This window comes from Pinus tabuliformis, chromosome 9, assembly GCF_031772625.1.
Source record: "Pinus tabuliformis cultivar Carrire ecotype Pingquan chromosome 9, CPIR1, whole genome shotgun sequence".
Lineage (NCBI taxonomy): Eukaryota > Viridiplantae > Streptophyta > Pinopsida > Pinales > Pinaceae > Pinus > Pinus tabuliformis.
Genome location: NC_142307.1, coordinates 719,232,535 through 719,376,713, shown reverse-complemented (window position 1 = coordinate 719,376,713; position 144,179 = coordinate 719,232,535). Strand labels below are relative to the sequence as shown.

The 144,179-nt window shown below is 39.4% G+C and overlaps 1 protein-coding gene across 1 annotated transcript; it reads right to left on the bottom strand.

The window, feature by feature from the left end:
• Positions 1-52,157: 52,157 nt before the first annotated feature.
• LOC149150706 (uncharacterized) lies at positions 52,158-143,923 on the bottom strand. The gene is made up of 12 exons (XM_089439999.1): positions 143,017-143,923; positions 140,947-141,149; positions 140,597-140,794; positions 140,301-140,372; positions 139,499-139,594; positions 135,146-135,225; positions 134,762-134,837; positions 122,447-122,657; positions 55,639-55,835; positions 55,166-55,280; positions 53,590-53,679; positions 52,158-53,447 (listed from the first exon to the last, which is right to left on the bottom strand). The coding sequence occupies exons 1-12, from the start codon at positions 143,615-143,617 to the stop codon at positions 52,630-52,632; spliced, it is 2,757 nt and encodes a 918-aa protein (XP_089296125.1). The 5' UTR covers positions 143,618-143,923; the 3' UTR covers positions 52,158-52,629.
• Between the last annotated feature and the right edge of the window lie 256 nt (positions 143,924-144,179).

The window sequence follows — 144,179 nt, the reverse complement described above, 5'->3', positions numbered from 1 at the left end:
AGTTGATGCATCATCTTGTTGTTGAATCTTATCTGTTTCAGAAATTGTTGGTTGTATGCGAGTTTCATATGGGGTATACGCGTACATTCGCTGGTTTATGGATTGGTCAAAGACCATCTGGCACAGGTTCAGGGGGAGCATTTATTCTTCTAATAATACATTGTTGGCATTATTATAGAAGATCTTGGAGGAGAAAGTTCAGAAGGATGCTGATTTGAATATTGTTGCTAATGTTTTGTCTCTATGTCTTATATCTCTTTTGTCAAGGTCATTTATGGTGTATGGTGGATTATGGTTCTTCTTGAAGAAATTTTCTTTTACAGATCTGGCCTACAGTCAGGGGGAGCATGATCAGCACAGCAGAGTAGAGTTTTCAGCATGTTCTCAGGGGGAGCATAACCCTTTGCCCTTGATGACAAAGGGGGAGAATTACTTTGAGGATCTTGGGGTTGACATCAAGTCCAAAGGGGAAGATTTTTGGCATTATGATTCAGGTTTGGCGCTATGGCACAGGTGTTGTACTTGATGGAAACTCACTCAACTGGCAAATCTCTATTCAGGCTCTCAAAATGATAGAAAATAAGGGGTTCGCAGGTACACCGTTCAAAAGGTGCAGGCCCGCAGGCACGCCATTCACAAAGTGCGGTCATGTCCGCAGGTTATTCGAACAGAAGGTGTGGATCCCCAGTACACGCACTTTCATGCAGAGAAAAGTGCACGCACGTGGGAAATCCTATGGTGGTCCATGGTATTTAGTCTGATGTATATGATCATATGGTTTTGGTCCGTGGTATAGCATCTAAATTATTGAACCCTGGTTTTGGGTCCCTTGTATTGGTTTTCTATGGTTTTGATCCATGGTTTGAGTAAGGGCTTGCCTATAAAAAGGAAAGGAGATAATTTGGCTAGTCACTCATGAAATTTGAATATCTTAAGATCTGAAATGTTGGGTGATCAGTTTGAAAAGCTAGATCTAAATCAAGGTAAAATCTATAAATTGTAAGGCGGATCTATTGATAGGTCGTGATCTCTCTGGCGCATGATTAGATCTGTGGATCTAACTATCTGTGGCACATTAGAGGACTGTTAATTTGCCTCTATTCGGAGGTCCGCAAGTGATCCATAGCGCAGGTGCGGGGGTACGCAGTGCAGCAGAAGGCGCAGGTGCGGGGGTCCGCAGCACAGCAGAAGGCACAGGTGCGAGGGTCCGCAGCGCAGCAGAAGGTGCGGATGCGGAGGTACGCAGAGCAGCATAAGGTACAGGTGCAGGGTCCGCAGCGTAGCAGAAGGTGCAGGAGCGGAGGTACGCAGCGCAACAGAAGGCACAGGTGCGGGGGTCTGCAACGCAGTAGAAGGCGCAAGTGCGGAGCTGCGCAGTCCAGACACAGAAGAACTGCAGATATTCGCAGGTTTCTATTGGTGAAGTTGCGGACTTTTCTTAAAATATTTGTTGGCTCCCTTTTATCTATTGCTACAGAGTTCTGGGTTTAGATTACTGGTATTGCTTTTCTGGTTACTGCATTCTAAGAAGTTATTGGTTGACTCATTGGGTGATTGTAAAAGGAGATTGGTTGATTCACATGTACTTGATGATTATTTGATGTTCATGGATCCAGTTTGAAAATTTATGAAACGTGGTCCTTGGAAGAAAAGAAGTAGGTCAGCACCTACGTACTAGTAGATCAGCTAGTACAAGAGCTAAGGGGGTTGTAGCTCCCTTCCAGGAGAGACTGGAAAATGAGAGAGGGTTGTAGCTCTCAGTAGGTTGCAACCTGCGTACTGGTAAAGGACTGTACTAGTACAAAATCATTGTAAAAGAAGTTTCTAATTGAAAGAAGATATAGACATATTGCAGCAGGTGGTTTTCACCCACAATGGGTTTCCACCTTATATCTGGTGTTCTTTGGTGTGACTATCTGTTTTTCTTGTTCTTGCTCATTATTATATGATACTGACATACAAATTAATGATCAATACTGAAGAATAAATTAAAGTATAAATCTGGAAGATATATTGAAAAGAATTTGATAATATTGATTCCCCCCCCCTCTCAGTATTATTTCCAACAATTGCTTTCCATCCACTAGCATGTAGAATGTGGTGGAAAACTATGGATTATTTAGTACAGTTGTTTCCATCCAGAGGTCTTGTGGCCACAAGAATTGAGAACACTAGTCAGTGCTACAACTAGAGCTCAGTTAAGGAAATCTGCAATATGATTGGTGTTTCTCTTCCTATATTTAATGTTCAAGTGCAATTTTTGCAAATATGTAGACCATTTTTGATGGAAATCATTATGCAACTTCCCTTGTGACTGTATAAATTGAAGAGGTTGGTGATCGGTGTGGATGACTATCTTCTTCCCCATAACATAATTTTTCCATTGTCAACAAGCATGCACAATAGAATACATCTCTTTATCATAGGTGGGATACCTCTAAATTGTATGGGAAAGTGTCTCTCTATGGTAGGCCACTAGATTCTCATGTTGGTTGAGGACTATGCCAATAGCATAGTTGAAGGTGTCTGCCTCAATTTCAAATGGTTGCTACAAGTTTGGCAATGTGAGTATAGGTGCAGAGAGGAGGCAGTGCTTCAGCTCAACAAACACCTTATATTGGGATTCAGACTAGGAAAAATTTACTTTCACTCTAGCCTTGGTAATTTGACTCAAAGCCCAAGTGATATGGGAGAATCCCAGCATCAACCTCCAATAAAAATTTGTTAGGCCAAAAAAAACTGCGAATCTCTATTAGAGTGGTCGAGGTTGGCCAATCTCGAATGAAGTGGCTCTTAGCCAAATCCACATGTATGCCTTTCCCATCTATGATGTAACCAAGATATTGGACCTGGCTCATGCTAATGCTACATTTCTCCAAGTGAGCATACAAGTTGTACTAACATAGGGTTTGAAGGATCTGTCAAATATGTTGCAATTTCTCTTCCCAACTCTTGTTGAATATGAGGATGTTGTCCAAATAAACAACCAAAATCAAGTTGGTGAAGGGACACAAGATGCCATCCATCAACCTCATAACAGTAGCAAGGGCATTTGTCAACTCAAATGGCATGACAACCATTCAAAACAAACGACCTTGGATTTGAAGGTAGTCATCCATAAATCTGTGGGATATATTGGAACCTGGTGATAAACATACTTTAGATCGCTCTTGCTTAAATACTTCGCCCCCTTGAGTTGGTCCAGAGGGTCATCAATCCATGGGATTGGATACCTATTCCTAACAAAAAAATTTAGTTATTGATCATCAATGCATAGCCTCTAGGTCCCATCCTTCTTTTCTACAAGTACAATATGCCTCCCACAAGAGGAGGAACATTGTTGGATTTTTCCTTTTTGCATAAAATCATGGATCTACTACCTAATCTCTTGATATTCTAGAATGGAGCTACAATATATTAACCCATTGGGTAGGGGTGCTCTAGGAGTCAGATCAGTGAGATGCTTGACCTGATAGTGCAAGGGTACCCTTGGGGGTGAGAATAATATGTCCTTATATTCTTCCATGACCTTATCCACCTTATTTTGTTGTGTGGAGGAACCCTTCCTGGGGGCCATGGATGTGGCCATGATATTCCCCTTACTTCGAGATAAAATCAAAAAGAAAACAAATTTCCTAGTCTGGGAGATGATCTTATTGCATTTCTTAGCAGAGACCAAATAGATTGTGATATCCTATATAACTTATTTCCAAAAGTAATAATAACAGTGTGAGTCCTAGACTCATACACAACATGACACTTCCACAAGTATTGTTGGCCTATTAATACATCACAAACTTAAAGAGGGGAAACATCACATAGTACCTCATATGTGAATGACTTGATGTTGTAGGGAAGGTGACACTACTGCCTAACATGTATATCTCATCCTTGGTGAAGCCACCCAATAGTGTATGGTTATGGGTGTGGTGTGGTCAATAGGCCCAACCACTTCATGACCTATACTGAAATGAGCTTCTTTTGGCTCCCATTGTTGATAATAAAATTCAGCGGAGGACCCCTCACCCACATTTGTGATTGGAAGAGATGTTACCCCTCTTCTCGATCTTTTCATTCAATATTCTAGATCTTGGTGGTGGAAACAGTCACGTTGGGATCTCCATCAATAATTTATTTTCTTTTTTCATTCCCCTTGTGGGGTTATGACTCAGAGTAGGAACATGGATCTGACTCTAAAGCATTCAGTTTGGCCACCAGTAACTATTGCACTTGACACTCACTTGTTTCTTGAGTGGGGATCTTATGGAACTCAGACCACATTCCTAAGTCATTCTTTGTATTCATGGTATTGTTCTTTGCTTATAGATTTGGTGAGTTTTCCTAGGTCACCCTATCTTTCTTTTATCCTTTGCTCTATGGTTTTTGGGTGCTCTTTCCCTACTTCTAATTCGTAGATCCAAAGTTGTGCTTCATTTTTTTTTTAATTTGTGTTTAATCTTGGCATCATATTGATATGTTGCACCAAGCGAGGAGATGACCAGGAACTCCATTCCTTCCTAAATGTATTTGTGAAGACATCCATGGTACTTAAGCACCATACATCACTCAAGCTTTGGTAACCAAATTTGTGCATAGAGTATAATAAAAAATTGTGAGCTCATGCACATCTTGGTCCCTTTTATATCGTAGTGTGATCCACTGTATGTACTTGTCCTCATAGCTCCCCACAGGGTAATATTGTTTCTTGATAGCATCTCAGAAATAGTTCTAGGAGGGGGAGGCTATAAATAGAGAGGGTTCCTTAGCCCTTTCCTCACAGTAAATTTCCCACTAGTCGTTGACATAAGGAGCAACCTTAAGCAATGCAAAAGTAATCTTCTCCCTATCAGAGAAACTATGGATCGAAAAGTAACCTTCCAACAGATTCAAGCATTTATATACAACATCTACATCTATTTGAACTTTGAATATAGGGATATCAAATCTTACTTGTATCTTGAAGGGGGTGGTACCTTCGAAGTGACTGCTAGATGAAGATGCATTGTCAGTGGGCATCCACCAAAAGATCTGGGAAAATTTGACCATCATTTCGTTCCTTTATCACTTAAGGGCTTCTTTGAGCAATATTTTTAAAGGATGTCTTACTCCCTCATATTTATTTTCTTCCACCATGGGATGTCGTCGGGGTCATTGAGGCTGGTCTTGTAAAGATTGAACCAGTTCAAGCCCTAACTCCTTATACCTCAACCTCGTTGGGAACATTCACAAAAAAACAGAGGAGTATACCACTCCGATAACACTTATATAGATTTATGAAGGAATAAAACGAATATATATATATATATATATATATATATAATGAAGGGATACATCAAAAACAAAACTTCAACTCATTAATAATAAAGTACTAAAAAATATTTACATGCAAAATGGAAATAAAGTAGCTTAAGCAATGGTAGCTTATCTCTTAGAATATATGTGGTGGCTAAATGCATTCAGAAATTTGTTACAATGAGGTTTTAAGGCCTATCTATTATTGAGAAATAATGGAAAACAATAAACATCCAAAACCCTAGCCCTAGGAGATCAAGTGTCAAAAGTTTGTGGGCCCTGTTGGGGTAAATTGGTACATCGACTTCCTGGGGTTGTAACTTTGGCATAGGATTCTCATTTGACACATATGATACCTATTTAGAAATATTTGTCTGAGGAATGCAGTTTTAGACTATAAACACCTATTTTAAGTTATGGGTTTTCCCATTTTCCAAAAAGACCATCGTTTAGGGCGTCAAAATAGCTTTGAAAGTTGAGGGCCTAAAAAAATGCAAAAAATTGTAAATTGTGCTACAATTAAGGAAATTGAAACAAACAATGGTCGAGCACCAAGTGAAATGGGTGAGTGGCCACCAATATTTAACTAGATCAGAGATGGAACATGAGATGTAGGTGATTAAAATGAATTTAAACGTAGTTTGGGACAGGCAGAAGAGTTATGGATATCAACATGGAGCATTCAAGGAGTTTAATATTAGGGAGCATGTGTATTTTTTCATCAAGCCCTAGAGGATATCCTTGAGGATTGGGTCATGTTCCAAGCTATCACCTCAGTATGCAGATCTTTTGAGATCCTTGAGAGGGTTGAACCAGTGGCCTACATACTTGCATTGCTACCAACAATGAAATTCCATGATGTTTTCAATGTTTCATTTCTTATGAGATATGTCCAGTATAATAATCATGTGATTGATTGGTTTTTATTGCAGATGGAACCAGAGGGAGAGTTCCACCTAGAACCTTAGTTATTTTTGCATCGAAACAATTCACGCTTTGAAACCGAGCAATAGAGAAAGTTAAAATGCAGCGAAAGAACTTTGGGCCTGATGAAGTTACATGAGAGATGGTTGATCAGATGTGGGCCTTGTATCCTTCCTTGTTTGTTGGTTGAGAATATTTGTTTGTTATATGTGTTTTTGTTTATATATATATATATATATATATATATATATATATATATTCTAAATAATGCAATGAGATGTGTTATAAAGCCTCAATAAGCAGTATGGTGGTCATGTTTTCAATAATTTGGTATGGTGTAAATGCTACATCAAATTGTGTTATAAAGCTCCATCGGAGGCATGTTTTACTAGTTATAAGTGTCATAAAACACCATGGACAATTTTCACCCAAGGGGAAGGGGTTTGTAATAGCCCCTAGTTGATTTTCCGTGTAAATAAAATAAGACCAAGGTCATGGGACACGTATTCCAATTTGAATGGTGGGAAAACATTATAGTGGGAATTAATTGTGGTTTATTAATGGATATGGAAATTGGAAAAGGCAAAGAGGCAATAAATATAATTTAATTGTGAGAAATAAGGAAAATAGGAGAAAAGGAAGGTGAAGAGATGCAAAATACGTATGCAAAATAAATTAGAGGGAAATGAAGGAAAATGAAAGAAAAATGAGACCTTAATGATAAAAAAAACATTAGAGAAATAATTCACATCTTTTGTTAGTTCAGTTTTGGTTCTCTCCTTCCACACTCTTATACTCTCATACACTATGGCACACTTGGAGCATTCTTGGAGCATTCTAGCATTCACATGCACTTGGAGAAAGAAAGCAAGGGGAAATCAAGGAATTGGTGGGTAGTGGAGGAGAAGGTCGGATCGACAGCTACAACAAGGATACTTTGCAGGTAACATGTTCCATGTGTGATTTCCTTAATTATTTTTGGATCCATGGTATATGAATATGGTTCCTTGGTTACGTTCTATCATTAGCATGGATATTTTCCTAAATTGACAGTGGTTTCAGCCTTTCCTTGTCATTTCCTAGATAGCCATGGTGTAGTGGGTTCCCCATTTGGATTTTCTGATTGGTTATCAAGTTTCCTATGATTTTGGGTTGGGATAGAATCTCTGGAGCAATGAAACAAATTAGGTCCCTCGAGGGTTTCGTTTTAGATTTTAGTTCTCTGGAGCTTTGTAATAGCTTGGGTCTCCGGAGGATTTGGTTGAGATGGTATTTGTTTGGATCCTTGTAATAACTTGGGTCTTTAGAGGCTATGGGTTGAGATAGAATCTTCAAGCCCTAGAAAACTTGGGAGGAGACAAATATGGTTTATTCTAGTGATTTCTGGACTGGATAGGTGAAATAATTGTGATTGAGGGTTGAGGTGTCTTAACCTCTGGAAGCCCTCGTTGGTTCTATTTTTGTTTAACCCTTATAAATCCACATTCATGCTTGGAATATCGCACAGGGGTGATTGGATGAAAGAGAAATTTGGATTAGCCCAATGTAAGGTCGGGTGGTATGTGGAAGTTCCTGACTTAGTTGGTATTTACATAATTGATATGAGCTATTTTCTTATTTTTATATATGAGAAGTTGTACTGAATATTATGGTGATATCATGGCTAGTTTTTCCTGGTTACTATTTTGGTTATATGTTGGTTATATGCATGGTTCCATGATTTTATCTAGTTATGGCTCTTGTTCATGATTTTATAATTTATTTAATGGATGATGAATGCATGGGCTAACAAGTGTTATTGCAACTATCTAGAGAGGGCATAGAGCTTTCTTAGTGACTCACATATGAAGATTAGAAATTTATGATCAGATATGCATTCATGATGTATAGGTTCTTTGTTTACTATTTGTTTGACGCAATGTGTAACATGTATTAGGCATGTCTAGGTCAATATATTTCTCAAGTTTTGATTTTTTAGCATTGTTTTATCATTTTTATGTTTCTAGAAATTTTTGGCCACTTCTAGGAAGTTGCCTAAAGGCTATCCTAAAAAGGTGGCATAGATCTCACAACCATTGGCACATAATTGGCATATCTCAGTCATAACCACATGGATATAGACATATGGGTGTGGTAGTAGCCTCCCAACTGCATGAATGATGTGTTACGGGTCAGTTGTGGATTATAGTTTGTTAAAAGGAGTTCCAACTTAGGGATTGATCACTTGGAGTGATTGTTAGGCTTCTAAGTGATCTGTAATCTCTAAGGAATGGTCGTTTGCTTCTAGTTAGTTGGCACCACTTCCATAACTAGAACTTGGAAGTCGGGTCATATCATAGTGACACTCAACTCATGTTTATGATGGATAACTAAAATTTGGTAAATTTTTTATGAGGAGTTAGATCCTTCTTCAACAATGAACTTAGGGCATGGAGGATTTCCCAACTTCTATTGTAGATGTCCTTCTCCATAAGGCAAGTCCAAGGCTAAAATCTACATCTCGATGATCAAGCCTATGATCTCTTCGTGCACCAATTATAACAATCCCTTAGTACTTCAAGATACTTGTTCCTTAGGGCTTGAAGTAAGCCTGTACATTCCTCCACAAGTTGTTCTTTAGGTTGCTCCAACTTTGCCACTTCTAGTAGGCCTAAATTCCTTCTTAGGTCACTACACTTGGGACTCAAATATGGTCCACTTCCACACAACCTCAATTGCTCTACAAGTGTCCATAAAAAAAAAAAACAAATTATACAAAACTATGACACTATCCACTATTAAAACATCATCAAAGAGAATATACCAAATATGCCTTTTCTCTGCTCTCCTTGTCCTTGGGTTTTATGCACTTTTGAGATATGGTTAGGGAGCAACAACAACCCTAAACCCTACTCCAAGGGTACAGTTCCCTTCTTCAAGAAAATTATCTCACTTGTTATCCCTTCTAGCCCTCTCAATGAACTTGATTAGCCTTGGGTTCCTCCACAAGGTACCTTACAGTCCGCAATCAAGCACCAATAAGAATAAATCTAACCAAACACATGGATAATAGCCTGTTTTAAATGTGGCTTCCTTATAGTTACTATATTTGGGTTAGGAGGTCCTTCCTCGGCTCGTTTCCCCACTCAATTGGCCCTCCCTCACGTTGTTGCAACTACCAAATTCCTTCACCCAGTACAGAGATAAAGAACCTAATATTTTTCACAAAACTAGTCCTATTCTCACATTCTATATTGCGACATCCTGCCCTTGAATGAAAACTACAAAATAGTCAAGAAAAATTGCAAAACATGCCCTCTTCCTCCTTTCCTTGGTTTCTTTTCTATCTACGGCTAGATCAAATAATTCTTTATGTTTATTACTCCTTGGATATGCATCAAATTCCTTCAAAAACTCTCTTATTTATAGGTTATTGTTGGGGGATTTGAATTGCCCTATAAGGGCACCTCCCTTATGGTAGCTAACCTGATCCAGGTTTATTCTACAACCATTCTTAACTTCAAAAATTAATAATTCATAATTGACACATCATTTTCGAGTGATTGAAATTTCCCCTAGCTACTATAGGGATGCCCCTTAACCTCCATTCGTAAAACCATGGTTTATCTTGGTGGTTTCACACCCACAAGCTCGGGTGGAAAGCCAACAGGCTTGGCTTATAAGCCCACAAACATATTTGTGTTCCCATTCCTCCACAAACCTCTAGCCGAGGGTTTGGAGTACCTCCTAAGCTAAAAATATCAAGGAAATATGTAAGCATGATGTCAACCCTAAAATCACCTGATGACATCCTCACAAATGTCAATTTTTAAAAAAAATTATTAAAGAGTGATGGGCCCATTTTTTCTCTTAATTTTTTGTTTTATGTAGGTGGTCTTTGCATCATACCCTATATATATATATATATATATATATATATATATATATATATTCCTACCCCACCCAATATTGAATTAACATCCTCAAATGGACCATTGACCTTATCTTTATGAATTCAACCCATTAATCCCCATGCAAGTAAGGATTTGAGAAAATTTGATCTCGAGTAGTAACCCTAGCCTGCTTATGTGAAGAATTGATTATCTTTTCATGGAAGCTATGTTTTGTGCCAATTATCTCCCCATTACATGCAATTAACTTGTATACATCCCAAGCAGCCACAGAATTTTCTAATCTTAACATAAAATTCCATAAAACCCCTCAATTTGACACTCATGTGCACTAAGCAAGTGAATCTCGCAAGTTTAAATTAAATTTACCTCCATACTATCAGTCAATCCCATTGATAAACATGGTAGTTTCATATTGGATAATTAGTCTCACTTAGAAACTTGATATCTTTCCACCTTCTTCATTCCATTAAAGTTGATTAAGTTCACCCCAATAAAATCCCTTATCATTAATGGCTATACCCCAAGCACGAAGTTCCTTTTATGTACAAATGGAAGAAAAGGCTAAGGATCATGATTTCTATAACCAAGATTCTACTGTTCGAGCTCTGATGTTGACCACTTATGACATGAAAAAATGTATACAAATAGTACACAATACTTCTGATTCAATAAGGGATCAAAATAACTTGTTTCAATGAAACATGGTCATCCTACAAGTATAGCATTTCTGGTATATGGTAACATGGTGTGCCAACAAATATGTTTCAAATCAGAGATTCATCATTTCTATTCATGGAGATAAGGTCATTATTAAGGTCGCACCAGAGGTAATTGCAGATATCCTGTCATTCCTAAATAGAGTACACATGCATAAGTTAGACATATAAGTACTAGAAGATCAGTGGAAAGCCCTTCCACCAGAGGTCAAGAATCATATGATCCATAAAAAAATCAAAGAAGGATTATTCACCCCTTCTAGGCCTCCTCCCTATCTTATCACAATATTTCATTTTATGCCCCAAATATATTTTATCATGATTGCTCAAGTCCTTTATCTTGATACCAATGTCAAATTAAATGATTTGGTCCAATATTTCTTAGTTATTTTATATCATCCGGTCACCCCCTACATAAAATATGATTTTCCCCAATTTCTATCTAATGAAATCCATGCCCAATTGATAGAGTTTCTGGAAGGGAGGTTTTTTTCATTGAAAGCCTATCTATTCTATCTTTTTATTCAACAAAATTATTCTTACCTTTAGATCTTAGAGACCAAAATGTTCAATGAACAAAATACCTTGTTGTCCATCTTTGAATGGTTTCCCATCGTGAGAAAACTAGAAAAAAACCAACACCTTTTCAATTATGTGTTGTCATTTATGTCTGTTGTATAGACGTTTTTGCATGGTGAGTCTCTACCTAGAGCCCATAAGTTACTTAGTAAAATATTGTAGTTTACTCCTGACACTAGAGTGGGTGAATGGTACCACTTTCATGAGTACACAGTCATAAGGATAAAATTGTTTGAATAAATACCATAAATGTTGCCAACATTTATAACTCCATGCATATTCTCACTAGAGTATATCAGGCAAAGATTAAATGGTGACAGCTTGCATTTCACTGTTAGGAAAGTAGCTTTGACATTAAACCTCCCTTGTTAAGTGGAGCCATTTTTTCTAAATACAAGGAGTGTCCTAAATATAGTGGATAATATATTGAAAAACATTGATTTCCCACAAGAAGGTGCATGTAAATATGGTCCTCACAATATGATATATGAAATAAGGAAAGACAAGGGAAAAAATGGAAATAAGAATGACCCCAACCTAATAGTATAACAATGTGCAAATAAATCCACATGGAAGTAGGTCAAGGCCATTATGCATCCTATATAATTGAGAAAATATCACCTCTTGAGAAAGAAAATAAGCACATAAGGACCCATGGATGTAGACCAAGGAGAGGAGGATAGCTCCAAGAAGGGCAGAGGAAAAGAAGAAGAGGGATATGATGAAGATGATGAAGATATATAATCCCAAGCTTTAGTGTTGTATAAAAGCTAACTGGGAATCTACATGAAGACAACTTTCACTATTGAGCACATGATGTTTGCTATGTCAACCTCTGATATAGCATCATCGGATATAGCAGCATCTGATATAGCAGAGTTAGGAGAGGTCTCCAAGCATAGAAAAATTTCAATTGTGGAACAATTTCAAGAAATGTCCAAGTACTTAGAAAACGAAAGGAAAAGGGATATAAGAATAGATGATAGTTAGTCACTCCATAGAATGCATGTTAAAAGTGATTTAGATCATGAGAAATAGATTTTCAAATTATATTTCTGTACTCTAAAGCATATATAGTGAGTTCCATGGAGGATTTTGAGGTCCACCAAATGTCCCTACTAGTTGACCACATTCCATCCACAAATATCATGGAATTGGGCATGCAAGTGACACACATGATGCATAGGAAAATGCACAAGACTAATGCCAGAACAAGAGAGTTGCAAGAGATGTAGAATAATGCAAGTGGTCAACTGAAGTATGAGATATTTTTGTGTAGATAAATAAAGAGAAAGATAAAATAACCTAGATGATAAGATCACTCATTTGTCTTCATATCCTTGTGACTTTAAAATATTCAAAACTATGTTGTATGATAAGGAGAGGGATATGGTAGCACTAAAGATGTAACTAAAGATCCTATATGTCAACCATGTGCAAACTGATGAGCTAGCATAGGATGAAATGGAGAATCAAGAGCTAAGGTAAAAGTTGTATGATATGAGAACAAATAATAAATATTGTAGAGATCAAATTGTGTTAATGTAGGCACAAGTTCAACAAATGAAAAAAAAAAAAAATAGGTGAGACATCTTAGCCCCACCAAACTCCTAATACACTGGGAAGACAAGTTAAATCAATGGTGGTGTTAGATTATTCCAACAAATTGTAGATGATACTCTCGATTAAAGAGAAAGAATTAAACAAGTAAGAATAAGAATTGGAAATCATAAAAATGGAAATATTTAGGAAGTAAGAGGATTATCAGTAGATTGAAGTAGAGCTAGATGTGTTGAAAAGGAAACGCCTGAGTAAATCCTCATTCAAAACCACAAAAGGAATCATTTTCAATATAATAATAAAGATAATGGAAAATAATTGGGACCAAATGGAGCTACTTTAAGATAAGATAGATACCATAAAAAGGGATAACAAAGAGATTAATGTGATAAGGAAGAATATCGGAGACTTACCTTCCAAAGTTGAAATAATAATAGGTTTCATCAATCACGTCTAAGGAATATGTCACAAAATTAAATATTGATATATCTAAGGTAGTGGAAAGAGAAAACTAGATGAAGAGGAAGAAAAACTTGGTGATAATGATAGATAAGAAGGTTGGAGCAATCACCAAGGAGATATAGTGCTTCATCGAAAAATGTGAGATTTTATACAGAAGGAAATTCACATCATCTTTTTATAGAAATAGAGAGTTGAACCCCAAATATTCTCTGGTGAAGATCTTATTTGAAGTCAAGAATGATCAAAAAGGATTTGAAGAAGAATAGTGTTCTCTATAGGGAAGATAAATTGACCTTTATGTAGATTATTTTGAAATTCTATTCATTTTGAAGAGTATTTTCAAGGAACAAGGCCAAGTGGATTATGATGCAATCACTAATCTGGATGGAGAAATTTTTGATGTGAAAATGTATGACATATTGTTTGGAAAATAATCTAAAGTATTGATGGACTTGTATACATGAAAGATCTGTTTTGTGCCAATTAGCTCCCCATTACAAGGGGTTAACTTGTATACATCCCAAGCAACCCTATAATTTGATAATCCTAGCATAAAATTCCATAAAACCCCTCAATTTGACACTCGTGTGCATTAAGCAAGTGAATATCACCAAGTTCAAATTAAATTTACCTCCATACTATCCGTCGATCCCATTGATCTACATGGTAGTTGCATATTCGATAATTAGTCTCACTTATAAACCTAATATCTTTCCACCTCCTTCATTCCATTAAAGTTGATTAAGTTCGCCCCAATGAAATCCCTTATCTTTAATGGCTACACCACCAGCACCAAGTTAATTTTATGTTCAAATGGAAGAAATGGCTAAGGATCATGATTTCTCTAACCAGGGTGCTAATGTTTGATCTCTAATGTTGACCACTGATGACATGAAAAAAATTATACAAATAGTACATGATACTTCTTATTCAAATGGGGATCACAATAGCCTATTTGAATGAAACATGGTCCTAGCAATGGTCCTACAAGTACAATATTTCTGATAGATGGTAACATGATGTGCCAACAAACATGTTCCAAATCAGAGAGTCATCATTTCTACCCATGGAGATAAGGTAATTATTAATGTCACACCAAAGGAAATTGCAGATATCCTATCATTCCTAGACATAGTACACATGCAAAAGTTAGACATATAAGTACTAGAAGATTAGTGGAAATCCCTTCCACCAGAGTTCAAGAATCATATGAACCATAAAAAAACAAAGAAGGAGTATTCACCCCTCTTGGGCCTCCTCCCTATCTTATCACAATATTTTATTTTATGCCCCAAATATCTTTTATCATGATTACTCAAGTCATTTCTCTTAATACCAATGTTCAAGTAAATGATTTGGTCTAATGTTTCTTAGTTACTTTATGTCATCGAGTCACCCCTTTCATAAAATTTGATTTTCCCTAATTTCTATCTAATGAAATTCATGCCTAGTTGATATAGTTTGAGGAAGGGAGGTATTTTTCATATAAAGCCTATATATTCTATATTTTTATTCAACAAAATTATTCTTACCTTGAGATCCTAGAGACTAAAATGGTCAATGAACAAAATGCTTTGTCTTCCATCTTTGAATGGTTTCCCATGGTGAGAAACTAGAAAACAACCAACGCCTTTTTAATTATGTCTGGTCATTTATGTCTGTTGTATATAAATTTTTGCATGGTGAGCCTCTATCTAGAGCCCGTAAGTTACTTAGGGAAATATTTCAGTTTAGTCCTAATACTAGAGTGGGTGACCGGTACCACTTTCATGAGTACATAGTCATAAGGATATAATGGTTTGAAACAGAACATAACAATTGCCAACATTTCTAACTCCACACCTATTCTCACTAGAGTATATAAGGCAAATATTAAACGGTGACAACTTTCATTTTACTGCTAAGAAAGTATCTTTGACATTAAACCTCCCTAGTGAGGTGGGGCCATTTTTGGTAAATACAATGAGTATCCTAAATATAGTGGAGAATCTATTGAAAATCTTTGATTTCCCACAAGAAGGTGCTAGAAACATGGCCCACACAATATCCTATATGAAAGAAGGAAATACAAGGAAAAGAAGGAAATAAGCATGAATCCAACCTAATAGTATAACAATGTGAAAATAAATCCACATGGGAGTAGGTCAAGGCTATTATTCATCCTATATAATTGAGCACATCCCACCTCTCGAGAAAGAAAAGAAGCACATAAGAGGCCATGGATATAGATGAAAGAGAGAAGGAAAGCTCCAAGAAGGGCAAAGGAAAAGAAGAAGAGGGGGATAATGAAGATGAAGAACATGATGAAGATTATGAAGATATATAATCCTAAGCTTTGGTTTTGTATAATAGCGAACTGGGAATCTAGATGAAGACAACTTTGACTATTGAGCACATGATTGTTTCTATGTCAACATATGATATAACAGAGTTACGAGAGGTATCCAAGCATAGAAAAATGTCAATTTTGGAACAATTTCAAGAAATGGCCAAGTACTTGTCCAAGGAAAGGAAAAGGGATATAAGAATAGAAGAGAGTCAGTCACTCCCTAGAATGCATGTTAAAAGTTCTTTAGATCATGAAATATATTTCAAATTATATTTTTGTAGTCTAAAGAAGATATAGTTAGGTCCATAGATGATTCTGAGATCCACCAGATGTCTCTACTAGCTTACCACATTCCATCCACAAATATCATGGAACTGGGCATGCAAGTGACACACATGATGCATAGGAAATGCACAAGACTAATGCAAGAACAAGAAAGTTGCAAGAGATGTACAATAATGAGTGGTCAATTGAAGTAAGAGATATTTGTGTGTAGATACATAAAAACAAAGATAAATAATCTAGATGATAAGATCACTCATTTTTCTACATACCCTTGTGACTTTAAACAATTCAAAACTATGTTGGATGGTAAGGAGAGGGAGATAGTAGCCCTAAAGATGCAACTAAAGGTCTTGGATGTCGACCTTGTGCAAATTGATGACCTAGGATAGGATGAAAGGGAGAATCAAGAGATAAGGTAAAATATCTATGATATAATAACAAATAATAAAGAGTATAGAGACCAATTTGTGTTATTGTAGGCACATATTCAAGGAATGAAAAAAATTTAGGTGAGACATCTCTGTTGGGTTGTGTTATATTCTTTCCACGTAGTTAATAGGGGGTTTGAGGGGCACCCGTAACCCCACTTTATGGGGTCTGGGGCAGCGCCCCGGAAAATTTTGGTTTTGGACCCTACGTTAGGTTGGGCGAACCCACCTATGGTTTTGTGCATAATTTTCGCACATGTTTTTTGGACACGATGGTTTTCGGTCCATGGTATTGGATGCTTCGGCATGTATAAATATGTATTTTAAAATTGAAAGGAACATAATGAAAAATCAAGCTGGTAGTCCCGATTTTGGGACCCAGGGGAAAATCTTTGTGTCTATGTGTTTTATGTGTTCTGCTCTCACATTGTTTATTTTCTGTGTTTTAGAATTCGTATGCAAGTAATTTATGTACGGGGTTAAAACCTACATTTGGTATCAGAGTTGTTTTGACTTAAAGGGGATGCCTTTGTTGCTGAGGGATTTCGCTCGGGCTTGTGGTAGACCCTGTTCAGTGGGAGATCTGCGAGATCGATTCTAGTGGTGAAAGAAGATGGCGAGCAGTGGAAAGATAGAGATCGAGAAATTTAATGGTCATAGTTTTGAGTTGTGGAAACTCAATATGGAGGATCTGTTGGTGGATAAAGACCAGTGGGTCGCGGTAGATCCGGGTACTAAACCAACAGGAATGTCCAATGAAGAATGGAAGAAGTTGGATCGGAAGGCAAAGAGAACAATACGATTATGTGTCTTAGATTCAGTATTTCTGAATGTATCAGGGGAAGCTACAGCGAAGGCTTTGTGGGACAAGTTAGGGACTTTGTACCAATCTAAGTCTCTAGTGAATAAACTATTCCTACAGAAAAAGTTATATAACCTGAGGATGAAAGATGGAGACTCGGTGATAGAGCATCTGAATGCATTTAATGCTATGGTAAGTCAGTTAGCATCTGTTGATATTAAAATTTCAGATGAAGATAAGTGAATCAGTTTGTTGTGTTCTCTACCAGATTCGTGGGATAGTCTGGTTATTGCAAAGGTAGCAATGTAACTGCCTTGCAGTTTGATGAAATAGTCTCAGCATTTTTGACGGAGGAGATGAGACGGAAAAATATGGAGAGCCAAAATGGCGATGCCTTGTCTGTACAAGGACGGTCCCAGGATAGAAACAAAAATAAGTCATTGAGTGAGAGATCTAAATCTAGAGGGAGATCTAAATCTCTAGGAAAACCCATAAAGGTGGTGTGCTGGAAATGCGGAAAGGAAGGCCACTTCAAAAGGGACTGTAAATCTAAAGCTCCTGACAAAGGAAAGGGATTTGATGAGGCTCCTTCTGCAGAGACGAAAACCACCTCAGATGAAGGTGGGGATGTGTACTTGGCTTCTTCAAGTACACATGTAGATCATGAGGCATGGTTTATTGACTCAGGTGCATCCTTTCACTTCACTCCCCATAGAGAGTGGTTCTATGAGTATGAGAAATATGATGGTGGTGATGTCTTCTTGGGGGATGACAGGAAGGCTAAAATCGTTGGTCGCAGAAAGGTAAAGTTGAAGTTGCAAGGTGGAAGAGTTAGAACACTTTCGGGTGTTCTACATATTCCTGCATTGGCCAGAAATCTAATTTCTGTAAGCAAGATGGATGATGCAGGTGTAAAAACAGTGTTCGAGAAGGATACCTGCAAGATGGTTCGGGGAGCACTGGTATTGATGCGGGGAATTCGGATTGGAACTCTGTACAAGCTGCAAGGTAGCACTATTGTTGATGGGTGCAACAGTTCCGTGGTTCCTGAAAGTGGAGTAGAAAATCTAGTGGTCTCTGGAGAAAAGACCATGTTGTGGCATCAAAGGCTTGGACATATTGGAGAGAAGGGCCTTCAAATACTTCATGGTAAAGGTATGGTAGAAGGTATGAGTAATAGCTCTCTGGATTTTGATTTCTATGAAAATTGTGTATACGAGAAGCAGAATCGGGTGAGTTTCCCCTCTAGTGATAAGAGGGCGAAACATATATTAGAGCTTGTGCACAGTGATGTGTTTGGACCTGTGAAGGTTCCATCATTGGGTAAGTCTGTGTACTATGTATCATTTATAGATGACTTTTCAAGGAATACATGGATATATTTCCTTAAGAATAAATCTGAAGTCTTTGATAGGTTTAAATAATTTAAAGCTCTAGTGGAAAACCATATAGATAAGAAGATAAAGGTGTTGAGGACAGATAATTATGGAGAGTTTTGCAGTAAGGAATTTGAAGAATTCTACAAGAAGTGTGGTATAGTACGATTGAAGACTACTCCATATACACCTCAGCAAAATGGAGTTGCAGAAAGAATGAACAAGACGTTGATGGAAACGGCAAGAAGCATGCTCAGTGGTGCCGGGATAGGACAGGATTCTCGGCAGAGGCGGTGGATACTGCATGTTACCTGGTCAACAGATCACCTTCATCACCGTTGGAGGACAAGACTCCACAAGAGGTATGGACTGGTAAGAAACCCTCTCTTTCACATCTGAGGGTATTTGGATGTGATGCATATGTACATGTGCCAAAGGAGAAAAGAACAAAGTTGGATAGTAAATCTGAAAAGTGCATCTTTATTGGGTATAAGGATGGTTTAAATGGTTATAAGCTTTGGAACCCAGTAACAAGGAAGGTTATGTACAGCCGAGATGTGGTGTTCAGAGAGGTGAAAGATGTTATTAAACATGACTTCCAACCAAAGGAACCTGAGAAGATAGAGTTTGAGCTAAAGGAGGAAGAATCATACTCTATAGCAGAGGAGGAATCAGAAGATGAAGAGCCACAAACTCTGGTTGTTAGAAGATCAGTTCGAGAAAAAAGGCAGCTAGAAAGGTATAGTCCATCTGCTTTCTGTTCAAATTTTGCTTTGTCTATTATTGATGATGATCCCAGAACTGTGAAGGAAGCAGTGGATTCAGAGGATGGAAAACTCTGGAAAGAGGCCATGGTTGATGAAATGGCATATTTGCACAAAAATGAGGCTTGGGATCTGGTGGAGTTTCTGGCTGGAAGGAAACCCATTGGCAGCAAATATGTGTTTAAAAAGAAGACAAATGTAGAAGGAAAAGTGGAGAAATACAAAGCTCAGTTGGTAGCAAAAGGTTATTCCCAAGTGCCGAGAATTGATTTTGGTGATATTTTTTCTCCTGTTGCCAAGGTAACTTCTATTAGATTACTTTTATCTGTTGCTGCTACTTTTGATTTTGAGGTAGAATAGATGGATGTGAAGACAACATTTCTTCATGGGGATCTGGAAGAGGAGATCTACATGAAGCAACCTGAAGGCTTTGTGGTGAAGGGTAAGAAAGAACTGGTATGTAAGTTAAAGAAGTCTCTATATGGGTTAAAATAGTCACCAAGGATGTGGTATCAGAAATTTGATACATTTATACAGGGACTTGGCTTCACTAGAAGCAAAGCAGATCACTGTGTGTATTTTAAATTAATTTGGGACTGTTTTATTTATCTGGTCTTGTATGTGGATGATATGTTGTTGGTTGGAAATGACAAAGAAGTTATCCAGGATTTGAAGACCCAATTGTCCTCCAAATTCGACATGAAAGATCTTGGTGCTGCAAACTATATTTTGGGCATGGAAATTAAAAGAGATTGGGCAAAGAGGAAGCTTTGGTTAAACCAAAGGAAGTATGTCGAGACAATATTGCAGAGGTTTAATATGCAGGATAGTAAACCGATGAAGGTTCCTATTCCTATAGGTGTGAGGTTATCTGCTGAACAGTGTCCCAAGACACAAGAAGAGGAAGAGGACATGTCCCGTGTTCCATATGCAAGTGCAATTGGTAGCCTGATGTATGTAATGGTCTGTACTAGACCAGACATTGCACAAGCAGTGGGAGTATTGAGCAGGTTTATGTCAAAACCAGGGAAGGAGCATTGGACAACAGTGAAGTAGGTTTTCAGGTATTTGTGTGGCACTAGTGATTATGGTTTGTGCTACCAAGGAAGACCAAGATTGGACAGAGTGTTGGATATTCATGGCTTTGTTGATGCAGAATGGGCTGGAGATCTAGATCAGAGAAGATCTACAAGTGGGTATGTGTTTAACCTATTTGGAGGTGCAGTCAGTTGGATGAGTAAGAAACAATCTGTAGTGGCACTGTCAACTTCAGAGGCAGAATACATGGCAACCACTCATGCAAGAAAGGAAGCAGTTTGGTTGCAGAGATTGTGTTCAAGTATCGGGTTAGTACAGGAAGCTATAAGGATAGACTATGACAGCCAAAGTGCAATTTTCTTGGTAAAGAACCCCGCATATCATTCAAAGACAAAGCACATTGATGTTCAATATCACTTTGTGAGGGATATGATGGAAGACAAAAAGATGTTGCTAGTGAAGGTGGACACTTTGAAGAATACTACAGATGCATTGACAAAATCTGTGAGCTCTGAGAAGTTCTCTTGGTGTAGAGAGACAATGGGCATTTCAGGGCTGGAAAAATGACTAAGCTCTCTTGTGCCCCCTGTGGAAAGAAAACAACAAGTGGGAGAATGTTGGGTTGTGTTATATTCTTTCCACGTAGTTAACAGGGGGTTTGAGAGGCACCTGTAACCCCACTTTATGGGGTCCGAGGCAGCGCCCCGGAAAATTTTGGTTTTGGACCCTATGTTAGGTTGGGTGGACCCACCTATGGTTTTGTGCATGATTTTCCCACATGTTTTTTGGACACGATGGTTTTTGGTCCATGGTATTGGACGCGATGGTTTTCAGTCCATGGTATTGGATGCTTCAGCATGTATAAATATGTATTGTAACATTGAAAGGAACATAATGAAAAATCAAGCTGGTAGTCCCAATTTTTGGATCCAGGGGAAAATCTCTATGTATATGTGTTTTATGTGTTCTGCTCTCGCATTGTTTATTTTCTGTGTTTTAGAATTCGTATGCAAGTAATTTCTGTACGAGGTTAAAACCTACAATCTCAACCCCACCAAACTCCTGATACACTGGAAGGACAAGTTGAATAAATGGTGGTGTTATATTATTCCAAGAAATTATAGATGATACTCTCTACTAAAGAGCAAGAATTACACATGAAGGAAGAAGAGTTGGAAATCACAAAAATGGAAATATATAGGAACTAAGAGGATTACCAGTAGATTGAAGAAGAGTTAGATGTGTTGAAAAGGAAACACTTGAGTAAATCCTCATTCAAAACCACAAAAGGAATAATTTGTAATATAATAATAAAGATAATGGAAAATAACTAGGACCACATGGAGCTACTTTAAGATAAGATAGATACCATAAAAATGGATAACAAAGAGATGCATGTGAGAAGGAAGAATATTGGAAACCTCCCTTCGAAAGTTGAAATAATAATAGGTTTCCTCAATCACATGTCTAAGGAAGATTTCACAAAATTAAATATTGATATACCTAAGGTAGTGGCAAGATAAAACTAAATGAAGAGGAAAAAAAACCTGGTGACAATGATAGATAAGAAGGTTGGAGCAATCACCAAGGAGATATAGAGCTTCAAGGAAAAATGTGAGATTTTATACAGAAGGAAATTCTCATCATTTTTTTATAGAAATAAATACTTGAACCCCAAATATTCTCTCATGAAGCTCTTATTTCAAATCAAGAATGATTGATGAGGATCTGAAGAAGAATATTGTGCTCTATAGGGAAGAGACGTTGACCTTTATGTAGATTATTTTGAAATATTATCCATTTTGAAGATGATTTTCATGGAACAAGGCCAAGTGGATTATGATGCAATCATTAATCTGGATGGATCCATTTTGTATGTGAAAATGTATGACATGTTGTTTAGAAAATAGTTTAAAGGATTAACGGACTTTTATAGATTATCCACTCAAAGGGAACCTGCACAATCACAAGTTGGAGGAACAGTACCACAATCATCCAATATGGAGGTACACTCAAGCTCCAAGCCACCCCAACAACAACAATCACAACAACATCCATGGGTGTTAGCTTAATCATGGTGGACCCTAGAAACACTCAAGCCAAATTAATGTGCCCTCCTTTCACCCAATGCACATGCAAAATAGGGAAAGAGGTTAATACAACCATTTTTGGATAGCCAAGGCAGGGTAGGAACCACCCTATAGTTGTAAACTCCTAGCATCCTATAGCTAGATACATCTAGAAGAATTTAGTTATGAAACTTCTAGTTGTTTGTAAAAGATCCATATTGGTTATTGAATACCACTAGTTTTTTTAGGTCAAGTTGTTGGGTCTATAGAGCTTATATACAGGCCTAATTTTCATGTAATAAGAGAAATTTTATCTACTATAACTTTGCTAAAATTTTATTGAGAAAGTGTTAGGATATGTTGAAGCTATTGTAAGGGAAGGATTTTGAAGTACATTTTTGGTTATTAATGATCCTCTATTTAGATGTAACTCTAGAAACCCTATTGTAATTTGAATTTTGCATGATATTAATACAATTACAAAGTTTTTCATGGAAAATCATGTTTATATACTTGATGCTTGTGTGGAATCTGATGTAATTATGTGAAATAAAGGAAACCCAAAATCTATAAGATTGTTTTCTTTAATTTCTTTGAGTTTTATCAAGGTCATGGGAGTATCCTTATTTATTTTGATAAATTCTCACATGGGATGGAATTAAAAGGGATAAATTCAAGTTATTGTGTATTGTATAGTTGAATTATTCGTTTCTCAGTTGTTTCTTTGATGCCAGTAATCTAGGAATGGATTCTTAATTGGCCACCTTAGTTTCTTGATATTTGTTCTCCGTGCTTTCAATTTCTCACATTAAACCCTTATGTCAAACTCAAGGTGTATGGAAGCTCAAACCTAAAAATGTATGGAAAACATACCCATAGATATATTTATAAATTCCTTGCATTTTCATAGATAATTTCCTAAAGAAAATAAAACACTTAAAATAGAAAACTAAAAACCATATTTAGATGTTCTCAGGCTTTGCATTATGGCAAAACACAATGTGACTCTGGGTCACCAACAATGTGAATCAACACTGTGAAATGGAACCAAAGAAAATGTAAATATCAATGATATGTTGTGCTTGACAGTATAAACATTATAAGGCCAACATAATAACATATGGTGCATGGTGGTATAGTTATTATAACATCACGAAACGGATTATAAATGTCGACTATTAATAAAAGAAAAAATAATAATTACCATTACAATATATAAGTGGAATTATGTTAGGTCAATGTGTTAGCATAATCATGCCCCCTATACTAGCAAGAGAGCGTTGAAATGAGTTTGATCATTAAGGAGTTGCTGAGAATATCTTATATACAATATCTAGCCCTAGATTTGGGCTTTAAGTGAGACTCAAGAATGGAGAAACATCTAAATGATTCATGTAATAGGAAAAAAGTAGATATTGAGCTAGAAATAAGATGTTTTTTTCTCTAAAAGTAAAATTAAGTGGTTTACCCTTTTATTATGACAAGTAGTGTACATATTAATTAAAGAAAAGAAAGAAAATTTATTGTTTAATTCATAATTATTACTTGGTGATTTTGGAGAGATGTTACCCCATAAATTCTCATCTAGGAAGGGTTTTTCAGAGTATGATGTACTAATAGAAAGTTATTGACGAGGACTATCCAATAAGATTATCCATAAACTTATTAGGACATCATAACCTTCTGATAAACTCAAAAAAAAAAAAAAAAATCTCCCCTTTTAACATTACTTGATGAGGTAAGCAAGAGATCTGGCTTCCATGGTGCTACCTTTGATCCATGAATTATATTGTTGGTTCTTAGGCAACAATTTGACATCAATGACATGTTTTTTCATCAACAACAACATAATGTGCAACATATAAAATCCAATGCCACTCTCGATCCCATTGCCTGATATGTTGTCCCTTGAATTATCATTCAGGTAGGGAAAAATTGCAACATTAGGTGTAGAGGTGACAAACATCCAAATTCCCTAATGTATTTATCGTGTTCCTCACAATACCAATTCCCAATACCCAATTCCCCTAATGGAAATCCTCACTTATCCTAATAATCGATGCGCTAGAAACCTGAAGAGTATCTTATGGGTTTATTGTAGAAATTCCCACTGTAGATCACCTGATAATGCAATATACTAAAGCAAAATACTTGATATACTTCTACAAACAAACTTGTGGAAGCTTAATTGATTTTGAGCAATATCAAACAGAACACATATAACAGATGAAGAGAAATCAATCGCACATGAACACAGAAGAATACTCTAGGGAAAGCCTTAGCTAAAAACCCTGCTATCTATATTATCATACAAGTGGAAATATCTCAAGATTACACAAAGCTTTAGCTCTCAAGCTATCCATCTCTCAGTATAATCCCTCAGTGCTACTCATAAATAGAATAGACAACACATGTTCCTTCCTTCAATCCTCCAAGCCTCCTATTTCTTTGCGCAGTTTATCCCAGGTCCTCTGGCTGCCACCTGTGTGAATTCACCTCTCACACAACTCACCAAACTCAGAAATAGATGTGCAATCCTCAAGGAATGAATTCCTTTTGCATGCAAGAGATATCCTCAAGGGAACATTCCTACAACTAATAGTACATTGTCCCATCCTCTAATCTCAACTGGGTCTCTGACTGAACTGACATGCATGAGTTATTTATGAGAGAATATTCAGTTATCTGAAGTACACTAGTTGCATTCATGCATGCATTGACTAACTAAACTCACAATTAGTTCCTCAAACTGTTGGAACTAATCTAACTGGACTTAACTCAGTTAACTGAGCTAACTAATTACAACTCATCCTGATCTCCTTAATTAAGGGATATCTTCCTGAATCAAAGGGATAACTATTGCATGTCTTCACATAGACTTCATGTTTGATTTTCTCCAACTAATTAACTCAAGATGAATTAATTAACTATTTTTCAAATAGCTGCTAAGATCAACTTCGAATTTTAATTCTCAATTTTATTTCAGTGACTAACTAAAATTGGAATGTATCCCTAAATGCTATTTATAGCAATGCTATTTTTAGCACTTCTATATTTATCAGTTCTTGTTGCTATTTTCAACACTCTCTCTCAACAAGAAATGGATCATATGTCACCCCGATCCTATCTCTATGGAACTCGAATTTGCATTTTGACAATGCCTTAGTCAAAATGTCTGCATCTTTCTCCTCAGTCGAAACATACAGCAACAACATGATCCTCTTCACCACACAGTCTTGAAGATTATGATACCAGATATCGATGTGCTTGGACCTGTCATGAAATACTAGATTCTCAAAGAGTTTGATACAACTCTGATTATCACAATAGATCACAGTTGGATCCATCCTCTGATCAAACAATCCAACCAGAATTTTCTGCATCCAAATGGCCTCACATGCTGCCTGACTGGCAGCCATGTATTCATCCTCTGCTGAGCTAAGTGAAACTGACCTTTGTTTCTTGCTGTACCAAGAAATGACAACTGAACCAAGGTTCAAAATTGCTCCCGAAGTTCTCTTCTGATCTGATGGACTCCCTTCCTAATATGCATCTGTGAAGCCCTGAAGCTTTACTCCCTTTGTCTGTTTGTACCATAATCCATACTGAGATGTGCCTCTGAAGTATCTCAACACATGCTTTGTTTCCTTCCAAAACAGCTTGGTAGGCTGAACCATAGCTTGACTCAGCTAGTTCACCGCAAAGCACAAATTTGGTTGTGTGTTCACTAAATACATCAATGAACCCACAAGATTTCAATAAACAGTAGTAGCTACTACCTCATCTGAAGTAGCATCCTTCTTCCTCCTGTTACCTGCTAGAGGAGTCTGCATGGGCTTTCACTTCTCCATGTGGAATCTCCTGAGTATCTCATTGGCATACTTGCCTTGAGACACAAACACTTCCCCATCCTCTGCCACACTTCCATGCCTAGAAAGTAGTGCATGAGACCCATGTCTTTCATCTCGAACTCTCTTACAAGGTCCTCCTTGCAAGACTTGATCAACTGATCATCACTTTTCAATATCAGATCATCAACATAAATAACAATGATCAATGGCTTACCTTCTACCATGATGTGGTAAAGGTTAGCATCTGCTTCACTCTTTGTGAGGCCAAACCCAGTGAAATAGTTGTCGATCCTAGTGTACCAAGCACGAGGTGCTTGCTTCAACCCGCACAAAGCTCTCTTGAGTTGGCACACATGCGACTCACGATCGAAGGTCTCAAATCCTTTCGGCTGCTCTATGTACAACTCTTCCTGAATCTTTCCATTGAGGAACGTTGTCTTCACATCCATCTGATGGATCTTCCAACCCATCTATGCTGATAGTGCCAACATCAATCTGATAGATTAGTACCTTGCTACAGGAGCAAAAGTATCATCATAGTTGATCCCCTCAACCTGTTAGAAACCATGAGCAACAAACCTTGCCTTATGTTTCTCCACACTACCATCAGCTGCTTGCTTTACCTTGTAAAGCCATCGGGAACTCACCACTGACTTGTCCTCTGGTCTTGGGAAAACATCCCAAACACTGTTCCGAACTATGGAGTTGTACTCCTCCACCATAACATCAACCCAGACTGGCTGCAGCACTGCTTCCTAAAAGGAAGATGGTTCGGTCTCTACACACTCCCCAACCAGGGCCATGTAACCAGTGTACCGCTCAGGTGACCTCCTCTATCTGCGCTGAGAAGATGGTTGTCCCACATTCTCTCTCACATCCATCATCAATCTGTCAGCTTCCCTTGAGCATTTCCGCCCATCTCTGGAAGACTCTGCATGAGTGGATGTCTCCACTCCTGGATCCTCTGCATGCGACTGCTTTGCATCAGTCTGAGGCTCCTCCTCCTTAGGAACCAAAATTTCCTCCTCTGCATGCAACTTGAGCTCCCTCTCAAGGGAAACTTGCATGGCCTTCTGCTCATCGAACTTCAGATCTCTGCATACCACTGTCCTCTAACTGGTAGGCAAGAACACCTGATAGTTATGGGGTGTATCAGTGTACCCCACAAGTATCCCAAACTCAGTTGTTGGATTTAGCTTCTTCCGGGGATCTTTGGTCACATGGCAAAATACCGATGAGCCAAATATCCTGAAGTGACTCACATCTGGTCTCTTCCTGGAGAAAGCCTCCTCTGATGTCTTCATCCCCAGTGTATGATGCGGGCTTTTATTCTACAAGTATATTGTTGTATTACATGCCTCAGCCCACAAATAAAGTGGTAGGCCTTAGTCATGCAGCATCACCTGAGCTACTTTCACAATGGTTCTATTGTTCCTTTCGGCCACCCCATTCTGTTGTGGGTTATGGGGTGCCGTCAACTCCCGTTTAATTCCTTCTGCTGCACAGAAGTCCTTAAATTTTTTAGAGACATAATCTCCACCATTTTTGCTTCGCAAGGCCCTTATTTTCTTTCCAGATTCTTTCTCAACCAAGGCTTTGAACTCACAAAATCTTGAGAAGGTTTGATCCTTCTTCTGCATGTAGATCCAACATCTACGAGAAAAATCATCAATGAAAATAACATAGTACCTTTGTTTAGCAATGGAGGTTGTCGAGAATGGTCCACACACATCTGTATGAACTTGCTCCAGGATTTCTCCAACTCGACTGTCTCGATCCTAAAAGGAATATTTTGCATAATTACCCAAGGTACAACCTTTGCATGTATCCACTTGATCCAGTTTACCCTTGGGAAGTCTGGTAGAAATCTGTTGCATGATCTTCAAATCCCCATGGTGCAAGTGGCCCAATCTTCTATGCCATAGCTCACGAATATCTTGGCTTTGCACCAACTCTGCTTTGGAACTCAATGCAGCACAATCATCTACCTCCATCTTGTAGAGATTCTTTACTCGAATCTCAATCCTCTTGGTCTGTCCCGTGCTGATGTATCTTAGGAATGCCTTTCCTTTACTGAAGACTACATCATAGCCTTTGTCTTCCAACATTGCGATGGACACCAGGTTCTTCTTCAGTCCAGGCACATATTTTACATCAATCAGGGTGAGAGGAGCTCCATGCTCCCTCTAAAACAAAACCGTGCCTTCACCTAAAACACGCTACTTTCCATCATCGCCCATCTCTATGCACATCTAGGGGTCCTTCTCCTCCAAGGTACTGAATAAACTCTTGTCGTCGGTCATGTGGAATGAGGCTCCACTGTCCAAGTACCAAACACAACCCACCATCGATGAAACCATGCATGCGATGAGGGTGAAATCCAATTCGAACTGTGAGGCTAGTGCCTTACCGTTTGATCCTTTCAAGGATCCCTTCTTGGATTTCTTCTGTGGACAATTCATAGCATAATGGCCCACCTCATGACAAAGAAAGCATCTCACTTTCGATTTGTCAATCTTCTTCCCACCATGGGAAGAACTCAATTTGTAATGGGAAGCCCTCCCTTTCCCTTTCCTCACCTTACTGGCTAAGGCTATATTTTCTTCATCATCATGCTTTGATGAAGAACCATCTCTGGTGCTTCTCATTATCTCCTCCTACATTAGATCCGACCACAGTCATTCCCAATTCAAGGCAATTTCTCTCTTCCATTTACTGAGTCTTGGTAGCTATGCCAACTCTTAGGAAGACCGAGGAGAGAAATACTGACCATGTCATCATCGGCTGTTGTGATTCCTACACTTCCAAGCTCATCCCTGTAGGTGGTGAGCTTGTTCAGATATGTAGAGATCGTGTCGCCCTTTTCACACTTGATTTTCCGAAGCTTGTCTTTCAGCGCTAGCTTCCTCTGATCGTTGTTGTTCTGATATAGATCCTTCAATGTTTTCCACATTGAAAATGGTGTCTCCTTCCCATGGAGACTCAAGACAATGTGGTCTCGAACTCCCTCAAGAAGAATCCTCCTCGCTCTAGCCACACATTTCTTCCATTCCGCCAATTCTTGGGCATTAGTAGTTGCTGGCTTGGGGACTTCTTCATTAATGAACTCCTTCAAACCATTGTCCTCTAATACCACTTTCATGCGATCCTTCCAGACTATATAATTCGAGCTGCCATCCAGGGCATGCTCGAGTCTCAAATCGTTGAATGCCATTGGTGAAATTTGAGATGTGATAAGAATTCGATTTCTATAATCAGGAACTTCAAACTTTGAACTTCTCCCTTCTTTGTATATTTTTCTCTGCTTTGATCACCTATGTTATGATACCATGTATAAATTCCCACTGTAGATCACCTGATAATGCAATATACTAAAGAAAAATACTTGATATACTTCTACAAACAAACTTGCAGAAGCTTAATCTATTTTGAGCAAGATCAAATAGAACACATATAACAGATGAAAAGAAATCAATCAAACATGGACACAGAAGAATACTCTGGGGAAAGCCTTAGCTAAAAGCCCTGCTATCTGTATTATCATACAAGTGGAAATATCTCAGGATTACATAAAGCTTTAGCTCTCAAGTTATCCAGCTCTCAGTGCAATCCCTCAATGTTGCTCATAGACATAATAGACAACACATATGCCTTCCTTCAATCCTCCAAGCCTCCTATTTCCTTGTGTATTTTCTCCTGGGTCCTCTAGCTGCCACCTGTGTGAATTCACCTCTCACGCAACTCACCAAACTCAGAAATAACTGAGCAATCCTCAAGGAATGAATTCCTTCTGCATGCAAGAGATATCCTCAAGGGAATATTCCTGCAACTGATAGTACACTATCCCATCCTTTGATCTCAACTGGGTCTCTGACTGAACTGACATGCATGAGTTATTTATGAGAGAATATTCAGTTATCTGAAGTACACTAGTTGCATGCATGCATGCATTGACTAACTGAACTCACAATCAGTTCCTCAAACTGTTGGAACTAATCTAACTAGACGTAACTCAGTTAACTGATCTAACTAATTACAACTCAAAGTACAACTCATCCTGATCTCCTTAATTAAGGGATAACTTCCTCAATCAAAGGGATAACTGTTGCATGTCTTCACATAGACTTCATGTTTGATTTTCTCCAACTAATTAACTCAATATGAATTAATTAATTATTTTTCAAACAACTGATAAGATCAAATTCGAATTTTAATTCTCAATTTTAGTTCAGGGACTAACTAAAATTGGAATGTATCCCGAAATGTTATTTATAGCAATGCTATTTTTAACACTTCTATATTTAGCATTTCTTGTTGCTATTTTCAACATTTAGAGCATAAACATATCACAAATTTCATAAAAGAGATTAGTGTACCAATCTTCCCACATATCTTGGAAATAGATATAAATAGGATAGAGTGTTGGAGTCCACTTCTAGTTCATTCTTGAAAACTCATCCGAAGTGCACAACCAAATAAGTTGACATGGAGAGATATGCACTTTGATCTTTCGATGTTTCCTTCACCTTTGACATAGCTTTCAATAAATTACTAGATAAAATGTTGGACCAGTTGAATATACAACCCTTAGAGACTATTTGTATAGGAAAATGTAGTCATTTGATCTTAAAGCTCGAGACATTGAATTCTCCATAGAGTAATCTGATAATCAGTATAAGGTGGTGGAAGGGATCCTGTAAACATTGTGAGGGATAAATTTATTAATTCGTTCCTTGAAGGCATCAATGTCCCATCATTATCCCCTTATAGTTTTGATAGAATTGGGATGATGTGTGAAGAAATTCTCTTGAAATTGCATAGTTAACTTAACCTCGACCTATTGGATATGCTACATCTCTTAGAATTCATCATCATTTAGAGAGGAAACAGTTTCATGTTTGCTTTTCAAAATAGTTTCTTGCTCCAAATATGTTTTTGCAACTACACATATGGTCATGTCGTTATAAGGCATGACTGGTAGTTTGGTGGCTACTCAATATACATCAAATTTCTAATGTCACACATCATCACGTCATCTTCACTTTTTACATCGAACCAAGAATTGGAATCAACTTAGTAAATATCACCCCAATCTTGATGAGTATTATTTCAATAAAATGCCCCTATGTCTCCATAAAATCTTTTTCTTGCAAGTGGATTTGGCACTATGGGATTTGTATTGTCGACCTTCTATCCCTTACCCCTATGCACTTCTCACATCTTGTCAATTAAATATTTCTTTAATACCTACATGTAATGAAAACCATTGTGAGCTCAATGATATGGATAGTGCATGTAAAAAAATTTAACCCAACTGTAACAACTTACTCAAATGTAAATCTAAATGAATGGAATAAATATGGTGAGCAGTGGGCCAAATTCTAGTGCAAGGGATGACAATTGAGCTGAGGGATAAAATAATTATGTATACATGCAAGAGTGATGGACGATGTTTGATCAAGCACTTTTAAAAGAGACAATGGTGTAACAACATGGATAAATCCATTTAATGTAGGGATTAATGATCCTTAAGCTTAGTACTTACTCACTAGCGAGAGGTGTCATATGTGAGGGTGATCAATTGTTAGGTGTGTGCAAGGATTAACGAAGCTCGTTAAGAAACAAATTATGTCATCAATGCTATAAATCTACACCTGTAGCCATTACGACTAATGGTAACATGTGACAAGTTAGAGACAATAGAGAAATCTTCTTTGGAAAAAGAGATATGCTCATTGGAGAGAGCCTAAAGGAAAATCCCAAATGGGGGTTAGCCCACTCTTTAAAACAAAAAATTATTTGAAACTACATGGATAACACCTTTTTCATTAAAGGTTGGCATCGAGGTGAGGATAAATTGGTGTGCATCAAAACTGCTCTTAAGAAATTTATTTGACTTCTCAACTTTGATGGAAGGGATAAAAAAGTAGTAGATAGATTCTTCGACTATAGTGTTAACATTAAATGATCATAACAAAGTCAAACCTATTAATGCATTTAACCTTAAATATTTCAACCTCCAATCTCTGATATGGGGTCTTCTTTGAGAAATAAGACATAATTATTTTTACAACATGGAAGAATATCAACCAAGTTGAACTATTCTTGATGAAGTAACTATGAGGGTTATGGGTGTAGAAGATCTGACATTCTTTCTGAAATCCAATGAGAAACTATTGATGTAATGACCCTACACACAATTTAATTGTGGCTAGGGAGGGCTTTGGCACAATAGAATGAAATTTTAATTTTTTCTCATCATATTGTGACATTGGTTTTCACTTATTACATTGTGACATAAACTTTTATTTATATAATTTTTCTTTATTTGAGACACTATGATGTCAGTCCTCCCTACATGAGGATTCTCGTTTTCCTCCTATATTAAGACTAGCCTATACTTCATTTGTTTCTACAGATGATTTACACTTTGCAATGGTTGTTTACTTAATAAAATTTACTCTTCTTGTGCTCTTATTAATATTTTATTATCACAAAGTGATGTCAAGAACATCCTATCGAAGGGTTATATTCATCAAACTATGACAATGGTAAAGGTTTATGATAGATTGCAACTTTGTGAAATTTATCTCAATAGAATTGTGTCAAATCACGAGGTTAATTATGGGTTATTTGCAATCTCATGTTACTTAATGGATTTTTTAATGTGTCAATTTGCTCATAAGTCTCCCATATAGAAATATTTTATCATGGCTAGTTTTTTTTCCACACCTTGTGATATCCCTTACCATGTTGCATTATTTAAGGGTCATCTTTGCATGTAATGTCCTTAAATGGTCATTGTTCATTATTATGTTCCTTTAGGTTGGCCTATAAGGAAATTTTTTGTTCCTCATTAGTTGTGTTGCATTATAACATTCATAAAGGGTTCAGAAATATCTCATCAATATATAAAATGAAAATATTGTATTCTAGAAAGACAGAGACATAGGGACACTAAAGTGTACAAGATTAAGATGTTGTATTTTCTATTCATAACTTAACAAGTTAAATTTTAATATTTTGATTTGTAAAGATATCATAAAGGTAATAATATGGCCAAATTGAATGGAACAAAACACACCATTTCAAGAGTAAAAAGGTTATATTTTATGTGCATATTTCCATATTCTATGAAATTGAAAAAATCATTTATAAAAAATTATAATAATATTATTTCATTGTTTTATGTTCGTTTTTTCCATAATTGAATTTAAAAACACATAATGGAGAGAGAAAGAGTTGTAATGTTACAGATGATAATATTAAAACTTAATAGTACAAATGAAAATATTTGAATGATTTTTTTGTAAGTTATGTATTCATTGTTATATCCAAAAAAGTATTGATTCTTCAAGAGGTTATTCATTTCTCACCTACCACTAGGCAAAGTAGACCAAAGAAAAAAGATGAATTTCCATCAATGTCGAAAAAAGTCAAACGGATAATATGGTTAATCTAAAATAGATGAAAGTTGTTACATAAGTGGGAAAACTAGATAGGAGTCTAAAAACCTAATAATATGTTGATGGCTCGATGATAAAAATTATTATAAGTATCCTATATCAAGGAAAAAACAACCAACAATATTATAACAATAATGAATATAAAAATGAAAATACTAATCATCATACTAGAACTAACTAAGAGAAACCTGAAGTCATGAAGAAAAAAAAGTATCCAAGTCAATAGGATGGCCATGGTGCTTGCAAGAGTGTGTCTTGATGGGCCTAGAGAGAGACCCAAAGGAGACTCTCGAGAGCTTGTGTGAGCAGGGAAATTTTGTAGCTACAAAGCTTGGTAACCCAAGTTAATAGTAAGAGACTAGTTTAATGATTGAAATGAGATGGGGCACATTGGAGCTAAAAAAGGCTCAGATCCAAAGCTCGCCATTAGACAACCACCTCTAGCTCATGAGCTAGATCATGATCAGGGAAAAACTATTTGAATGTTATAGCTATTTAAATGTCTATAATATTACAAATAATAATATATATATGGTTTAGATATTAATATTTAAATTAAGAATAAATAATTAAAAAAATAATGCTATCAGTCTAATATTACTATTAATCTATTAATTTGTTAGTATTGTATACATTCATATTAACTGAAATATAGGAGTAACAATGCCATAATATATAAATGTATTAATCTATTGGTATCTTTAAATTTATCAAATGATTAACATTAATTAAAACATTATATGACAATTTGTAGTAAACTATTATTATATTAAACATATCAACTAAATTCTTAAACTATTATTCCATTAAAATGTTAATATTATTATAATGCTAAAATATTATATTATTATTAAACTATTTTATTCGATTAATATTATTTTTTCCAAATATTTAGCATATTTCCAATTTTTTTGACATTTTAATTTAGAAAAACTACAAATTCGGAGCACTTCTCTCACTTTTTGACCATAAAAATAAAATGTTAAAAAATTCTATTTAATCTCAGGGCTAATAAACCATGGTTTCATCATTATTAGTAATTATAATTAAATGGATGATTTATAAATAATCATTAAAATGGATGATTTATAAATAATGTTTCAACCTAAAGTGTTCCCGTCAATATTATAACTATTGATACTTGTTTGCATATGCGATTTTAACCACTTCGTGTTAGCACGAATAGGTGTTTTAAACTAACTCTTAGAATCTAATCGCTATTAAAATATGACCATTATTAAAAGTATATTTTCAAATATGATCACAATGTTTTAAAATTTGATATAGTTTTTATAACATGTGGCAATGTTTTAAACCTGATAGGGTTCAAAACATATTTTAAATTAGATTTTAAAATGGATGCATTAGTTTTAATGAAGATTATGATTTTTATATTTTCAAATTGGGTTTAAATTATTATGTTTTGAATCATTATATGTTTTAATTTATTACTAAAATGGATACATGTTTTACGTGTTTTAAATATTGATACGTAATTTGCATATAAAATGGTAAGTTTATATATGTTGTTTAAATATAAAATGGGTTAACGTTTTTATATTGTTTAATTACTGATATTAGATTGTATATTTGGTTTTAATATAAAACGACGGTATATTTTAAACTAGTTTTAAGAATAGAATCATTCTTAAAATTATTTTTAAAATTTTATCATTTTCTCTTTAATGGTGGTGTGATTTCAAGAGATTGGTGGCCTAGGGGATATATATGTCACCCCCTCATATATGCAGAAGCATGTGAATACATCGACCCCACTAACTACGTTAAGTGCTAGTCGAAGACTAAGAGGAGGGTGGAATGTCTGCTTACAAGGCAATTTGATAGGGAAAAATATTGTTGCCTCTGGTAATGTTGTCTCGCCTATATTTGGGGTAATCTTTGATTTAGAGGGAGGAGTTTTTCTTAACTCAATATAGGAACAATAATGTTTAGCACATGTGGGAGCGATCCTGATAGGCAAGAAGGTCGTTCATAAGTTATAAGCTAGCTAGGTAATAAAAAATTCAGAGCAGGTTCTGTGTGGATCTAAACTTAAGAAGCTTAGTAGAGAATTAAAGTATCTACAAGTTGCAACTCATTATGGGTTAATTTCTATCATTGTTACTAATACACTAAGGAAATTTAAAATCACCTTCTTACGTCACACAGAGGTCACATTTATAATTTCTATGATGGTATTTTGTTTGGCTACAATTATTTGCTCCTAGTGTCGGCCTCTAGCACTAACATATGATTTTAGTTTCTTTCTTGGGGCTGGTTACTATTTTGTTTATATAGTTGTAAGATGGGGATTATTGATTACTCTAGCCAAGCTTTGTATGTCCCAATGTAGATTGTTTCTATGTTATTAGGTTTTACCTCTATGGATTAGGGAAAAGTTGGCTTTGGGTTTATTCCTCTGACTTTCATCATTGATTGTGTGTGTGCCTATGTAATGCCCTCTTCATGGATAGTTATGTGTTGTAATTAGATGGTGATATCATCTTATCCTTATGTAGCGCCAATGCATGATAAGTAAGCATGGGAGGGAGGTCATGGCTAATAGGTCCATAACCAAGCCCAATAGTCAACCTAAGAGGTTGCTAAAACTTTCCACTCTATTGTCCCCCTAGAAACCCATAATGAAATTTGGCACTTGGAAACCCTGACATTTAGAGATTGTCAAACCTTCTTAAACTTAAAGATAATGGAGGATATTAGGCAGTGGATTCTTGACCCTGGTCATACTGGTGGAAGGGAAAAGAACTATTTTCATGCCTTAAAGCTATACTGGAAAATGAATACCATGTTTCACAGGGTCCTTTGTGAGAAGCAAGCTCAACGATATATTTTATTTGCTAGCCTTATAGATTAGAAACATGTTTAGGGAAACCGATGGGTATTTATTGAGAGAATTGATTATCTCCTAACTCGTATTAAGCATCATATTGAATGTATTATTGCTACATCAGCTCCTTTAGGATCTAGTGCATAAGATCTGACACTAGCTACATCCAATTAGGGGAATTTTGAGGTCTAAAATGGACCTCCTAAGAAAAATTTACAACCATAATAAACTTTATAAGAACCAATAGGATTCAAGATGATGATGTCAACCATGGGGGATGATTCACCATTTTTGGAGTAAAAAAGTAAAAAGATTAAAAAATAATGAAATAATAAAACTAATTTTTCAACTCGTATTTTCAACTTATCTCCCTAAGGTTTTACTCAAATTTCGAGTGGGAATACTCATTGAATGAAAAAGTTAATTCCTCATCGAAGGATACCCACGTTGCATACTTTTGATGGACCCTGTTGTATATTTTCCTATAGATTCACAAGCTCATGCAATGTACTAAAGCACAAGACAAGAATCTACTTCTACTTTCAACCAGCAGAAGCCAATAGATCAATGAAAACAATAGTGAACAAGAGGAATATAATCAATGGAACATAACACAATAAGTTTCTTTGGGGAAAGCCACTACTCAAAACCCCTACTATCTATATTGCATTAATCGAAAATACGAGTGAAGATACAAAGCTTGTTCTCACAAGAAAAATTCCACACAAGTATGCTCAACTCTCTGCTTCACAAGCCCGCTCTTAGCCAACACTTAGCCAATTTCCACTGCCTTCCAAGCACATATTCTCTTGCATAATTCCTAGGATGAATAGCTTGTATTTAAAGGGAATCACTACGCAATCCAAAATTAGGTCCTTTTCTTGATTACATGCATGATATTTACAACTCAGTAAATCATACAATTGATAGTACATTGTCTCTGCACTCTAGTCTCAACTGGGTTCTTTCTACAAACTGACATGCATGAGTTTCTCATGAGGGAATATTCAGTTAACTAGAGTAGCACCTGTGGATGCACTAGTTCACTAACTGACTGTTAATCCTCTATCAGTTCAACAAATAGTTAGAACTAATTTAACTGACCATAACTCATTAAACTCATCCTGGACCCCTAAAACTTAGGGAGAACATATACATGACTATAGAAAGACTTCTAACTCGAAATTCCTAAGCCAATTAAGTTAATTAAACTTAATTAACTATTTACAAGTTGATATGAGAATATAATTCGATTTTAATTCTCAGTATGATTCAAGGAGAAATTAAAATGGAATTTTTTGTTGTCGTTTCTCAACGCACCCTCTCAAAAAGAAAGGGATTATCAGCTACCCCGATCCTTTCTATGTGAAACTCGAACTTACATCTTGACAATGCCTTTGCCAAAATTTCAGCATCTTGCTCCTCCATGGGAATGTAATCTAACAACATAATCCACCTCAATACACAATCTTTGAGATGATGATATCAGATATCAATATGCTTGGACCAATCATGAAAAATTAGATTTTCAGATAGTTTGGTACAACTCTGATTATCGTAGTAAATCACAACTGGATCCATCTGCTGAGAAAACAAATCAACCAAGATCTTCCTCATCCAGATGGCCTCACATGTTGCCTGACTTGCAGCCATGTACTCTGCCTCTGCCGAACTGAGTGCAACAGACCTCTGTTTCCTACTGTACCAAGAAACTATCGCTGACCCAATGCTGAAAATCCCTCCTGATGTGCTCTTCCTGTCGAATGGAATCCTTGTCCAATCTGCATCAGTAAAGCCTTGAAGCTTCACTCCCTCTGTCCTTTTGTACCATAATCCATACTGAGAAGTGCCCCTTAGGTATCTCAACACATGCTTTGTCGCCTTCCAATACAGCTTGGTAGGCCTAACTATCGCTTGACAAAGTTGGTTGACTGCATAGCACATATTTGGTTGTGTGTTCACCAAGTAAATGAGTGAACCCACAAGCTTCCTATAAACAATAGCTTCCACTACCTCTTCCGAAGTAGCATCCTCCTTCATCCAGTTACCTGCTAAAGGAGTCTCCATGGGTTTGCTACTCTTCATGTGGAATCTCATGAGTGTCTCGTTGGAATACATGCCTTGAGACACAAAGAACTCCCCATCACCCTGTCATACTTCCATTCCCATAAAGTAATGCATGAGCCCCATGTCCTTCATCTCAAACTCTTTTTCAATATCCTCCTTGCAAAACTTGATCAGTCGATCATCACCTGTCAGTATGAGATCATCAACTTAAAGTACAATGATCAATAGTTTACCTTCCACCACTATGTGGTACAGGTTCACATCTGCCTCACTCTTCGTGAAGACCAACTCGGTGAAGTAGCTATCTATCCTGGTGTACCAAGCATGGGGTGCTTGCTTCAGCCCATTCAACGCTCTCTTGAGCAAGCACACATGTGACTCACAGTCGAAGGTCTCAAAACTTTCAGGCTAGTCTATGTAAACCTCTTCCTCAGTCATGCCATTAAGGAAGGTTGTCTTTACATCCATCTGATGTATCTTCCAACCCATCTGTGTTGATAGTGCCAATATAAATCTGATCAAAGAGTACCTTGCTACAGGAGCAAAGGCCTCATCATAGTCAATACCCTCTACTTGTGAAAAGCCACGGGCCACAAATCTACCCTTATGCTTCTCCACATTACCATTTGCAGTTGTCTTTACCTTGTAAAGCCATCTGGAGATCACTAGTGACGTGTCCTCTAGTCTCGGGACCACATCCCAAACACTGCTACGAACTATGGAGTCATACTCATCCACCATGGCATCAACCCAAATCAGCTGTTGCATTGCTTCCTCAAAGGAAGATGGCTCTGTCACAACACATCTGCTCATAAGAGCCATGTATCCAGTGTACCTCTCAGGTGACCTCCTTTGTTTGCACTGTGATGTGGGTGCTCCCACATTCTCCCATGCATCATGCAACAATATAACAACCTCTCTGGTCCACTTTCTCCCATCTCTGGAAGACTCTGCTTGAGTGGATGTATCCACTCCCAAAATCTCTACATGTGGATGCTCCACATAAATCTGAGGCTCCTCAATCTCAGGAACCAAAATTTCCTCAACGCATGCAATTGTAGCTCCCTCTCAAGGGAAACTTGCACGGCTTCTACTCATGAAACTTGACATCCCTGTGAACCACTGTGATCCTGCTGGTTGGCAAGTACACTCGATAGTTGTGAGGTGTATTGGTGTACCCCATAAATATCCCCAACTCGGATGTCGTCTCAAGCTTCTTCCATGCATCTTTGGTCACATGGAAATATATTGATGACCCACAAATCCTGAAGTGACCAACATCTTGCCTCTTACCAGAGAGAGCCTCCTTTGGTGTCTTCATCCCAAGTATCTGATGCAGGTTTCTATTCTGCAAATAGAATATTGTGTTACATGCCTCATCCCACAAGTGTAGTGGGAGGCCCTAATCATGCAACATCACATGTGTTTCCCCTACAATGCTTCTATTCTTCCTCTCGGCAACCCCATTTTGTTGTGGGTTATGGGGTGTTTTCAACTCCCATTTAATCCCTTCTATTGCACAAAAGTTCTTAAACTCATTTGAGACATACTCACCATCGTTATCACTCCTTAGGGCTTTAACCTTCTTGCACCATAGTTATCACTCCTCGGGGCTTTAACCTTCTTGCCCGACTCTTTCTCAACCAATTCTTTAAATTCACAAAACTTTGTGAAAGTTTGATCCCTCTTCTACATGAAAAATATCCAGCATTTACGAGAAAATTCATCAACAAATATAACATAATACATGTGTTTTGTCGTTGATGTTGTCAAGAATGGTCCACACACATCCTAATGGAATCTCTCTAGAATAGCCTCTTCTCGACTGTCTTTGTCATGAAAGGAAGCCTTGGCGTATTTTCCCAACGTAAACCCCTTGCATGTATCAATTTGATCAAGTGTACCTATGGGAATCCTAGTAGAGATCTATTGTATGATCTTCAAGGCCCCATGATGCAAGTGGCCCAATCGCATGTGCCACAACCTGCTAACATCTCAGCTCTGCACCATCTCTGCTTTTGTGCTCAAAGCAGCGCAATCCTCTACCTCCAACTTATAGATAATATTCACCTGAATCCCAATCTTCTTTACCTGACCTATGGCTATGTGTTGAAGGAACGCCTTTCCTTTCGAGAAAATCACATCATAGCCTCTATCCTTGAGCATGGAAATGGATACCAAGTTCTTCTTCAACCCGTGCACATACATAACATCCTTCAAGGTGAGAGGAGCCCCATGCACCCTCTGAAAAGCAACCGTGCCGAATCCAATAGCACTATACCTCCCATCGTCACCCATCTCGATATGCATCTAGAGATCCTTCTCCTCTAGGTCACTGAATAACTCCTTGTTGCCAGTAATGTGGAATGAAGCTCCACTATCTAAGTACCATACACTTCCCATCATCGATAACACCATGCATGCAATGAGGGAAAAGTCCAATTTGAATTGAGAGGCCAAAGCCTCACCCACCACTACTGCTAAAGACTTCTTCTTAGACTTCTTGAGTGGATAATTTGTACCAAAATCGCCCAACTCATGACAATGAAAGCACTTAACTTTTGACATGTCTTTCTTCTTACCTCCATGGCAAGAATATGATTTGGAATTGGATGCCTTCCCTTTCTCCTTCTTTGCCTTACCTGCTAAGGCACAATTTTCCTCATCATCAGTCTTAAATGAGGAAACATCTCTGGTGTTCCTTCTAATCTCCTCCTGCATCAAATCCAACCACAGTCGTTCCCAATCTAGCAGCTTTTCCCTTCCATTCACAAAGTCCTAGTAGCTATTCCAAATCTTAGGAAGTCCTAGAAGATCTAGGCTCACCATATCATCCTCGACAACGGTTATTCCAACACTTCCAAGTTCATCTCAGCAGGTTGTGAACTTGGTCAAGTATTTTGGAATGGTCTCGCCTTTCTCCATATTGATTTTTCAAAGTTTATCTTTCAGTGCCAACTTCCTATGGTCATTGTTGTTCTGGAAAAGGTCCTTCAATGCTTTCCACATATCATACAGAATCTCCTTCCCATGGATACTCGAGACAATGTGGTCTCGAACTCCCTCAAGGATTATTCACCTCACCCTTGCCACACACTTCCCCCATTCGGCCAGATATTTTACATCTGATGTTGATGGCCTAGAAATGTCTTGATCAATGAATTCCTTCAAGCCATTATCCTCCAACACAGCCTCCATCTTGTCCTTCCAAGATATATAATTCGATTTTCCATCCAAGGCATACTCGAGCCACAAATTGTAGAATGCCATCTGTCGATCCTGAAGTATGTAATGCAAATTCGAATTTCACCTATAACCCTGAACTCAAAACTTTGAAATATCCTCTAGTATATTGCCTTCAACTCTAGTACCATGTAGATTTTTCTGTAGATTTATAACCTCAGGACATGTACTAAAGCACAGGACAAGAATCTACTTCTACTTTCAACCAATGGAAGCCAATAGATCGATGAAACAATAATGAACAAGAGGAAGATAATCAATGGCACATAACACAATAAGTTTATTTGTGGAAAGCCACTGCTCAAACCCCCTACTATCTATATTACATTAATCAGAAATATGAGTGAAGATACAAAGCTTGTTCTCACAAGAACAATTCCACACAAGTATGCTCAACTCTCTACCTCGTAAGCCCGCTCTTAGCCAACATTTAGCCAATTTCCACTGCCTGCCAAGCCCCTATTCTCTTGCACAATTCGTAGAATGCATAGCCTGTATTTAAATGGAATTCATGCTTCCAAAACTATGCAATCCTAAATTAGGTCATTTTCCTGATTTCATGCATGATATTTACAACTCAGTAAATCATACAACTGATAGTACAATGTCCCTACACTCTATTCTCAACTAGGTTCTTTCTCTAAACTGACATGCATGAGCTTCTCGTGAGGGAATATTCAGTTAACTGAAGTAGCACCTGTGGATACACCAGAGAACCAACTAACTATTAATCCTCTATTAGTTCCACAAATAGTTATAACTAATTTAACTGACCACAACTCGGTAAACTCATCCTGGACCCGTAAAACTTAGGGAGAACATATACATAACTACAGAAAGACTTCCAACTCGAAATTCCTAAGCTAATTAAGTTAATTAAACTTAATTAACTATTTACAAGTTTCTATTAGAATAGAATTCGATTTTAATTCTCATTTTAATTGAAGGATAAATTAAACTAGAATTTCTTATTGCCATTTCTCAACACCTGCTCCACGAAAAATGAGAAATACATGAAAAACGTGATTGTAATCACGTTTTTCATGTATTTCTCAATTTTCGTGTAGAAATCTCCATCTAAAGTATGCAAAATGTGTTCTCCTTGGATGAGGAATCAAATTTTGCACCCAACGAGTGTTTCCATTCGAAATTTGAGTAAACCCATAAGGAGATAAATTGAAAATACGAGTTGAAAGAATAGTTTATTCTTTTTTCCCTGTAAAATTTGATAATGTAATCTAATCTTATTTTATTATTTCCACTATTATTTTATAATTTCCTTAGGAGGCCCATTTTAGACCTCAAAATTCCCCTAATGTATGATTCCTAACTTTTAAAATGCTTGTTGGCAATTTTTTTGTTTTCCGATTATATTGCAGATATTTTAATTATGCTAGATTTTTTAATAGCCTTGATATTTGGACAAATTATTCTATATTTAGGTGATAAAAAAGTATATAGTTTCCCACTAGGAAGATTGAGAGCACCTACCTAAAATACAATCTAAGATGGTTAGTTGAATGATGTATTAGATAACATGTTATTGTGAGACAATATAATATTAGCTTATGAAAAAAAGATCACTTGCTTTTAAAATGTGATATCAAATTTAAACCATGCAATCATGTTTTAAACAATGATGCATGTTTCAATGGATGCCCTGAAATTCTCTCTATGTTATGTTTTGGAAATTTCTTATATACTTCGGATTCCTTGCCAATATGCTTCAAATTCCTTTTACAAAATGGTTTCATGTAATACTTTATTGTGAACTAGTTTAATGCAATATTTTCTTTAGTAATAAAGAGTTAGAGAATGTATTTAGAGATTCAAAGAGTACATTTAGAGAATTTCATAATCACATTTTTATTGAAATATAGCTTTATTTTCTTGGTTGATGAATGCCCAATCACTTAGACTAAACTTTCTTTTAGACTACTTTCTAAATTTTTGTAGCTCTAATAAAACTAACTAAATGAATGTCCTCTCATTCATCCTACACTTTCCTTTGGATGCTCTTCTCAGTTTTCTTTCATTTGCAATAACATTTATATTCAAGTTTCATTGTATTCTATTTGCGCATTTATTATAGTTTTAGATGGACCACTATCATATTCTTTTTATATGTAACACAACCTTTTAGTTGTTTAAGTATCTCAATCTCATGCGGCATTTTACACATAATAGGAGTTAACATTTTAATTTTGTAAGTATTCCAATTTCACATAACAGATTTATTAGTTTGCAAATAATCTTATATCATTTTTTATATTACAGTGAAAACCTAATCTAATTGGAATGAAGCATGGGGTATTGGTAAGATTTACAATGTGTTGAGTTTGTAGTCCCAATGTGAAGGCAGAATTTATAGAAAAATATTCTCACTTAATTAGTATAAGTTAAAAATTATATAGGTTTAGAATTTCTGAAGATGAATTATATCTTAACTGAATTTAAACGAACCTTATACTCTTTTTGTTTCCTTGATTTGTCCACACTTCAATTCTTTTTGTGATTAACAATATTATTGTATATATGTGTTTTTTGTTAAAAAGTTTAATAGAGCAACATATTCAATATTATTATTTAATTTTTCATTAGGTAGTGGGCATTTTTTTTAACATGATAACATCTCCCTCATATTTTTTATTTTTTCATTTAATTTTTTTTTAACATAAGATTACATGACAATATTTTTCTCATTCTTTATTTTTCATTCATTAGTCGGCATATATTTTTATTTTCAAAATATATGTTACATCACAACATCTCCCTCATATAGTAGGTTGTAGAGTGCCTCTCAGCGCAATAATAAATTATAATATTTTTTATAATTATTTATTTATATTTTTGTGTAGAAATCTTAATTGTAATAATATACTTTAAATAAGAGAAGCCATTAAACCATTCTTATAAAATATATACAATAATTAAATTATACTAAATACCTATAATTGTTGAGAGACAAAGAAAATGAAGAAAATGAGAGGAATAGCCTGTATCATTAGGGTTTCGCTACTCTGCAACTCCAACTTTGTTATGGCCACGGCGCTTGGAGTTCCTCATCACATGTACTCTACATCTAATCATGATTTTCCTGAGGCTAACCTCATCAACCACAAGTTTCTTGGTCAGTGTGGGTCACCCTTGTCGGTTATTAACTAGGGACCCATTATTTAGTCAATACAAATGATGGATTCAGATGGTCTGGCTCAATGGACACGCTCTGCTATGCAACCTCAAAGAGGACGGAGTTTTACTTCAATAGTGTCTCTAGAGGTCTCGCGGGTCACAACCTTGGAGATTTATTTTGGGTGCTGAGATCAAAGGATACACGCCTTCAAGGGGTGATGGCAACGAAGGCGTGCAGTGGTGTGGGGACATGGGCAACCAACACGGAGAGGGAGGAGGTTGAGTAGCGCCTCGCCGTCACTGAATACATGAGGGTCGACAGTAATTTTCCCTCCCTCACATAGTCGACTACGACCAAACCCAAAAGGAAAAAGGGCCAGACATTGAACATGGCGAAAGTGCAGTGCAAGATACTTGTTGGCCCTGGTGGGAGGACCAAGGGTTTTACAGCAAATCAAGAGTTGATTATAGGTGAAATGATGTTTCTTCCAACTGGCCCCCCAGATCATACTAGGGAGGATCCTCAGATCGTACTAAGGAGGATCCCAAGTATGGCAGTGAGGTTTGTGATTTCCAAGTCCAAAAATTCCCAATATTTTTTAAAACTCTATCTCGGAAAATCTCTATGCCTCAGGGTTTGTGAATGGGAGGTTGTATCTTCACTTACAGACATAATTTATAAGCTAACAGGTATTCCAGAGGGGAGTATGAGAATCCTTTATGAGGGGAGGCAATTAAATTTGGAAAATGCTCTAAGGGATTATGGCATCAAGAAGGATGCCTCTATTTCCCTCATTGTTGGATTGTGAGGAGGTGCCAAAGGAAATGGGGCATCCTCTACCTCAAAACCCCTCTCATTTAAAGAAGCTCTCAATTCAAGCTCTAGCTCCCAACCCTTGAAGGCTCTTGCTGGTTAGGCCTTTGTGGTTGAACATTCATTGGAAGCTCCAACACTCTAGATGAATGCGCTCTTCACCATGATAAAGATTCATTATTATATTCAACATGTGGTCATCTATCGTTTTAATGGATTATGGCCCTCGGCTTCTGCCCTTAAGGATTGAGTTTTTCATAATTGGACACAGAACTTAGATCTTCTATTTTGTTCCAAAGGTTATTTTATAGTCATCTTCAAGGATCTTGAAGACCGACAGAGGGTTTTTGACAGGGGTCCCTTGTTTTGGGGTCGTTCAAGTCTCTCAATCCAGCCATGGTTTCGGAGTTCAATCCACTCTCCATGAAGACCCTGGCCACTCCAGTTTGGGTAAGACTCCAATACTTAGCCCTCCAGTGGATTCGGTCAGATATCCTTGAAGCTATGGGAAATGCTATTGGATGCTTTGTCAAAACAAACAATGAAAGACTAAGTAATAGGTTCATCTCCTTTATCAGTATTTGTGTTGAATTGGATTTAAGTGTAGGTCTCTCAAATAATCCTAAAATGGGAGGGCAAGGAACTTCATGAGCCTCTAGACTACTACAACACAGTTTTTAGATGTCAATCTTGTCAGCATCCCGGGCATCTTCAGAATGCATGCCCTAAAGGGGTATCAGGATCCTCGGAACCACGAAAAACCAACCATGGATAGCAAGATCAAAATGCATCTTCCAATGTGAAGAACGCGAAAAGTAATAATAAGGACAATACTCAACAGGAAAAAACATCTCACGATTCCTCAACATCGCAAGATCCTATGCATCCCATGGTCGAGACACCTCCGCCCTAAGTGGAAAAGAATTCTCCGACCATGGAGAATGAAAGTTCATCCACATTAATTGTGGCTACAACCAGTAGGCACAAACGACCTCGCGAGTCTGGTCATTCAAATAGTGATACGGATGTCCCGCACTTTGAGGAGGCGGTAACAATGGAGCTTTCTCTGAAAAACAAGGATATGCCATTATCCTCGGTTGTCACTGATAAATCTGGAAGATGGTTAGATGTTCGTAGGAGAAAAGAGAAAAAAGGAAAAACCCTTGAACACCTTTGGCGTTTGATATTAGATGAGATCATTTCACATATGTTTACTATGAAAAGGTGCTTAATATGTCATACATGGTTGGAAGCATGACCTCCCAAGTCAGTTTTTTTTCTCTAGTAGGTACACATGGATGAAGCTTTTGTCTTCCCAGGATTGTCTTTTTGCACTGTTGAAAACTCTATATACTCTATGTAATCTGTTTTTATACTAATAAAAAATCATTCGAAAAAGCTTCAAAAAAATGATTATAATCGTTGCTCTAAAACTTAATATCACATTTATTTATTAAAAATATTGAAGTAGAGAAAAGTTGAATAATGTTTTAATACCTTTTAAAAATAAATTTACATGTGTTCCATTCATTTGGCACATACGGAGATCGAGGTAATTAATAAAAAACATCCACTGGTCAACTCTACAAAAGAGAGTCTGAACCAGGAGAGTCTGGCTCTGCAGAACACTCTACATTGTCCATGTACATCACACATTAAATAGCACACACGATTTTAGAGAAGTTAGAACAATACCCTAAGAAATAGAAACTAATTCCTATCTTGAGGTATCGTGAACAAATTCAAAATTCTAGGATATTCTCCATTATCTCTAACACCCCCTTAATGGAGAAGGGGTTCACAAATATGCCTAACATCTTCCTAAACATTTCAAACTTAATTTTTCCAAGAGGCTTAGTGAAAATGTCTGCAACATTATCACATGTATTACAATATACAAGATGGATTTCTTTTGATTGCACTTTCTCCCTAACAAGGTGGAATTGTGTATCAATGTGTTTAGTGTTCTTGTGAAACACCAGATTATTAGCAAGTTTGATTGAAATCTGATTGTCGCATCTGATTGTTGTTGCATCTTTTGTTCTTCCCCAACATCTTGGAGAAGTCTCCGCAACCAAACTGCCTTGCATGTTGCTACGCACATGGCTTGATACTCTCCTTCCGCTGAAGACAAGGAAACTGTGTTATGTTTCTTGTTGCTCCATGTAATCACCCTAGATCCAATGCTGAATGCATAGCCTGTTATGGATCTGCGGTCGTTTACATTTCCAACCCAATCTGAATCTATAAATCCTGTCAATATAACATTAGAGGAATCAGTATAAATAGTACCATAGTCTATAGTACCTTGTAGATACCTCAAAACACATTCTGTTGCATTCCAATGACTCTCAAGTGGTTTGGACATGTATTGACATAGCATACTGACTGCATAAGCCAAATTTGGTCTAGTAGTGGTCAGGTAGATTAGGCTCCCAACCAGTTGTCTATAAAGTGGCACATCTGCGTCTTTAGAGCCATCCTCACTCCGAAGTTTAATGTTTTGTTGTAGTGGTACTGTTGCAGCCTTACACTGATCCATCTTGAATCTTTCCAATAGACCTTTGACACACTTATCCTCGAACAGAAAAGTTTGTCCTGAATCTATCAAATCTCAAGACCCAAACAGTATCTTAATTCACCAAGGTCTTTCATTTTGAACACCTATGACATTTGTTGCTTGATTTCTTTGATTAGAGCAATAGCATCACCTATAATAATTAAATCATCTACATACAAAGAAATCAACACTATGTGCCCCTGTTCATCTTTCATGGTATACAGATTAGGGTCGTTTTTACTTCTGTTGTAGCCAAGTTGCAGAAAAAATGAATCAATCTTTTCATACTAGGACCTGGGTGCTTGCTTTAGTCCATAAAGAACTTTCTTTAATCTACAGACTAAATGTTCTTTCCCTTTCTGGACAAACCCCTCATGTTGCTCTAAATAAACCTCCTCTTTCAATTCTCCATTTAAAAATGCATACTTTACATCTAGTTGGTGAATCATCCAATGTTTCTTAGTAGCTAAAGCAATCAACATTCTGATGGTATTTAGTTTAGCTACAGGGGAAAAGGTTTCTTCATAGTCAATGCCTTCTTTTTGTGAATACCCCTTTGCTACCAATCTAGCTTTTAATTTATCTATGGTTCCATCTGCATTAATCTTTGGTTTATACAACCATTTACAACCTATGGTTTGTTTCCCTTTAGGAAGTTCAACCAGCTCCCAAGTGTTGTTCCTGATTATAGATTCATATTCATGTTCCATAGTTGTTTTCCATTCACTACATTCATTTGCTTCCTTATAACTAGAAGGTTCAACAACATTCATCATACTAGTTATAAAATCATTTTCCCTGTATCTAGCAGGCAATTGAGTCTGCCTACCTGATCTTTTGAGCGTTGGTGTAGCTTCTGACCTATTCTAAGTTTCCTTTGTTGGACTCGGCTTGACTGCTGCATCTGAATTCTCTTCTTCTGCCTTTGTCTATTGATCCTGGTTGTTTCCTGTTTCTTCACTTTCTTCCACCAAGAACAAAATATCCCATTCCTCATTGCGCTTATCAGATTCTTCATGATCCTGCTCATGGAATATGACATCTCTACTAACAAAAATCTTGTGAGTAGAGGGATTAAATAATATATAAGCTTAATATTGTGAAAAATACCCTATAAAGGTACATCTGATGGCTTTTGAATCTAGTTTTCTTCTATCTTCCTTTGGAATATGGGCAAATGCTTTAGACCCAAACACTCTTAAATGTTTTACTACGGGTTTAAATCCATATAATGCTTCATAGGGAGTTTTAAACTCAAGACTCTTTGTAGGACTCCTATTTTTCAAATAAACTACAGTATTCAGTGCTTCAGCCCAAAAACCATTAGAAAGATCCTTACCTTTCAACATGCTCCTAGCACATTCCACCAGTGTTCTATTCTTTCTTTCCGTTACTCCATTCTGGTGAGGAGTATGGGGTATTGTGAATTGTTGTAATATCCCATGGTCTTTACAATACTTGATAAGTTCATCCTTCCTATATTCTCCCCCTTGATCGGAGCAGAGAATTTTTATATGATTCCCTGTTTACTTTTCAATCATGTTTTTGAACTGCTTAAAGTATTCAAATGTGTGACTTTTCTTACTCAAAAAATATAACCAATAAAAATTTGTGCAATCATCAATAAACAGTAAAAAATACAGTGCACCTCCTAATGACTTTGTTTGCATGGGTCCACAAAGATCTGTGTGCACTAATTCAAGTATGTCTCTCTGTTTCCTTTCTACTCGAATAGGGAATTCCTCTCTATGCATCTTTCCTAATGTACAAGCATCACAATCATTATGCACTTGTTTTAACATAGGAAGATCTCTTACCATTTCCTTTTTCTGAAGTAACAGCAAATCATTGTAGTTGATATGACCAAATCTTTGATGCCATAGCTCTTCTGTAGTCAAACTTGCTGCTATCAAAGCTCGAACTGGTGTTGGTCTTACATCCAATTTGTACAGACCTCCTGTTCGAATTCCTGTAGCAATAGTCTTCATGCCATCTAACAAATCTTTAATATAACAGTTAGATTTAAAAAATTCAACTTTAAGATCTTGATTTGTAATCATGGATACATAAATCAAGTTCTTTGTTACACCGGGCACATACATGACATTATGAATTTGTCTTATAGTACCATTAGGTAAAATGACAAAAATTTTCCCACACCCTTTGATCTGATGACTTCTATCATCACCTAGGTAGATTTGTGCTCCATTGTTGATTTCTTTAAAATCTTCAAACCATTGCTTGTTCCCCGCCATATGTGTTGATGCTCCCGAATCTACATACCAGATGTCTGCATCAACATTCTCATCAAAATCTGCCATGAACAATCTGAAGTTCTGCTCATGATTATCATTTGCGAGATGACCTGCATGTCTTTTCTGCTTCTACCGTTGTTCATAATATTTCTTCTTCCTGCACTCCTTAGCTATATGACTAAGTTTTCTGCAATAAAAACATTTAATTTCATAGTTGTTTCTATTCAGATGCATACCTTGAGTCTGATTTGGTCTTTTCTGTGAGTTTCCTCCATTTCGCTGTTATGGATTTCCGGATTTCCTTTTCCTTTGAAGAAGTTCTTTTTCGCCATCAACACAAGATCTGCACTCTGGGGCTTCAGAGTCAATCTTGTTTCTTCTTCTTGCATTAATATTCCTGTCAGTTCTTCAAACTTTGGGATTTTCTTTCTCGCATTTATCCCAGTAATAAACATTTGGTAGTCATCGGTCACACCATTCATGGTAATGGTTACTAGATCTGTATCTGCAACTGTATCACCAATGTCTGCCAATTTGTTCTTCGGATCTTTGATCCTCGCTATGAAGGAAGCAACTATTTCATTCTCCTCCATCTTTAGGGATAAGATTTTGCTCTTCAGGAACAAAAGACGATTTGTTTTCCTGATCTCATACAAATCTTTCAATATTCCCAAAATTTTGCTTGCTGATTTACATTCTCTGATATGTCGTATGATGTAGTCTTTCACTGACATCTTCAGTAGCGTCCTTGCTTTACCTTCTTGCTTCTCCCAATCTGGGATCAATGTTGATCCAGCTACTGGCTTCTGCTCATCCCCATTTACAATCGTCCAAGCACTCTGCACTTCTAGCAGAGTCTACATCTTGAATTTCTAATTCGCATAATTGGAGCCATCGAGCTTGTTATGCTCATTCAAGTATGCTTCGATCATTTGATTATTCATCTTGGCAATTAAAAAATTTGACAGGTAAAAAAAAAATATATGTTAGATTTACCCCAGATCTTTATGAAAGACAATGTTTGTGATAAATGGTCTCCAACACTGTTTGATGCCGCAGCGCACACACAAACCACCGTGGCTTCCTTCACAACCTCTACCACGGCGTCCTCTCGACAGACCTCGGCCTCCACACAACCTTCTCTTGGCAACGACCGCCAAGACGCAGCCCCCTTTTTTTGTTTATTTGTACGGTCGTCGTGATTCACCACCACGAATTCACGACGGTTGGCGCAAATATCCAACACGGATTCGCAACGGTCTACAGGTATAAAATGCACGGAAGTTTCACAGTGGGATTGGCACGATTTTTCCCCCAAACCACGCGACGATTTTGCCTCAGGCGTGCTTTTCAAATCTTTCACTCAGAAAACAGGTTTCTCAGCCCTAACGCTCTGATACCATATTAAAAAATGATGTTTGAATTAATAAAAAACATCCACTGGTAAGCTCTACGAAAGAGAGTCTAAACCAGGAGAGTCTGGCTCTACAGAACGCTCTACATTGTCCATGTACATCACACATTAAATAACACACACGGTTTTAGGGAAGTTAGAGCCATACCCTAAGAAATAGAAACTAATTTCTATCCTGAAGTACCGTGAACCAATTCACTATTCTAGGATATTCTCCATTATCTCTAACAAAGATAACATATCTTAGATATGTAATCATTTAAGACACATATAAGCAATCTCTTAAAGAAACCGCTGACGTATATAATGAGACAATGAATAAACAATGTTTATTTTGATGGAGGTCGTCTTTAACAAACCTTTCAACAAATTATTACGTGAAATGAAGCAAAATTGAACTGACATGGCTTTAGACTCCTTATTCCTGAAACAGGTTTAGGAAAAAGGGTTCATGTAGCGATGTTAAAAATTAAAATATACTGTGTAAGATTCATCCCTGAAGCCCAAAAGAGGTTGAAAAAGGTAACTTGTATCTGAACCCTTGGCAATGAAACTGATAGGGTGATAAGTGCTGAGCCCCGTGTTTGCATTGTAGCTAACTGCACGGTTGAAGGCCAAATCCGTTTTAGCAGGCTTGCACTGCAATTGAACAGCTTGTCCAGCTTGATAACTTGTTCCTCCATATAGAAAGCAATTAGGAAGGCTTGCAGACTCAAAAGAGAGAGAATTATTATTCCCATCCAATCCTGGGACTACTTTGAAAATGGTCGCTCTATCTTTATCTGCAAGACCTTTCTGTGAAACAGTCAGACTTTTGTCGATTCCCTGTGAAACAGTCAGACTTTTGTCGATTCCCTGATGAGTAACAACCATTCCAGGACGATGAAAGAGCTCTAGATAAACATTATTTCCCATAAAGTCCAATGCTGAACCTGACATTCTCGTCTTATTCTGAGGGGTCCCCGGAGCAGAATTTACAATTCTGAAAGTAGCTTGAGCTGCCTCATCTGTCCCACTCTCTGGAAAAGAATCCATTGTTACTGTACCATTGTTGTATGTAAATACAAGAGTGTTGTTTTTGGATATGTTTGAACCAGATATCTTCCAATCTTGACTAAAGGTGAATAACTGAGAAGCAAAGTCAGGAGGAACAGCTGTCATCCAATCAGAAACCGAAGTTGTGTTTCCTATGTTTAGGTTCCATTCTCCATTAGTCATGCCAGCTAGCAGGTAAGGACCAAACAGAATTGCTTGAACCGATTGAAACTGAGGGCGATCATCTGTAAAAACAACAATTGTAGGAAGTGTCAGAATTGCATCTAGCAAACTCAGTACCTAACATCTCTGCAGTGCCTCTACTAATCACTAGAGACGACCAAAGTAAGTGTTTCGACTTTGAAATTTTGTCTGAAATGCACAAACCTTTAATGTTCTCTGTCCTGAGGCTAACTGGAAATGATAAAGCCAAATTGTCTCGTGATATCCATTTTCTTGTAACTGTCAAAAAGTTACCTGCAATCAATCAAAGCACAGACCAAGCTCTGTTACTCCATCCATGATTTTGCAACTCTATTTGCAGATTTAGGACAAATTTAACCTTTATATATCGATAATAAACAAAAGACAAGTTTCAAGCCACAGGCGTATGCCTCCCAATATCACAGAATATATATGAAAGGAGAAAAACTTACGTGGAACCTTAGTTTCATATTTATTTCTTCACGTTAACACTCTACGGAGAATGTATCTTTGAATTCCAAAAAAAGGTAAGTAGAGACATCCAAACAATTTAATTATCTATGAAGGTAAGTCCAAACAATTTAAATATTTTTCTCAAGATATTCTCATATGTCAGAAACTTCCCTTGGGAGGCATACAATAAATTGTATGCTGAATAGTTTGTGATGTGATGAAATAAGCTCAATAAACAAGAAAACATGCACAGGTTCAACAGAAAATTCCATGTATAAGTTATAATGTACTGAAATAAGCAATGGGTTATTGGCATATTGCCTTTCAAAAGTTCCTGCTCAGGTCATTTTTTTGTTCCCTTACAATGAAGAGCCGCTGTAAGTTTGAAGCCCTTCTCAAACAAATTCAAAAACTATCGACTTGTTCATGTACATATTTGTTCTATAATGTCCTAGCCAGTTATTGTTTTCATGACGGGGCTATATTTTTAGATAATCTAAAAGTGTTTAAAGTCCATGTTCAAAGTGGATTATGAAAATATAAATTCTCAATCAAAAGGCGGTATATATTTGTTCTAAAATGTCCTAGCCAGTTACGCTTTTCATAAGGAATTATATTTTCAGATAATCTAAAGATGTTTACAGTCCATGACTAAAGTGCGTAATGCAATAGATCAAAGGCATTTAGCAAACTTCTAATTAAGGATTGGAAAAGCCTAACCAGCCTTTCAACTCCGACGTAAAGCCTATGATGAACATTATATGGTTCAGTACTAATCATAACAAAGCATATATTGGAGTCGATATACATGGTTATACCGCCCATGTCTATTTAAGCATGAATCCAGGGACATGAGAGATTTGGAAAAACTGTTCAAACAATGCATTCGTATGTTTCTAATACATTTCCGTTTTTGCAATACAATGTATACCGCCCATGTCTATTTAAGCATGAATCCAGGGCCATGAGAGATTTGGAAAAACTGTTCAAACAATGCATTTAGTATTTCATTGACTAGTTATGTTTTAGTGGCTCCTTTGTCCTCATTTTAGCATAATATCTTATATAAATCTTTTTTCTCGACACTTTCACCACGAGTGCTTTTGTTGATGATGTGACACTTTAACTCTATATATATCTTTCTTGGATGGTTTCTCACAGCCGGGACATCCATAATTGTCACGAGGAGTTGAAGTTTAGTCATAGCAAAGTTTGTTTTTTATTGGTGTGTGTTGAAGATCACCGTAGTAGCACACACGTATAGAAAAGAAGAAAAGCAGAAGCAAAACAAGTCCGGGATTAGCACCTGGTTCTGGTAATGATATAGCTACTCCATTCAGCGTTGCTTGTGCACCATTTGCAGATGTCCAAAATGGTACCCGTATATTCACACTAGACTCCTCGTTCTCTGATTTTGTATCCTTTGGTTACCATGACAAAATTGACAAATATTTTGTGTTGTCAGATTTCAAATATCAAAGATATTTTTCACTTATCTTGTCTATATGATGAGATATCCACTCTAACTGTAAATAATAATATTACGCAATAATGCTGTTACGGTATATTAATGCATCTTATTCTACTTACATTTGCCCAGGGTGCAAAGCAAATAACAGATTTGACAATACCAATTTTAGGAATGCAGAAAACCCATGGTCAAGTTTTATGCTGTCTTAATTTGAAAATAAATATTAAAGATATATTTGTTTTAATGTACAAATTGAATGAATAGAAACAAATTCTTCTGCAGCAACTGAATCAGGACTTTAATATTACCTTGAATGTTGAGAACCCCAATGACACATGGAGGATTGGGTCCGATGATGACAATGGTTGAACCACTTGCTTCATAGTGAGCCCTGCTGCATCCCAAGTAAGTGTGCTAGATATAAATTGAATGATGTATAAGCTAGGATTAGTACCATCCTCCTGGAAATATATCGAGTCCCCCAATTTTGAGAATGACTCAATGCCTGGCAAAAGACCAATTCAAGGGAAAGAATATTAGGTGCCTTCCAAAAATGAAAATCACATTTAATCTGCCAGCCAAAAAACCAAAAAATACGTGTTTATACATGTGACACATACGTGAGGAACAGATTGTATAATAAGGTACTGATCAAGAAAATATACTAAACTAACTATCAAGAAAGTTTCTCAGGAGTGTGGCTACTTTAGTAATAAATATTTTCATTTGCTGTAATTTGTATTAGAATTTTGTGCTGGATAGAGACAACTGTCAAAACATATGGTTAGTGGATCTATGGTGACATTTATTTCATGATAATTTCAATCTTTGGGGAAGTTAGTGGATCTATGGTGACATATTTATTTCATGATAATTTCAATCTTTTGGGAAGGGAGAACAAATGCATCTATATTGGATTAATGCACATAAAAGCATAGAGCATAGACTCACACATGTCTAGCCAAGGAAAGGGCACCTCACAGTAGCTTCCCATGTAACCAAGGAGAGTGAGCAAGCCTTCTTTGACCCCAACTTCAAGAGAATCGATATCATTCCTAAACATAACTATCATGGCTGAAAATTGTACTGCTAGGTCTGGAAAAACATCCCCGAGAAGAAATGATGTATTCTCTCCATTCAATGTGGCTCAGCACTGCCTTCACCATTAAAAAAAAGATGCTTTTTGATTTCATAGCTTTCCATATGGTTTGCCTACCTTATCTAATCCTTTCATTATATATAATCATGGCCTTTTTCCAAGTTTTCACTGAAGGGGGTAATGAACAAAGAATGAAATTGCACTACTACCCAATCCCAAAAGTGGGAGCTACTCTGCAATTCCACAAAGTATGCTTGATAGTTTCTGTTCACACAATTTCCATCAGTATAGAATGTTTACTGGAGCCTATCTTTAGCAGAAAGACTCTTAATGATAACTTGAAATTTAAAAGAAGCACGTGCTTTCAAAATTCCTTGGAATCTCTTGACCCGTTTGACCTTGGAAACACTAATTGCACACCTTCTGTTAAACATATCTGAAATGGGGAAGGATGGATGGATCCTAGAACAAAATTATTTAGTTCTATAGTCCATAAAGAATTCCATCAAATCACTTCCAGTCATTCAAGATGCGTCCATGCATAACCAGGTTCATTTTACATAACATGGTAATAGGTATGATCTTGCACAAAGAGGGAACAACCTGCTTCTCCATTGTCTGAACCTTGTGTTATGATAATTGATCAACTTCCCTTCAAGAATTAGAGCAGAATAGATCCATATCCCATAAATCTCACCATGTGTGCAAACCTGTTTTTGCAATTCCTTTTCATAGATAAAGAGGAGTTAGGCCAATTTTTCCTAGATTCAGTGTGCTGTCTTTGTATTGATCTTTTTTCTATAGCCTATGCCCCAACAAATATGACATCCTTCAAAATCCTAGTGATGCTCGTTTGAGACTAGTTGCAAAGCCTGCCATATCTTTTTGAGCACTCCCAACTCCTAATCCTAGAATTGTAAACTCCTCAACCCCTCTATTAATGTCATCTTAACTTCTTAAGTTGCAATAGGTGTGGTACATATGTGGGCCAGGGTACAACACTTGACACGCACCCAATGAAGATCGCACCACTTAGACCACCATAGACATGCAGCAACAGCGAGATTTCATATCGAGGTGCTCAACTACTCTCTCCCATGCGGAAACAGTGAGATTTCATATCAAGGTTCTCAACTACTCTCTCCCGGACCATGCCTCTAGCGTATGTGTCCTTACGGAACTGTTTTCAACTTTGCAGAATTAAGTTTTCAGAACAATTCCAACACAGCAGCCAACTTCTTAACACTTCACCAATTCTTCAATTAATCTTCAAGTTCACTTAGCCAACAGTTCGTTTACTTCTTCATATGAACAACAGCAATAGTAAACCTATACAAACCAACAGTAAACAATACACGAGTTTACAATGGGAGGGGGAACTCCCAACAGCAATTCCCCAATACTTCTTTTATTAAACTTCAAAACCTTCAAGAATATGTTACAACTGATTTATAACATAGGCAATCATTGGCCCAGCCCAACACAATTGCCCAAAATGGTAAGTCCCACAACCCAGGGCATGCCCAACCTTAAGGTTAGCACCTTTTCCCAACAGTAACCCAAAACTCAGCGCTCTTCACAAATCAAAAATCCAACTCTGCAACCTACCCAAAAGCTCAGCTCACTTGGGCAAGCCTCTCTTCTTTTTGCAACTTGCCCTAGCTGTGATATCCCTTCCTATGATCTCCACCCTTCATTCTGTGGTTCTGTTTTTCTTGTTATGCGATCTTGCTTTATGCCTTCCATCGAATGCCTTTGCTATATTTATATGTGTCTCAACCCAAACATTAAGTCTAGTCGATGCCCCTTCATAATGTTGAGCCGACTTGACTTCCTTGTGCGGGAGCGCCCCTTACCAGACGCCTTGGTGTGGACGGCACACGACACCCGCTGGGCACCTAGGCACCTTGTTGCCGTGCAGGCATTCGCTCTAGGTGTGCCCGCACCAAGGCGAGGTGCCCGGCTGCTAGCGTGTGGGGCTTGCTTAGTGTACACGACAAGGTGACAGGCGGTGAACGAGAAGAAATGAAGGAATGAGTGAGCGGCAGGGACTTAGCATGTGGGACACAACTGAACAAACCAGACCATGGTGAATCAGTGACTCGTTGGAGTATTTTGGGCAAGGCCTAGGATCAAACCTTCCGGCTGCCACTATAACACCAAGAGTATATCTAGTTGCTTGTAAGTTGAATATACCAGGAATATATGACTTAGCAAGAAGCGAGACGTCCTGTATTGACCACAAACGGAGTAAACTCCCTAGGCCGCCTATTCTTCTAGCCTCATCACAACAGGGTAAACATGTCATTCCGGGAAATACAACATGGGTGGTGAGGGAGTTAACAACCCACCTCAACCACTTTGTCTACCCTTACTTGACCAAGGTACAACACTTTTGAAACAGGGGCTGATTTTCTATCAAGGGTATAAATATAAAATTTTACATACATGTAAAAATAAATAAATAAATAAAAACAGAATTGAAATTTATGGAATTCAGGGATGGTTTGTGTTCATTTTCAAATGTGATTCATGATAATCATTCGAATCATTCAATTTCAACTTCAAAGTCAAACATTTGCCATTCATTGGTTAATAATTATGACATTCATGATTCACGGATCAAAATTCTCATTCAACATCAAACAACATATGATATACAATAATAGAAAATAAGATAAACTTGGGTCATTCTCATTAGTATCTCTAGAGTCTTAAACCAACTGCATTTTGAAGTTGCCAAATGGCATTTCCAAAAATTTAACTTCACTCTCTATCATCGTCCTGAAATATGTTGCAAGAAAAATGACACTGCAATCCCTATTCTTCTTCTTCTTCACCGCTGGACTGTTTCTGCCTTCAATCTGATAATGAAATGGTAAAACCAAATTGTCTTTGAGTACATCAGAGTGGTTGGGAAGTGATTTGTTAGTTTTTGGAGCAAAAGCCCACATTCTTAAAAGAATTTTTTTTCTAAAAAAATATATATGCGGAAATCACCCTTGGAGCACCCAATTTTGGGGTTTGGGAAGCCCAAATCAGCGTTAAATTTCCAGAACATGGTAAGTAGCTGTGCAGCCTCAAAACTGAAACCCCAAAACTTGTAAGAGGAAATTTGATTAACTCCTTTCAAAACTGCAGAAATAATAATTCTAGACCTACTAACAATCAATTTGGAAACATGAACAAAGAGTACAAATTTACAACACTGAATTGCCTATCTTCTATTAAATGAAAGAAGAAATACAACACAACACTGTCAACACTCTCTATGTATGTTCTCTAGTGAACTCACCCAGCCTTCTTTTATATATAAGACTAGGTTTTACAAAAATAAAATGACAACCATCTCTCTAGTATACCCCTAAACTCTGCCTAGAATAGTGCATCCAAGAAAAATAAGAAGGCTGCCTAGCTAAACTAGTAAACTCCTCCAATTCATCCACTAGGGCTAAATTTAGAAACTATGCCAAATCTGAACTAGAAAGCTCTTTTTAAATACAGAGCTAAGACTCGAAACTCTCTAATGCAGTCACATGAATGTTGTAGGCATGCATGCACCTTCTACTTCTGTACATATCATTGTTGAGCCTCTCCAACAGGCTCTCTATGTTATGCCATCGTCCACTACCTTCTTTGTTGCACAATGAAGACGAGGCAAGGAGATCTATAACTGCTGCGTTTGCTGCACTATAGGAGAATCACTGACTCAGAAAAATGTAAAGCAACACTCCCTCTTTGGGAGGAAAGGGTTTCCACTGTTGATTTGGGGTTGCATCAGATGTGCTCTAGCCACGAAAATTGGTGGAGAGGCTAAGGCACATGAAATCTCCAATACCTAGAAAGGGTTTGGGCAGATTCTAAACAATTTGGGAGATATTAAAATAATTAATATTTTAAATGGAGTCCCTAAGTTTAAATATTAATGTGAATTAATATAAAACTGTGTTAGAATGGTCCAAAAGTCATGGATCAAGCCAGATCTAATCTTATCCGTTGATTAGGGACTTAATCTCGGCTGTTGATTTGTCAATGTAAAAGGTATAAGAGGAGGCTTGAGGGTCACTTGGAGAACACACCGAGTTGATCAGGATTTCGACTTTCTAGACTTGGGTTTGCTGAAGAAGTCGAGAGAGTGATCAGAGTTGCAGCTGAGGGGCAGTGAATACAGAAGCAAAGAGGAAGAGATAGCACCAAGAGGATCAGCACAATAGCCGAGAGTGAAGGACGCAGAACCAACCAGGGGTTCATGCAGAGCCAGCCAGGAGCTGCGCAATGCCTTAGAGGGGCCAGTGTGGGTGACGCAGAGGGCCAAAGGGCTGATGCAGTGCCTCCAGAGGCTAACGCAGGCCAAGCTAGAGTGACGTTGGGCAAACGCTAGGCCAAAAAGGGCTGACGATGTCCCTAGAGTTTGACGCTAGGGTTTCGTGTGGCAAATTGGAGCTGTGAAGTTGTCCGAGTGATTATCCAGGATTTCAGCCGGAACATCTGTCTCCGACTGAGAGGTACTACTATCGATATTATTCTCTGTTGGGTGAGCCGGTTTTCGCACCCAGATTGTATTTAGAAACTACATAATAATAAAACACTCAAATAGCTGTATCGGTTTTCCTGCATTGGGTTTTTCCAGGGACCTTGGTCCAAAAAAGACGGTGTCACTTGTGTGCTTGTTTTGTTTCCTTTAGTTGATGATTTGTAATGTGTTGAGCATGTACTTGTATTTATTTCCAGTATCTACATGGTAAATAACTTGTTAATTAACAGAACAAGTAGGTAGGAATAAATCAGTAAAGTACATGAAGGGTTTCTAACAATTAGACTTAGAAATTCCAACATGGTATTAGAGCGTGATTGCAAATCACAAGAGCATTGAGGACATCAGTTGAGCAGAGCAACAGCAGTAGAAAACAGATGTCCCGAGTGGCAGAAGTTGTTCCTAGCAGAGTAGCAGCAAGGAAGGGGTGACGCAATGCCTGTGTCATCAAGATTGAGCCAGGAAGAGGCCAACACAGAGACTGAGGAGGGCAGAAAAGGCTCACGCAAAGCCACACAGAGACCGGGAGGGTTGACGCAGTTGGCTAGGGGAGCATTTCAGCCAATACCTGAATGCATAGAGCCTAGGAGCTCTAACCTTCAGTTTGTTGGGGTTTAGGAGGCTGTGGGTAAGTTGCAGAGTGGAGCTGGTGGGGTATTGTAGTCAGAACAGTACCTAACAAGGCAAGGCCAAGGAGGAGGGAGTTGTTGCCGAGGATTTCTAGTCGAGAAATCCAGATCAGTGGTGTAGTTGCACTAATGATCGGAGTGGGGGCATCTTGACATTGGCAAAAGGGTTTCCAAGAGGGAAATCGAGGCTCAGAGGGAGTTATACCAAGAACTTCCAAGAGGGAAGTAGAGGAGCAGTGAGATGGTAGTGAATGGGGTAAGAGACCAAGACAGACTGGACGGAGTCTCAAACTTCGTAGTCCGGAAGGCCAGAATCTTATCCGTTCTAGACAGGAATCGTGTTAAGCGCTTCGCCTTAAGGACGATAGCAATCCCAGTTGACCCATAACGATAAGTACGAGGAGGCAATGGCGAGGGCCAAGAGCATCATTCTTGACGGCGTCAAGGACCATGTAGTACCACATATTGCCGAAAAGGACACAGCAAATGAGATGTGAGAGGCCCTAAAGAAATTGTACCAGCATACTTCTGTGCAGAGAAGGATGTTACTAGAAAATCAGTTGCGGTCATACCAAATGCAAAAGGGAGAACGGATCAACCCCTTCCTCGGTCGATTGAAGGAGATCCAAGATCAACTGACTTCCATAGGGGCCATGCCGGATCAAGAATTGATAGTGAGAACAACCCTGAATGCAGTCTCAGAAGACTGGGAGGTGTTTGTCCAGAGCATACTGGGCAGGGTGACCCTTCTAGATTGGGAGGAAATGTGGGTTGCTCTTCACCAAGAAGAGATAAGAAGGCTGAGCAAGGCGAGAAGCAGCGGCAAGGGGATCAGAATCAAGAAGGAGGAGGTGGATGTTGCCCTAGCATCTGAGGGAAAGCAAGAGAAACAGAAGAAGAAGGACCTCTCCAAGGTCAAATGCTTCAACTGTGGGGAACTGGGTCACTATGCGAGCCAGTGTCCAAGGAAGAAGAGCAAAGGAGAGGCTTCCAAGACCAAGGCAGCGCTAGCAAGGGCGGAGAAGGAAGTGGAGATAGACGATGAATGTGCCATGAGTGCACACACACCACTTGAGCGGAAGTGGGGAGACATCGAGCTGTAGTCAGACGGACTACAGGCGATGAGGGGCAGGATCCTCGAGGTACCCAACCTCTTGGATTAGACCTTGCTACGAGAGCCCCAAAGAGGAGTAGCAGTACTGGCGAATGTCAATAGAGACGGATGCGGATGGAGTGACAGAGGGAGCTACAGTGCAAGATTCCCAAGACAACGTGAGGCAGCAGTGCGAGAAGCACAAGAGTGTTGCAACAAGTGCAAGATGGCACAGAGAGGTGTGCAATGATGCGAGATGCATGGAATAGTTGCAGCAACACAGAAGTCAGAGAGGGAGCACTTGTTAGCGACAGAGGGAGCTACAGTGCAGGATTCCCAAGACAACGAGAGGAAGCAGTGCGAGAAGCACGGGAGTGTTGCACCAAGTGCAAGATGGCACAGAGAGGTGTGCAACGGTGCGAGATGCATGGAATAGTTGCAGCAGCGCAGAGGTCAGAGAGGGAGCACTTGTCAGCAACAGAGGGAGCTTCAGCATCATGGGTGTCTCTAGCCTGACGGAGATGTCAGAGTTGGGAGATCAGTTACTTACTTCTCAGTAACTGAGTTGCAGTGTAGCAGTTAGCAGTGACAGTGCTATGGGCAGCAGTGCGAGAAGCACGGGAGTGTTGCACCAAGTGCAAGGTGGCATAAAGAGGTGTTCAACGGTGCGAGATGCATGGAATAGTTGCAGCAGCGCAAAGGTCAGAGAGGGAGAATTTGTTAGCGATAGAGGGAGCTTCAGCATCATGGGTGTCTCTAGCCTGACGGAGATGTCAGAGTTGGGAGATCAATTACTTCTCAGTAACTGGGTTGCAGTGCAACAGTTAGCAGTGACAGTGCTATGGGCAGCACGATGCAACAGGATGAGAGGGAGTTGCAGTACGGATGCAGCAGTGGCAGTGGCAGGGCCATGGGTAGCAGTACAGGATGCAACAGTGCAGATGATGGGTAGCAGGCCTAGCATCAACACAGGGACCAATGCCGGATGATCAGGGTGATACTCAGTGAGGAGTATTGCTAGAGCACAGTCCTCGCTAAGAGGGAGTGTTGATTTGGGGTAGCATCGAATGTTCTCTAGCCACGAAAATTGGTGGAGAGGCTAAGGCACATGAGATCTCCAATACCCAAAAAGGGTTTGGGCAGATTCTAAACAGTTTGGGAGATATTAAAATAATTAATATTTTTAATGGAGTCCCTAAGTCTAAACTTAGGGAAAATAAAATATTAATGTGAATTAATATAAAACTGTGTTAGAATGGTCCAAAAGTCATGGATCAATCTAGATCTAATCTTATCCGTTGATTAGGGACTTAATCTCGGTCGTTGATTTGTCAACGAGAAAAGTATAAGAGGAGGCTTGAGGGTCACTTGGAGAACACACCGAGTTGATCAAGATTTCGACTTTCTAGGGCTAGGTTTGCTGAGGAAGTCGAGAGAGTGATCAGAGTTGCAGCTGAGGGGCAGTGAATACAGAAGCAGAGAGGCAGAGATAGCGCCAGAAGGATCAACGCATTAGCCAAGAGTGAGGGACGTAGAACCAGTTAGGGGTTCACGTAGAGCCAGCCAGGGCTCATGCAGAGCTAGCCAGGAGCTGCGCAGTGCCTCAGAGGGGCTAGCGTGGGTGACGCAGAGGGCTGACGCAGTGCCTCCAGAGGCTGACGCAGGCCAAGCCAGAGTGACGTCGGGCAAACGTTGGGCCAAAAAGGGCTGACGTTGTCCCTAGAGGCTAACATTGGGGTTTCATGTGGTAGATTGGAGCTGTGAAGCTACCAGAGTGATTATCCGGGGTTTCAGCCAAAACATCTGTCTCTGACTAAGAAGTTCTACTGCCGAGATTATTCTCTGTTGGGTGAGCCAGTTTTGGCACCTAGATTGTATTCAGAAACTGCATAATAATAAAACCCTCAGATAGCTGCACTAGTTTTCCGGCATTGGGTTTTTCCGGGGACATTGGTCCAAAAACAACGATGTCACTTGTGTGCTTGTTTTGTTTCCTTCAGTTGATGATCTGTAATGTGTTGAGCATGTACTTGTATTTATTTCTAGTATTTACATGGTAAATAACTTGTTAATTAACAGAACAAGTAGGTAGGAATAAATCAGTAAAGTATAAGAAAGGTTTCTAATAGTTAGACTTAGAAATTCCAACATCCACCAAACTAAGTCTCTCTCTCACAACATCTCAAACTTTCCTTTAGCTAGGAGTTCGTCAAAATATCTGCAAACTGCAAGTATGAATAAACATAACCAAGAAACACTACTCCCTTTCAACTTTGTCTCTAAGGAAATGGTACCAAATGTTGATTAAGATTAGGTCAATGAGACTAAAAAGATATGTCCAACATAAATACAATGTGGGAGTGCAAAAGCAACTCGTATAAACGCTAGGAACAAAAGGAAAGAAAAGAAAAAATAGTACATCATAAGTAAGCATCTATCTAAGCAAGTCTCTAAGTATGATCAAAGAAACTCGAAAGGAACAATAGCAGTATGCGTGCGAAAATATAGAGGGAAGGTCCAAAATTTTAGATCTCGATGCTCAACAAAAAAAGAGAAAGGATGATGTCAAGGCCATTTAGTACTAACGACTCAGGGTGAGGGTGAGGGGGAATACACATAGAAAGAGTGGACCGATGCCTTAAATGATGCAAACTCTCATTACATAGTTGGAGAGAGGAAGAAAAGTTACACAACTCTCAAATACCTAACTATTAACAACTACATCACTCGCTAGATTAAATGCCCCATTATTATAGCGCTTTATTGATGAGAGTTTATTATTCATTTATGTCCTAATACCTATAAGTTCTGAATATGACCATTATCTCCAACAATCCCACCTTTATAACAATTGTGAGTTGTGGTGGTTTATGAAGTATGGAGCACTTTTGTTGATCCAAACATTGGCGTTGAGGTGTAAGACTTGTTGTTGATGTGATAGATTCCTCCCTTGTTTGTGCTTGTTGTCTTTATGATGCCATATTAAATTGAAGTTTATTGATCCATAAACTGCCATGGATATTCCATTGGAACAATTTGTTATGACAAATTAGATGAAATTACTCAAATCTTTATTGTGAATGTTAATTCCTTTTAGATCTTAGATTCTTTATTTATTGTTCTTTTATGTTTAAATAAATTAGTTGAAATGCGAAAAACATAAAACAAAAAGAAATACACATGCCATCCACAATAGACACAATTTTTCCCCTGGTAAACCCTTATAGGAAAAAACTCCACTAGAAGTTGAGGTTTCTCTACTCTCGTTACTCTAGTATGGAAATATGCAAGTACAAAGGAAGAGGTACTCTCCATGGAGTTACCCAAGATCTGTGGCCTATAAGGCTGCTACAAAACCTTAACCCTATTTGTTTTTCTTTCTAATTTCCCACTGCAAGTTGCTCTGCTCAACTATGGAATAAAATATAATAGCGTAAAATGGAACCCCTACTCTTAGTGGCCCATTTAACCTAGCTCAATATCTAACAAGGGTAAGGTTTGACTCCAACCATCAACTAGAGTTACAGGTTTAGACCTTCTAGAGTCTTATTCAAAGTTCACACATGACTAGCCCCATAAGCATGAGTAACACTAGCTAACATGGCATCCATTTGTAACATGGTGGTCAACATGGTAAGTCAACTTGCGAGAGGCATAACTTTTGCATACAAACTCTAATTCACACGATTAAGTTTTGACTCCAAAAAATGTTGGTTAATGCCTCAAAAAGGCCTTGGAATGTTTCAGACCCCGATTCCCAATTCTTCAAACTGGAACTCACTGGTAAAAATGATCTCGCAAGCTAATTACTCCAGTTTTTCCACTCTGAAAGAATCAAGATAGATGACAAATAATATAATGATCTAATCTAAATCGTCTACTAAAATCATTGTAATGTTCTATCTGTCACATTCACCCTTATTAAAAGTAAATTATAAAGTGGCTACCCTTTATAGACAAAATGAAAAAGAAACTTATTGTATGACCAATAAGATTTCTCAACCTTGTAGGAACAACAAATATTCCATACACCATTTTGTTCCAAATACCAATTTATACTTTTCCAATGATGTATGCACCAAAAGATGTTTTGAAAAGGCTAGTAAAAATGTGTTAGATTATTTGTGGTCTCCATCTGAACATCAAAGTAGGAAATATAAGCCAGTAGGAAGTGTTATCACCCCAAGAAACTCTCCTAGGTTGTATCTCAGAGATGCTCGAGAACGTTACAAACTCAACAAAATGTTGGAAATGGATGAATGGAAGGAATGATGCATGTTCAAGCCAGATAACCACTTCTACTATGCTTAACCCCAGACATGGGTGAACACCCCCAGACTACAAGGCTTTAGACCACCAGTTACTCATAGTTTGAGGATTAGGTGAACATGGAGAATACTGACCACACCAGCAGATGCACAAGACCATGTGATGGCCGGCTGCAACTAGTAAAGAGGTCTGCAAATCTATTTCCTAATGCACAGACAGGATGATAGCTCTCTGGCACTAAGTAAATAGAAACCTGCATAACACATTCAATGATACATAATAGACTTCAACACAGAGGTGGGATGACAGCCCCTCTAATGCTAAATATCAAGAGCACATGAACAAATGCATAACAGGCACAGCCTGGAACAGAATAGAAGTGGAAAGCAATGTTTTACAACTCGGACTCAGACTCGGACTCGGCCGAGGATCGACTCCGACTCGGACTCGGACTCGGTAATGACTCGGCCGGCTCGATTTCAATGACTCGGTCGTTGTAAAAAATACATTAAATATTTATTTTTTTTATAAAAAAACATAATTTCTCTAAAAAATACATTAATTTCTATAATTTTTATAAAAATACATTAAATAAGCATCATTTCTCTATGTATAACTAAAATCAATAAATTTACTGTTATCTGACCAGTTAGATGACCCTAGAAAGTAGTACAGCAACTTCAGTTGTAAGGAAGGAAGAGAAGTTTCAGTCTCATTAATGCTTGGGCTTCTGCTAACCAGGAAGTCAAATTCCAATCTCCTTTTGTGGAAGCTTTCAAAAACAACTGATCAACCACACTACCATGAAGGAATATTCATCAACTAAATGGTGTCTCTAGTTCATGAAAATTGAATGAAAGGCAGGAATTCTGTTTCAATGAACTTTATAAAGTACACTATCAAGAAACATCCAATCAAATGAATTTGATGGTTCATAATTTTAAAATGCACCCATTCTTTACTTGTATACACTATTTCCCTTGTACCATATGTTAATCTGAAGCATCTCTTAGCATGTTCAAAGAATGAGTGTATTTAACAGACAAGCTACTTTTGTCTCAGCGAGTCAGCATTTAGGCTATCAATGGATTTGCTGGCATATGTTACCTCCCAGTACTAGCCATAATTATGGGTCAACCTTATGTAATTTAAGGCTCCAGGAACTCATTACTATGACAGAATGTTCATGGGGCCTCCATTCTCAGCATTACCTCTATTTGTGCTCTCTCTGAGTTGCGAGAAATGTATCAAATCTTTAATTTCATCCAATGAAGCTAAGACTTTAAAGTTTAAAGTTTATATATATCTCTGGAAAGGCTTTAAGCAACGACAATAAAGCTATACAACCTCCATGTTTTTCAAGCACTAAAATGGATTGAGAATAGAGGATGATCCCCACCTCAACTGGCATTTCCTCAGCTAAACACAATACCGTTTATAGTTGACTCGGACTCGGACCCGGCCGGGTTGACCGAGTCAGCTATGACTCGGCCGAGTCATTGGCTGACTCGGCCGAGTCATAGCTGACTCGGCCAGCCGAACCGGGTCATGGGCCGGGTCAAAAAAATTTGCAATGAAACGGATTGAAACGGCCGTTTCCGTTTCGGTTCGGCCGTTTCGTAAAACACTGGTGGAAAGTGAGCAATTAAGAGCAAAAGAAGCTTGTGTTAGCTGAAAATGAAGACCGACGCTACAGGTATCACAGTAGTTACAGTCTCCAGAAGTTGAACCTTACATCAAAACAACAACCATCAACCCTGATTACATCTTGTTTCTGGGTATATATAGAGTTTGTTTACAAAATGTTCTGCTATCCTACGCGTGGAGGGGTCATAATGGACCACCAACCACCTTAACTCTCTGATGGAGTCTCTGCTACGATCTGTGTGCTTTAATGAACAAGATTTGATCTTTTCTGCTGCTCGGTCGTCCTTCCTGAACAGGTGGAGTGAAATATGAAACAAGCTCCATAACTGATAAATGCGTTTATCTGCTCGAGCTCTGTACTTTTCTCCCTCGGCCATGCTGCTTGTTGAATGCAATTGTTGAGGATTTAATGCACAAAGTGTTGGATTTTGGCCTTCTTCCTCCTTCGGGTACACTGGATAGGCTATGGACACGGGTAGTATGGCGGAGGCATGGGTAGGACAAGAATAAACATCAGCTGTTAGATCAAACAAACGAACGACGAAGATCGGCTTACAGGAGGTATCGGGAGGAAACGTGGACGGACGAACGTGGGCCGTCGGATTGCAGTCGGGCAGATCCGATGGTGATCGGGGGTCGAAAGTATGCAGGGGTTAACGAGCGGGGAGGGGGAGGTGGTTTCGCTGGCAGGCGGTATTCGTTGAAGGACCAGTCCACATAAAGACCTTTTGACTAGTCACAACAAACTATCCATCTATTCAAGCTTGAAGTACCAGTACACAAAGTGAGCTTGAAGGACCAGTCCAATGAATCTGGATACTCTCGAAGATTAAAATTTGATCTCTGGGTAGAGATTTTCTTCGACATTTAGGATTGTTACTTCCTGATGGACACTTTAACACATGATGTTATAATGTCAAGTACACATATCAGCTTGACCCTTCCAAACTGAGGTAGCCACATTAAAAGGATCTTATAATAAAGAATGTGGTCCCGAGGGGAGCTGACCATGACACCAAACCACACAGCTGTCCAAATGAGTTAAGTGGTTTTTCCATCAGGAAATAACAGAGAGCATTTCTTTAACACATGATGTTAGAATGTCAAGGCATATAACAGCTTGACCCTTCCAAACGGAGGTTGCCACATTAATAACATAAGGGTAAAAATAATGTGGTCCCGAGGGGAGCTGACATGACACCCAACCACACGGCTGTCCAAAATGAGTTAAGTGATTTAAATCTGGAAATCCAGTTGTTTAAAACATGATGTTAGAATGTCAAGACTAAGCTCAGCTTGACCCTTCCAAATGAGGTTGCCACATTAGACCCTCCAAGGTAATGTGGTCCGAGGGGAGCTGACAATGACACCCAACCACACGGCTGTCCAAAATGAGTTAAGTGGATTTCCATTTTTTAGCAGAGCATCCCACAAATAATTTTTCCATCAATTAACCGACGGAAAATTTCCCATCTTCAAAATGAGATTTTCAAGTTGTGACCTGCCCATACCCTACCCTTTGTCCTTGAGATCCAGACATCATTAAAAAGGCTGGCTTCAACCATCTTTAATACCCTAAAGGTTGCAACCAATGACTAATGACTTTTTTTACGTGGGGCGTGATCACAATCAGCGCCTGACACGTGGCAAATGTGACCGGCAGGAAACCGCTTTCCCCGCGCGTTAACAAGTGGGCAACTCGAAGTAGTGGGGGCTACGATTACCGTCGGATTGCGCGACAAACGATCGGACGGCGGGGAAATGAACGAGGTTTAGCACGCGGGAAAAAAAGGCTATGGTGGCGGGGACCGTTGGATCAGGATGATCAGCGGCTGCGATTAAATCAATGAATTATGAAAGCGCCGAGTCATATGGTCGGGTCGTATGGTGGGTTTAAACTTCGCGCTCGGGGCCCTGAAGAAAAGCGAGTTTGTATAGGGTTTAAACGGGGAATGGAGAGGTTTAAGAAGGAAAACAAAGATAGCAGGGCGAAAGGAAGTAAGCGAGGGAATAGAAAAAGGCGAAGAAAACCAGTGTAGACCATCTCTGAGCCAGCAACCAAGGACCAAGTTTATTCCTCCTCCTCGAAAATCAGCAACATGTAGCAGAGCTAACACTGGCTCCTTCTGGGGATGAGATCCTCCCTGTGAGGTCTCAAGAACTGCAGACCAATGCCTTCATACAAAACAAGCTTAAAAACATTGCCTAGTATCCATTGGGCATGGAGTCAAATTAAGTCTACACTAAAACCTGTAAAAGAAAATGCTTACAATCATTAAGGCCTGAGGACCTTAAACAACATAAATATTCAAAAACTAGCCAACTGATGGGCCATCAAAACTGTTTCTCCTCCTCTCGGCCGGTTCATCATAGATCTACAAAATTGGATTTATTTGATCATCTACCTCAAACAGTTTGGGGCATTTGACCTTATCAAGTAAAGATGATCTATATTTCATCCCCTCTATGTATGATCTCCTCCTTGGATGTTCTTCATGGGATCTTTTGTACACCTGTTGAATAACAATGAATGCAGTGTACTCCTCTGTGTCATTTGTGGCCTGCACAACTAATATGAGTGATGAACCAATGTATTCTTGTGTAGGGGACACAGAGACATCATCTGCTCCTCCATTTTTCTTAGAACAGTGTTCATCCAAGGAGGAGTCCCAAAACTGTGCATCCTCTTCCTCTGTCATCTGGCAAGCTGCCCTTTCAATCTGTGTGGAGGACACCTGAGCAGGCATTAGAATATCAAGACTGAGATGATCAGTGTCAGCCTTGGGCTTCGAATCATGGTCTGCCTCAGTGTTCAGGGGGCAACTTTGAGGGATTGTCTTTTGAGCAGGCAGAGGGACAAAAGATGATGGGGAGCTTTCCTCTCCCTTTTTGATCACTGGGCATGGGACAAAAGCAAGCTGGTCAAGTTGCAGATCTGCATAGTCATCGGAAGATGGGCTTGCTTTAGGCTCGGATTCTTTGAGGATGAAGGGATCTGCTGCTACTTGCTTCTGCTGATGAGCTTATTGTTCTGCAGGTACAACAAACTGATGAGCAATGCCTTTGGATAATGCTTCTTCATAGGTAGCTCTGGTTAGGAAAGGGGCACTGCCCTTGTCTTCCAAACCATGGACCTCCTCCTGTTCTTCAAAACGCTCTTCCTCCATGACTATACTCTGAAAAACGGTCTTCACCCTTTGATCTTCGTTTGTATCTTGATTTCTCTGCAAAATCTGCAAATGCTCATTTGCTCCTCTATATGGATTTGGAGTTGGAAAAGAAAAGGAACAATGAGCTCCTACTTCCTCGAAATGCTGCTCCAACCTTAATCTGGAAACTTCAGAGGTTAATAACTCTATCATCCTAGCCAATTTATCGATCTTAGGATCGGAGGATGATGAGGACTCACCTCCCTGTCTTCTCCTTTCAGCATCACCTTCGAGTCTTTCTACAGCAATGATGTTTGCTTCCACTTCAAAGGCTACATTTTGCATATCAGCCAAAGAAGCACATCTTCTTTCTCTTAACAGCAGGCAGAACTGAGAATCGAAAGCATTGGCATAAGTAATCATAGCAGAAGTAGGGGTAGGTTTTACTTCAGCTGGTATTCTGCTATACATATGGTTGAATCTGATGTTGAAATTAGACAGCAGCTCACCATCTTCCCTCTGCAAGTTCCCAAACTCAGTATGATAATAGAGCAGATCTTTATTATCCCCCCAATGCTTTAGGAACACATCATCTAAGGCCTCAATATCGGCTATAGACCTAGGGGCTAATTCTCTGAACCATTTTCTAGCCTCCCCATCTAGGCTTTGGACAAAAACCCTCATCCACACAGCCTCTTCGTTGATATCCAGGTTATCAGCATAGCTATAAAAGGACTCAAGGTGCTCTTCAGCTATTGCTCCTTCTGTACCATTAAACTTAGGCAGATATTCTTGATAATCTCCTGCAAGCATGGCATTCAAAGGGACAGGCAAGACCAAGGGTCCATACCTAGCAGCAACGATTCTTTCTATCTTTGTAAGAGCTTGCTGACCTGCCATGACTGGGGTATATGAAAGGATACTAGTAGAGTGAGTGGTATGAAGCAATGTAATGGATGACAGAAATAGAGGAATATGATGGACTGTATGGGATGCTTTCTTTGGACTAAAATCCGAAAGGGCAATGAATGACTAATGAGCTTTATGAATCTCTGAAGGTGACTTCTTCACTAGCAGAGATACATGGAACTTTTAAGGCTTACCTGATCCTGATGCTCCTTTCTACGATGCTTTCTTCTGCTTAACGATCTTCTCAGGGTCAGGCACTAGTTCAACTGGTGATTTCTGAGGATTTCTTCAAGCATGCCTCACAAACTGAGCCAGGATTGTGATGTGGAGTCGCCAAAGGTTGGTCTTCCTCTAGTGGAGTCGCCAGATAGATGATTACAACCAGAAATGTGCCCAGACCTTGTCTATCATCAAAATCTGGAACTGTGTCGTTCTCCCAGGGAAGTTGAGCTTCAATCTCCTCTCCCCGGCAACGGCGCCAATTAATGTTATCACCCCAAGAAACTCTCCTAGGTTGTATCTCAGAGATGCTCGGGAACATTACAAACTCAACAAAATGTTGGAAATGGATGAATGGAAGGAATGATGCATATTCAAGACAGATAACCACTTCTACTATGCTTAATCCTAGACATGGGTGAACACCCCCAGACTACAAGGCTTTAGACCACCAATTACTCACAGTTTGAGGATTAGGTGAACATGGAGAATACTAACCACACCGGCAGATGCGCAAGACCATGTGATGGCTGGCTGCAACCAGTAAAGAGGTCTGCAAATCTATTTCCTAATGCACAGACAGGATGACAGCTCTTTGGCACTAAGTAAACAGAAACCTGCATAACACATTCAATGATACATACTAGACTTCAACACAGAGGTGGGATGACAACCCCTCTAATGTTAAATATCAAGAGCACATGAACAAATGCATAACAGGCACAGCCTGGAACAGAATAGAAGTGGAAAGTGACCAATTAACAACAAAAGAAGCTTGTATTAGCTGAAAATGAAGACCAGACGCTACAGGTATCACAGTAGTTACAGTCTCCAGAAGTTGAATCTTACATCAAAACAACAACCATCAACCCTGATTACATCTTGTTTCCGAGTATATATAGAGTTTGTTTACAAAATGTTCTACTATCCTATGCGTGGAGGGGTCATAATGGACCACCAACCACCTTAACTCTCTGATGGCGTCTCTGCTACGATCTGTGTGCTTTAATGAACAATATTTGATCTTTTCTGCTGCTCGGTTGTCCTTCCTGAACAGGTGGAGTGAAATATGAAACAAGCTCCATAACTGATAAATGCGTTTATCTGCTCGAGCTCTGTACTTTTCTTCCTCGGCCATGCTTCTTGTTGAATGCGGTTGTTGAGGATTTAATGCGCAGAATGCTGGATTCTGGCCTTCTTCCTCCTTCGAGTACACTGGACAGGTTATGGACATGGGCAGTATGGCGGAGGCATGGGCAGGACGGGAATAAACATCAACCGTTAGATCAAACAAATTAATGGCGGAGATCGGCTTACAGGAGGTATCGGGAGGAAACGTGGACAAACGAACGTGGGCCGTCGGATCGCAGTTGGGCAGATCCGACGGTGATCGAGGGTCGAAAGTACGCGGGGGTTAACGAGCAGGGGGGGCGGTTTTGCTGGCAGGCGGTATTCATACGCGGGGGCGCGATCACAATCAGTGCCTGACACGTGGCGGATGTGACCGGTGGGAAACTGCTTTCCCCACGCGTTAACGAGTGGGCAACACGAAGGAGCGGGGGCTACGACTGCCGTCAGATCGCACGGCAAACGATCAGACGGCGGGGAAATGAACGAGGTTTAGTGCGTGGGAAAAAAGGTTGTGGTGGCGAGGACCGTTGGATCAAGACGATTAGCAGCTGCGATTAAATCAATGAATTATGAAAGCGCCGAGTCATATGGTCGGGTCGTATGGTGGGTTTAAACTTCGCGCTCGGGGCCCTGAAGAAAAGCAAGTTTGTACAGGGTTTAAATGGGGAATGGAGAAGTTTAAGAAGGAAAACAGAGATAGCAGGGCGAAAGGAAGTAAACGGCGGAATAGAGAAAGGCGAAGAAAACCAGTGTAGACCATCTCTGAGTCAGCAACCAAGGACCAAGCTTATTCCTCCTCGAAAATCAGCAACATGTAGCAGAGCTAATAGGAAGGACAACGATTTTGTTAACAAATAGGTAGGTCTGAATTCATATATCCATAATAACATATGAGGTTATATTTTTTAAATATAAGATGTATTTCAAAAAAAAAATCTATCAAAGATGGATTCCCCATTGCAAGAAGCGAAAAGACAGTGGGACCTATTTCAGCTAAAGAATAAAGCTCTAGAGGAATATACCACTGTCAAAATATTTACAAAATGCAAATAGTGATGGAATACTTTTGGGATAGGGTAGGAAGGAGGAGGTATTGATTTATGAAATTAAATGGAAATTTTTGTTCATCACTTTTCTTGTCAAGGGAAAATGACCAGCATTGAGAGAAAAATTTGTGGCAAATAAGAAAATACTCTCCTCATTTTTATAGAGTTGATACTCCTTTCTTGGTGGATGGAAGATTCGTCTTTTGTCCTCAAATAAATGCAATGGCTGAGTGCTAATGAGAAAACCCCAAAAACTCTTCCAATGAAGCTCTAATATAGTAGGTCTACTTTCAATAGATATTTTTCCTTCCTTTTAGAATATTGTGAATTCAAAATCAGCTACGACTTTGCAAGATGAAAGAAAAATAAAATGGATAGATCATCACAGAAATTTGAAGGATTGTTTTGTTAATATCAAATGAGTTTGTAAAGCATCATGTGCTCAAGAATTCACTAATAGATTAACCACATAGATTCATAAAAACAAGATGAGACTTGAATAGTTCTTTCAGGGAGACAATCAATAATAATATCTCAAACATAACAAGTTTAACAATGTTTGAAATAAGAGGGCTGAAACAACATAAACAAGATTTCACTAACCATTAGATAAATTGCAACAAACAGCATTTTCATTTTAACAAATATGGATTTTGCTTCTCTAGATCTGAAATACCATGGAAATGCTTGGAAGAATACAAAGAACTAAATAGCCCTAGATACCCTGGTTGCAAAACATACATGGAAAACCTAATGAAATGAAGAGGCCGAAGAAAATATGAAGGACAAAGTCATGCATGATTAATGCAAAAATATTGGAAATGCAGAACTCACTTCCTGCAAGAAACCCAACAAAAAGTCTCAACCAACCCAAAAAAAACGTACACATCTTCTTTATAGTCTTCACTTCACCTTCTTGGAACTGCTTTCAATTAGGAATTTTTCCACTTTGTGCTATGAAATATAATTCCTTTGGTAAATATGCTTTAGATTTTCATGCCTCCAACTGGGACCCACTTTATATGTTCATAAATCCATTTTTGCGAACTAGTTTTTAAAAATAATTTGCTATCAAGCCAGGAATGGTCATGACTATCTTTTAATTTTTTGGGCATGATAGATGTTGTTTCAGCCATGGAAACAGTTTCCAAGTTGTTCTTCATGTCTCTAGCTTTCCAACAAGCTCTTGTTTTCCGAATTTGGAAATCGAGAACTCAAGTTGTAACCTATGGAAGATAGTGACTCAACAACTATTGATTTGCTCTATGTCAATTTTGGCCTTTGATTTCCAAATCTGCCCTATTTATCCCATATGCATTGTGGGAGGGAATTTGTAACAATTTATAAGGAAATGAGCTCCCCATATTATTCGTGTATGAACTAGAAAGAACCGTTGAACTTTGTGTAGCTTGTGCAGTGTAAAATTTTGATCACCACCTCATCGCCCAATCATCAAGCCAAGTCATTGTCCAGTCATCCATGTCCAATCCATACCTTCCAAGTGCTACCTAGAGATGGGTCCACCTTTCTGCCAAATGGCCTAGAAAGGTGGCCAAAGGAAAGGGGTGTAAAACTTAAGATAAAAAATGAGATAGAATAATGTCGAGGATAAATAATAAAATAATGCATCACCAGAAAGGATTATGAAAGTAAAAAGTAATATAGATTATGAAAGTAAAAAGTAATATAAAAGAAAAGACTAGGTAAAAAGGCAGGGTTACGAGATAGCAATGTGAGGTGAAGTCAGGCCCACTCTGATTCCATGAAATTGCTAAATATATAAAATGATAATGTATATAAGAGAGTTTTCAGGATGAGGAGTATATAAAATGACTATCTATAGAAGTAGGGTGTTAGAATGAGGATGTGGAAATGGAGTGGTGAGTAATCACTAATCCCACCATCTTGGACCATATTGACAATATCTTAGGCATATAACCTCAATTTTGTATTATGTAAAGTGCTAGATGAAGCTAACACATGGGACAATCCAATTAGAGGATGATTACAACAAATTTCCTTCTTTCTTAGTATCCATTTGAAAGAATTTACTGTTGATCAAAAATATTGATTGACATTTGGCTCCAACTACAAAACAATGACCCCCTGTGGGTTGCTAAGAACACTAGAATCAAACCAGTTGTCATCTCCATTGGGAAACATTATCCCCATCTAGAACATGCTTATTGGGAAAAATTTACAAAATTACAACCATGAGAAGACAAAAATATACCTTATCCCCTACTACTTACAGAAAAGGGCTACTTTCAAGGGAAATTAGACTTCCAATGTAGCCAACTAATCTGTTGCTCCCAGTCATGGTTGAAATTCTTGGTTTATTGGAAATGTTTTGAGGACATTCTTCCATCATGTAATGGCAATAGTGCCATGGTGAGGTTGCAAAATAAATTGCTGCTGAAAAGGAAGCAAAAACTGTAGGGCTATCTCATTAAAATATACCATCAATCCTTCATGTGGAAAATGCCCTTTTGTTTTAGATACTTGGAAGAATTTTTCGTTAAATTCTACTCCGGATGAGAAATTGACAACTGGAAAGTTTAATGTAAATTTATATCCTTTATCATCTGTTTTAATCATTTCATGCTGGCATTCCTCTTGTAGCTTTGTATAAACCAGTTGCACCATTGAGAACCTACTGCAATGTTTTCACCACAATGATATTTTGAACTTAACAGTCAGTTACCAGAAGATAAGGAGGTATTATGGAAACCTATATTCAGGCAGCAAGTAAATGGGGAGTTAAGGTGCTTTTGATGGACTGATTTAGAGAACAGAGTGCTGTTTTGTCGAAGTAATCAGCAGTTAAGTTCATTAAATTATCTGCTAGCCATTCCTCTATTTATTTGTGACCATTATCAGGAAGAGTTGGAGTTCCTCAACCCACTAGTGTAGCATTAGCCTTCTTTGAAACAGCCACATAACAGCAGTTACTGTTGCATGTATAAGGTGAGTAAATTTAGAATTGTATGGTTCTATAAGAGATGACTGAATGGGACAGAGAGACAGTTTTCATTGAACAGCAGCCAGCCTTCTTATTGTTCCATCCTTTTCTTCTTTTCATTGCTGATTACAACCTGTGCAGTGCTTACTATGTAGCATGTCTTGTATTTTGTCTCCATGATGCAAAAAATCTTTTGACTAATACAATGATAGGGTTTGATTATGTAGTTTTTTTGCAGCTCTTCAAATTTAGTGGTTGAAAAGTATTTATTTTATTGTAGTGGTGTCTGTTGATTTGGGGTAGCATCGGATGTGCTCTAGCCACGAAATTTGGTGGAGAGGTTGGGCCACATGAGATCTCCAATACCCAGAAAGGGTTTGGGCAGATTCTAAACAATTCAAGAGATATTAAAATAATTAATATTTTTAATGGAGTCCCTAAGTCTAAACTTAGGGAAAATAAAATATTAATGGAAATTAATATGAAACTGTGTTAGAATGGTCCAAAAGACATGGATCAAGCCAAATCTAATCTTAGCCGTTGATTAGGGACTTAATCTCAGCCGTTGATATGTCAACGAGAAAAGTATAAGAGGAGGCTTGAGGGTCACTTGGAGAGCACACCAGAGTGATCAGTCATTCTATTCTCTAGAACGGGGTTTGCTAAGAGAGATAGAATTAGTGATCGGGAGTTGCAGTTGAGGGGCATTACGTATAGAGAGATAGAGAGGCAAAGATAGTGCTGGGGGAGCAGCGCAGTAGCCAAGGAGAGTGACACAAAGCCAGCCAGGGCTCACGCAGGGCCATGCAGAGGCAGCCAGGAGCTACGCAGAGCCTCAGAGAGGCCATCGTTGTTGGCACAGAGTGGCCAAAGAGCTGACGCAGGGCCTCCTAAGGCTGACGCAGACCCATCCAGGGTGACGCAGGGCCAACGCTGGGCAGAAAGGGGCTGACGCAGTCCAGAGAGAGGCTAACACTGAGGTTTCTAGGGCAGATTGGTGCTAAGGAGTTGTCGGAAGGATTATCTGGGGTTTCAACCAGGAGATTTGTCAAAAACTGAGAGGTATTACTTCCAAGGAAATTCTTTGTTGGGTAGGCCAGTTTCGACACCCGGATTGTACTCTGATATTGCTTAATAAGAAAACCCTTAGATAGTTGCACCGGTTTTCCCACATTGGTTTTTTCCAGGGACATTAGTCCAAAAATAATGGTGTCATATGGTGTGATTGTTTCTGTTTCCTTTAGTTGCTAATCTGTAATATGTTGAGCATGCACTAGTGTTTATTTTCAATATTTACATTGTAAATAACTTGTTAAGTAAAATAACAAGTAGGTAGGAATAAATCAGATAAAGTGCATGGAGGGTTTCTAGCTAAGTAAACTTAGAAACTTCAACATGGTATTAGAGGGTGATTGCAAATCACAGGAGGACTAAGGACATCAGCTGAGCAGAGCAATAGCAGCAGAAAACAGCTATCTCGAGGTGACAGAAGTTGTTTCTAGTAGAGCAACAAGGAGGGAAGGGTGACGCAATGCCTGCGTCATCAAAAGTGGGCCGGGAAGAGGCAGCGCAGAGGCTAACGAAGGCAAACGGAGCCTCATTCAGAGCCACTCAGTAGCTGGGATGGCTGACACAGTTGGCTAAGGAGGCCAGGTTGCTTGTGTCGGGATTGCGCAGAGCCTGAGAGCTCTCACCTTCAGGTTGCTAGGGTTTAGAAAGCTGTGGGAATATTGCAGAGTGGAGCTGGTGAGGTACTGTAGTCAAAACAATACCTGACAAAGCAAGGCCAAGAGGAGTTGCTACCGAGGGTTTCTAGCTGAGGAACCCGAATCAGTGGTGCAGTTGCACAAGACGATCAGAGTAGGGGGCATCTCGACAGTGGCAGAAGGATTTCCAGGAGGGAAATCACGACTTAGAGGGAGTCCAGAAGAGAACTTCTAGACGGGAAGTAGAAACTCAGAGGAATCGAACAGAGAACTTCCAGGAGGGAAGTAGAGGAGCATCATTGCACTACACGAAGTAAGAGACCAGGATAGACTGGACAGAGCATCGAACTTCGCAGTCTGGAAGGCTAGAATCTTATCCATACTTGACAAAAATCGCGTCAAGAACTTCGCCTTGAAGGTAATAGCTATCCCAGTCGACCCCGATGATAACGACAAGTACAAGGAGGCAATGGCAAGGGCCAAGAGCATCATCCTTAACGGGGTCAAGGATCATGTAGTACCACACATAGCTGAGAAGGAAACGACATTTGAGAGGTGGGAGGCTCTCAAGAAGTTGTACCATCATACTTCTGTGCAGAGAAAAATGTTGCTTGAGAATCAGTTGAGGTCGTATCGGATGAAGAAAGGAGAATTGATTGACACCTTCTTCGGAGGATTGAATGAGATCCGAGATTAGTTGACTACAATATAAGCGACATCGCATCAGGAGTTGATGATGAGGACAGCTCTAATTTTTTCTCAGAAGACTGGGAGGTATTTGTCCAAAGTATATTCTACAGAGGGACTCTCCCACCTTGGGACGAGATGTGGGCAGCTCTTCGCTAGGAAGCGATCAGACAGTAGTCGAAGACGGGTAGCAGCAGCAAGGGGATCAAAGTCAAGCAGGAGGAGGAAGATGTGGCCCTAGCATCTGAGGGAAAGCAGGAAAAGCAGAAGAAGAAAGATCTCTCCAAGATCAAGTGCTTCCACTGTGGGGCGCTGGGTCATTATGCGACCCAGTGTCCAAGGAAGAAGAGTAAGGGAGAGTCTTCCGAGACTAAGGCAGTGCCAGCAAGGGCAGAGAAGGAAGTGTTGACAGACGATGACTGTGCCATGAGTGCACACGCACCACTTGAGCGGAAGTGGGGAGACATCGAGTTGTAGTCAGGTGGACTATAGGCAATGAGGGGCAGGATCCTCGAGGTACCCAGCCTCTTGGATTAGACCATGCTACAGGAGCCCCGAAGAGGAGTACCAAGACTGACTAATGTGGGTAGAGATGGATGCAGATGGAGCGGCAGAGAGAGCTATAGTGCAGGAGTCTCGAGACAGCGCGAGGCTAGCAGGGTGCAGCAGTGTAGGATGGCACAGAGAGGTGTGCAATGGTGCGAGATGCAGGGAGTTGTTGCAGCAGTGCAGAGGTCAGAGAGGAAGCACTTGTCAGCAGCAGATGGAGCTTCAGCATCAGTGGGTGTCTCTAGCCCGACAGGGAGGTCAAGTTGGGAGATCAGTTACTTACTTCTCAGTAACTGAGTTGCAGTGCTGCAGAGGGCAGCACGATGCAGCATGATGAGAGGAGGTGCAGTGCGGATGCAATGCTGGGAGAAAGGACCAGCAGCAGCACGAATGCAGAGGGAGCTGTCATACAGATGCAGCAGTGGTAATGGCAGAACCATGGGCAGCAGTAGAGGATGCAGCAGTGTTGAGGATGTTGGGCAGTAAGGCCTAGCATCAGCACAGGTACCAATGCCAGATGATCAAAGTAATACTCAGTGAGGAGTATTGCTAGAGCACAATCCTCTCTAAGAGGGAGTGTCGATTTGGGGTAGCATAGGATGTGCTCTAGCCATGAAATTTGGTGGAGAGGTTAGGGCACATGAGATCTCCAATACCTAGAAAGGGTTTGGGCAAATTCTAAATAGTTCAGGAGATATTAAAATAATTAATATTTTTAATGGAGTCCCTAAGTATAAACTTAGGGAAAATAAAATATTAATGGGAATTAATATGAAACTGTGTTAGAATGGTCCAAAAGACATGGATCAAGCCAAATCTAATCTTAGCTATTGATTAGGGACTTAATCTCAGCCGTTGATATTATTAGCACCTAAATCTGCCTTAGGCTAAAGGAAGGCAAAAATTAGGGTAACCACAAACCACGCTCAGTCTGGTAGCTAGCCCTACCAGAGCAGGAGAGGGCTCTCTCCCAGTCACACTCAGCGAATGGATAGGCAAAACGGTCTGAGATGACTTAAAATGCAATATTTACCTTAGGCTAGTAAGTGAAAAGGGATTTTGGAAAAGATTTTATGAAGTGACCAAGCTTCTGGGATGTATATGGGACTGGCGCTCAGCAAAGAACAGAGAATCGAATATGAAAGCACAGATTATTCTGTGAGGCAAGGCAGGCGGCAAGCGCATCAATTTCGGCTTAAGGTAACACGGAATGGAAAGATTGCTGAAGAGAGTGAAAAGGGCATGGTCGCATGAATCCTTTTCAATAGAAGAGTAACATTGTACATGAAATTTTCCCACTGGCAGAGCAATATAAATTGAATTCTACCTAATCTCACTTAGAAAATTTCACTGAAATGAAACGTGAATTGAATTATGAAACATAACAAGATACATATGAAACATAAGAACACATTTGCTACACTCACAACCACAAGAATCTCATGAAACAGAGCCGCTTCCTTTCATTAATTCTCTGTCAAAAATACACAGTGCAGAAACAGAGTTTCTTTCCCACAATCTCCCAGAAGTTACAAGCCAGCCAACCCTTTGCAAATAACTTGCATACAATATATAAAATGTGTGGAGAAGAGATGGAATGCCCAGGGGTTGGGAAGTTACTCAAATCATTTCGAAATGGAGATGGAGAACCAACCATCAGCTACAGGTGCAGTGTTCTCAAGCATGACATTTGGCTGGAGTGACCCTTTGCATTCCTTTGCCACTTGGATAGATGCCCATCTGAGAGAAAACTCTTTAAATGCCGCCTTTGGTGCCAAAAAACCAAAGCGTAGATGACCGGGCCCACTTGGAGAAGTCGCAACCCGAAATTTCGCGAAACGGGAGAAAATTGGCAGTTTTTTCCCCTGTGCGCCGCGCCAAATTCTCTGTGCATCGCGCCACTTTGGAGCCTGTTTTGGGGCACTTGCAGGAGTTCAAAATGTGCCCAAGTAGGCTTGTTGGAGAGCCTGGCCTGTCTACTTTCTAACGCCACTGGAATTTTCCAATTTAGTGCTCATTTGCCCCTCCAAATCTTCATTCTCCCAAGACTACTTTTTGTGTGTCAAAAAAGTGGTAGAGAGGCCATTTTTTGGTGTTTTTTGACCTTTAGGAGACCCAGATCTTGTCAAAATTTCTTGCCCAGACACCAGTAGTAGTATTTTTCGATGCTGAATCCAAATATGCAAGTCATTCCTCGATTAGAGTCCTATATTTTTAGCGTCGCGCCAGTGGCGCAGCGCACAGGGAGGAATTTCCTGTTTTTTGCCCAAAAAATTTGGCTGTGACCAAAATTTGCCCAAATTTTTTGAAATTCGGGCTGGAGGATCTCTATGGGGTGCCATGCTGAGCCAAGGAAGCGTCAGCCAAGATTCTAAGCCTATCTTGCTCCTTTGCCCGTTTTACCCTTCTTGTTGCTTTCCTCAGTTTTGCTTTCAAACTCCTTATCCGGGCTTGTGCACTCATGTTCCGCACCCTGTAACGGAAAGTCATGTGTCTCAATATAGCAAGGTTCTGATCAAATTTGTCCAATAGCCTCTCCAAATGCATGTTGACCCTCTCAAGGTTGGACTCCCGGTCTTCATTGATTGCTTGCTCCAAAGATGTGAGCGGAACCCTTCTTCTTTGAGCAGCTTGGCGCTGCTCGCGGATGTTCTGCAGCTCCATGATCGTCTATTGGTCCTCAAGCTGTTTGTTTCTCCGCTCCAGGTAGTTCATGTTCCACTTGGCCCTTTCTAAATCAATGGTCAAGTCTTCAATCTCTGATTGCTGCTCCCTGATGATCTCTATAAGCTCCTCATTGGTTGGTTCTGCATCTGTCTCATCATCCTGGAGGAGAACAAACTCGGTCTCTCGCTCACCTGATGGCCCTTCCTCCTGCACTGGCTCCTTACCCTTACCCTGCTCTTGTGATGCTGATGGCGGAAAGCGAGGCCCCTTCCACCCCGAGTGGAGATAACACTCGCTTTGTCGCTACAAACAACGTTTTACTGCCCTTCTGGGATGTGATGTATACTGGCATGGTGGCAGTCTCATGGTACTCGAACTGATGTGAAGGACTTCCCATCTCAGGCTCAAACTGATGTGAAGGACCTCCCACCTCATGTTTTGCCTCTGATATCACCGGTGGAGCGCTGAAGAAATCACGGGAGATGAAGTCCTCCCAGGCAATACCCTGTAATTGTTAGGATATTCCAACACATAGGATATAGTTAAGTTCAACTTGGTCTAGTATAGAGTTAGGTTAGAGTTAGGTAAAGTGTGTTTCTTTACCGTTGTACATTTTGTAACTTACAATCCGACGGTCACGATATGTAGTGATCCGACGGTTCACTCTCACCTCGGTATTACCGACACTTGATCCGTGGCTTGACACCCGATTGGTCCATGAGTTCTATTTAAAGCGCATGGAGGGTCATTGTTCGGGTAATCCGTGCATGAGAGAAGCCTATGTAAATTTTCATTCTTTGATTAATAAATTGCCTGTAGTACCCACGTTGGGACAGGCCGTGGACTGTTTCCCTCCTTGCACTTTGAGGGTTTTAACCACGTCAAAAATACTGGTGTATTGATCTGTGATATGGTTGTGAGCGGTGTCCTTTTGGTATTCTTTTTGAGGAACTTACCCTGTAAATTCCTACATGGTATCAGAGCTATTTGAGGGCCGCGTCCGTTGGTGATCCAAATCTGAAGCCGGTAGAACTGCATGCGGCTGTCGTTTCCTAGATCTGTTGTTTCTGACTGCTTTCGGGCCGAGAGGACTGCTCTGTTGTGTTCGGAGCATCTGTTCCAGTGAGGAACCCCTTTCGTTTCACGCGAAAAGGTTTCCGGTAGCCCTAGCTGCGTCATTTTTCAGATCGGGAGGTATACAATGTTTTTTGCAGTTTACTGTTATTTTCTCTCTGCTTATTTCGGTCTCAGTTTATTTAGCCTTTTTTTTTAACCGGATCTATACCTTTCATTTCTGCGTATGCTCTTTGCCCCGCGACTCTGTGCGATCTGGGCAAATCAGAAACAGAAAGGAAGGATTTTTCTCATGCGTATGCTCTTTTCCCTGCACCTTAGTGTGATCTCGGAAAATCAGAAACATTGAGAAAAATATTTAGTTTTTCGGCTAAAGCTAACTTTGAGATTTTTTTAAAATTTCTAGTTTTTTGGCTAAAGCTAACTTCGAGCCGCAAGGTTCGTTTTTCTTTGCATATTCGTGTTGGGTTTTGTGTTTTGTGTTTTGTAGGGAAAAAGAGCTTTCTCAAGGCAAGCACGCAAACCAAGGCCCCCCCCCCCCCTCTCTCTCTCTCTCTCTCTCTCTCTCAAATTTTTTGTATAGATCAATTGGTTCAAAGCTATTTTAAGAGAGTAGAGGTCTTGGGTTCAAGTCTCCATTTTGTGGGGGCGGATTTTTTTTTCATTCGCGCACTTTGCCGGCAACGTCAACAATTTTTTTTCAAAAAGCCATGACTTCTTCATCCGGAAGCCTTTTTCAGAGCCGTTTTTTTTAAAACCGCCTATTTTTTCGAGATCTATCCATTGGAACACTTACTTTCAGCATCTTCAGCTTCAGTTTTTTTTAAAAATGGAAAGTCCATGCCAAGTCATTCTTGACAGCACTAACTACTTCCAATGGGTAGCCTACATGGAAGATTTACTTAGAAGTAAAGGTCTCTTCAGAATAGCCACAGACCAAGAGAAGAAACCAAAAGATGAAGACAAGGCTGCAAAATGGGAAAATAGACAAGATCAAGCACGTGGTTTGATAGGGATGTCTATTTCTCCTGATCTTAGATTCCACATTGCAGAACTTGAGACTCCTCATGAAGCATTAGAAAAACTCGCTAAAGTTTTTGGGATTAAAAATGAAATTAGAGCCCATCAACTTGAAAATGAGTTGCTTACTTTGGATCCTAATAATTTTTCTTGCATTGAAGATTTCTTGTCCAAATTCAAGACCCTTAGATATCTCTTGGAAGGTGTTAAAGTTAAGAAAGAAGATGGTAACCTTATTTATTCCATCCTTACTAAGTTGGGACCAGCCTACTCTGTATTTGTTTCCACTTTCCATTCTACAAGGGAAGCTTTTATTTGTCAAGGAAAAGACTACAAGGCCCCTTCCTTTGACTCCTTTTGTGATTCCTTAATAAGAGAACAAGAAAAACTCTTACACCTTGGTCTTCTTAATCTTGGAAACTCTTCCGCGAAAGCATTAGCCGCCCAGCAGCAACCAAATTCAAAGAATCCTAAGAAGTCATATCCTCAAAAGAATGGTCCTAAACCATCTCAGCCTCAAAATGAAAGATCATTTCAGCAAAATGATAAGACCAATAAAAACAAATGGAAGAAGACTGATAGACATTGTAACTTTTGTAATCGAGATGGCCACTTAGAATCTAAATGCTTTAAGAAGATGGAAGCCTTGGAAGCCGCAATGAAGAAACATAACATCCATGTGGAGCCTACTTCAACTTCAACTTCCGGAATGGCACTTTCTGCATGTCGTTGTCAATCATCTCAGTCTGGTTATGCATTAAATGTATCTTCTTCTTCTTCTCATTCTCATGAGTGGCTCATTGATTCTGGAGCCTCTTATCACATGGCCAAAAACCAAGCCATGTTTTCTTCTTTAAATGATTGTAACACCAAAAATATATATATTGGTGATGATAGATCTCTTAATGTTGTAGGGACTGGAACTGTTCATCTAGACAATGGTCAGTTTAATGATGTATTATGTGTTCCAACCTTATCCTGCAACCTTCTATCTGTCTATCAGATAACTCATTCAGGTGAAGGTAAAATTGTTGAATTTTCACCTCATGATGTTGTAATCAAGGATCTAAAAGATCCTAAACAGATTCTAGCTACTGGTCTTGCTGATGATTCCAAAAGGTTGTATAAGTTTCACAACTTTGGGTCATCAAATCTTCCCTCAGTATTTGTTGCTCATAATGATGAAGTGAGCAAACTTTGGCATGAGCGATTTGGTCACTTAAACTATCGCTCCCTTCAGCATCTATGTAAAGAAAATATGGTGACAGGTCTTCCTATGGTATCTTGCAGAGATGGTGTTTTTTCCGGATGTGTACTCGGAAAACATCATCGGGACAGTTTTGACAAACGTGCCTCTTGGCACGCCTCAGCCCCTTTACAGCTTGTGCACAGTGATTTATGTGGTCCTCTTCCTGTTGCTTCATTCTCTGGCTGCAAGTACTTCTTAACTTTCATTGATGATTTCTCCAGACGCACTTGGGTATACTTCTTAAAACTCAAGAGCGAAGTATTTAACACTTTTTTGGCCTTCAAAGCCTTTGTTGAAAAACAATCTGGACATCAAATTCTTAAGCTAAGAACTGATAATGGTGGAGAATATGTTAAAAACACATTCATCAACTTTTGCACCGAAAATGGAATTCAAATGCAACATACTGTTCCATACACTCCACAACAAAATGGTGTAGCTGAAAGGAAAAATCGCACCTTAAAGGAAATGGCTAATTGTATGCTGCAATCTAAAGGACTCAGTCTTAGTTTTTGGGCCGAAGCAATTAATTGTGCAAATTATATAATCAATCGCACTCCTACTAAGGTTCTAGAGAATATCACTCCAGAAGAAGCTTGGAGTTCCATTAAACCAGATGTAAGTCACTTTCGTGTGTTTGGAAGTGAAGCATGGGTCCATATTCCAGATGAAAAGCATAAAGCTTTAGAACCTAAGAGTGAGAAATGTACTTTTGTTGGATATTCTGAAGATGTAAAAGGTTATAGAATTATTCCATTTAAGTCCAAAAATGTTATCATTAGAAGAGATGTAAAATTTGATGAAAATAAATCGGCCTGCGAGCCTAGTCCGGCGGATGTGCCACCTCTTCCTATCTCTTCTACTTTTGAAAACATTTCTTCTTCAGATGATGAAAGCGAGGATGATAATCCTCCCCCACCTTCTCAGGATCCTCAACTTCCAAGATGGGTCCGTGCTACTCGGGATGCAGCAGGTGATCTTGCCGGTGATCCTACAGATCAGCGACGTACACGTTCTCAGTTTGAAAGAGCCTCTTCTTTACTGGCTCAAGCTCCAGTAAATCATGATCCTGACACTTTTGCAGAAGCTTCAGGCCATCCACATTGGGAAGCAGCTATGAATGAAGAATATCATTCATTGATGACAAATGATACATGGGATCTTGTTCCTCTACCAAAGGGACGCAAACTTGTTAGATGTAAATGGGTTTACAGAACCAAGTATGGACCAGATGGGAAAGTTGATAAACATAAAGCTCGTCTCGTTGCTAAGGGCTTTTCACAGGTTGAAGGCATTGACTACACTGAAACCTTCTCCCCTGTTGCCAAAATGAACTCTATCCGCCTTGTTCTTTCCCTTGCTGCCTCTTTAAAATGGGAAGTCCATCAGATGGATGTTAAATCTGCCTTCTTGCATGGGGACTTGCAGGAAGAAATCTATATGGAACAACCCATTGGCTTCATACAAACAGACTCCAGCCTTGTTTGTCGACTTAAGAAATCCCTTTATGGCCTCAAGCAAGCTCCTCGGGCTTGGTATGCCAAAATGGATAGCTTTCTTTTAGAATCTGGCTTTTCTAGGTGTCATTCTGACAATACTGTCTACACCAAGAAAGTGGGCAACTCTCTTATCATCCTTGTTCTTTATGTTGATGATCTTATTCTTAATGGTAGTGATCCCAACCTTATAAACCATGTGAAGTCCAGCCTTAAAAAGAAATTTGAAATGACAGACTTAGGACACTTACACTATTTTCTCGGTCTTCAAGTCTTGCAATCCCAGGAGGGTATTTTCCTTTCCCAGTCCAAGTATGCTTGTGATATTCTTCGTCATTTTCACATGGAAGACTGTAAGCCAGCCCCTTCTCCCTTTCAGTCTGGAGTCAAACTTTCAGTCTCTTGTACTTCTCCTGAAGTTGATGCTACCTTATACCGTCAACTTGTCGGAAAACTCTTGTATTTAACCCATACTCGTCCTGATCTTTCCTTTGCTGTTGGCCTTGTTGCTCATTTTATGCAAAACCCCCGTGAAAGTCATTGGAAAGCAGCTAAAAGAATACTTCGTTATGTTCGAGGTACAGTACAGTTTGGGATTCATTACAGTGCCAAAGCAGCTCCTCTGTTAGTTGGTTTCACTGATTCTGATTGGGCTGGTGACCCTGATGATCGGAAGTCTACTGCCGGTTATGTCTTCACTCTTGGTTCAGGACCTATTACATGGGCTTGTAAGAAACAAGCTGCCATTTCTCTTTCGTCAGCAGAAGCAGAGTATCGTGGTGCCGTGGAAGCTAGTAAGGAAGCCTTGTGGCTTCGTCAGATCCTATCAGAGTTTGGCTTTGAGCAGCAGCATCCAACCACACTTTGGTGTGATAATCAAAGTGCCATTCAGCTATGCAAAGATCCAGTCCAGCATCAGCGCAGCAAACACATTGAACTACACATGCACTTCATCAGAAAGCTCATTCATGACCATGTTCTTGAAGTGCAATATTGTCCAACAGATGATCAGGTTGCAGACATCTTCACAAAGGCTCTCACAGAGGCGAAGTTCACTAAACTTCGATATATGCTTGGAGTTCAGGAAGTTGTCACTAAGGGGGGATAGGCTCTAGTGCCTCCTTCCTTCTCCTATTGTGTCATATTTGTAAATCCTTCAATCCTATCCCAAGTTGTTCTTAAGGGGGGATGTTAGGATATTCCGACACATAGGATATAGTTAAGTTCAACTTGGTCTAGTATAGAGTTAGGTTAGAGTTAGGTAAAGTGTGTTTCTTTACCGTTGTACATTTTGTAACTTACAATACGACGGTCACGATATGTAGTGATCCGACGGTTCACTCTCACCTCGGTATTACCGACACTTGATCCGTGGCTTGACACCCGATTGGTCCATGAGTTCTATTTAAAGCGCATGGAGGGTCATTGTTCTGGTAATCCGTGCATGAGAGAAGCTTATGTAAATTTTCATTCTTTGATTAATAAATTGCCTGTAGTACCCACGTTGGGACAGGCCGTGGACTGTTTCCCTCCTTGCACTTTGAGGGTTTTAACCACGTCAAAAATACTGGTGTATTGATCTGTGATCTGGTTGTGAGCGGTGTCCTTTTGGTATTCTTTTTGAGGAACTTACCCTGTAAATTCCTACAGTAATCCCAACTGATAATCCACCAAAATCCGGATAAGAGCAAAATGATAGACACTGTTTAGCTGCTGTCGTGGGGTCTTGCACTGCATGAAGTTTTTCATCTTCACAATGTTGTTGCAGATGAAAAATGGGAGGCTCATCATCCGCACCCTGGTGAAGTGCATGAGCAAGCGGATGTGATAGGCATAAAGGCGAGAAAACCTCCCCTCGCAACTGAAATACTTCATGATCAACCTCATGAGTGGGGCATACTCATCCCTCAAAAATTTGAATGGAAAAACTCTGGTGAGCTGGCTCAAACAGCTGTTCTTGATGTAAGGCTCATAAAGATGCCTCTCCACCTTCCTTTTCTTATGCCACTGTTCCCCAACATTCGGTATTCCTGTTGCCACTGATATGGTCTCGGGTGTCAAGGTGAAAGTGACCCCAGCCAGGACAGATTGACCTCCCTGTAGATGAAGTGCAAAAAGGTGGGCCAACTCATGATGTACTCTGACATTTGCCACCCTTTGGCAAAATTCATAACATGCCAAGTGCTGGAAACAAGACATGGCAAGTGGGCATGCCTGTAGCTCTGTGAGGGTGTTTGGCTCGTCTCTGAGATGTCTGCCACTCCGGTGATGTCTCCTATGGGCCCTCTCTCCTGAAGATGTGTCACTGTGTGTATCCCCCTCATAATCTGATGAAATTCCTTATGCCATTATTGTTGTGTGTACCTTGAGTTTTCTTTCGCTGCCCTCTGAATCCAATGAAACTGGTAGCTGCCCTGAGAATCTGTCACCAAGGGGAAAATAAAACAGGGAGTGTTAGGAGGGGAATGATGAAAGGGGAATAGGGAATTAAGAAGAGAAAGTTATCAGGGATTTAGGAGTATTTTGGGTATAGTTTTGATGGGACAGGGTTTGGATTTTGTTGAGGTAGGGTTTGGGTGTTTAGCCATAGGAATCAAGGGAACCAAATGAATATGGTCACAGTGGAGTTAGGGTGATTATTAAGGGAAAATGCTACAGGGCGATTAATTGTGATAGGGGTAGGGTAGGAGCATGCTTTAGCAATCATGTTACTGTAGCAAAACCCTAGCTTTTTTACCTTCTTTGTGTCATTTTTGGGTTTACTTAATAAAAATTTTGCCTCTGATTTCATGGTCACCAAAATCATATTTTTCTTTGAGTTAAGGATCAATGGTGAAGGTATCTAGGGCTTCCTTTGCAATTTTGAGAGCCATTTATAAAAATTTAGGCGATTTGGTGTTTTTTTAGGCTCACAGGTCTGTGCGCCGCGCGCTTTGCCCAGTGCGTCGCGCGCCGGGTATGCGCCGCGCCAGTGCAATATTAACACTGTGGCTGGGCTCCAGTGCGCCGCGCCAACTTGTGTGTGCGCCGCGCCAACTTGTGTGTGCGTCGCGCACTGTCAAATGACACTAATTTGCTTGGAACATCGAGGGTAGGGTCTTAGTGGAGATTTCTAGGGGGTTTCCTTAGGAGACAAGGTGAAATGGAGGTGAGAATGATGAGGAATGAGGGGACAAGGGGATGGGAGCTAAACCTTGGTGGCGTATTCATAAATTTGCAACCCCGTTTATCATTTTCGTTTTGATGATTATTTTCATGGATGGCCAATGTGCTTTGGATATCATTCAACATTTTAGAAACACCAAACCATTGACCAAATTGACAAAGAAGAGGTTTCATTCGAGCCTACCTCTTGCTTGCTAGCCTTCAACCGGGATATAAAACAAATTTTCAAGTGTTTTGAGCTCCCTGGCTGTGTGCATCGCGCGCCAAGCCAGTGCGCCGCGCGCCCTGAGTGCGTCGCGCCCTCTGTGTGCGTCGCGCTCCCTGGTGTGTGCACCACGCCCTTTGGAAACCGGCTCTCCTTCACTCAAACCCTCATGAATTTGCTCTCTTACCTTTGTAATTTCTCTCCAAGCTTGCCAAAGCACAAATGGTTTTTGTTTTGGGCAAAAACAAGTATATATAGGCTTGGGAGAGATGGGTTTGATTTTTTTTTCTTTGAAAACCCACTTTCTAATGTTTTTGTTTTGCACTTTTTTCATTGACTTTAAAACACCCTGCTTTTCATTTTTTCTTTGAAATTTTGGCTCTCATGATGGGATTTTCGGCATTTCTTTGCGGGGACTGTGTGACTGGGCATTTGGCCATGAAAACCATGACTGCATCTGAAAAAGTCAACTGGCAATTTTTTGGAAAATTTTGTCATAGTTGACCTTGTTTGACTTTTCTTCAAAACAGAGTTTTGAAGAAGAGTCGATGTCCTTTCAGGTGATGATGAAGCTTTCGAAACCATAGCTGTATAAAGTCTCCCTCTGGCCTGCATGGCTTGTTCTGGACATGTTTTTCAAAGACCACACTGATGATTTCCTAGACCCAAACATAAAAGATGACTTTGTCCTGTAATATGCCCAGACCTTGACTATCATGAATTTCAGTGATTATGGACAAAGACTTGAGCCAGCAGGGGCTAGAGATGAGGGAAAATGACTAGCATGACTATCTCCATCAGATCATGGCATGTCCCTAGCGAAATGCAGCTGAGTGGATGGAGCGGGACACTTAAAATTGAAATGCACAAAAAGCTTTGATCTCTGACGGAGGGCTGACCAGACCGACTCTAACATTGGCTCCAATGGGGGATGGTAGCTCCTTGGAGGTGCCAAGAACAGCAGATCTCTAGAGGAGAGGAGCTAGACAGTGCCTTTTGTCCATTGGGCTATGGAGTCATCATTTTAATAAACAGCACAGGACTTTGACTTATTTATACAACTGGAATAACCAAGAAATTGACTCAAACTTGACCTTGAAATAACTCAAAAAACTGACTTTACAGACTGAAACAAAATTGAAATAAAAATGGTATTTACAATGACAGTGGAAGTAGCGTTGATAGATCAACAGTGATACCGCTTGAGCAGCAGACCATTGATCGGCCCTCCAGGACAGTCTTCCCCGTTCATCTCCTTAAGAAGAGAGGCATTCTGCCCCCTATATGCTGCAATCTTGAAAGGACCTTTCCACAGATTTTCGAACTTTCCGTGCTTGCCTTTCTCTTCATTCCTTGCATCGCACTTCAGCACCACATCATCCAACTGAAATTTATCCGCTTTTGCTTTTCTATCATAAATTTTATTTATCTTCTCCTGCAACTTGGATGTGTTTTTGAAAACTTCTTCTCTTGTTTGCTGCAAGTGGATCATTTGATTCAGCCTTCTCTGCATGGGATCTTCCTCACTGCCGACCTCCTGAAAAAGTTTGACCACCAGGGCAGCAAGGGAAGCGGGAAATACTGTGTCCACTCCATAAACTAGCTCAAACGGTGACATACCAATAGACTTTTTCTAACTGATCCGGTCTGCCCAAAGCGCGTGGACCAACCTCTTGTTCCAGTTCTTCTTATTTATTTCCAGCAGCTTCTTGATGATGTTGACCAAAGATTTATCCGAAGATTCCGCCAATCCATTGCCTTACGGATGATAGGCAGTTGAATGACCCAAAATTATATGATATTTATGACAAAATTCTACCATCCTTTTCGATTTGAAAGCTGCTGCATTATTAGTGATTAATTTGTTTGGACAACCAAAGCAAGACAAGATGTTATTTTCGAGAAATGAAATGATTACCGTGTCCGTCGCTTGTCTGGTAGGGGCTGCCTCAATCCATTTTGTGAAGTAGTCCATCGCTGTAAGGATTCACCTATGCTGTCTGGAAGAGGCGAGATGAAATTCCCCAATGAAATCCAACCCCCACTGCTGGAATGGAGTGCTCACTTCGATAGGCTTAAGTGGCAAAGGCTGTAATTTCTGTTTTCCTTCAAAAATTTGACACTTATGACAGCGCTTTACCATCTTATGCACATCAGCAAACAAAGTAGGCCAGTAGTACCCTGCTCTCAAAATTTTGTTCGCTGTTGATTTCCAAAAAAGATGTCCACCACACTCTCCTCCGTGGAAATCCTCCATGACTTTCTTTGCCTCCTCTTCCACCAGACAATTTAACAAAATGCCACTGGGATCTTTCCAATACAGTGCAGAATTCAAGATACAAAACTTGGCAGCCTTCAATTTGAGTGTTCTCGCTTTGTTTCTAGCCATGCCGGGCGGTGGTGATAGATTTTTCAGCACATATATTATATCAGAATACCATGGGGACAAAGCAAACATTTCGGATACCTGAATTGAAGTTCCTTCCTCATTCTCCTCAGACATGGCAGCGATCAGATTTATGTCCAATGCATGCAAGTTTGATTCAGCCATTAGCTTCGCCAACCCCTGTCCTTTGACCAGCTTTGTAGGCTTTATCTCCACATCGTATTCTAGCAAGGTTGCGATCCATTTGCTTCTTCTCCCTTCCGGATCGGTCTGCATTAAAACATCTTTTACAGCAATATTAGGAACATAGACCAGAATGTGAGAATGTAGGATATATACCCGGAAATCCTTCAATGCCTTCACCAATGCCAGGGCTTGCTTCTCAATGATGTTGTACTTCAAAGCTGCATCCCTTATAGCCCTGCTGAAGAATGCAATGGGTCTTTCATGATCATCCCTCTTCTGCAATAATACCGTTGCCATAGTGTGCTCAGAAGCAAATGAAAACAATATGAAATCTTGAGTGTAGTCCGGGCTAACTAGAACTGGAGCTGAAGAAAGGGCCAATTTGACCAAGTTGAAAGATTTTACCACCTCATCCATCCATTTCACCTAGCTTTCCTTCTTAAGCATATTGGTCATTTCTTTCAAGTGTTTCGCTAGATTAGGCACAAAGCGACGCAGAAAATTCATCTTACCATTGAATGACTGTATCTCCTTTTTGTTCCTCGGCAGATTGATTTGTTGAATTGCTTGCACACGTGCTGGGTCTATGCGGATGCCATCTTTTGAAATGATGTGCCCAAGTAATTTGCCTTCCTCCATGGCGAACAAGCTTTTCTTATGATTCAGCAATAGACCATATTTCCTGCATTTTTGAAAGACAATTTTTAGGTGATGCATGTGCTCTTCATCAGATTTTGAAAACACCGTCAAATCATCCAATTACACCACTAAAAACACATCCTTCTCATTTGCAAACGCCAAGTCCATTGCACGCTGAAATGTGGCACCTGCATTCTTTAAACCGAATGGCATTTTCGCATAATGAAAAGTTCCCCATGGAGTTGTGAATGTTGTCTTATCTCTATCATCTTCATGGACAGAAATTTGGTTATATCCGAAATAACCATCAAGCAGCGACATACGAGATGCCCCCACTACTCGTTGAAGTATATGGTCCATCTTGGGCAATGGATAGTTGTCCTTCAATGAGACCTTGTTTAGATTTCTGAAATCGATGCATAGACGGATCTCACCGGTCTTCTTGCGTACAGGTACTAAGTTAGATATCCAATCTGAAAATCTGATAGGCACAATGATACCTGACTTGTACAACCTATTTACCTCCTTTTCGATAGATGGCAGCAACTTTGGATTGATCCTTCTCAGCTTTTGTCTAAATGGTTTCTGGTTGGGCTTGATAGGTATTGTGTGCTGAATGATATTCGTATCATAGGTCTTTAAATCAGAATAATCCCAAGCAAATACATCTGCAAATGAAGCCATCAAACTGATATATTTGTCTTTGATTTTTGGCGGTAATGCTTTGGACAATTTCACCAACTTTGGATTGGCAGCTGTACCGATGTTGACCTCTTCCACACCCTTCTCTGTCGGCTGCAATGTTGGCTTGCGGGCTACATCATCCTGATCGAAAAGTTCCTCTAGGGGTATCAAGCCTTTAGGAATGATGTTATTCTTCAGCTGCAATACGTCCATTTGATTAATCTGCACTTCTTCTGTTCCATTCCCTTTGCCCTCATCATTTTCCACATCGATTGCGGTTTCTTTGAACTTGCCTTTGTTGAGCAGAAAATCCTTAATCTCCTCATCATCTTGGAACACTTGCCAATGTCGTTGATTGTCTGGAATGGTTGGACGATGCTTGACATGGATTTCAAATTTATTGCTGGAGTTCATGGGGATCTTCAAGCTGCTCGCTGCCTTGGCAAGAGCATCAGCAATACTATTTTGTATTCGTGGCACACATGTCAAGGTGTATTCGGAAAATAGCTTCAAGATGTTCAAAACTACATTACGATAGGCCCGCATCCTAGGATGTTTTGCTTGATACTCACCTCTGACCTGTTTTATCACCAACTCGAAGTCGCCATATACTGAAATCCTCTTTGCATTCAGCTTTCTAAGAATCTTCAGGCTAGCAATCAGAGCTTCATATTCAGCTTTATTATTTGAACATTCAAAGGCTTGTAAGAGCAAACTCTCACGCTGCTAGGCACTTTGTTTGGGGCAGCGAAAGGACTGCGTACCCAAATACCAATACCAGCGCCATCATTCCCTACTGCTCCATCAAAATCCATGGTCCACAAGCCTTCTTCGTCTTCCTGCAAGTGCTGAAAATCTATTTGTTGTCCATTGTTTCCTTGTTGTCCATCGTTTTCTGCTGATTGCCCAATCTTTCGCTGCTTTTCTTGTCCTTCTTTCTTCAATATTTTTCTAAAATTTTCTGTTATCTCTGGAATGTCGTCTGCTTCTACTATCTAACTATCTATCTCATTTAAACTATCTAAAAACAAAACAAAAGACTCTAAATCTGTATGTACATAGTTAACAGGATGATTTATCGGTTTCTCCTTGCTTGTGATCATATATTTCATCTTTTGTTCCCGATATAATTTCCTCATTTGTCCAAACACCGAGATTGTTGCATAAGAGAAATCCAGCTGTAGTGTCCCCTTCAATTTCACTACCCAAGACCTTGAAAGAAGCATGCCAAACCTTGGAGGAATATCTGCTACCACTACATCCATCAGAACATTTTTCATAGGGAGTTAATCCAAACTCACAACTAAGTCTTTGATGAGCCCTATGCACCTTACTCTGCTGGAATCGAATGAATAGAGATCATGATATTGCCGGGTGATGTCCAGACCAAGCTTATCCATGATAGCCTTGGGCATGAGATTGTGAGAAGCTCCGGAATCGAACATGGCATTGTGTAGCACAAAGTCATGCAATCGTAAACTGATATAGAAGGGTGGCACATCGCTATCGGGAGACTCACCATTTGTTGCTGGCCCAAAAATCATTTCAGGCTGATCATCTTCTACATTTACCATGTCGGACATTGGGTCCAAATTCAACATTTTAGAAATTTGTCCTCTATAACTGTTGTTCTTCATGATTTCAGTCAAAGGGATGGATACCTTTAGCTTAGAAATCTCATTCTCTAGGCTGAAAGCGGGAGTTTTTTCTACCTCTTTGACTGGGATCTCTTTCCTTTCCTTTTCTTTTGATGTGGCTGGTTGCTGTGATTGTTCTGCTGATTTTGTTTTGCTGCTCTCAGGACCAACCGCCTCCTTTCCCTTTCTTTGTGTAGCTGATGGATCATTCTTTGTCGTTTCACCCTCCTTCTTTTTCTGAATTGGTTTGGCCGGCACATCTCTGTTTCTAAGGGAATATCGTTGCTGCTGTGTGGACAAAGCATTCATATACCCCCTTTGATATTCTTCTGATTCCTCTTCCAACACGGTTTCGTTAGCTAGAATAAAATCAGTGTCTTGGTGTGTAGCTGAATTTACGGCACATTCTTCTTCTTCGGTGATGTAAGTAGGCAGCTCATCTGGAGTAAAGAGATGGTTTTCCTCGCCTATTACATTCTCGTCCTCATCTGACTCCAGTCCATGCACAAAGTTTTGCTGCAAAGGTGTTTGTACCGGCTGTTGTGCTGTTTGCTCTTGAGTTCGCTGATCTCTTTGTCTTATCCTATATTGTGGCTGCTGTTTGCCACAAAAGTTAGGATTCTTAACTTGTGGCTCTTGTTTGTCAAGTTTTACTCTCTCAAGCATCTGTTCTACCTTTTTGAGCAGCTGATCCATTGAAGAAGATTCTTCTTTCACAGTGGTTTTCTTCTCTGCTTTCGCTCTTGCTCTTTTGGACAGCAGATTTGCCTCAACGTTGACCGCAATTTTCTGCATGTCTTCCATTGTAGCCGGTTCTCTCTCTCTTAATTGGTACGCCATGTCAGCATCAAAACCATCCGGAAACTTCATCATTGCTAGTCCCACAGGTGGCTTTAGATGGTCTGGGATTTCGTTGTAGACTGCATTAAATCTAACACAATAATCTTGGACCGACTCACCAGCATTCCGCTTGATTTGTTCATACTCGGCCAGAATTTGAAGGGGATTCTTTTTCACTTCCCACCAGTTCAAGAACTGTCTTTGTAGTTCCGCCAAGGTAGTGATACTTGCAGCCGTCAAACCTCTGAACCATTTCCTCACATCACCTGCAAATGTTTGTACAAAGAGCCTCATTGCCACGTTCTCAGCATCGATCTCATGAAGTTCATAGAAGTCTGCCATTTTATCCACATGTTGTTGAGCTGTAATACTGTTAGGAGTGCCATCAAAAAACGGGATTTTACTTTGATAGTCATTTGGCATGTCATCTAGGACTTGGGGCAGAACAAGGGGTGCGAAACGGGCAGCCATCATTCTCGGTGGATTTGGCCTTGGAGGTGTTGGAGGAGTGTGCACAGTTTGCAAGGGGCTTGCACTTGGAGTTTGGGGCTGTGGCAATGTAGTTATCGATTAATCTATTAGCTCTTTCTGTCTCAAGGTCTACAAGAAATTGCGGATTGGGGACGGTGTAATCAACCGCCCTTTCGGATTTAGACTCAAACAAAGATATCTCAAATTGTTCGTCAAACTCAAGCTGTTCAAGATACTCAAAAAATGTCTGGACATGAATGGGATTTGAACACGGGGGTTATGGTGCTTTCTTGACGAAGGAGTCTCGAGATCAAATTGGGATTTTCGTAAATGTGAGGAGGGTCCGGGTCTGGATTTGCTCTGGTATATCATCTCGAAGCCAGCATGCTATTGGGATAAATTACGGGACACAACCAACTTACTCAGCCTTTCCAATATTAAGCTCATAATCCGAAAGCCTAGAATTCTTATGAAACAAGGGGATTTGATTTTCAACTAGTCCCCAGTGGAGTCACCACTATGTTAGCACCTAAATCTGCCTTAGGCTGAAGGAAGGCAAAAATTAGGGTAACCACAAACCACGCTCAGTCTGGTAGCTAGCCCTACCAAGCAGGAGAGGGCTCTCTCCGAGTAACAATCAACGAATGGATAGGCAAAACGGTCTGAGATGACTTACAATGCAATATTTACCTTAGGCTAGTAAGTGAAAAGGGATTTTGGAAAAGATTTTATGAAGTGACCGAGCTTCTGGGATGTATATGGGACTGGTGCTCAGCAAAGAACAGAGAATCGAATATGAAAGCACAGATTATTCCGTGAGGCAAGGTAGGCGGCAAGCGCAACAATTTCGGTTTAAGGTAACGCGAATGGAAAGATTGCTGAAGCGAGTGAAAAGGGCATGGTCGCATGAATCCTTTTCAACAGAAGAGTAACACTGTACATGAAATTTTCCCACAGGCAGAGCAATATAAATTAAATTCTACCTAATCTCACTTAGAAAATTTCACTGAAATGAAACGTGAATTGAATTATGAAACATAACAAGATACATATGAAACATAAGAACACATTTGCTACACTCACAACCACAAGAATCTCATGAAACAGAGCCGCTGCCTTTCATTAATTCTCTGTCAAAAATACATAGTGCAGAAACAGAGTTTCTTTCCCACAGTCTCCCAGAAGTTACAAGCCAGCCAACCCTTTGCAAATAACTTGCATACAATATATAGAATGTGTGGAGAAGAGATGGAACGCCCAGGGGTTGGGAAGTTACTCAAATCATTTCAAAATGGAGATGGAGAGCCAACCATCAGCTACAGGTGCAGTGTTCTCAAACATGACATTTCGCTGGGGTGACCCTTTGCATTCCTTTGCCACTTGGATAGATGCCCATCTAGAGAGAAAACTCTTTAAATGCCGCCTTTGGTGCCAAAAAAACGAAGTGTAGATGACCGGGCCCACTTGGAGAAGTCGTGACACGAAATTTCGCGAAACGGGAGCAAATTGGCAGTTTTTTCCCCTGTGCGTCACGCCACTTTGGAGCCTGTTTTGGGGCACTTGCAGGTGTTCAAAATGTGCCCAAGTGGGCTTGTTGGAAAGCCTGGTCTGTCTACTTTCTAACCCCACTGAAATTTTCCAATTTGGTACTCATTTGCCCCTCCAAATCTTCATTCTCCCAAGACTGCTTTCTGTGTGTCAAAAAAGTGGCAGAGAGGCCATTTTTGGTGTTTTTTGACCTTTAGGAGACCCAGATCTTGTCAAAATTTCTTGCCCGGACACCAGTAGTAGTATTTTTCGATGCTGAATCCAAATATGCAAGTCGTTCCTCGATTAGAGTCCTATATTTTTAGCGTCGCGCCAGTGGCGTGGCGCACAGGGAGGAATTTCCTGTTTTGTGCCCAAAAAATTTGCCTGTGACCAAAATTTGCCCAATTTTTTTGAAATTTGGGCTGGAGGATCTCTATGGGGTGCCATGCTGAGCCAAGGAAGCGTCAGCCAAGATTCTAAGCCTATCTTGCTCCTTTGCCCGTTTTCCCCTTCTTGTTGCTTTCCTCAGTTTTGCTTTCAAACTCCTTATCCGGGCTTGTGCACTCATGTTCCGCACCCTATAACGAAAAGTCATGTGTCTCAATATAGCAAGGTTCCAATCAGCTTTGTCCAACAGCCTCTCCAAATGCATGTTGACCCTCTCAAGGTTGGACTCCCGGTCTTCATTGATTGCTTGCTCCAAAGATGTGAGCGGAACCCTTCTTCTTTGAGCAGCTTGGCGCTGCTCGCGGATGTTCTACAGCTCCATGATCGTCTGTTGGTCCTCAAGCTGTTTGTTTCTCCGCTCCAGGTAGTTCATGTTCCACTTGGCCCTTTCTAAATCAACGGTCAAGTCTTCAATCTCTTATTGATGCTCCCTGATGATCTCTATAAGCTCCTCATTGGTTGGTTTTGCATCTGTCTCATCATCCTGGAGGAGAACAAACTCGGTCTCTCGCTCACCTGATGGCCCTTCCTCCTGCACTGGCTCCTTGCCCTTACCCTGCTCCTGTGATGTTGATGGCGGAAGCGAGGCCCCTTCCACCCTGGGTGGAGATAACACTCGCTTTGCTGCTGCAAACAACGTTCTACTGCCCTTCTGGTATGTGATGTATACTGGCATGGTGGCAGTCTCATGGTGCTCAAACTGATGTGAAGGACCTCCCACCTCATGTTCTGCCTCTGATATCACCGATGGAGCGCTGAAGAAATCACGGGAGATGAAGTCCTCCCAGGCAATACCCTGTAATCCCAACTGATGGTCCACCAAAATCCGGATGAGAGCAAAATGATAGACACTGTTTAGCTGTTGTCGTGGGGTCTTGCGCTGCATGAAGTTTTTCATCTTCTCAATGTTGTTGCAGATGAAAAATGGGAGGCTCATCATCCGCACCCTGGTGAAGTGCATGAGCAAGCGGACGTGATAGGCATAAAGGCGAGAAAACCTCCCCTCGCAGCTGAAATACTTCATGATCAACCTCATGAGTGGGGCATACTCATCCCTCAAAAATCTGAACGGAAAAACTCTGGTGAGCTGGCTCAAACAGCTGTTCTTGATGTAAGGCTCATAAAGATGCCTCTCCACCTTCCTTTTCTTATGCCACTGTTCCCCAACATTCGGTATTCCTGTTGCCGCTGATATGGTCTCGGGTGTCAAGGTGAAAGTGACCCCAGCCAGGACAGATTGACCTCCCTGTAGATGAAGTGCAAAAAGGCGGGCCAACTCATGATGTACTCTGACATTTGCCACCCTTTGGCAAAATTCATAACATGCCAAGTGCTGGAAACAAGACATGGCAAGTGGGTATGCTTGTAGCTCTGTGAGGGTGTTTGGCTCGTCTCTAAGATGTCTGCCACTCCGGTGATGTCTCCTATGGGCCCTCTCTCCTGAAGATGTGTCACTATGTGTATCCCCCTCATAATCTGATGAAATTCCTGATGCCATTATTGTTGTGTGTACCTTGAGTTTTCTTTTGCTGCCCTCTGAATCCAATGAAACTGGTGGCTGCCCTGAGAATCTGTCACCAAGGGGAAAATAAAACAGGGAGTGTTAGGAGGGGAATGATGAAAGGGGAATAGGGATTTAAGAGGAGAAAGTTATCAGGGATTTAGGAGTATTTTGGGTATAGTTTTGATGGGACAGGGTTTGGATTTTGTTGAGGTAGGGTTTGGGTGTTTAGCCATAGGAATCAAGGGAACCAAATGAATATGGTCACAGTGGAGTTAGGGTGATTATTAAGGGAAAATGCTACAGGGGGATTAGTTGTGATAGGGGTAGGGTAGGAGCATGCTTTAGCAATCATGTTACTGTAGCAAAACCCTCGCTTTTTGACCTTCTTTGTGTCATTTTTGGGTTTACTTAAAAAATTTTCCTCTGATTTCATGGTCACCAAAATCATATTTTTCTTTGAGTTAAGGATCAATGGTGAAGGTATCTAGGGCTTCCTTTGCAATTTTGAGAGCCACTTATAAAAATTTAGGCGATTCGGTGTTTTTTAGGCTCATAGGTCTGTGCGCCGCGCGCTTTGCCCAATGCATCGCGCGCCGGGTATGCACCGCCCCAGTGCAATATTAACACTGTGGTCGGGCTCCCAGTGCGCCGCGCGCCCTGAGTGCGCCGTGCCACCTTGTGTGTGCGCCGCACACTGTCAAATGACACTAATTTGATTGGAACACCGGGGGTAGGGTCTTAGTGGAGATTTCTAGGGGGTTTCCTTAGGAGACAAGGTGAATTGGAGGTGAGAATGATGAGGAATGAGGGGACAAGGAGATGGGAGCGAAACCTTGGTGGCGTCTTCATAAATTTGCAACCCCGTTTATCATTTTTGCTTTGATGATTATTTTCATGGATGGCCAATGTGCTTTGGATATCATTCAACATCTTAGAAACACCAAACCATTGACCAAATTGACAGAGAAGAGGTTTCATTCGAGCCTACCTCTTGCTTGCTAGCCTTCAACCGGGATATAAAACAAATTTGCAAGTGTTTTGAGCTCCCTGGCTGTGTGCGTCGCGCGCCAAGCCCAGTGCACCATGCGCCCTGAGTGCGTCGCGCCCTTGTTGATTTTGCACTGTGGGCTGGCTGCCAGTGCGTCGCGCCCTCTGTGTGCACCGCGCTCCCTGGTGTGTGCGCCGCGCCCTTTGGAAACCGGCTCTCCTTCACTCAAACCCTCATGAATTTGCTCTCTTACCTTTGTAATTTCTCTCCAAGCTTGCCAAAGCACAAATGGTTTTTGTTTTGGGCAAAAACAAGTATATATAGGCTTGGGAGAGATGGGTTTGATTTTTTCTTCTTTGAAAACCCACTTTCTAATGTTTGTGTTTTGCACTTTTTTCATTGACTTTAAAACACCCTGCTTTTCATTTTTTCTTTGAAATTTTGGCTCTCATGATGGGATTTTCGGCATTTCTTTGCGGGGACTGTGTGACTGGGCACTTGGCCATGAAAACCATGACTGCATCTGAAAAAGTCAACTGGCGATTTTTTGGAAAATTTTGTCATAGTTGACCTTGTTTGACTTTTCTTCAAAACAGAGTTTTGAAGAAGAGTCGATGTCCTTTCAGGTGATGATGAAGCTTTCGGAACCATAGTTGTATAAGGTCTCCCTCTGGCCTGCATGGCTTGTTCTGGACATGTTTTTCAAAGACCACATTGATGATTTCCTAGACCCAAACATAAAAGATGACTTTGTCCTGTAATATGCCCAGACCTTGACTATCATGAATTTCAGTGATTATGGACAAAGACCTGAGCCAGCAGGGGCCAGAGATGAGGGAAAATGACTAGCATGACTATCTCTGTCAAATCATGGCATGTCCCTAGCGAAATGCAGCTGAGTGGATGGAGCGGGACACCTAAAATTGAAATGCACAAAGAGCTTTGATCTCTGATGGAGGGCTGACCAGACCGACTCTAACAGATATGTCAATGAGAAAAGTATAAGAGGAGGCTTGAGGGTCACTTGGAGAGCACACCAGAGTGATCACTCATTCTATTCTCTAGAGCGGGGTTTGCTAAGAGAGATAGAATTAGTGATCGGGAGTTGCAGCTGAGGGGCATTGAGTACAAAGAGACAGAGAGGTAGAGATAGTGCCAAGAGAGCAGCGTAGTAGTCGGGGAGAGTGACGCAAAACCAACCAGGCCTCACGCAGGGCCACGCAGAGGCAGCTAGGAGTTGCGCAAAGCCTCAAAGAGGCCAGCGTTGTTCACGCAGAGGGCCAGAGGGTTGACGCAGGGCCTCCTAAGGCTGACGCAGACCCATCCGAGGTGACATAGGGCCAGCGCTGGGAAGAAAGGGGCTGACGCAGTCCAGAGAGATGCTGACACTGGGGTTTTTGGGCAGATTCGTGCTGAGAAGCTGCCGGAAGGATTATCCGGGTTTTCGACCAGGACATTTGTCAGAAACTGAGAGGTATTACTGCCAAGGAAATTCTTTGTTGGGTAGGCTAGTTTTGGCACCCAGATTGTACTTTGATATTGCTTAATAAGAAAACCCTCAGATAGTTGCACCGGTTTTCCCACATTGGGTTTTTCCGGGGACATTAGTCCAAAAATAATGGTGTCATATGGTGTGATTGTTTCTGTTTCCTTTAGTTGCTAATCTGTAATATGTTGAGCATGAACTAGTGTTTATTTTTAGTATTTACATTGTAAATAACTTGTTAAGTAAAATAAAAAGTAGGTAGAAATAAATCAGATAAAGTGCATGGAGGGTTTCTATCTAAGTAAACTTAGAAACTTCAACAGTGTCAATGCCCTAAGTAATGTTACCCACCAAAATGAGTAACCCTATAGGAGAAAACATTTTCTCTTATCTTGGACAGCCAACCAACTAGCAACCCTACACATTGTCTAGTGATGATGATATGCCACATTCCTCTACCATCTACATCGGTCATGCACCTCTCTCCATTCGGCATTCTTCTTGAATGAAGGTGGGCTACTACTGAACAGGTACTTAACCATAGAGTGATTTTACTTAATGTTTTGGGCACTTTAACATGGATAAAAGGGTGATCTGGATGATTGACCGAACTTGATTATAAATTTGTTCCTCATAAATTGATGCTCCATCTCATCATAAGGAACCCTTGCATGTCCCAACCCTAATGAGCAAGAAACTAACTCATCTTCAAGGGTAAAATAAATTCTATATAACAAAGAGCAAGCTTTGATCCTTGAGCTATGCACCATTAAGAAAGCATTATCAAAAAGAAGTAAAAGGCACAATAGAGAGGTGGAAAAAGCAGGGTAAGGAATGGGGTAGCTCATGCCTCCACAATAGCTCCCTCCATTACATCTATGCACTCACGATGTGGACTCTCATTAGCTAGTCCTTTGACCATGGCACTTGGCCATGAAGTCATTCCCTCTGTTGCCACCTATTCTCACTAACACCTATGGATTCAAGGATTGACCTTGCAATGCCACCTCCCATTAGGGGCTAAAAGCATCTAATAGGGTTGATTACCTAGCCACCACTACAAAGGTAGGGAACACATTTATGGGACTTGTTCTAGTTAGATATTTGAAAGTGATCTCAACTTGATGTATTATTATGCCCTTAACAATTAAGTATGGTCCACTTAGATGCATCTAGGTTATTGTTTCTAATGAATGGTTGTTTTCACTTCAGTTTGAAATGGTTTTACCAAGTTGGTTTGCATAGAGTAACTGAGGCCTTGAGGGCACACTAGTTCACTCTTACTCCACATGATACATAGGCCATACTATACTTCCACAGGGCATGATGATCTTGAATATGCAGTGCTGCCCTTATACAACAAAACGTTGGGCACTTAGATGATCTTGAGAGTTGATGGACACCCCAGAGCACCCTCAGATGCTAGAACATTGAGCTTATCTTGCTTAGCATTGAGGATTCTTGATGATGTACCAGTAGACCCAACATGCCCCCAAGTTGGCCTTGACACTACTTGATGGGCATGCCTTGATCCAAAGCTAGGTGAGGATGATTATCCCCTGCTATGATTGAGGAGGGCTTGTTGTACCTGATGGAGTTCTAATGTTGGAGAGAGAGTACAACACATTGTTTACATGGCACCCATAGAGATGACGCAAGGCACCCAGAGTTGGCTTTTGGACACATGGAGATGCTTTGAGGCTTGATTTGAGGTCCTGTCTTTGAATCATGGTTGATCATGATGCTTGGAGACTCATTTAGCCCTTCCATTGCACCTTTGGAGCATTTTGAGCCCTAAAAGGGCATGATACCATGTTTATTAGGCTTACAGCTCACACGTGTGGGCATTTATTGGCATATTTTATTTGTTGAGCTATTGGGTTGGCTTGTAACCCATTTTACTTTGTGTCTACTCAAAATTAAACTTATTTTAGGGGTTTTTAATGAATTATTGGAAGTGATCACTCCATTTCATTTCTCATCATAACACTTGTATATTTTGGCCTCTCTAGAAGAACTCGACTTAGCCTATTGTACTTCGCTACTTGAGTTGATGTGATCGTATGTGGATTTTTGCTATTGGAGACTACTTTTTGTGTGGAAGACATCTTTTTTAGATTGAAAGAAGGCATGTTCTTGGAAAATTACTTGTTGCATACCTTTTATGGTTTTACATGTAATGAAATATTGCTAGAGTTTTCGATTTGTTCCTTGTCTAAATGCAAATCCTTATTGAAGATTCTTGCTAAATTGTTGCATGTTTAATCTATTTTCCTTGAACTTATGGTTTTACATGTAATGAAATATTGCTAGGGTTTTCTACTTGTTCCTTGTCTAAATGAAAATATTTATTGAAGATTCTTGGTAAATTGTTGCATGTTTAATCTATTTTACTTGAACTCCCTAGAGGACATCCTAGTGATCATTCTTCTAGTTAATTTCTCCCCTCATAAAAAGATGGTTATGGTTAGGAAGTGAAAACTAGGGATTCCCCCCTTACTCCATGCAAAATTTTGATATATATATATATATATATATATGGTTTAAATCCTAAAGACTCCCTCATCCAAGTAGGGAAACAAAGGGGGGACCCCATTGATGATCAAAACACTTGAAAAAATTTATCTCTTTCCCCTCTCTTACTTTTTGGCCCTTCAAGGCAAGCCACTATGGCTAGAGCAAGGCCCAAATTCAACTAGGTCTAGAGCTATTGAAGCATTGAAGCTGATTTGGCATATTTCCACCTTGTTTGACCTCACAAACTCAAAATATAACTTTGTTTGTGGTGGGAATTGCCTCATTAGGATTGACGTCATCAACCCTACGAAATTTAAGGCCTCTAACCCCTATTTCTACACAAGACTTCAACTTAGGGCTTTGTTGAAGGTTTACCATTCCCTATTATTGATCATACCTTTATGGTAAACCTTTTCTTTGTGCCTGTATGCCTAGATGATCTCTTACTAAATCATATTATTGATCATACTTTTAAGGTAAACCTTTTCTTTGTGCCTGTATGCCTAGATGATCTCTTACTAAATCATATTTTGAAACACTAGGCCACAAGTACTCTTATCTAGACTTAATTTAGGTGTGTTGCTTGACATATATAATTGTGCCCTAACCCAAATAAGAAGTGCCTTGATTAAGCCATTCACACACTGTTAATTTTAGGTATGTTCTATGCTTACAACAATTTATTTCAATTTTCATAGTTAGCTCAATATCTTTTCCAGATTAGCAATCACATCAGCATAATGGTAAATTGCAGGTAGAACATAAACAAAAATCGCAGAAGACAAGCCAAGACAAGAGGACACAAGATGTGGCGCTAGCCAGGGACAAACTCCAATGTGGGGAAACCCTTGAACAATTCTTCTTATATGTTCTTCAATAGTTCAGCAGAGAAAGAGAGAGAGAGATAGTACAATTACAACAGAAGTCAACACATTAACTTATAATAGCATAGATCATCTCTAAGAAGATGATACATGAGGTAGCTGAACTTAGTTGAAGACATGTTGCTTCAACTGATTCTCCAAGGTGACTCCATCACCTATCATTGTGTTGCACCTTGTCATCATGCTGCACCTCACTGTGCTGCATCGTGCTGCACCCATCATCACTATGCTGGACCTCATTACCATGTTGCACACATCATACTGTTGCACCTTCCAGTACTGCAACATCTTGATGTACCTTATCATCTTGCTGCACTTACCAGTGTTGCCTCATCCTGTACCTTACTATGCCCATCATGTTGCATCTCATTGTAGCATTTAATATCATTGTACTATACTAGCAAGTGTTGCACACAACATGCTACACTTCACATTGTCATGATGCCCATCATTGTAGCATTTCACATCATGATGCCCCCTTATCACAATGCAGTCACTGCTCATACTGTTGCACCATGATTGCTTGTTGTCTGATGCAAGCACCATGTCCTTGCTGTCCCATCTACCATGCTCCACCATGATTGCATTTGTTGCACCTTGTTGTTGTTGTTGTCCAGTTGTGCCATCATTGCACCATGTCATAGCTTGCTATCCCAAGTACCATGCTTCAACAAGCACCATGTCCTTGTTGTCCTATTTACCATGCTACTGTCCCAATATGCTTTTGCTGCTCCTATGTGGCATTGTTGCACTATGTTTGCCACTTGATGTCCCAAGTGGCATTGTTGTGCATGGTGACATTGTTGCACCATGCTTGCACACTACTAGCACTATTGTCCCACTATTAGTCAGCAAAACTAGCCCTCTAGTGCTACGGTCAACCTAGGAGAGGCTCCTCCATGTCACGTTGTCCTCCTGAGGGTTTGTCCACCTCAATGCAACCCTATAATACTTCCAACAGCTTGCTATGGCCTGCAACCTAGCTTGTTGTAGCTTTCGGCCTCCTCAACATGCCCAAATAGTCACTCAAATTCTAGCGTTATGCTCCTCCTTTACTCGGCCTAGCAGCTTGCCCTCTCGGCCCTCCTTCCAACAATCTGGTCACTTGAATAGACCTGCGGCTAGGGCTTGGACAGACTTGCGGCTATGGCTAGACAGACCTACAACTAGGGCAAATTAGACCTGCAGCTAGGGTAAATTAGACCTGCGTATAAGCGCAGTGAGTAGGGCCTCCTCCACTGTGTTATATCTCCATCCTTGGACTGCGGCTAGGCTCCTTTAGGAAGCGTATAGAAGCAGTGATAGGCCTCCCTCTTGACTACGTCTAGGGCTTGTAGAGACCAGCATATAGGGCAGCGTGTAGGCCTCCTTCTTGACTGCGTCTAGGTCTCATGCTAGGGCTCCTTACCTTCTGCGTTTAGGGCTTCCTCTCCTAGATTTCTCTTCCACTAAAACCCAGAACAAGTGGAGAGAAATCAAGAGTGAAGTGTGTGTAGAAATGACTATCAAGTCACCTCCTTTTATACTAAAACGTTGAGCACACATGGGGGTTATTTGGTTGTTGGCTAACCTTGATGAATTGTCTTATAACAAATAAATTCATAACTCCATGAATACTTATCGGAATCGGATGATCTTTAGATCAATCCTACACCTCTCGATGAGAGAAGTCCAAGAAAAATATCAGCTGCCATAAATAAGATGACCCACATGGAGTTTGGCCCTAGTTGCCAATTTTAACACTCCCTCTCAACTAGGGAGAACTCCATCCCTTGATCCATCTGCCAGACTGTACTATCTTTGCCAACAGTCCTTGCACTACTCTACTCTGCTGAACCATGAAGAAGAAGAATTGATCAAGAATGTCTCATACCATTCTCTACTAACCTGAAGTTAGTTCCATATGAAGAGAGTGTGTCATACCACTCTTATTGATCCCAGATCAGTTCCAAAAGAGAGTGAGTTATGTCACTCTTACTAACCCGAAGTCAGTTTTATTGATCCCAAATCAATATCAAAAGAGAGTGTCTCAAACCACTCATACTGATCCCAGATTAGTTCCAAGAGAGAGTGAGTTATGTCACTCTTACTGACCCGAAGTCAGTTTTATTGATCCCAAATCAATATCAAAAGAGAGTGTCTCAAAACACTCATACTGAAACCAGATCAGTTCCAAGAGAGTGATCTATATCACTCTTACTAACCCAAAGTCAGTTCCAATTGATCCTAGATCAATGGAGGTCATCCTAGCATAGGGAGTACGGTAGATACAACAATGCGTCCATCGATAGTACTACTATGGTCCCTAACCCCATTTCCCTACTCATTGGCCAAATGAGAGGTACTTCCCATGAGTCCCAGACTGCATGGGTAGGATGCCTCGACAGGAGAACCACTCATCCTATCCATAAGTCGCCACGGGGTATCACAGGGGAAGGTTGAACCATTCACCCTGTACACAGTGCACCATTAGGGGAGGGTGAGTCGCCCTATGGTCGCTTGTTGCTCCAAGAATTAACCCAAGCCTCCCGGAGCTCCCAGAGCTCAATGCATGCATCATGCAATACCCTCATAAGAGGGTCCCTCAATGACTCCAAGTTGTTCTGGAAAGTCATAAATTTGACCTTTCCTCGGGGCTTCGACAGAATGTCTGCGACTTGCACATCAGTCCCAATGTGATGGAGCCTTCTTGCTCATCGATGTACCATATCCCAGATAAGGTAGTATCTGATGTCTATATGCTAGAGAAATCATAGAATATGGGATTCCTCAACAATCGAAGCCCCCTTTGTGTGTCACAGAAGATCACAGTGGTATCCATCATGTGTACAAACAACTCGCTGAAGAGCTTCCGCAACCAGTCAGTTTCACACAAGGTCATAGCCATGCATTCGGTCTCAGCGGTGCTTATAGAAACCAACTTCTGCTTCCAACGTATCCAGGATATCGAAGCAAAACCCAAAGAGAACCAGCACTCAGAAGTGCTTCTTGCAATCCTCCACACTACCTACCCAATCAGCGTTCGAATAATCATGCAACTTCACATTTCCAGCAATGTATCTCAATCCATGAGAGATTGTGCCTCAAAGATATCTCAGAATATTCTTGGCACCAATCCAGTGAGGCTCAACCAAATATGAGCCCAACATGCTAACTACAAAACATATATTCAGACGGAAGTTCACCAACAACATCAATGCGAATGAGTTTATGAAACTCAAAGGCATTTCCCAAATCTGGTTCAGCATCACTATCACATAACTTCTGAAGGTTAAGCTCCGTCGACATAGTCACGGGCTTGTAATTTACCATTCCAAATCCGGAATCCAACTCCCTCTTACTTTTTCAAATGAGAGGGTCTACACCTGTTAGAAAGAGGTCGTCCTCAGAAGGTGCTGGTATGAGAGGTCTATCATCCACAACCTTCAAGAAATGGTTTGGATCGGCTTCACTCCTAGTGAATCTCAGCTTCATCAAACAACATCAATCCTCTCATACTACGCCCGGGGTGTTTTGCTTCAATCCATAGAGGGCTTTCTTCCACCTACATACATGAGATTCCCGATCATGAATATCAAACCCCTCGGGTTGTTCCAAACCTGTGGACCAGCTACATGATGGGAATGGTCCCCTTATAAGATTTTCCTTCAGTACATCTCAGACATGTACCTTCATGCTCTTTTTGAATTCAAGCATCCCTGTCACCATCTGACTCACATCGGGTAGGGCCCCATAAAGTAGACCTTCGGTGCTATAGATGAGATGTGTCAACTGACATGGTCCCCAATGGACCATCCTGCAACTTGATACAAATTGCCAACCCTGAACCCATGAGTAAAAGCATCTTTGAAAATTCTATTTTCAAACACGTACCTTTCCATCAATGAATGCCACCTTGAAACCTTTGACTTCCATTGCCGAAATGGACACCAGATTCTTCTTGCGATCATGTACATAAAAGAGATTTTTGTAAATGAATCGAGTTACCCTCATTCAATTGAGGGGTAACATTCCCTACACCCTTTTCGGGATAGGTGGCATTGACTCCAAGTATAATCCCACGATTGTTTCCATCTCTACCAAATTAGAGAGAGCACCCTTCTATCCGATGAAGTGCCTTGAAGCACTACAATCAATAAGCCAGATTCCCAAAGAGTCTGAAGGAGAGGGACAATACAAGATAACGCTTCTTTATCTAATCAGAAACAATATTTGATTCTTCATACCTGGGGTTCCTTGCTTTCTTTGAAGAGTCGGTTATTTCCTTGATGACCTATATTCCCTGTCATTCCTCTGATCATTGAAGATGTCCCTGGAATGATTGTCATCTTCATCAAGTGATGTGTCCCTACCATTTGGACACTCCTTAGCATAATGGCCGAACTTATTACAAACAAGGCATTTGCCTTTCCTTCCACCCTTAGATTCGAACTTCCCATTGAAGTGATCTTAAGGTAGGCCATCAGAAGCTTCCGCTGTGCTACTTTGATAATATTCTCTGCTTTGACTTCACCCCTGGTGAATTTGAAGAGGGATGAGGAATCCATTGATCCTTTTGTCATTTCCCAATTGTCTTCGATGATTGCTCTTTCACTCTTGCTTGGGCTTTGTCTTCACCTCACCTCTGATACCATGTTAATTTTAGGTATGTTCTATTCTTAGACCAATTTATTTCAATTTTCACAGTTAGCTCAATATCTTTTCCAGATTAGCAATCACATCAGCATAATACTAAATTGCGGATAGAACATAAACAAAAATCGCAAAAGACAAGCCAGGACAAGAGGATACAAGATGTGGCACTAGCCAGGGACAAACCCCAATGTTGGGAAAACCTTGATCAATTCTTCTTATATGTTCTTCAATAGTTCAGTAAATAGAGAGAGAGAGAGATAGTACATTTACAACAGAAGTCAACACTTTGACTTATAATAGCATAGATCATCTCTAAGAAGATGATACATGAGGTAGTTGAACTCAGTTGAAGACATGCTGCTTCAACTGATTCTCCAAGGTGACTCCATCACCTATCATTGTGCTGCACCTCGTCATCATGCTACACCTCACTGTGCTGCATCGTGTTGCACCCATCATCACTATGTTGGACCTCATTACCATGTTGCACACATCAAACTGTTGCACCTTATGTTGCACCTTCTGGTACTGCAACATCTTGTTGTACCTTATCATCTTGCTACACATACCAGTGTTGCCTCATCCTATACCTTACAGTGCCCATCATGATGTATCTCATTGTAGCATTTAATATCACTGTACTATACTAGCAACTTAGCAAGTGCTGCACACAACATGCTACACTTCACATTGTCATGATGCCCATCACTGTAGCATTTCACATCATGCTGCCCCCTTATCACAATGTTGTCACTGCTCATACTACTGCACCATGATTGCTTGTTGTCCCATGCAAGCACCATGTCCTTGTTCTCCCATCTACCATGCTTTGCCATGATTGCATTTGCTGCACCTTGTTGTTGCTGCTGTCCCGTTGTGCCATCATTGCACCATGTCATAGCTTGTTGTCCCAAGTACCATGCTCCAACAAGCACCATGTCCTTGATGTCCTATTTACCATGTTGTTGTCCCAATGTGCTTTTGTTGCTCCTATGTGGCATTGTTGTCCTATGTGGCATTGCTACACTATGTTTGCCGCTTGTTGTCCCAAGTGGCATTATTGTGTCCGGTGACATCATTTCACCATGCTTGCACACTACTAGCACTGTTGTCCCACTATTAGTCAGCAATACTAGCCCTCCAGTGTTGCGGTTAACCTAGGAGAGGCTCCTCCATGTCACATTGTCCTCTTGAGGGTCTGTCCATCTCAACGCAGCCCTACAATACTTCCAACAACTTGTTATGGCCTGCGGCCTAGCTTGTTGTAGCTTTCGGCCTCCTCAACATGCCCAAACAATCACTCAAATTCCAACGTTATGCTCCTCCTCTACTCGGCCTAGCAGCCTACCCTCTTGGCCCTCCTTCCAGCGATCTAGACACCTGAATAGAATAGACCTGCGGCTAGGGCAGATTAGACCTGCGTATAAGGCCAGTGAGTAGGGCCTCCTCCACCGTGTTATATCTCCATCCTTGGACTGCGACTAGGCTCCTTTAGGCAGTGTATAGAAGCAATGATAGACCTCCCTCTTGACTACATCTAGGGCTTCTAGAGACCAGCATATAGGGCAGCGTGTAGGCCTCCTTCTTGACTATGTCTAGGTCTCATGCTAGGGCTCCTTACCTTCTGCATTTAGGGCTTCCTCTCCTAGATTTATCTTCCACTAAAACCCAGAACAAGTGGAGAGAAATCAAGAGTGAAGTGTCTGTAGAAATGACTATCAAGTCACCTCCTTTTATACTAAAACGTTGAGCACACATGGGGGTTATTTGGTTGTTGGCCGACCTTGACGAATTGTCTTATAACACAAATAAAGTCATAACTCCATGAATACTTATCGAAATTGGATGATCTTTAGATCAATCCTACACCTCTCGATGAGAGAAGTCCAAGAAAAATATCAGCTGCCATAAATAAGATGACCCACATGGAGTTTGGCCCTAGTTGCCAATTTTAACACATACATCACCCTAACCCATTGACTTAGAAGAGCTTTTAGGTGATATATATTGGGAAGCCTCTTGTGTGGTGAAATTCCACTAAAGAGAAAAAGGTGGAGTGCTAAGGTGATAGTGTCAACCACTTCATTGTTGTATCTTAGTCTAGTTGTTGCCTTATGAGGCCTTTCAAAAAGCGTGCTAGATTTGGAGGCAACAAGTGAAGAAATTTCAACCTCCACTCTGGTTATCAGTTTTCCTTATCACTCCATACATTTAGTTTTAAATCCAAGCGTGATAAAAATTCTAAAATCTAGAATGATAATATTTTTCTGAAAACACAAATTTAGAGATTTTACAACTGCTGAAATAGTATAAATAAAACACAACAAAATTATGACAGCCACACAGAAAATAACACAGTGATTTTTGGTCAATGTGACCATGGAAAAACCCCCTACAACTCTTGGGGAAAATCAGTTTGAGAGCTCTTCTTTATTTCTGAAAATGCTTTTACAGAGAAACTGAAATACACAGTAAAAATTCCAGCAACCACAAATTACAACTTATCTCGATTTCCGTGCTTGAACTCTGCCTCGAAAATTGTGCCAATCAACAAACAACCAAAACAGAAATTTTTACAGCAACAAAACAGCGTTAAATGTTGTACGGCTAGCTTCGAAAAATGTGCCCAAAACTCGTTGTCCCTCTTCCTCAATTTTTGTGCCTTTTTCCTGTTGTACGGTTTTTCCTTGGGATGCGTGCCAACAAATGTTGTTGCCCAGATTCGCTAAAATGTCTTCTTGCTACTCTCCTTCACTTCCTCACTGCTTGGAAATTTTCTCCTTGCTCTCTCTTCTCTTTCTCTCAAATTCTCATGAAAGAATGAATGATCTTTTCCTCTTCTCTTCTTCTTTTATTCTCTAAATGACCTTTTGGGTTACCCTAAGATCTAATGGCTGAGATTCATTTAGATCTAGGAATGAGAATAAATGTGCATTTAATTCTCACTTTCTATTTTTTAACTCACCCACTTAAATAAAGACCCACTTAGCCTTTTATTTCCATAGTCACTTTTTCATTTTCTAATTCTTCATTCACTTTAATAAAGTCACCTTTAAATTAGAATGTAACTTTACCATTTATAAAGTCACTTTTAAATTAGAATGTAACTTTACCACTTATAAAGTCACTTTTAAATTAATTTGACTTTACCACTTATAAAGTCACTTTAGGAGAAAAGTAAAAAATAAATTTGGACACTTTTCCCTAGGCCAAAGATCAAAGCCTTAGGGAACCACTTGTCCTCTGGTACCCAAATTTTAACACTCCCTCTTACCGAGGAAAGTGTTCCTCACCACTCTCATCTTGTCTCTGAAGTATACATGCTTGCCGCGTGGTAAGGCTTTGGTGAAAATGTCTGCTACTTGCTCATTTGTGGAAATGTACTCAAGCTTGACAGCCCCCTTTTGGACATAGTCTCTAATGAAGTGATACTTGATCTTAATATGCTTTGACCTGTCATGAAAAACTGGATTCTCCGTGAGTTTTATGCAACTCTGATTATCACAGTAAATTACTGAAGGTCTCAATGTCTGACCAAATAAACCAAACAACATTTTGCGAAGCCATATGGCCTCACAACTAGCCAAACTAGCAGCCATATACTCTACCTTAGCTGAACTCAATGCAACTGACTGTTGTTTTCGGCTGATCCACGACACAACTGCCGAACCCAACCCAAAACAACACCCGGAAGTACTCTTCCTATCTGAAGCACAACCTGCCAATCTGAATCGTGTACCTTGCCAGTCTCATTCCATCACCCTGTCTATAATCCAGACCAAAATCCACTATCCCCTGCAAGTAACAAAGAATGTGTTTTGCAGCTACCCAGTGCAATCTCATGGGCTCACACATGAACTTACTCATAGTGTTAACTGCAAAACATATATCTGGTCGAGTGTTGACCAAATACATCAAAGAACCAATCAATTGTTTATATAGAGTAGGATCCACCAACTCGGAATCAGAAGCGTGAAGCTTCTTCCAGTTAGTGATCATAAGTGTAGACATGGGTTTGCAGTCCTCCATGTGAAATCTGCTAAGAATATCCACAATGCATTTCCCTTGTCCCAGGAAGAAATGCCCCTCCTCCTGCCACACCTCCAATCCCAGAAAATAATGCATCAAGCCGATATCCTTCATCTCAAACTCTGAAGCAAGATCTCTCTTGTAGCCCTCAATGAGTCTCTCTGCACCAGTGATGATCAAGTCATCAACATACAACACCAGAATGAGAGGCTCCTCACCCACCACAATGAAGTATAGGTTAGGATCAACCTCACTCATTGTGAAACCCAACTGCTGCAAGTATGTATCAATCCTCAAAAACTAAGCTCTAGGAGCTTGCTTCAGGCGATAGAGTGCCTTTTTCAATCTGCACACATGGGACTCCTTCCCATGCACCTCAAAGCCCTGCAGCTGCTCAATATAAACCTCCTCTTGAATGAAGCCATTGAGAAATGCAGTCTTCACATCCATCTGGTGGATCTTCCAACCCATCTCTACTGCAATCGATATAATGGTGCGAATAGATGTACATCGAGCTACGAGAGCGAAGGTCTCCTCATAGTCAACTCCCTCTACTAGTGAGAACCCTCTCACCACAAATCGAGCCTTGAACTTCTCGATGCTGCCATCTGCAACATACTTTATCTTGTAGATCCATCTGGAAGTAACAACTGATTTACCTTCAAGCCTCGGCACTACCTCCCAAACATCGTTCTTCATAATAGAAGAATATTCCTCCATCATGGCCTCTATCTAGACCTGCTGGCTGACTGCCTCCTCATAACCAGAAGGCTCGGAGTCAACAATGCTTGTCACCAATCCCATGTAACTACAGAACTGCTTAGGTGGTTTACTCTCTCTAACCTGTCTCTTTGGCCCAACAATTGATGTGGCCTCACGCAAGGTATCTTGAAGCCACTTGGGCTTCCTCTTCCCTGAGCATACTTCTCCCACCGGAGTGAAAGAATCCTCATCATCATCAGAAGCTTGAACTCCTGAAGGCCTTTCAACTGACCTGAAGCCTGAACCTGTGCTTGTAGATGCTGAAGTATCGTGTGAACTATCCATTAGTGGACTACCCTATGAGCTGCTCTGCGGACTGCCCTGCATGCTGCCCGAAGAACCACCCACCTGAATCTAAGAGCCACTGCTCACTGATGGCCCTGACAATGTAATCGACATACCTCCTGATCCCTGACCACTGGATCCTTGTGACTGACTCAGCTGCTCTTGAAGGTCTGGTGACTCTTGATACTCTAACTCCCGTGACCTCCTGAAAGCTCTCTCCTCCTCAAACTTCACATCCCACCTGACAACCACTTTCCTCTGCGTAGGAATATAAATCTGATAAGCTTTCGAGGTCTCGCTATAACCCACAAAGATGCCCTTGTCTGCAATGGGCTCTAGCTTGGTCTTGTTCTCCTTAGGGACATAGGAATATGTAAGGCACCCAAAGATACGAAAGTGCCCAACATCAGGCTTCTTCCCAGAAAAAGCCTGCTCCGGATTCACATTCCCCAAGGCATGATGTGGACTCCTATTCTGCAAGTACACAGCAGTGTTGCAGGCCTCTGCCCACAAAAATAAAGGTAACCCCTGATCATGAAGCATGGCTTTGGCAGCCCCTGCAATGGATCTGTTCTTCCTCTCTGCAACCCCATTCTGCTAGGGGTAGTAAGGAACTATGAACTCCCTCCTAATGCCTGCCTCAACACAAAAATCAACAAACTCACCAAGGGTATACTCCCCTCCATTGTTCGACCTGAAGACCTTGATCTTCCTACCTGTCTGGGTCTCCACAAGAGCTTTGAACTCTTGAAACCGCTTGAAGACCTCACTCTTGGTCTTCAAGAAATAAATCCAGGTCTTCCTGGAGTGGTCATCAATGAATAAAACATAGTACTCATAGCCACTCAAGGATACATGAGACATCCGACCACTCACATCAGTATGAATCAAGTCAAGGATCCCGGTCGCTCTGTTGTCACTACTAGGAAAAGGGGATCTGGCAAACTTCCCCATAGCACATCCTCTGCATACGTCAAGGTGATTAGAACTAAAATCTGGCATACCAGTGATGATCTCCCGCAATGTACTCAAGGCCCCATGATACATGTGCCCCATCCTGCGGTGCCAAATCTCACACAATTCTGAACTGCTAGATCTGTTGTCGGTCCTGCCCCGGGTGCTGCTACTCAATGCCATCATGGGCTGGAATGAGAACTTATACACCTTGTCATGGCGCACACCAATCTCTCTAGCTGAAGAAGCTGGAGTTCCCCTAGGATATATAAGCACTTGCCCTCTCCTAAACAACACATCACACCCTCTATCCTCAAGTGTTGAGATGAATAGTAGGTTCTTCTTCATTCTAGGCACATATAGAACATCTGACACTTTCAAGGGAGGTTTGGGTCCCCTATCAAATGTCAATGTCCCCACCCCGACTGCTCTAACAATGCTATCATCACCAAGTACTACCTCCATATCAGTATCACCCTTTGAAAGCTCTGAGAAGAACTCTCTGCCTCCTGTCATGTGGCGGGAAGCGCCACTGTCAACATACCAAATGCTAGAATATGCTCTGCTAGTAGCGAGGAAGGCACACTCCCTCTAAACTTGTATGGCAGGTGATCTGCACTAGTGGCCTCACAAGCTATGAACCCAAACTCCCGATCAAATCTCTCTGAGAAACTCTCTATCTTTGCAGAAGTTTCCATGGGTTTGTCTTTCCCTTTCTTGTTCTTCTTCTCCGAACACACAACAGCATACTGTCCCAACTTTTGACAATTCCAACATTTGACTTTGGAACAGTCCTTCTCCTTGTTCTGCTGCTTGCCTTTACCTTTGCTTTTGCCTCCACTGTTGGAAGCTTGCTTCTTTGCTCTACCCTTCTTGCCTCTTGCTAACAATGCCACATTGTCATCCTCCTCCACTTGTTTGGCTGCCCTAAGATGGTTCTTTCTTATCTCATTTGGAATGCAATCATCTCACAACCTCTCCCAATCGGGAAGGTTTTCCCGTGCAACAATGCCATCCACAACATTCTCCCAAGACTTGGGAAGACCATTCAAAGCAATTCTCACCAACTCAGTGGGTGCAATGATCTCACTTACGGTTGCCAACTCATCTCTCACTGAAGTGATCTTTGTGAGGTATGCTATAGCACTGTCAGTCTTAGCCATTTTAATGGCCTTTAGTTTCTCTTTTAGGACCATTTTTCTGTTTTCATTTGAGCTCTGGTAAACACTGATCAAGGCTGTCCACATCTCATGTGCATAAGTCTTTCCTCTCACATGAGGAATGACATGGTCTTTGATTCCTTCCAAAATCAATCTTTTTGCCTTAGCATTCTTTTTGTTAAACTCTGTCAACTGTACAGGGTCAGCAGGTACTGCTACTAGGTTTTGTGTGGTATTTACCATAATGCCCCAGACTTCTACTTCTTCAAAGATGCTCTAGATTCTCTCTTTCTATGCACTGTAGTTGTTCTGCCCATCCAACCTGTCTTCAACTCTCAAACCCAAAGACATGCTTCACTGTCCTATCAAACTGAAATTTTCAAATCTGTGGTAAAGGTTTCTGTTTTCTGTGTAAAAATCAGCTTGCTGTAATTTTCACTTTGTTGTACCACACTGCACTTTTCAGCCAACCAAGCTCTGATACCATAAAGAAATTTCAACCCCCACTCCGGTTATCAGTTTTCCTTATTACTCCAGGCATTTAGTTTTAAATCCAAGCATGATAATAATTCTAAAATATGGAAATGATAATATTTTTCTGAAAACACAAATTTAGAGATGTTTCAACTGCTGAAATCGCAGAAATAAAACACAACAAAATTATGACAGCCACACAGAAAACAACACAGTGATTTTTGGTCAACGTGCCCTTAGAAAAACCCCGTATAGCTCTTGGGGAAAACCAGTTTGAGCTCTTCTTTATTTCTGAAAATGCTTTTATAGAGAAACTGAAATACATAGTAAAAATTCCAGCAACCACAAATTACAACTTATCTCGATTTCCGTGCTTGAACTCTGCCTCGAAAATCGTGTCAATCAACAAACAACCAAAACAGAAATTTCTACAGCAATAAAACAACATTAAATGTTGTATGGCCAGCCTCGGAAAATGTGCCCAGAACTTGTTGTCCCTCTTCCTCGATTTCTGTGCCTTTCTCCTGCTGTGCGGTTTTTCCTTGGGATGCATGCCAATAAATGTTGTTGCCCAAATTCACTGAAATGTCTTCTTGTTGCTCTCCTTCACTTCCTCACTGCTCAGAAATTTTCTCCTTGCTCTTTCTTCTCTTTCTCTCAAATACTCATGAAAGAATGAATGATCTTTTCCTCTTCTCTTCTCTTTTTATTCTCTAAATAACCTTTTGGATTACCCTAAGATCTAATGGCTGAGATTCATTTAGATCTAGGGATGAGAATAAATGTGCATTTAATTCTCACTTTCTATTTTTTAACTCACCCACTTAAATAAAGACCCACTTAGCATTTTATTTCCATAGTCACTTTTTCACTATCTAATTCTTCATTCACTTTAATAAAGTTATCTTTAAATTAGAATGTAACTTTACCACTTATAAAGTCACTTTTAAATTAGAATGTAACTTTACCACTTATAAACTCGCTTTAGGAGAAAAGTAAAAAATAAATTTGGACACTTTTCCTTAGGCCAAAGATCAAAGCCTTAGGGAACCACTTGTCCTCTGGTACCCAAGATTTAACAAGAAGTAATTTCAATTTTGATCACATCCATCTCCCTTTCTTCTTTCATATTTTAGTTGTTGTGAAGTTGAATCTCTTATATTGTTTGATTCTAAGTTTTCTCTTGTCCTTGGTTGTTTGCATGCATATCAAGGGAAACTACTTTGTTGTAATCAATTGTACTAATCATGCAGACATTCTAAGTGCTGACAATGCAGGAACACTAAGGGCACCCCTTTGACTGGAGAAACAACAATCTAAACGGAGTAATTAGTAGTGACCCTAAGTTAATTACTCAGTTATTTCGTAAGTTTTCCTAGAGCAAATTTGAGATATAGCAAGTTGAAAGGATCTCAAATGACAAGCATCTTAATTTGCTCTATAGCAAGTTGAAAGGACCTCAAATGACAAGCATATAGAACATGGAAGACCCACTTTTCCAAGGTCTTTAAAAGCAATGGGTGCAAGGATTGGCAAGTTAAAATAGCCATGCAAGAAGTGTATAGACTTTAGAGTAGACTTTAGAGGCTCGTCGAATAAGGTGTAATAAACCCCTTAATAGTTCAAAAAGCTTTTTGATGTACATCCAAGGGTTTATAGATATGCTAACCAGCATCCTCAAAAGAAAGCAAGATAGCACTATTTTTCTTCCTCCAAGAACAATTGGTTGTAAACTTAAATTCATCAAGGATCATTTAGCTTCTCATGAACATATGGGAATTTACAAGATTTTATGTCCGTATGGCAAGCCATACATTGGGGAATCCAGATGTTCAATCTGTGTTAGAATTAGAGAGCACGAAACTAACATTATACATGAGTGCATAAAAGTTCAGCACGAGCACTCACATAATATAACATATCTTGTCTAAAGATTGCTAAAATCCTTGAATAGAGCATTACATGACAATTCAGTGTATCACATGACGTTATAGAATCCGTATTTAAAGGAGTTTGGATTATTAGAAACACTGTCATAAATGGCAGTGCATTACAGCAACAATTTTTTTTTACCAATTCTAGTAGCCACCTGAGTACAGTTACAGAGTATTACCTGTACCATAACAACACCAGAATGTATCAAATTGTGTACCCCATTGATGAAACGTACGGGCCTTGGAACTTCCAGGCCCTAGAGGAAGCATATAAATCATGATCCCGGGTTCATTGCCTCTTTGGACGCTGAGCACGCCATTTGTCAAAGCACGCTCATAATAATCTGCATATGCCATTGCTTTGGTCCATCGAAACAAGTGACGAGCGACCTGCACTTGGCAAAGAAACAGAGAGATTATTTAGTTAATAAATAAATATATACACACAAGCACATATATACATACATCATCTACCTCAGTTGCACCAAAATGCTAAACCTTTTGTTGACAGATGTAAACCAGATTTGCTTGAATAGAATTGCTGGAACATAAGAGGTTTATATGCAACGCACTTATGCACAAGATATGCATCTTAAACATTCTTAGGAGGGTTTTTATTTCTATATTGGTCCAAAATAGCTACCTTGAGTAGAACAGGTCCACAAAGGAAAATGAGGCCTTTAAAGTTAGAACTATCTAATTGTTAATGTCTCAGTGACTCCAGCATTTAAGGACATGAACGTTGGTTCACACTTCTTATATGGATGAACAAGAAAATTACACTAGGTGTTATGTTATATGGCTAAGGACACACAGTAATTGTTTGCTTCCCTAACCTAGGTAAGGAAACCAACATATCCACTTTAGCTTTTTTTTTAAATATATATTTTTAATCATTTTGGTATGCTAATTCAATTTGAAGGCTAGTATTGCCCCAAGTGTAGCTTGCATGTTTTTGTTGAACATTAACCCCAATGTTCAGCTCAATTGATTGATCCTCTTGTATTGAATCCACAAACATCATGGAATCAAATCTGATCAGGTCCATTGGGGTTACCAACCACCTATATAGTTGGTGTTCAATCTTCCTATTCAAGGATTTCAGGGAAGAGCTTCACCAGAGCTAGCAGTTTGCCAAATGTTCCTATTAATGGTTGTCCTACACTACTATTTAGAAAAAAGTTAACCCCTCTTGGGGAGGGAACCTTAACTCTTTAGTCGTGTATAAATACACACTTAAAACTCATTTGCAATATCATTTTGAGTTATTGTTCTCTAACTTAAGTGACCCGTGCTTTTAGCCTAGCGACTCATTGCATTCTCTTTGAAGAAGGCATGATCTATTGTTCAAGGGTTTTATATCAAGTGTTGCACTCTATTGTTCTTAGGCTAATTTCTCTCTAAAGGTACATTTGTTGATTTGTCTATTGTGAACTAGTGCAAATTTACTTTTGGCCTAGTGTTGGTTTATCTTCTCCTTGTCATGGTGTATGATTTTCTGATTGGTTCCATTCAACCCTTTCACTCTCTTATGGATCTAAACTTGATTTTAGAGTGGCTGTAAACCTACCTTACTATATTCAACGTTGCCCTCACTTTTTCTAAGTCTTCTCTAGGGCGTAAACCCTTTCTATCAATCTTTGGAGGGTTTTCCAAGGGCTTCTTTAGGTTTTAAACCCTCTTCTAAGGCTAATGCACACCTCTATGTTTACAACTAAATTATATTGCATATTTTTAAAAAAAGGTACCTTATGTTTCTTTTTCCAAAATAGACTGATTTTATCATGATTTAGGCATATTTATAAGCTTTTGAATAATTAGTTGTTCTCATTAGCTAGAGTAGAATAACATAAGGATTTTATGAGCATGTTTTATGCACTTATTTGGAGATCTTGTGCATGGGATTAAAGTGTTTTGCATTAGGGTTTTCCACTAATTTATTTCACAAATTTTATAGCAGCAAATATGAGAGTTTTGACCAGTGGGATCACTATTGTTTTGCTGTTGTAGAACCAAGGTTTCAGATTACCCACATTACTTATTTTCAATGGTTGATGTGAACTATTGGTTGGTGGTATCATCGAGTTTTTGAGACTACAGAATCAGGGTTTCTAATCAACTTTCTTTACCATTGGTCTAAGTTTTATAGATCTTGGATTTTCAGATTCTCTCTTTTTTGAGTGCTTCCCAGAAGGGCTCACTTCAAGCATTTGATATAAATAAGTTCAACGATTTAAATCCTCTTCTAAAGTCGATGAACACCTCTTCCTTTAATTTTACAGCTGTATACTGCAATTTTTTTAAAGAAGTTGATATTTGTTTTCTTCATCGTAAAATGTTGTTCCTTTTTGGATGTACTATGTATTAGTATCAGAGCCTTTGTACCTTAAACTGAGTAGAATGCTTCTATGGATCCTTGTTCAATAGATCTAGTAGAAGTCACCCTCACCAAGTTGTGTAACCTTGTTGGTGTGGGAGATATGGCATTACGACAAGTATATCTTCACCATATATACCACATTTAGCATTAAGGGGAGACTTTTAACGTAATGCCATATCTCCAAGGCCCATTGTTTAAATTATAGGGGTGTTATGAATAGGGTCAATCTTATTTTGAGTTCATTACCCATAAACCCACTTACTATTGTATGTTGGTCATGATTGACCCTATATTCTAGTTAGGTGCCTACACATCTACTCTCAATCATATTTAGGTTGCTCTTACACTTAATTGTATTTTGGTTGGGTATTATCCATAAACCCACTCTTAGATTGTATTTGAGCTTTCTTAATTGTATTCAAGCTCTCTTAGATGTGTTCAAGTTGAGTATCCACAAGCCCACTCTCATAGTGTATTGAAGCTCTCTCATCTACATTTAAACTCTTCATGTGTTTTCAAGTTGTATATCCTTAAACCCACTTTCAAATTGTATTCAAGATTTCTGAATTGTGTTCCAGCTCTTTCCAATATATTTCAATTGGGTATCTCAGTTGTAATCAAGCTCCTTCGAATACATTTGAATTGGGTATCCATAAACCATCTCTCTTTTGCATTTCAGTGAAGGTTGGCCCTATATTGAGTTGGGTCTCTATAAACCCACTCTCCCATTTCTATTTCATCATCCTCCATGGCCACTTGCCTAGTTAAGATGGCATCTTAAAATATTGGTGTGATCTTCACATATGGCCATGGCCAACCTCACTTTGTAATCATTGTGTATAAGTGTCTTCTAGGATTTGCCTTAAATTTGACCTATTAAACACTCATTTATTATATTCTTAGGTGGTTTAAGAGTGACCCAGTCATCATGTGGGCCAAAGCCCCTCTTTGGGGAGGTGCCCTACCTCTTAACTTGTAGATAAGTATACTACTATACATCTCATCTATAACATATCTTGAGCTATTGTTTTCTTGCACAAGTGACTCATTCTTTTGTCCTACAGGCAACATATCTAGCATTGTGTTGTGTTTGACGGTGTAATGTATTGTTCAAAGGTTTTATTTCATGTTGAAATTTGGTACCGAATGACAGGTGGTTCCCTTAGGCTTTGATCTTTGTCCTAAGGAAAAGTGTCCAAAAGAATTTAATTTTTCTCCTAAAGTGACTTTATAATTTTATAAAGTTAAATCTAATTTAAAAGTGACTTTAAGTGATAAAGTTACTAAGTCTAATTTTAAAGTGACTTTTATAAAGTCAATGAAAAATTAGAAAGGAAAAGTGACTTTGGAAATAAATGACTAAGTGGGTCTTTATTAAAGTGGGGTGAATTAAAAAATAAAAAGTGAGATTTAAATGAGCATTTAATCTCAACCATTGATCTAAATCTATTTTAACCATTGGATTTAGAGATCACCCAAAAGTCATTTGGAGTTATATTAAGGGAGGAAAAGGAGGAAAATATCACATTCGATTCAATTATTTCATGAGCAGATTGGGAGAAGGAGAGCAAGAGAGATTTTTAAGCAGGGAGGAGAAGGAGACAGCCGCTTGGCACACATTCCAAGGCAGCAGTTGAGCAGATTTGTACAGCTGATTCAGCACACAGTGAAAGGCAGATTTTGGCACGATTTTCGAGGAGAGGTTTGCACAAAAATCAAGGAGCAGTTTGTTGGTTTTTCTGCACGCAAAACGAGGGCCATACAGCAGCATTTAATGCTGAAAGTGGGCACAAAAATCGAGGAGACTGTACAGCATTTATTGCTGTCCTGTTTGCTGTAATTTCCAATTTGCTGTGAAGCATGGAAAAAGAGATAAGTTGTAAATTTCCTTGCTGATTTTTTGCTGAAAATTTCTCACTATAAAAGGCAATTTTCAGAAATAAAGAAGAGCTCTCAAACTGGTTTTCCCCAAGAGTTGTAGGGGGTTTTTCCAGGGTCACATTGACCAAAAATCTCAGTGTTTAAATGTGTTTTAATGGTTGTTTATTATTGCTGATTTTTATTTCTGCAATTTCCAGCATTCTGTAAAATTTCCAGAATTTGTGTTTTCAGCAAATTTATTTTTTTCAGCTTGTTAAATGTATGGTTATGGGAAAGGGCATTTAACTATATGGGAGAAATAAGGAGAAACTGAAAACCGGGGTGGGAAAACAGAAATTTCTACATGGTATCAGAGCTTGAGTGCTGAAGGGCAGTTTGGGACAGCAAAAGGAAAAATTACAGTTGCTGATTTTTCACTCAGAAAATTCTAGCAAGCTGATTTTTTCATAAATAGCAGTTTTATCTTTACTACAGCAGTGCTATTTTGCAGTTTTAGGACAACAGGATGTCATTGGGATTGAGGGTGGAGGATAGGCTGGATGGGCATATAAATTACAGCGTTTGGAAGGAGAGAATGCAGAGTATCTTTGAGGAGGCAGAAGTCTGGGATATCATGGTGCATACCACACAAAACCCTGTTGTTGTGCCTACTGATGCTACTCAGTTGACAGCTTATAATAAAAAGAACAACAAGGGTAAGAGGTTGATTCTAGACGGAATCAAAGACCATTGCATTCCTCATGTGAGAGGAAAGAGCAATGCCCATGAGATGTGGACAGCATTGTCCAATCTCTACCAGAGTACCAATGAGAACCGAAAGATGGTCCTGAAAGAGAAGCTGAAGAACATTAAGATGGGTAATGATAGTGCAGCTGGATATCTCACAAAGATTACTAATGTGAGAGATGAGTTGGCAACGATTGGAGAGGCCATTCCACCCACTGAGTTGGTGCGGATTGCAGTGAATGGGGTTTGTGCACGTGAGACCCTTCCCACATGGGAGAGGTTTTGGGATGATTGCATTCAGACAGAGATCAGGAAAGGTCAGCTTGGGGCAGCCAAGCCAGTTGAGCAGGATGAGGATGTAGCACTGGTGGCAGGAGGCAAGAAAGGCAAAGGGAAGAAGCAGGCTTCCACAAGCAGTGGTGGGGGCAAAGGCAAAGGTAAAGGTAAACAGGGGAACACACAGAAGGACTATTCCAAGGTGAAGTGTTGGAATTGTCAAAAGATGGGACACTATGCAGTTGTGTGTCCGGAGAAGAAGAAGAAGAAGGGGAAGAACCAGGACGTGGCAGCTTCAGCAGAGATTGAGGACTTTGCTGGTCGTTTTGACCGAGAGTTTGCGTTCACTACGTGTGAGTCCTCTAGTGCAGGATCACCTGCCACACAGGTTCAGAGGGAGCATGCTTTTCCCTCGATTAGCGGAGCATCTTCAGGTATCTGGTATGTGGACAGTGGGGCTTCACGTCATATGATAGGAGTCCGTGAGTACTTCTCAGAGCTTTCAGAGAGTGACACTGATATTGAGGTAGTACTCGGTGATGACAGAGTTGTTAGAGTAGTCGGGGTGGGGACAGTGACATTTCAGAGGGAGTCCAAACCTCCCTTGAAGGTGTCAGAGGTTCTTTATGTGCCAGGGATGAGGAAGAACCTCATATCCGTCTCAGCTTTGGAGGACAGAGGATATGAGGTACTGTTCAGGGGAGGACAGGTGTTGATGTATCCCAGGGGCACTCCAGCTGATTCAGCTAGAGTGATAGGTGTACGCCATGCAAAGGTGTACAAGTTTGCATTCCAGCCCCTTTTGGCATTGAGCAGTAGTACCGACAGCAGAGCTAGCAGTTCTGAGCTGTGTGAGATTTGGCACCGCAGGATGGGACATATGTATCATGGAGCCTTGAGGACATTGCGGGAGATCACTACAGGTGTGCCAGATTTCAGTACTGATCACTTTGATACTTGCAGAGGTTGTGCGATGGGCAAATTTGCCAAATCCCCTTTTCCCAGCAGTGACAGCAGAGCGACGGGGATACTTGATTTGATTCATTCCGATGTGAGCGGTCAGATGTCTCATGTTTCCTTGAGTGGATATGAGTACTATGTTTTATTCATTGATGATCACTCCAGGAGGACCTCGATTTATTTTTTGAAGACCAAGAGTGAGGTCTTCAAGTGGTTTCAGGAGTTCAGAGCTCTTGTGGAGACTCAGACAGGTCGAAAGATCAAGTCCTTGAGGTCGGACAATGGAGGAGAGTACACCCTTGGAGAGTTTGTTGACTATTGTGCGGAGGCAGGCATTAGGAGGGAGTTCACTGTTCCTTACAACCCCCAGCAGAACGGGGTTGCGGAGAGGAAGAACAGATCCATCATAGGGGTTGTCAAAGCCATGTTACATGATCAGGGGTTGCCATTGTTCTTGTGGGTAGAGGCCTACAACACAGCTGTTTACTTGCAGAACAGGAGTCCGCATCGTGCCTTGGGGCACATGACTCCGGAGGAGGCTTTCTCTGGTAAGAAGCCTGATATTGGTCATCTTCATATCTTTGGATGCATTACATACTCCTATATACCCAAGGAGAAGAGGACCAAACTAGAGCCCACCGCAGAGTAGGGTATCTTTGTGGGCTACAGTGAGACCTCAAAGGCCTTTCGGATTTACATTCCTGCACAGAGGAGAGTTGTTGTCAGACGGGATGTGAAGTTCGAGGAGGACAGGGCCTTTAGGAGGTCACGGGAGTTAGAGTATCTGGATCAGCCAGACCCTCAGCAGCAGTTGAGTCAGTCGCAGGGATCCAGTGGGCAGGGATCAGGAGGATCCGGAGGTACATCTATGAGGATGTCAGGTCCGTCAGTGAGTAGTGGCTCGCCGAGCCAGAGGGGTGGTGCTCCGGGCAACATGCAGAGCAGTTCACAGAGCAGTGCACTAGGGAGTCCACTGATGGACAGTTCACACGGTACCTCAGCTTCTACAGGTTCAGGTGCAGGCAGGAGGACAGCAGACAGACAGTGAGGAGTTCAGGCTACTGATGGTGATGAAGAGGAGGATTTTCATTCTCCTATAGGAGAAGCATGCTCAGGGAAGAGAAAGCCCAAGTGGCTTCAGGACACCTTGAGAGATGCCACATCTGTTGCTGAGCCGAAGAAGCCGGTCAGAGAGAGTAGACCACCTGAGAGGTTTTGTAGCTATATGGCAATGGTTACCAGCATCCTTGACTCTGAGCCTTCTAGCTATGAGGAGGCAGCTAGCCAGCAGGTCTGGAGAGAGGCCATGCAGGAGGAGTATTCTTCTATCATGAAGAATGATGTTTGGGAGGTGGTGCCGAGGCCTGAGGGCAAATCCGTGGTTACTTCCAGATGGCTTTACAATGTAAAGCATGCTGCAGATGGCAGCATTGAGAAATTCAAAGCGAGGTTTGTGGCTAGAGGGTTCTCCCAGGTAGAGGGAGTTGATTATGAGGAGACCTTCGCTCCCGTGGCTCGATATACTTCGATCCCCTCCATTATATCGATAGCAGCAGAGATGGGTTGGAAGATCCACCAGATGGATGTGAAGACCGCATTTCTCAATGGCTTCATACAGGAGGAGGTGTACATTGAGCAGCCACAGGGCTTTGAGGTGCATGGGAAGGAGTCCCATGTGTGCAGACTGAAGAAGGCCCTTTATGGCCTGAAGCAAGCTCCCAGAGCTTGGTACTCCAGGATAGATACATATTTGCAAGGCATGGGTTTCACAAAGAGTGAGGCAGATCCGAACCTTTACTTTATTGTGATTGGTGAGGAGCCTCTCATTCTGGTGTTGTATGTGGATGACTTGATCATTACAGGTGCAGAGAGACTCATAGAGCACTGCAAGAGAGATCTTGCGATGGAGTTTGAGATGAAGGACATCGGCTTGACGCATTAATTTTTGGGTTTGGAGGTGTGGCAGGAGGAGAGGCATTTCTTCCTGGGGCAGGGGAAGTATATTGTGGACATCCTTAGCAGATTCCACATGGAGGATTGTAGACCCATGTCGACACCAATGATCACCAACTGGAAGAAGCTTCATGCTTCGCATTCCGAGTTGGTGGATCCCACATTGTACAGGCAGCTGATTGGTTCCTTGATGTATTTGGTCAACACTAGACCAGATATCTGTTTTGCAGTCAACACGATGAGTCAGTTTATGTGTGAGCCTAGGAAGGTTCACTGGGTGGCTGCAAAACACATTTTGCGATACTTGCAGGGGACAGTGGATTATGGTCTGGACTACAGGCAGGGAGATGGAGTGAGATTGGCAGGATACACTAATTCTGATTGGGCAGGTTGTGCTTCTGATAAGAAGAGCACTTCAGGGTGCTGTTTTGGGTTGGGTTCAGCAGTAGTGTCATGGTTCAGTCGGAAGCAGCAGTCAGTAGCACTGAGTTCAGCGGAAGCAGAGTATATGGCAGCCAGTCTAGCTAGTTGTGAGGCTATCTGGCTTCGCAAGATGTTGTTTGGCTTATTTGGTCAGCCGTTGAGACCTTCAGTGATTTACTGTGATAATCAGAGTTGCATTAAACTCACGGAGAATCCAGTATTTCATGACAGGTCAAAGTATATCGAGATCAGATATCATTTCATCGGAGACTATGTTCAGAAGGGAGTTGTGAAGCTTGAGTATATTTCCACTGATGAGCAGGTTGCAGATATCCTTACCAAAGCCTTACCACGGGGCAAGCATGTCTACTTCAGAGACAAGATGGGTGTGGTGAGGAACACCTTCCTCGGTAAGAGGGAGTGTTGAAATTTGGTACCGAAGGACAGGTGGTTCCCTTAGGCTTTGATCTTTGGCCTAAGGAAAAGTGTTCAAAAGAATTTAATTTTTCTCCTAAAGTGACTTTATAATTTTATAAAGTTAAATCTAATTTAAAAGTGACTTTAAGTGATAAAGTTACTATGTCTAATTTTAAAGTGACTTTTATAAAGTCAAGGAAAAGTGACTTTGGAAATAAATGACTAAGTGAGTCTTTATTAAAGTGGGGTGAATTAAAAAATAAAAAGTGAGATTTAAATGAGCATTTAATCTCAGCCATTGATCTAAATCTATTTCAGCCATTGGATTTAGAGATCACCCAAAAGTCATTTGGAGTTATATTAAGGAAGGAAAATGAGGAAAAGATCACATTCGATTCAATTCTTTCATGAGCAGATTGGGAGAAAGAGAGCAAGAGAGATTTCTGAGCAGGGAGGAGAAGGAGACAGCAGCTTGGCACACATTCCAAGGTAGCAGTTGAGCAGATTTGTACAGCTAATTCAGCACACAGTGAAAGGCAGATTTTGGCACGATTTTCGAGGAGAGGTTTGCACAAAAATCGAGGAGCAGTTTGCTAGTTTTTCTGCACACAAAACGAGGCCATACAGCAGCATTTAATGCTGAAAGTGGGCACGAAAATCGAGGAGACCGTACAGCATTTATTGCTGTCCTGTTTGCTGTGAAGCATGGGAAAAGAGATAAGTTGTAAATTTGCTTGCTGATTTTTTGCTGAAAATTTCTCACTGTAAAAGGCAATTTTCAGAAATAAAGAAGAGCTCTCAAACTGGTTTTCCCCAAGAGTTGTAGGGGGTTTTTCCAGGGTCACATTGACCAAAAATCTCAGTGTTTAAATGTGTTTTAATGGCTGTTTAGTACTGCTGATTTTAATTTCTGCAATTTCCAGCATTCTGTAAAATTTCCAGAATTTGTGTTTTCAGCAAATTTATTTTTTTCAGCTTGTTAAATGTATGGTTATAGGAAAGGGCATTTAACTATATGGGAGAATTAAGGAAAAACTGAAAACCAGGGTGGGAAAACAGAAATTTCTACATTTCAAGTGTTCACTCTGTTTTTTGGTGATTTCTCTCTAAAGGTGTACTTGTTGGTTTCTTCTATTGCATAATAATGAGGATTTATATTGTTCTCTAGCATTGGTTTATCTTCTCTTTGTGCTAACTTAAAGTTTTTTTGTTGATTCATTTCTCTATGTTATGAAATAGAAACACTATTGGTAAATTATTTATATGTGTCAACTCCCTTGCACTAATTCAAGTTGTGTATTGGTTAAGCATGACTATTTCCCTATCAAAATTTGATTTGAGTTAAACATCAACCAGATTTTATTTAAATTCAAATCCTTTAATAAGATTTGACATTAAACTTCACTATACAATCACAAATTATATATATATATAGACTTTCATATGTGTCGTGGGAAAATGACTTAAATAAATTTTATATGTAGTGGGAAAAAAGACTTAAAATAATAAAAAGAAATCAACATCAATAACAAGCATATATGAATAAATAAATAAAACTGCAATAAACATTAACTTAAACCATAATTTTTTTTATAAAAATTTAAATAAAAATTATAATCTGCCATTATATGTTGCAAAATAGCTATATTTTAATTGTTTTAGATTTTGTTTTTTTTATGATTGCAGGTTTAAATTTATATATAAATTCAGTCTCATTAAAAACATTTAGGGCATTGAGAATACAGCTCAAACCTAACTTCTAGGCCCTTAATTACCAATTTTGTGAAGGAAAAAAAAAATATGGTAATCGAAAAGGAAAAAGCCAAAACGTAGAAAAGTTGACTACCGGGGAAAACACGAAAGAAAGAAAAAAAAAAGGAATAAGAAGAAGCCGACAAACGAGAAAACGACATCAGGAAAACCAGCTTGCTTGCTCGTTCGGGGAAATCTAGATCTGATCCGAATCATACCCAAATGCGGTATGACTCGATGACGGACACCACTGGCCAACAATCGGCCCCTATTGCCCGGATTCCCGCGTTGAGTTTGATCAGTGAACGGTGTGGCACAAGGCGAAGTGTTGTCGCCTTTGTAGCGGACGCCCGAGGGTTTCGCGTCGGACAATTAAAAGGGGTTGGAATTTAATTTTAAAAATTTAAGAAATTTCGTAATATCTATGTTTGACAAAAAAAAAATTGATAGTGTATTAAGTATCATTAAAAATTTTTGGAACACTCAAAATTTTGAAATTAAATTGTTATAATTTAAATTTACAAAAAAAATTTGCCAAATTTTACAAAAATCTTCCTGAAATTTCTATATTTAGAGACTAGTTTGAATACGGCGTTTCATACCTGTAGCGGGTGAGAATCGCCGACTGAGCTGGAAAAGTGGAGTTATGCGTCTGACCGCCGGGTATCTAGGGTTATATTATCCTTATTTGAATTATTAAAATCTTTAAATGAAACTGTCGGCGAACTTTACGAACCTCACTGCTTCCGGAAAATGGAGTAGTTTAATGAGGTGGAGGAATTGCCTGGATGGTCAAAAGTGGTCTGGTGGAAATAGATTTAGCACCATCAAAAACGTCTAGAACACTTAAAATTTTGAAGTTTAACAACTATAACTTGGATTTACAAAAATCCTTGCAAGATTTTCTCTAAATACGCAACTCCTGCACCTCATTAAACTAGGCGCGGATTTTCTCTAAATATAACCCAAATTTCTATAACTTTCCGAACAATTCCCCCACCTCGTTAAACTAGGCGCCGAAAAATTCCACTTGAACTCGGCGAGGCTAGGGCAGGTTCGACGAACTTGAGGAACCTGCATTTATTTTTTAAGTTCGTTTAATTTCGATACCCTTATTTTTATTATTAAAATCCTTGAATGAAACTCTCGGCGAACCTTACGAACCTCACTGCGAACCTCCGAAAAATTCCAGTTGAAATCCGGCGACGCTGAGGGCAGGTTCGACGAACTTGAGGAACCTGCAATTTTTTTTCAAGTTCGCTTAATTTCGAACTGCATGATTTAAATTTGGTGAACCTATCGCTTAGGCTTTTGAGTTGTAACTAAATTTGGTGAACCTATCGCTTAGGCTTTTGAGTTGCAACACTCTTATGCCTAAAAGCTTGTCTTGCACTTTGGATCACGTACCCTCACAGCTTTGTCTTGCACTTCGGATCACGTACCCTCACAGCTCAAGCAACAGTAGTGTGGCAGACCTATACTTCAATATAATGATGAATCTAAATTATTCACTCAAGCTCCTTTATTTTCATTCAAGTTACTAAATAGTTTGTTCCATTCAAAAAAAGAGAACAACAGTTGCTCAATTTAGAATGTAAAAATAATTTATTGCTGTTTTTCCTTTCCCATTTTAGTAGATGATGATAAGAAAAAATGGAAATTATTTTGCATAAATATCATTTTTATATAAATTTATATTCACAAAAATAATATTTTGTGTGGATACCTTTAACATATTATAAGTACTACAAGTTTCTTCATTCTCGGAGCCAAGTGCACTAGCAAGTCGCTTTGGATCAGTCCTTCAAAAACATCAAAATACATCTAATAAGTATCAATTAATAGGGAAAAACCTCTATTAGAAAATAACATCTTAAAAAAAAAATCAGTGAAGATTGCATACTTAACTAATATCATTCAGGTATGAAGCTATTTGAATGTTAGTCACTTATAAATTCATTGTAATAGGGAGGTAACAAGATGCAAAGTTTTCCAAAGAACCAATGTAGAACAATTTGAGATGGTTGTAGAGTTATAAGGAAGACCATTCAAGCAATAAGCTAATTTGCTATTTGAGATAAGAAAAGTCAACTATTTTCATGATTCTTACCAAAATTCACTATAAGAAGTTCCACCAGTAGCATAAGCATGTGAAGAATTGACAATGTCCATGAAATAGGTGCCCATTTCCTGCCAAAATAAACATTAGAGATATATCTTCCAATTCTATTCTTTTGGGTTTCATATTAGTATTGAATAAAAGAGAAATCTAGTAGATAATGCCACTCATGGACAAGAAAATAGTGTTGAGTCAACAAAGATCAAGTTTAAGCTCATTAAATAGTGTCCATTAGAAGATTTATGTTTCCTTTTACATTGATCATTCATTAAAGTACTTTGAAACCTATGCTATAGATTTTATTTTGCATAACTTCATTTTTACCTTAGGTAGAATCATAATGTTGTCACAACTCTATACTACTATATCAACTATAAGTCTAAGAATACCGATCTAAAATTAAAGTTCTTAACTTTTGTAGCAAAAATGTATTCTATCTTTCAATACAAGCAATGCAAAATAATAACATGTAGAGATTTGTAACATAAAATAGCATTTTACACTAATAAAATTAATGTAGGAAGATACAAGAGTTTGAGTTTGAATAAATTTAGCCCAAGGGGTTACTCAATCAGTTGTCACCAATGTTGTTGGACATTTGGTTAGTTTGTGCTAACAAATCCCTAGCTTGAATCCCACTAGGTAAGGTGCATTGATCTATGCTAATAGGTTTACTAGGTATGTCATCCACAAATGTGGGGAAGGATTCCTTAGTTTTCCCCACAAAATCCATTTACATATTTATAAATATGCAATGTTTACATGTAACTTTAAAATATATATAATGAAGAGTAAGCAACCTAGAATACAAGAAACAAGATTATATAAAGAATATATAGGGTGCAATAGTCGCATCAAAAACATAGAAATATGATCATCCTTGGTAGATCATCCTTGGTAGAGTGTATAGAATAGAAAATTAAGCTTCTTTATATGGACATTGCAAACTACTATCTCTATGTCTAAAGTATATCTTCACTTAGATTGCATGCTTACTACCTTTGAAAATTTCTAACACAATTTTAATCAATCGATTGATATTATTGCTAATTGTTTTAATAAATGAAAATCAAGTTGGGAAGATGACATTAGAAATATAACATCTAAGTACTCACTATAGGCCCGTGCGTCATGCACATTAATGAGTGTGTTTGTGGAATAATCCCTTGGAGAAGATAAAGGATCAGGTCCAAGTTTAAATAGAGTAATGGCTAATGGTGGTTAGGGATTGACCATTATAGGAGTTAGCCTCCTAAATCAAGGAACTACCTTTTTAAACTCTAGTTGTTGCTCCATATTCTTTCAACCTTTCACATAGTAGAGATAAAATCCACCCACCAACATGACCCTCTTACACGGTACTAAGGATGATCACTAGGAATCGCCTCAACATTGTTTGTGTTTATTCTTCTTGTCGTGTGAGGCCCATGCTACTAAGCTCAATATTTTTTTAATTCTTTTGAGGTAGTTACATAAGGTTTCTTTTACATCAGAAAGTTGATATGTTTTGTAAATTTATATCCCCCTAAAGGAATATACTACTTAACTATCCAAGGTCATTAGAGCATGTTATCATTTAATGAAAGTCTTTTTATATAAAAAAAATGTTTGATGGATTGTTTACCTATTGAGAGTATATCTTTGTTCAGCATGGTTATATTTTTTGCATGATTAGTGGTGTTTGGACCCCAGCTCCTAACGGGGGGATTTCTTACCCATATAATCGTTGCTTTGAGGGTCACTCCCCCTTTGGTGGGGGTTTTCAATGGTAGTAGCCTCGAAGTGAATTTTTTCAAAATTTTGCCTTGTAAAATATTTTTTGTTTCCCTAGAAGGACACCCTTTTTTAGGAGGGAATTGTATAATGGTCATGTAATCATTGAGAGATATAGAAAAATTAGTCTAATTTTCCCAGTGTAGGGTTTCAAAGGTAAAATCTTTGTGCAAAATGTGCACATGTGCTATTGAATTTTTTCTATTTTATATTGAAAATATGTTTGCAGGATTTATCTATGTAGGGTTAAAACCTATAATCTCATCTTATGATGGATACACATTGAATTCACCATAAACTTATCATTGAAACAATTAGGCTCATAACCCAAATTTTAAACAAAATTTGTTTGGTTTTATCACATTTGGAGAGAATGTATTATCCTAAATACCCAAGATTCACTTTGAATTCAATTAGAGTTAAATATGCTAAATAGGGAACATAAAACATACTATTTTTATGGCATTGAAGACCAAAATTTTAAAATGGGAAGACGATTCATCATTTGTTTGGGATGTTTATTATATGGATGTACATTAAGTATCAGAAGCAAACGATACAAAAGTGTTTCACTCTTATAATTTGCAAAATTATTAGTCAGAAATCGTCTTAGTGTTGATAGGCAATGATTAGATAAGGTTTTCTTTTCAACATTGGCGAGTGCCAACTTGACATGTTGGGAAAATGTCATTTAAAAACATATTGAATGTGTTGAATTGGACATTCTTGAAATATGATTATGATGAATAATTGAAAGACATATAGAAACGAATGATTTGTTTAATGTTTCCAAGACACTAAGATTCTAGTTCTCAGACAATGGAGTTAGTTGGCACTATTAAATTTTGTGATATAATTGTAGTATAGAACCATATAAAGTGGACAACGTTATTGTGTAAATTCTAAAGAATTTGTACAAGTGGGATACAAATGAAGAATCCAACTTTGAATTTGTTGGGTATGTGTTATATTCTTTATAATACTACTCCCACATGTTGTACATTGCATCATACGTAGTGGGGGGTCGCAGTGTGTTCGAGGGTAGCACCCATGAAAAAAATTGGGTGGTTTTTTAGATCCATTTTTGGTGATTTTCGATTTTAATGGTTTTGTAATGCATGGTGATTCAACCCATGGTTTATAATTCCAGTTAAGGAACTATGGTTGTATTCTAATCTAGGGTAAATGGATTGGTTGATATTGGATGCTATGAGATATACATATTGTATTGCAATATTGTATAGAATAAATATACTAAAAAAAATTCTAGTTTCCCAGTTTGGGTTTACAAAATCAAATATCTATGTTAATGTGTTTGTGTATGTGTGTATGTGTGTGTATGAGTGTTTTTGTGCCATTATATCTTCTTTATTTTTATTGAGAATGTATTTGTGACAATAATTGTATAGAGTTGAAACCTAAAAAATGAATATTTAAAACAAGTTTAAATATATTGTTAAAACTTAAAACAAATTCAAACTATGTTACTGGAAAAAATATTTTAAGAAAGTTCTAAATATATTTTGAAAACAATCACTAAGAGTGTAAGAATAATTCAACAATCTATAATTGAAGTCATCCTTATACTCCAACACCTACTACATAACAATGGGAGAGTAGAGACCAAAGAAAATGTCATGGCAAGTCTAGTAGCCAGAATCATGATAGACTGAGTAGCTTGACATAAGCATGAACCTTGTTCCATCCTCTTGGAATTTAAGGCAACATTGCAAATTTTCAAACTAGGTTTCATAAAAGATACATAGATACTAAGTGAAGTCATCGTCATAGTCCAACACACACTACATAACAATGGGAGAGTAGAGACCAAAGAAAATGTCATGGCAAGTCTAATAGCCATAATCATGATAGAATATGTAGCTTGACATAAGTATGAAGTTTGTTCCACCCTCTTGGAATTTAAGGCAACATTGCAAATTTTCAAACTAGGTTTCATAAAAGATACATAGATGCTACGAGAAGCTAGGATTGCGGGAACAATTTTAAAAAATTAGAAACTAATTATGCAATATAGTTTGCGTTTCATGGATGCTTCATTATATTACCATCATAGTTAACATTTTTCAAATTCTGTGGGTGTCTCAAAATGGCCTTAGGGTATGTAAAGAAGTTCATCTTTACAACTCTAGGATATAAGGTATTTTAAAGAGGTTTGAAGCTATGCATTTAGCATGAGAATTTTATACATTGGTTTCTAATTAGGATATTCTTTTTTAGGTTCGTTTGGTGAGAAATGTCTAGGGGGGTTGAAATTCCGATCACTTGGATACACGAGGGCTTGCCAACATGTTTTTTGCCAATTGTGTTACCACCCGCAGATCTTCTAATTGGGATAGTATTAAGTGATTGATTTGTTATTTGATATTACACATATAGGTCTCACTTGTGGAAATCTATTTGTCATGTAGGTTATTATTATCTTGTATTGTCACATATATGCTACAATTTCCATTTTCAAATATATTATAAGTAGAAACACATACTCTCTCTTTCTCTCTCTCTCTCTCACACACACACACACATTTCATATTGACCTTGAAAATTAGCTACCTTGTAAAGTGGATCACCAGTGACTTCATACCGCATTTGTGATCCAACAACCACAGGAATGTGTGTATTTGCATGAAATCCAGAAATGCTATCTACCTGCAAACAATGGTTAAAAAGTTAAATGACCAAATTTCATATAACCAACTAGAAATGGTTTGGTTTATGCCCAAATTGTAGTACGTACGTAAGTTTCAATAATGCAAAAGCTACTATATTTTAAGAAAATAATCATAAGTAAAAAGGAATTGAAAAGGCATTGCTTCCATTATGCACTCCCTATGAAATAAGAACATGAGTATTACATACATGTTATTATCCATTAGCGTGGCATCAACCTTTTAGGGATAGTATAGTGGAATCAATATTTCCATTCAAAACACTCCACAAAAATTGTTATCCTTAGTTTGATAAACAATTGGTGCAAACTTTGTAAATGAATATAAAGTTGTTAAATTAATAATCTTTTAGAAATTTATCTTGGGTATATATGCAATTTTAAACCATATAACAATGCACTTGTATATGCACATGAGCCCTTCACCACCCAAGGGTATAGACACACATATATAATAATATGTAATCTAAAGTTGGGACAACCATCAATGAGATTAGGACTGAAGGTTTTCCCATGTCACTATTATCAAAGTTTTCTTAGAGATACTTCCAAAATATGTATACTATAAGCCTTCTTAAATCACTTTAGTTTTGAATTTTGGAGTAGTTTGAAAAATATACAAGAAGTACTTTTAAGTTATATAAAAAAAAAACAAATGTTATAACTTGTACAGAAAAGGGGACATACTTGGAGAGCTAGCAACCCCAAAAAGCATGGCTTATCAAACAAGTGCGCAAGCTCCAAATGTCTTTGATTTCCCTGAGTTCAAGATCAAGATCTAGAATTAGCTTTCTAATAGGATATTCTAAATATTTTTGACAAAAAATCAAATAACAAGAATCCTAAAACTTAAACTTCGTAAACCATGTTTGGATAAAATTACAAATCATATTCATAAACAATGATTTATTTACTAGTGAGGACTCGTTTGTATAAAAACAATGTCAATTAGTGTTGTATAACTCCTAGGAGAAGAAACTTACTGATAATGTGTATAAGCGGTAGAGAACATCGTTCATTCCACCGACCTCATTATTAAGGGAATACCAATGTCTCTCTATTGAATATTTTAAAATAACATTTTGTACACGATTGTAGAAATATTCAGCCATCCACACTGTCATATTAAATGCTTGAGCATTTCCAGCGAATGTATATTGATCCAGTAATCCCGCCATGATCTATAACAACAAGAAAGACTTTTGATTTTTGCAAGAGTTGAGTATATATTGGTAGGACATCATCTTTGCAAACATTAAATCAATGCATAAAGCTAATTTCAGCCAAGTAATATATGTTTTCCTCAGTCATAAGGAAGTTTCCTAAAACTTACCTTGTGTATAGTATAATATGGTGCCCAAACAGGTTGGATGGCTTCAAAAAGATCAAAGAAATTAGAGGGGAAGGCTGAAAGGTAGCCTGTTTTCACTGCTTTTTGGCACTCATCAAGGGCATTAACCACATCAGTCATCTTTTGTCGCAACATGTCATTATTGGTACTTGCCCACATCATTGCTGTTGAGCTCATATAATGCCCTGCAATATATTAAAACCCAAATAACTAAATTGAAAAAATTATATAGCATCCTTCAAAGTGTTCAACTAAAATGTATAAAAGTTCTTATTAAAGGAATCAATAAATAGATATATTTTATGGTATAATAGACGACATAATAATGGAAGTCCATTTGAAAGGAAAAATAATCAAGTGTCCATTTTAGTTTACTCTTAGACTTTAACAAATTATAAACATTAAGTCCATTTTCAAAATATTCAAACATAAAGACCAATACAATATCGTTAAAATCCTTTCACTTTTAAAATTTATTTTTTTCTAAATTATATTATGTAAAAGTAGTTGACTAGCTAAACCATTTCTACATTAAATACATTATTAAAGATAAAACACCCTTTATAATAAGCTTGTCAAATGCAATAATTAGCATAACATTTCACATTCCTTGTGATATCAACAAATTTATATTTTAGAAATTTACTGAGCTATATTTTTATTATCAAAAGATGTAATCTCTTAAATAGAAAATGGCATTACTCATCAATTGACTATCTATATTCCACCAGTATCATATATATTTTTAATCAATAATTTTAAAATATAATATAATTTGTATGAATAAATTTAGTTACTAATAAGACATATATTATTTAAATTAAAGCTATTTATATTTTATCTTAACCTCCCTGGCATATTCTTTGTTTGTCACCAACGGCATATTCTTTGTTTGTCACCAACAAAAATATATGTGGTCATCCGTAAATAAATTACTTATTTTAATTAAAATTACTCATATTTATACGAGCATCATCATCAAACATAAACCCAAATAATAAGATATTGTTTGAGAAAACTTAAACGTTGTTTTAACTATATTAACTACATAAACCTATAATTCGTAGTAAAGATATATTAATTAACTACCCACTGATACACCTATAATTCATAGTAAAGAAATATTAATTAACTACCCACTGATAGAACTTGATCTCTACCTACTTTCACCTATGGACTTATCTGGATATGCTTTTGTAGAAGCTCCAGGGGTTTGGGTTTTCGCAAAACTCTGGTCGTTGAAAAAGACCAATGAACGCGAACTTTTACTACGACAACGCAAGACCTACAATTTTTTTTTAATGTGCTGCAACTCCCCTCCCTTTGATACTGTTCAAGTCCCCTCCCTTTGATACTGTTCAAGTATCTGGAGTGAAGAGAGATCATGAAATTCCCCCACGGAAGAAAATTTATTTCTGTACTTTAAAGGTGAACCTCATGAAGTTCCCTTGGAAAGTTTAGGAAAATTTATTTCTGTACTTTGAAGGTAAACCTCATGAAGTTCCCTTGGAAAGTTTAGGAAAATGTATTTCTGTACTTTGAAGGTAAACCTCATGAAGTTCCCTTGGAAAGTTTAGGAAAATGTATTTCTGTACTTTGAAGGTGAACCTCATGAAGTTCCCTTGGAAAGTTTAGGAAAATGTATTTCTGTACTTTAAAGGTGAACCTCATGAAGTTCCCTTGGAAAGTTTAGGTCTGTAGTGCCTGAAAATTTAGTTCTGTACTTTAAAGGTTAACCTCCTGAACTTCCGTTGGAAAGTTTAGGTCTGTACTGTCTCTAAAGCCTACCTGTTATGAAGAGGATCAATTCTTCAGCGTAGAGGATCAATTCTTCAGCATAGACAGAATTACCAGAACACGAAGACTTTAAAATCAGACTTACTTTTGTTTCTTTTTGTATATAAAACAACAGAAAGATAAATCAGAGCAGATTTCAGACCATAAATTTGGAGTCTTTATCGACCTTAAAGCACTAATTGTGCAATATTTTCCATAACAAAGCAGAAATTGCAGGATTTAAAAGGCCAGGGATAAATTCTGTTTCGGACTCACCTACAAAATGTCCTCTGAGCTGCGAAGTGTTGGCTTCCCATCCTCCATAAGCATGGCCTGGAGCAGGCAGCCCCGCTGTTGTCCGAAAATTCCAGACCAAATTATCCACGTCCAGCATCAGCAAGTACTCCAAATTCGTATTCTGAGCATTTCCATGGAGTGAAAGCGGATCCACACGAACGTTCTTTAACGGAACCTCTTGCAGAAATTTCTCGCTGCCGCCATGGCTGGGGGAGTTAAACAGCTTGCGGCCATGCCTTAGCTTTCTGTAGAGCATTGTCCATCTGAATTCCTCTTCGGCGTTGACAGAAGAAACGGCGGAATCTTGAGCTTCATTTAATCTGCGCTGCGGAAGCAGAGTAGACCAAGCGCTGTCATCAGACGGAATCAAGTGATCTTCAGCGTGGCCGGTGCCATAATAAGAAGAAAAAACTTGCTGTTTCCATGTCTCATTGTTGGAGGAAAAAAGTGCAGAAAGGTAAGTATGGGACTGCAGCTGAGGAGGAATGTTTGTGCATTCCTTGCACCACACGCAGGTCCTCGGCAGTAGCAGAATGTAAATGATAAACACTGTAAATCCGGCAAAGCTCAGGCCAGCCATTTTTGCCTCTGAATACAGGGATTTCTACGGACAATTCTTTAACAGAAACCGATATTTATAAGTTAGCCTCGGCTTCTACAAAATTTAAAGCCGAATGCACATGAGACCAGCTGGATTTATGAAAAAAATTAGGCTCAACAAATAACATTTAAATCCTTTTGAGAAATTTATGTATGAAATAGAATTGGAAACTGAAAATATAAACTGGTAGCTGGAATTATGGGAAAAAATGAGACTCGACCGGCAAATTCAACTTTTTTGAGGAAAGTTATGTATGAAACAGAGTTCCAGTGTTCAGATTTTAGATCTGATTTCATCACTACATTTTGATCTGGTAACGTGCATCTTTTAAATATAAAATTAAAATATTTTATGAAATTTAAAAAATTATTGAGAGTGATGAATTTATTATTGTATTTTATATAATGCTAGGAAATATTGTGCTGCCCAAGTTGTATTTTCAGATATTGGGATTTATCTAGATTTAATATTAGAGTTGAGTTGATGTGGTATAACTTGCAATTTGGTATTTATTTATTTTTTTGGGTTATCTAAATTTAAT

Coding starts and splice junctions, on each gene's coding strand:
- LOC149150706 (XM_089439999.1), bottom strand. CDS start 143,617: ATGGCTGGCCTGAGCTTTGCCGGATTTACAGTGTTTATCATTTACATT. Junction 140,795..140,946: donor CATATTATACTATACACAAG/GTAAGTTTTAGG, acceptor TTGTTGTTATAG/ATCATGGCGGGATTACTGGA. Junction 140,373..140,596: donor ACCGCTTATACACATTATCA/GTAAGTTTCTTC, acceptor TCTTGAACTCAG/GGAAATCAAAGACATTTGGA.